A 103,480-nucleotide genomic window follows, 5' to 3' on the forward strand; every position below is an offset into this window, starting at 1 on the left:
CTACATATTCTATCCCAGCAGCAGCGAGAAGGAAGCTGGATTATGAGGGTCTTTTCCCACAAGGAGGAGGTCATCAGTTTTACGATGACATCATCGCCTCTTCTTTTGAACTGTTTCCTGTTCCCCTCACACACACACACACACACACCACCAGGATCACAAAGTGATTGGACTTGCAAGACCCCCACCCTGATGTGCTGAGCCGCTTTAACTGGAACTTCATCTTGCACACGTTGGACTAGAACCAGCACCTGTGTGTGTGTGTGTGTGTGTGTGTGGTGTAACATACAAGTATGGAGTACAGCATTATTTGCACAGCACCAAAAATAAAAAAAATCAAAGTAGTTTGATTCCCACGTTTAGCCAGCCAATCAGCATCTGGGTAAAATAGTAGGGTTAAAATAATGTAAAAATAAAACGTTTATTTTATCTCTTTGTTGTTGTTGTAAATCTGCTCATGTTGGTATATTGTAAGCTGTACTGGTGTGTAATCACTGGTTCATTTATTTGTACAGAAGTCGTACTAGTAAACACTGGTTTTTATTTTGTCTTCTGGGCTTCATCTGCCTTCTTGTCAAATAGCAAGAAAAAACAATGAAATAAAAGTAATGCAGAAGTGGAATTAAGGCATAAGACTCTCTATATACTGTACACTCTTTTGCATACATGCAGCATTTGACAAAATCTGTATGTACTAGACCAGTGAAAAAAACAGAAATGTATTTTATTAATAATATATTATGTTATTATGTATTAATAATACAAATTACGAATATTCATTCATTCATTTTCTACCGCTTTTCCTCATGAGGGTCGCGGGGGCGTGTTGGAGCCTATCCCAGCTGTCTTTGGGAGAGGCGGGGTACACCCTGGACTGGTCGCCAGCCAATCACAGGGCACATATAGACAAACAACCATTCACACTCACATTCATACCTATGGACAATTTGGAGTCGCCAATTAACCTAGCATGTTTTTGGAATGTGGGAGGAAAACATGCAAACTCCACACAGAGATGGCCAAGGGTGAAGGGTGGAATTGAACCCTGGTCTCCTAGCTGTGAGGTCTAACCACTCGACCACCGTTTTCCACATCATGAAAACCGATATTTTTAAAATGCTGTATGCATTCCACCATATGTCATATATGTCATGTTACACATATCTGTATCGGTAATTGAGTGATGGACAATATTGGCATTTCGGTTTTCGGCGAAAAAGCCAATATCGGACATGCCTAATGTATATACTATTAAAAATACAATATTTCAGGGACATTATTGACAAACCATAACATCACGGTCCAATGAAAAAATACTTCAAAAATAAGAATACAGAGATACTTTGGCTGAAACCTCTGGATACTTGCTTTTCTTACTTGCTTTTCCATGGATCCCCGCAACATTCCTGCATAACAGGCAACAAAGAGCGACTAGTGCGATTTTACCACGAGCGCAACTGAAAAGAGAGCCTTTACAGGCAGTATTTTTTTTAAATGCTGTGTATCATACATACAGTATGTCTGCATTGTACAAACATAACCATTGGGACTCACTGAATCCCCAGTTGTTTTTTTGGACAGTTTTATACAGTTCAAACTTTTTTCTGCACCAAAAATGTGAGAACCCTGACCTCAACCGACTCCTCTTGTCCATATAGTGTATATGTTCTACATCAGGGGTCTCAAACTCAATTTACATGAGGGCCACTGGAGCTCGGGTCTGGGTGAGACTGGGCGCATCAGGTTTTCCAAAAAAAACCCAAAAAAACGCATTTATTAAAAACAAAAACATTTTAAAAACTTCGCTTTGGTTCCAATTTTCTACAAGAAAAGCTCTGATAAAACATTCCACTGTACTCAAATATCTTACTTTTTATTTTTCTACACAAAATAAGACGAAAAATAAATAAACAAATCAAGAATAAAGAAAATCAATCAATCAGTAATACATAAATAAATATAATAATAATAATAATAAAACAGCAAATAATAAAAACTTAAGAAACCACATATAGTTGGTAAGTAGACAAATTATTTTTTTCAGATTAAAATGAACAAAGCATTATTAGAGCCCTGTAGACATGACAAAACACGACTATAGTCACATTTATACTCTTTTTATTTACAACATATTGCGCAACTGCAGGGTCTTGAGACGCATGCTAACTCGCAAACTAGAGAGGTAGCGACCTAAACGGTAGCCTTCAAGTTATTTCCTTTAAACTTAAATAGCCAAAAACTTACCACTTCCACATGGATAGGGAGGATAACTATTAACAGTTATTTAACCTTTAACATGAACATTAATCAAACGTAATAATTTTTTCTGGGTACATGATACCATACAGCATCCATATCAAACTTGCGCGGGCCGCACTAACATTAAACCTTCATATCAAGGCCGGGGCCTCAAACTAGTGTCCTGCGGACCATATTTAATTTGGCCCGCGGGCCGAGTGTTTGAGACCCCTGTTCTAGATGATTGTGTCATACGTCGTGTATTAATAAATAAGATTCCAAGACTTGACCCTCACAATAATAAGACGCACGCTAACACAAGTAGCGCAAACCCAAACCCTCGCGTGTGGACAGACTCCGAGCGGCTGAAGTTGCACAAGTTGTGACTGTTGCAGCAGTTGACCGCGTTCCCGTTGCCGTTCTCGTCAACAAAAGCGGTCGACGCAGCTCCGTTGCACGTGGCCCTGCTGGCGCACTGCTTCACGATGGCTTTCATGTGACCTGGATGCCAACAAATAGAAGAAGAATAAAGCGTCTCCGACCACATCCTAAATTGTGTTCCGGTGGTGGTACGTCTGACCCCCACCTAAAGTGTCAACCACTGTCATGCACGTGTCCAGGGGTTGCTGACATTGTTGCGTGTTGGCGTTGCACTCATCGTTAGACAGAGAAGAACTGCACACATAGCAGTCCAATGGCAGCACTGCAGGTAGAACACACAGGAAAGTCACGAATGGATGGATGGATGGATGGATGGATGGATGGATGAAATGGTTTTATTTCATGTGAACATGCATCAGATTACAATTGAATGCATCCCATAATCAGTTCACAGTTCCACATGTCCAAAAGGAGTAGGAAGAAGCAAAGCTTATTAAATCCTACCCCTCCATCTGGTACTTTTACAATTAGTAACTGTTACATTTGTTCACTTCCTGCTTTCCTAATATAGTTTAAGTTTTTTTTGTTGTTGTTGTTTTGTTTTATTTTTGTCACGTACTGAAGTACGACAAAGGTGTTTTTTGTTAATAATCCAAAAGTTTAATATATCTTAGGAACGTGGAAATAAATAAGTGTATGTTAGGGATGTCCAATAATTATCAGTGGCAATAATTAATAGGCGTATCATTCATTCATTTTCTACCGCTTGGATGGATGGATGGATGGTACAAATCAAGCCTTAAACTATTTTATGGGAAAATCTGCCCATAAAACCCAGAATTTTACCTTCCATAGAAATATGATTACTGGACATGTAACTTGTTGGGATTATACTGTAATCCTTAAATCATGTTTACATGCCAACAGCCTCACACAAACAGCCAGGAGTAAACCACGGCTTCGGCTCACCACCAGGGGGCGCTCCACCCGTGATAGCCATTGAAACGCTGCACCCAGCCGCCTATTTAAACTAGTATTGGTATTTTGGACTTACTTTACATATGATCCTCTTATTTTATTCCTATTTTATTATTTTTTGTTCTTCATTTTCATATTTTTATCAATTTGACCACCATGGCAACGTGGGACCAATAACAACATAAAGCTTTCAGCGGCTGTAATTCATGTTTCATTTAGCACCAATCAGACTAGACGTCTCTGCACGAGGAGGGGCGGGGCTTGTGACGGCTACCGAGCTACTAAAATAAATGCCGCCTCAGAAAGCAAAATATATTTGACGGCACTCAAATGAAGGTAATGTTTATTCTATTTAAAATAAATGAGCTCCAGCACAAATGGCGATTTTGTCCTGTCAGGCACAATGCCATGTTTGAGCACCATGAGTGGTCTATCTGCACGTGCCTGCATGCTAATAGCCAAGTAGCTAACACACATTAGCTAACAACTAGCATGAATATTAAGTCCTGTTTCATCCCAAAAGTTTCTGTCAGGTGTTTTTACAGAGTCAGTAATTTTATGTGCAGTTGTTAAATCTATCTGTCGCAAATAATGGCTAATGACTAGCATGAAAATGTATTCCTATTTCCTCCTTTTATATACAGTAGCTTAGCTAGCCATCAATTACTTGCTAGCATAAACCTTACTTGCTAGCTTTTAGCCTTGCTTTTAGCTCTGAATGAATGTATGGATATTGTATTTTAATGCATCTTTTACTCTGTTTTTACTCAAATCTATTTTTATTTCTTTTTCTCGACCGTAAAGCATCTTGGAGTGCTGTGAAAAGCGCTATACAAATAAAATGTATTATTATTTTTATTATTATAAATTCAGGAGACTGTATTTTGATGACCAAACCAGGCACAAAAATGATTCCAAAACAGAACAACACAAAAACATGATGTTAAATGCTTGTTAAGTATTGAAATGTAACCAATTATTTCAGAAGAAATGTTCAAGAACTTGAATTTATGCAACGGCGGTCTAGTGGTTTGCGCGCAGACCTCACAGCTAGGAGACCAGGGTTCAATTCCACCCTCGGCCATCTCTGTGTGGAGTTTGCATGTTCTCCCCGTGCATGCGTGGGTTTTCTCCGGGTACTCCGGTTTCCTCCCACATTCCAAAAACATGCTAGGTTAATTGGTGACTCCAAATTGTCCATAGGTATGAATGTGAGTGTGAATGGTTGTTTGTCTATACTGTATGTGCCCTGTGATTGGCTGGCCACCAGTCCAGGGTGTACTCCGCCTCACGCCTGAAGACAGCTGGGATAGGCTCCAGCACCCCCGCGACCCTCGTGAGGAAAAAGCGGTAAAAAATGAATGAATTAATGAATGAATGAATGAATTTGTGCAAGACGTCCCCATCCTATGCAAGCATCAGAGCATTAACTCAGCACATATGTATTGCTTTTTCTTTGGCTTTTTGCGGCTCTTTTTGCGGCAACATTAATTTAAAAAATGTGTCACGTTATAACACATAACATAAATATCATGCAGCTGAAAGCATAATGGCTACTATTGGCAATGTTTTTTTTTAATTCAATCAAACATATGTTGTATATTATTATCATTTAACATACAGTGAAATAATTCAAGCTCCCATTGCAAATAAAACAAATGAAAACTTTCAGTTTAAAGTCAAATGTAAAAATGACTGATGTGTTGAATGCTTTGATTTATTTTTGCTCTGTTTTGTTTGTTTGTTGCAAGCTGCTGCAAGTTAAAAAAGTCAAATGATTTCCAATGCAAATGTAGCCATCCGGATGCCAGTAACATACCTGGAGAGAAGAGGCAGAGGAAGACGAGCCCGAGCAGCATCCTGACCACAGGACCACAGGGTCACTCTCACCGACTGTTCACTGTGTGAGTATTGTGGTGGTTTCATGTGTGTTTGCTTATCTATTGTCGCTATGTTTCACAGATCCGCCCTTGTCATGTCTCACAGTGGCATTCAACTGAAAGTATTCCATAAATGTTGTCTGGCAGTTTGTGCGACAGGCGTTCTTCGATGTTTGGTTTCACAGATACTTGTCTTTCTGTTTATTCTGTCAATCACGGTGCCCAAGGAAAGCTGCTTTGTATGTGTGAGCTTAGCTTGTGTGTGACTGCTTGACAAGTTGGTTTTTTGTCTCGTCAAGTGAGAACTCGTGTGCATTGCATAACGGCACCCTTCTAAGAAATCACAACAGGGCAACTGAACCATCAACCTATCAGGTTGGGTAGGTTGAGGGCAGGGCAGTGTTTTAATTATGTCAATGTCTGATTTGCATAATTGTCCATGATGCATGTGTAGGTAATTATTCTGGAAATACAAATGAAATTTGTTTTTGTTTTTTCGATGTCATAAGCAATTTGAGTCTGGCGAGTGCTGCAAAGTGCGTCACCAAAAGTGTCCAATTCGACCAGAAAAAGTCGCAAGATCGGCCGTCAGTATGAATACTTATATATCTTATATATCTTATATATCTTATATATATATACTTAAATATCTCACTACCACATTGAGAAAAAAAGTCATCTGAGATTATGAGAAAAAAGTTGTAAATTAAAAACAAAACTCATAATATGACAATAAAGTTATACATTTACAAGAAAAAAACTCGTAATATTACAAGAATAAAGTCCTAAATTTCCGAGAATAAAGTTGTAAATAAAAAAATTCAGTTCAGTTTACGACTTTATTCTTAGATTAAATTTCTTTCTCATTAATTTACGACTTTATTCTTGTAATATTAAAAAAAATTCTCTTAAATTTATGACTTTATTCCCGTAATCTAAAATTATTTTCTAGTAAATTTACAACTTTGTTTTCATAGATTCACGACTTTAACAATATGAATAGCTTGTAAATTCATGACTTAATTCTTGTGACTAAAAAAAAAATTAAGTTCAGTTTACGACTATTCTTGTATTAAATTTCTTTCTCATTAATTTACGACTTTATTCTTGTAATATTAAAAAAAATATTTTAAATTTATGACTTTATTTCTCTAATATAAAACATTTTTTCTAGTAAATTTACAACTTGGTTTTCAAAGATTCACGACTTTAATAATATGAATATCTTGTAAATTCATGACTTAATTCTTGTGACTAAAAAAAAATTAAGTTCAGTTTACGACTTTATTCTTGTATTAAATTTCTTTCTCATTAATTTACGACTTTATTCTTGTAATATTAAAAAAATTCTCATAATTTTATGACTTCATTCCCGTAATATAAAATTTTTTTCTAGTAAATTTACAACTTTGTTTTCATAGATTTGCGACTTTAATAATATGAATATCTTGTAAATTCATGACTTAATTCTTGTAATATTATACATTTTTTTTGAGTAGATTTACAACTTTATTTTCATACACTTTATTCTCGTAATATTATACATTTTTCTCATACATTTTTAACATAAAAACATTCTAGTATATTTTCTTTATTCTCAGAAATACAACTTTTTTCTCATCAGAAATGAATAATAAAAGTCGTCACACCCACCCAATTCTCTTAAATTTATGACTTTATTCCCGTAATATAAAACAAAAATTGTTTTTAGTAAATTCACAACTTTGTTTTCATAGATTCATGACTTTATTGTCATACTGTAACAATATGAATATCTTGTAAATTCATGACTTAATTCTTGTAATATTATACATTTTTTCTAGTAGATTTACAACTTAATTTTCATACACTTTATTCTCGTAATTTTATACATTTTTACAACTTCATTCTTGTAATATAAAAACATTTTAGTATATTTTCTTTATTTTCAGAAATGTACGACTTTTTTTCAAATTAGGATTTTTTTTTCTCAGAAAATCATGACTGTATTCTTGTAATATTACATTCCACTTGTATGACCATTGAAAAAAAACAAAACAAAAAAAACCTTGAACTATATTAGGAAAGCAGGAAGTGAACAAATGTAACAGTTACTGATTGTAAAGGTACCAGATGGAGGGGTAGGATTTAATAAGCTTTGCCTCTTCCTACTCCTTTTGGAAATGTGGAACTGTGAACTGATTATGGGATGCATTCAATTGTAATCTGATGCATGCTCAAATGAAATAAAACCATTAGCATTAGCATAGGTACAGTAACGCTGACATTTATTGACAGCTACCATGATAAATCAACAGCAGGGCATTGTAGACAGGTACCGTGACAGGTTCAGGTACCGTGTCCACTCTGTAAACTGAAATATAACCAAAAGAGATGTTCAAGGACCACGCTCCTCATGCATATGAAGCACTATAAAGGAAGTACATATTATGGATGTATTATGATGCAATCAGTGCCATTAACGAGTGACCCTGGGCCATTTGTATCAGGAGTCGTTTGAGTTCCTCTAAGTCAGTCTAAGTCCCCTCCAAAGATGTTTCTCTGCTCATCACTGTGTCTTCACTTTCTTGCTGTGGGTTCCACTCTCTGATCTTCTGACCTTTGGGATGAAACATCTAATAGAGAAGGGAGAAGGCAGCAGGATCATGTGTTGTGAATTATGCTCTTTTTTTGTTTATATTTGCTGTTGGACACGAGCGTCCATGTTCAGCTTGATTTGTGTTGATGGCACCGTGAGTGAGATAGTGGTTTCAGTCGATAACCCTCTTTTTTTTTTTTTTTTTGCCATTGCCCAGTGTTTGCTAAGATGCTATTATTGAAGTTTGCCTCTGACCAATTCCTGTAAAACTCAAGCTTGCCACAAAACGTGCAAGTGACACCGAATCATTCAGAGCCCCCAAGAGAATACCGCTTATACACTGTAAACACGAATGTTATAAATCAGGGGTCTCAAACACGTGGCCCGCGGGCCAAATGTGGCCCACAGGACACTAGTTTGAGGCCCCCGCCTTGATATGAAAGTTTAATGTTAGTGCGGCCCGCGCAAGTTTGATATGTATGCTGTATGGTATCATGTACCCAGAAAAAATTATTACGTTTGATTAATGTTCATGTTAAAGGTTAAATAACTGTTAATAGTTATCCTCCCTATCCATGTGGAAGTGGTAAGTTTTTGGCTATTTAAGTTTAAAGGAAATAACTTGAAGGCTACCGTTTAGGTCGCTAGCTCTCTAGTTTGCGAGTTAGCATGTGTCTCAAGACTCTGCAGTTGCGCAATATGTTGTGAATAAAAAAAGTATAAATGTGACTATAGTCGTGTTTTGTCATGTCTACAGGGCTCTAATAATGCTTTGTTCATTTTAATCTGAAAAAAATAATTTGTCTACCCACCAACTATATGTGGTTTCTTAAGTTTTTATTATTTGCCGTTTTATTATTATTATATTTATTTATTTATTTATTACTGATTGATTGATTTTCTTTATTCTTGATTTGTTTATTTATTTTTCATCTTATTTTGTGTAGAAAAATAAAAATTAAGATATTTGAGAACAGTGGAATGTTTTATCAGAGCTTTTATTGTAGAAAATTGGAACCAAAGCAAAGTTTTTTAAAAAATGTTTTTTAATAAATGCGTTTTTTTTTTGTTTTTTTTTTTGGAAAACCTGATGCGGCACAGTCTCACCCAGACCCGAGCTCCAGTGGCCCCCAAGTAATTTGAGTTTGAGACCCCTGTTCTAAATGAAGTTATGCTTCCTCAAAGTTCTTAAAAAGTTCTAATAACTTAATTATGTCAAGTTTATTCAACATGTTGTTCCATTTTGAGTACTTTTAACTAATATGTTTTGATTAAATTGAACTATGTTCATATATTAAGTAAGATTAACTTAAAAACATAGTTTACAGTGCATCCGGAAAGTATTCACAGCGCTTCACTTTTTCTACATTTTGTCATGTTACAGCCTCATTCCAAACTGTATTAAATTAATCTCGTACCTCAAAATTCTACACAAAATACTCCATTATGACAATGTGAAAAAAGGTTTTTTTGACATGTTTTGAATTTATTAAAAATAGAAAACAAAAAAAATCACATTTACATAAGTATTCACAGCCTTTGCTTAATACTTTGTCGATCCACCTTTGGCAGCAATTACAGCCTCAAGTCTTTTTGAATATGATCCCACAAGTTTAGCACACCTATCTTTAGGCAGTTTTGCCCATTCTTCTTTGCAATAAGTCTCAAGCTCCATCAGGTTGGATGGGAGACGTCTGTGCACAGCCATTTTCAGATCTCTCCAGAGATGTTCCATCGGATTCAAGTCTGGACTCTGGCTGGGCCACTCCAGGACATTCACGGAGTGGTTCTGAAGCCAATCTTTTGAGATCTTGGCTGTGTGCTTCGGGTCGTTGACCTCAGGCTGGGGCGAAGGTTCATTTTTCAGCAGGACAAGAGCGCTCGTTTTCATCCAGGATATCTCTATATATTGCTGCATTCATTTTTCCTTCTATCCTGACTAGTCTGCCAGTTCCTGCTGCTGAAAAACATCCCCACAGCATGATGCTGCCACCACCATGCTTCACTGTAGGGATGGTATTGGCCTGGTGATGAGCAGTGCCTGGTTTCCTCCAAACATGGCGCCTGGCATTCACACCAAAGAGTTCAATCTTTGTCTCATCAGACCAGAGAATTTGGTTTCTCATGGTCTGAGAGTCATTCAGGTGCTTTTTGGCAAATTCCAGACGGGCTGCCATGTTCCTTTTACTAAGGAGTGGCTTTCGTCTGGCCACTCTACCATACAGGCCTGATTGGTGGATTGCTGCAGAGATGGTTATCCTTCTGGAAGGCTCTCCTCTCTCCACAGAGGAACGCTGGAGCTCTGACAGAGTGACCATCGGGGCCTTGGTCACCTCCCTGACTAAGGCCCTTCTTCCCCGATCGCTCAGTTTAGAAGGCCGGCCAGCTCTAGGAAGACTCCTGGTGGTTCCAAACGTCTTCCATTTACGAATAATGGAGGCCACTGTGCTCATTGGGACCTTCAAAGCAGCAGAAATTTTTCTGTATCCTTCCCCAGATTTGTGCCTCAAGACAATCCTGTCTCGCAGGTCTACAGACAGTTCTTTTGACTTCATGCTTGGTGTTTGTGCTCTGACATGCACAGTCAACTGTGGGACCTTATATAGACAGGTGTGTGCCTTTCCAAATCATGTCCAATCAACTGAATTTACTGCAGGTGGACTCCAATTAAGCTGTAGAAAGATCTCAAGGATGATCAGTGGAAAAAAGATGCACCTGAGCTCAATTTTGAGCTTCATGGCAAAGGCTGTGAATACTTATGTAAATGTGATTTCTTAGTTTTCTATTTTTAATAAATTCAAAAAAAGTAAAAAAAAAACTTTTCACATTGTCATAATGGAGTATTTTGTGTAGAATTTTGAGGTAAGAGATTAAATTAATACAATTTGGAATGAGGCTGTAACATGACAAAATGTGGAAAAAGTGAAGCGCTGTGAATACTTTCCGGATGCACTGTACATACAACTTAGGACACTGTAAATCCGAATGCTCAAAATAATTAATTGGTATAATAAAGTATAGTTAACTTCAAATTTTCTTAAAAGTTCTACTTATAAATGTCGATTGCCAGTTGCATTATCTGTCTTTTCAGTTTATTTAACTTGTAATTTTTGATTAATATGAATATGAAGAATTCATAGTTACTTAGACACATATGAGTCCAAGTGTCTCAAGTTCAAACTGTGTCAGGTGTGCTACCTTCTTTGGTAGAGGTAGAGGAGGAAGAAAAGCTCATCTCTAAAACAAGAGAGCTGATGAGACGTCAAGAAGGATCCAGATGAGGAGAACATGGCAACACAGGAACATAGGTCTGAAATCAGGGTGTTCACCCCCTGGTGGAAGGAGAAGGTGCATCATGACTTGAGGAGAACAATTGCACACATTTAAGTGAAAATGGAATAGAATGTGATATTCTGTCATCAAATCATTTGCATAATTGTCCATGATGAATGTGTAGGTAATTATTCTGGAAATACAAATGAAGTTTGTTTTTGTTTTTTCGATGTCATAAGCAATTTGAGTCTGGCGAGTGCTGCAAAGTGAGTCACCAAAAGTGTCCAATACGACAAGATTGGCCGTCAGTATGTCAATACTTCCTAAATATCTTACTACCACATTGAGAAAAAAGTCATCTGAAATTATGAGAAAAAAGTTAAAAACAAAACAAACTCATAATATGACAATAAAGTTATAAATTTACAAGAAAAAAACTACATTTACAAGAATAAAGTTGTAAATAAAAAAATTAAGTTCAGTTTACAACTTTATTCTTAGATTAAATTTCTTTCTCATTAATTTGACTTTATTCTTTTTTATAAAATTATTTATTTTTCATAAAAAAATCTCTTAAATTTATGACTTTATTCCCGTAATATAATTGTTTTTCCTAGTAAATTTATAACTTTGTTTTCATAGATTCATGACTTTAATAATATGAATATCTTGTAAATTCATGACTTAATTCATGTGACAAAAAAAAAAATCAAGTTCAGTTTACGACTTTATTCCTGTATTAAATTTCTTTCTCATGAATTTACGACTTTATTCTTGTAATGTTAAAAAAAGATCTCTTAAATTTATGACTTTATTCCCGTAATATAAAACATTTTTCTAGTAAATTTATAACTTTTATTTTCATAGACTCACAACTTTAATAATATGAATATCTTGTAAATTCATGACTTAATTCTTGTGACTAAAAAAAATTAAGTTCAGTTTACGAATTTATTCTTGTATTAAATTTCTTTCTCATTAATTTACAACTTTATTCTTGTAATATTAAAAAAATTCTGTTAAATTTATGACTTTATTCCCTTAATGTAAAACATTTTTTCTAGTAAATTTACAACTTTGTTTTCATAGATTCGCAACTTTAATAATATGAATATCTTGTAAATTCATGACTTAATTCTTGTAATATTATACATTTTTTGAGTAGATTTACAACTTTATTTTCATACACTTTATTCTCGTAATATTATACATTTTTAGGACTTAAATCTTGTAATATATAAACATTCTAGTATATTTTCTTTATTCTCAGAAATACAACTTTTTTCTCATCGGAAATGAATAGTAAAAAAGTAGTCACACCCACCCTGTACATCAACACTGCCCCCTGCAGGTGGCTCACAGACCGCATCTGATGAAAGAGACCAAATATGAATTCACCTATTTCACTCAGGTCTGTTTGGAAATACACACAGGAAATGATGTGACAGGACTGACCTTGTGGTTAATAAATAGTTGTGGTGCCATTGACAGGAAGCCAAAGGCATAGACCCCTGAGAGAGAACACAGCATTTTCACATCTGGGGCAAGAATGTTGTTCCTGTGTGATATACAGTACTGTACAAACGTCATAGACCGTCTTTAGATGCCTTGTTTTAGCAATACTTTAATCAATACATGTAATCAGAATTAGTAGCCGAAAATTAGCCGAAATTGTATATGTAATTTTAAAAAATATACGAAAATATATAATTTTATATATAAAATAATTGTATATATATAATAATTTTATAAATTATTTAAATAATAATTTTAAAATAATTTTATATATAAAATTATATATTTATAATTTCATATTTTATTAATTTTTCTATATTCAGCAATTTATATACGCCTACAAATAATTTTATATATAAAATAATTTTATATATATAATAATTTTATAAATATTTAAATAATAATTTTAAAATAATTTATATATAAAATTATATATTTATAATTTCGTATTTTAGTTAATTTTTTTATATTCAGCAATTTATATACGCCTACAAAAGAAATGGAATAACATTGTTCTTACCATTGTCTTTCATTTATAAGATAACATGTCACCCAATTTACATGCTGAGCCAATTGCAAATAAATACAAAAAGTCGGAAATACAATATAAACATTCAATAAAATAACTACCGTATTTTCCGGACTATGAGTCACACTTTTTTGTCATAGGTTGGCTGTTCCTGCGACTTATATTCCAGAGCGATTTATAAATGAAAAAAGTGTTTATGCTACATAAACACTGGACACCTTTTATATTCATGTTTATTTTTTGTGTAGCTGAATAAGCATTGTGTTAGCATATCTTACACCTATTCAGCCTGTTCTTTATTCTTTTATTAATGTTAGAACTTGCCTTCCAAGAGGACATAATGTCTGTTTTACTCCAGTGCGACTTATGTATGTTTTTTTCTACCTAATTATGCATTTTTGGACTTGTGCGACTTATAGTCCAGAAAATATGATATATACATAAACAAAATAAAGTAACTATATGCAAAACAATGTACAAAAAAAATACTATTAAAGACTATGAAGTCATTCATTCATTTTCTACCGCTTATCCTCACGAGGTTGCTGGAGCCTATCCCAGCTGTCTTCAGGCGAGAGACGGACTACATCCTGGACTGGTGGCCAGCCAATCACAGGGCACATATAGACAAACAACCATTCACACTCACATTCATACCTATGGAATTTTTGGAATCGCCAGTTAACCTAGCATGTTTTTGGAATGTGGGAGGAAACCGGAGTACCCGGAGAAAACCCTCGCATGCACGTGGAGAACATGCAAACTCCACACAGAGATGGCCGAGGGTGGGATTGAACTCGCGTAACCACTCGACCGCCATGCAGCTCACTATTAGAATTTGTAGTAACCTAAATTGCACATTGCTTCACATCTGACTCAGTGTGACTTTTTTTCCACTCTAAGAGAGAACACTAGTAGTTTTAATACAATTATACCAATGGTTATATTATAGTTATACCTACTTTCACACAGCGGTGTAGTGTGAGACCAAATACTACATACGTACATGTCATGGTAGTGGATGCAAAGAACTCACCAGTTACCAGGCTGTTAATTATCCAGGAAAAGTAACTGTTGGATGACAGACATGTTCAACGTGTGAATTCATCACAATAATATATATATATATATATATATATATATATATTTTTTTTTTTTTTTAAAACAGTATCTGTGATATGCAATTGTAAAACAGTGCTCCAGCTAAAAGTGACGAGGCAGCTCACCTTTTTTGCCGTAAGTAGGCCAGCGAGAAAATAGCTCCACTGATGCACAAGGGATAGATCAAGTAGGACAAGTATGTGGACGCCTGCAGAGATACACCAATTATTCATTCATTCATTTTCTACCGCTTTTCCTCACGAGGGTTGCGGGGGTGCTGGAGCCTATCCCAGCTGTCTTCGGGCGAGAGCCAGCCAATCACAGGGCACATATAGACAAACAACCATTCACACTCACATTCATACCTATGGACAATTTGGAGTCGCCAATTAACCTAGCATGTTTTTGGAATGTGGGAGGAAACCGGAGTACCCGGAGAAAAAAAAAAACACGCATGCACGGGGAGAATATGCAAACTCCACACAGAGATGGCCGAGGGTGGAATCAAACCCTGGTCTCCTAGCTGTGAGGTCTGCACGCTAACCACGCGACCGCCGTGCAGTCTACACCATACATGCAATGTAAAAAAAAAACCCAAACCAAAACAAATACTATTTGCTGATAGAAGTAGTACCTGTGTGTCATACTCCACTGTCTTCCGCTCGTCTTCATCCATCTTGTTTACCTTCAAATAGAGGATGAATATAGTTTATATAGTATATAGCAGGGGTCTCAAACTCAATTTACTTGGGGGCCACTGGAGCTAGGGTCTGGGTGAGACTGGGCCACATCAGGTTTTCCAAAAAAAACCCCAAAAAAACGCATTTATTAAAAACAGAAAAATTTATGAAAAAACTTTTTCAGTGCTTTGGTTCCAATTTTCTACAATAAAAGCTCTGATAAAACATTCCACTGTTCTCAAATATCTTAATTTTTATTTTTCTGCACAAAATAAGATGAAAAATAAATAAACAAATCAAGAATAAAGAAAATCAATCAATCAGTAATAAATAAATATAATAATAATAATAATAATAAAACAGCAAATAATAAAAACTTAAGAAACCACATATAGTTGGTGGGTAGACAAATTATTTTTTTCAGATGAAAATGAACAAAGCATTATTAGAGCCCTGTAGACATGACAAAACACGACTATAGTCACATTTATACTCTTTTTATTTACAACATATTGCACAACTGCAGGGTCTTGTGACACATGCTAACTCGCAAACTAGAGAGCTAGCGACCTAAACGGTAGCCTTCAAGTTATTTCCTTTAAACTTAAATAGCCAAAAACTTACCACTTCCACACGGATAGGGAGGATAACTATTAACAGTTATTTAACCTTTAACATGAACATTAATCAAACGTAATAATTTTTTCTGGGTACATGATACCATACAGCATCCATATCAAACTTGCGCGGGCCGCACTAACATTAAACTTTCATATCAAGGCGGGGGCCTCAAACTAGTGTCCTGCGGGCCACATTTGGCCCACGGGCCGCATGTTTGAGACCCCTGGTATATAGTTTATAGTATTTTATCACTCATGTGGTAGTCAAGTGATCATCATACTCACACAGAGCCGTCTCCAATGCACATTGATCCCAAATACTCGGAACACCTTCCAAACCTGACAACAAAAATAAACAACAAAAATCATCAGATGTATCCTTTGTGTCATTTTAATACATACTAAGTACCTCTACACACGCCGCCAACCCGACAGGAAGTAGCACCAACAAGCTGGTCTCCTCCAGTAGATGCAGGAAAATCAATAAAGTACCAAGACTTCGCCATAAAACTGGACAAAATTTTTAAAATTTCGGAATTTGCTTTACTGTTTTTTCTAATTCACAATTTTTCAATTTCTCACCAGACTTCCTGGACATTCCTGCCATGCTCTTCTTTTTCCTCCACGAGCCGACGTCATTTTTAAGAGCAAGGAATTCACAAATGAGCTGGAAAAAGTTTGAGGGAAATTAAGTCTAAAATTAAATCTAAAACTAAATAAGTGATGCAGGATCTTTTCCAGTCCGGTTCTTGATGTAGTCTTACTTGTACAGCCGTAATGAAGGCAGTCAGCACTAACAGGTAAAGGTTGGAGCCCACCAAGGTTTCTTTAATCTCATCAATGTACTCCTCAGAGAAGCCTGCATGGACAGAGACATTAAACGCAGCTCAAGTATTAAAATGATTTTTTTTCTATATCTGCAGGAGAACTCAAACCAAACTGTCGCAGGGAGTAAACCACATCCTGGAGATGGACCCAAAATCGAAATCTCCTGAGAGAAATCCCCTTGTAGGACACAGTGAGGGGCAGATGAATGGTGCTTTCGTTGATCTCCTGTGTTGGACACATCTGTTAATATTTTGACGCTAGTTTGATTACGAGTGGATGCCGTACCATTAGATCCCTGACTCTGAAGCTGAGCTCGTCAATCAGCAGCAAAGGAAGGTAGATGATCCTTCGACCTTCCTGGGAACTGACGGAGGACATGGATGCATCGGATTGTGGCGGATTTCTGGGATTGGTAAAAATTGTAACTTACATTCTAATGTAGCGGCGCACATCACTGGGTAGTCCTCCTTTGTTGAAGGTGAAGTCCTCTGACATCATGGTGATTGACAGTTGGGGCCTCCAATGGGATACAGGATGCTTTCTCTTGGCGCTCTAATGGAGCCACAAAATAAGTTAGGGTTGAGTTTCCCCAAAAGCGCTATTGACACATACACACACACACGGAATGTTCAAAGTACTTAAATAAATGTTATCCATACATAAAGTTCTTTAAAAAGTTCTAATAACTTAATTATGTCAAGTTCATTTAACATGTTGTTCCATTTTTAACTAATATGTTTTGATTAAATTGAACTATGTTCATATATTAAGTAAGATTAACTTAAAAATATAGTTTACATACAACAAGTGGAATGTTTTATCAGAGCTTTTCTTGTAGAAAATTCGAACCAAAGCAAAGTTTTTTACATTTTTTTGTAGAGAAATAAGTAATGCTTTAAAAAAGGACAAAACTGTCATTTGTTGCAGTTTATATATGTTAGTGGTCGGTGCATTTCATAAAACTGTAACAATTATTTATAGTGGGACCATTCAGTTAAGGCCAAAATGATTCACGTTAAATCAGGGGTCTCAAACACGCGGCCCGCGGGCCAAATGTGGCCCGCAGGACGCTAGTTTGAGGCCCCCGCCTTGATATGAAAGTTTAATGTTAGTGCGGCCCGCGCAAGTTTGATATGGATGCTGTATGGTATCATGTACCCAGAAAAAATTATTACGTTTGATTAATGTTCATGTTAAAGGTTAAATAACTGTTAATAGTTATCCTCCCTATCCATGTGGAAGTGGTAAGTTTTTGCCTATTTAAGTTTAAAGGAAATAACTTGAAGGCTACCGTTTAGGTTGCTAGTTCTCTAGTTTGCGAGTTAGCATGTGTCTCAAGACCCTGCAGTTGCGCAATATGTTGTAAATAAAAAAAGTATAAATGTGACTATAGTCGTGTTTTGTCATGTCTACAGGGCTCTAATAATGCTTTGTTCATTTTAATCTGAAAAAAATAATTTGTCTACCCGCCAACTATATGTGGTTTCTTAAGTTCTTATTATTTGCCGTTTTATTATTATTATTATATTTATTTATTTATGACTGATTGATTGATTTTCTTTATTCTTGATTTGATTTATTTTTCATCTTATTTTGTGTAGAAAAATAAAAAGATATTTGAGAACAGTGGAATGTTTTATCAGAGCTTTTCTTGTAGAAAATTGGAACCAAAGCGAAGTTTTTAAAATGTTTTTGTTTATAATAAATGCATTTTTTTGGGGGGGGGGGGGGGGCCTGATGCGGCCCAGTCTCACCCAAACCCGAGCTCCAGTGGCCCCCAAGTAAATTGAGTTTGAGACCCCTGTTCTAAATGAAGTTATGCTTACTCAAAGTTCTTTAAAAAGTTCTAATAACTTTAATAATTATGTCAAGTTTATTCAACATGTTGTTCCATTTTGAGTACTTTTAACTAATATGTTTTGATTAAATTGAACTATGTTCATATATGAAGTAAGATTAACTTAAAAACATAGTTTACATACAACTTAAGACACTGAAAATCCGAATGCTCAAAATAATGAATTGGTATAAGTATACTAACTTCAAATTTTCTTAAAAGTTCTACTTATAAATGTTGATTGCCAGTTGCATTATCTGACTTTTCTGTTTATTTAACTTATAATTTTTGATTAATATGAACTTTTTGCAGATTTGTGTAACCTACTTAAAAGAATTCGTAGTTACTTATTAAAAAAAAGTATCTATTAAACATGAATAAATCAAAGCAAGAATCAATTAAGAATAAATCAGATAGATTTGTACTGTGTAGGTTACACATGCACACCTTCTTCCTATGGAAAGAGTTGAAATGAGAACGAAAATGAAAGAATGGAGAATGCATGGCAGAGAGAATGCGAAAAAGAAAGATATTTCTCTCTTCACCCCAAAATTAAAAAAAAGTATATCTAATATCAACTCCAAATATTAAAGCTCTGATATACTCAAATGTTTGAGTTTATGAACTCAAAAAAAATGTGGCAACTGATTTCCTCACTTTTTTCGAGTAAGTTATTAGAACTTTTTTTTCAGAACTTTGAGTATGGATAACTTCATTTATTTAAGTACTTTGAACATTTGGATTTACAGTGTATAGAAAAGGTACATTTGTACACTTGTTTTGAATGTGAAGGGAATATGAATGTACTGCATTTGCAGGGCTGATGTAGGTGGTGAGCAGAGCTGCATGGTGGACCTCTCGGCTGTCCTCTAGAGGAGAAATGTTGGCTTTGTGGATGTACACCACCGCATACAGGCTGCCATTGGCTCGAGTTTCTTCTGGTAGGACAATATTGACCTGCCTGTATACACACCCACAGCAGGTTCAAGGTTAGATATTATTATATTATTTCATTTGAACATGCATCAGATTACAATTGAGTGCATCCCATAATCAGTTCACAGTTCCACATGTCCAAAAGGAGTAGGAAGAAGCAAAGCTTATTAAATCCTACCCCTCCATCTGGTACTTTTACAATCAGTAACTGTTACATTTGTTCACTTCCTGCTTTCCTAATATAGTTTAAGTTTTTTTTTTGTTTTTTTATTTTTATTTTATTTTTGTCACGTACCGAAGTACGAGGTGATATAACCATCCAATGACATTGTTTGAGGGTCTTACTCAATCCATTCCATAGTTTGATTCCACATACTGAAATGCTATGGCTTTTTAACGTAGTCCTAGCATAGAAGTGTTTCAAATGTACTTCTTCCCTGAGATCATATTTCTCCTCTCTTGTAGAGAAGTATTGGATGACATTTTTAGCTAATTGCTTATTTTTAGCCTTATGCATTATTTTAGCTGTTTGAAGATGAACTATATCAGCAAGTTGAAGTATTAGTGATTTTAGAAATAAGGAGTTAGTATGTTCTCTGTAGGCGGCATTATGAATTATCCTTACTGACCTTTTTTGCAGTACATTTAGCGAGTGAAGATTGCTTTTATAGTTATTAGCCCATATTTCCACACAATAAGTAAGATATGGTAGAACCAGAGAGCAATAAAGAGTGTGGAGTGATTTCTGACTGAGAACAAATTTAGCTTTGTTCAATATTGAAATATTTCTGGCCACCTTATGTTGTATATTTGTAATATGAGGTTTCCAGCTCATATTTTCATCTATTGTGATCCCCAGAAATGTATTTTCCTTCACCCTTTCAATGTCTACACCGTCTATTTGTATTTGCTGGTACGTGTCTGTTCAATATCACAATATTGTGACTGCATAGCATCATACTAATTTAGAGTAATTTAAGAGTAATTTAAAAAAAAATAATGTTAGCCCCCACCTGTCAAATGTAGAGTGAGGATCAAATGCATCAATTCTTAAAGCCAAGTTGAGCTGACTGTTGTCTGGAACAAGGCAGGTGAACACACTCAGCTGGACATAGAACAAAATAATTACAAATCTAGAATATTTATCTCAAATTTATCTTAAATGGGATGTAAATTGTGAGGATTACTAGCAGTAACCTGCAATCTCGGTCTGGCAGAAAGGTAGGAGGTAACGCAGCGTTCTCCTCGACCCTCATCGCAGGGTCTGGTGTTGAGGAAGCCGTACAGCAGCCATGCGGTGTGGGCCAGGTAGACCATGAACACCCCTAGCAGGAGCTTGGCCACGGAGCTCTTCTTCCCTCCGCTCTCCGAAGGCTTGGAGCTGCACGATGGGAACATGATGCAGGCGTAACGCCAAAAAAACACACGAACAAAAGAGTGTAAAGAAAGGAGGCGGATTAAAGGAGGCTTCCTCCCCGCTGCAGCATCCTTCCTCACTGGTTGCTGCTGGTGCTGATGATGCGCCTGTAGGTTTTACACCGCACACAATTAAAAAAAGCACAAAATTAGAATATTTATATTTATAAGCATAATACGATAGATAACATTAGTTTATTATCGTGCACGCATTTGATATTCATTGAAAATTAATAAAAAATTTAAAAAAAGAAACGAAACGAAGACACCTAAATTTATGTCCGAGTAAGCAACTTACTTTGAAGATCTTTGGCGTCATCGTGGTGCATTATGGGTAGGGCACATCCTGTTTCCAAAGTTTTTACCATCAAGCTAGCACAATAATCTTAATGTCACTTTAAAGTGCGGTGTATTTGTCGGTTTAGTTGACGTAGCAGCTAGCGATAGTAAACCGCCTTTCGTTATTTGTGTTTTCATGTACCGGCAATAACATTTAAGTAGATTAAGTCGCTCAGAGCACACTGTGTCACTGATTAGCTGCTAAGATAACTAGCATAACACGGAGAAATGCATGACGGTCAAGTGAAGGAAGATGAATAATTCAATGATAATTTTCAGATTATAAGACAAATACGCGTTGTTTTCTTCATTTTATAGCTTCCAGCTCAATATTTATCATTTATGCGTGTGGATACCGGATGTTCGGGTTTCGAACTAAATCGACAACATACTCGAGAAAAGTATACTATAACATGAGTGGTATAAGATTGGCAAATCATAAACATGTGTATGCTTTTCCTTTTTCTTATGGGGGGCTAATACCTCCCATTCTTCCTTCAGCTTTGTCCTTTTTTGTTTAAAAAAAAAAAAGCTTGACTGCTAATACTTGGAATAATAAGTGAAATACATCAAACTATACATGATGCTTCTCAATGGGTGCCTGTGCTGCTCAAGAACGTATCTGCCATTCAGTGGAAAGCGTCTTTTAAGTTCTGTTATCACTTTCTCCTCTACTGGAGGGAAGCAAGTTGTTAGTTTGCACAGTGGTCATGCTGTGTCCTTCAGCACCAAGTGCACAGTGTTGCCGGTGTACAACAGTGATGGTGCTCTACATGCACCTAGCAGTCAGTTGCTCCTTCAGTCAAGAAGAAGAGGTCCAAGAAACAAGAAGCTGCTGCTAGAAGGAGGATCATGGCCTGGTAAGAATGACATCACTTGCTCAATTCAAAACTTTGCTGTGTTGCTTGTAGCTGCTCCCTTTTTAAAAAGATGTCAAGTATCATTTAACCAAATGTGCTTTGCATGTTTTGAATGTAGTTTTAATGGATAATGCTGTAGTGCTGAAAGCAGTTTATTTGTATCTGTATATAAAAAATGTGTTTACTTAAAAAGCCATACCATTTTAGTATGTGGAATCAAACTATGGAATGGATTGAGTAAGACCCTCAAACAATGCACAACGATGAGCCAATTCAAGAAACAATACAAGCAGTTGATGTTTGCTAAATACAAGGATGAAGAGTCTTGAACCAGTCATGATGTGCTATACATATCACTATATTGACAGTTACTATGGTAACCATTATGTCATTGGATGGTCATATCACCTCGTACTTCGGTACGTGACACAAAAAAAAAACTTAAACTATATTAGGAAAGCAGGAAGTGAACAAATGTAACAGTTACTGATTGTAAAAGTACCAAATGAAGGGGTAGGATTTAATAAGCTTTTCTTCTTCGGGGAGAACATGCAAACTCCACACAGAGATGGCCAAGGGTGGAATTGAACTCTGGTCTCCTAGCTGTGAGGTCTGCGCGCTAACCACTCGACTGCCCCTAAATATAAATCTAATAAATATAAATATTATATATAAATATAAATAAAAAAAATATGAAATAATATAAATAAAATAAAAACCTTAAACTATATTAGGAAAGCAGGAAGTGAACAAATGTAACAGTTACTGATTGTAAAAGTACCAGATGGAAGGGTAGGATTTAATAAGCTTTGCTTCTTCCTACTCCTTTTGGACATGTGGAACTGTGAACTGATTATGGGATGCATTCAATTGTAATCTGATGCATGTTCAAATGAAATAAAACCATTACTTGACTTGGGGATTACTGTATTGTTATTTGTCTCATTTAATAGTGTCCTTTGTCCGTCAAAGAATGTCTGAAGCACCTCTTTCCAGTGTACTGCCTGCTTTTGTCGTGGTAAGTGTTGCAACGATCGGTCACAGATGACCTCTGGTAGATGAACCAGGTTTTCAGTGTCTTCTAACATGATGACTTGTGATATTTTTACAGATGAGGTTTGACCAGGAAGGAAATGTGACATCATTTGGTAAGTGCTGGAGAAAAAAAAAATCATGTCATGACATGCTTTCTTTTAAAATTTAATCCAGGCAGTAGCGTAGTTAAACACGCACTGTGTAGTTGGGCTTGGTTTTATTTGATATGCTGTAGCAGAAGTAGTTTTTGTTTATTTTACCTGTGGTTTAAGTACGTATTTCATTGTTATTTTTCTCTTTTATATAGAAAAGAAGAAAAATGAACTTTGCCAGGAGCTAAGTCTTCAGGCTAGGGACCTTCGCTTTCAGCACAGCACTAGCCTCACCACGAGAAACAACTGCATTATTATCCGAATGGAGGTATGTTATTTGTGTCACACTAAAATTGGTAACATATTGCAGCCAAATGAATACAATAAGCAAGCATCATTCTGGGCATTGACTTTATTTTGTTTTCAAAAGAAAAGGGATTTTCAAACAAAAAAAAGGACGTTCTTGATGTTGGTGGATTATTTCCCCAGCGGACATTCTTTGTCACTCATCACTGTGCTATACGTCCCTGGGGGGGTGTAGGAGATACTGTAGTAGAAGAAACAATAGTCCTCTCTGCTCATCATTTTGCAGGGAACTGAAATATCCTCTTTGCTCTGCACCTTTGTCAAAATGAGGTAGCTGCACTCGTCGTCACACCTGAAGTGAAATGAAATGACGTGCTCGGTATGAATAGAAAAAAACAATATCATTTAGTAGTTCTCACCTGTCTTTTTTGGGCCCTGTTCCAAACGCCCGGCACTCCACACAATTGGCATGCTGCGGGCACAGGCCCAAACAGGTAGGGCAAATCTCGCACGTTTGGCCCATATGGGGTGGGTTACACACACATATTCCGCACTGACACATCCCTCTACCATTACACAGCTGCTGGTTTGACGCCATGCACGAGGTGGTGTTCATGGAGCAACCGCAGTTCTCATCAGTCCAATCTTTATTACAGACACACCGTCCACATTCGCACTTGCCGTGGCCGCCACATATTCTGTGGAGGGAATATAAAAATGAAGAAATGCATATTCTCAGTTAAGGGCTTATTGTAGTTTTTACGTATACCTGTTGTTGTGATACGGGCAATCAAAATTGCTGCACTGACAAAACTCGCCACTGTATCGTTCTTCTGGGTTGTCCCGCCTGTTACATACACAGAAGCCACCATCGCACGTCCCCCTCCCGCTACACAATGGGGCGTTTGGTCCTGAGCGACAGAATTTCTCATCTCTGGAAAAGGTTGATTCCGTGTCAATCTGGCATTGTTGTCCAGTGTAAGGCGAGTAGCATTCACAAGAGCCACATGTCAGAGCGCCATGGCTGCTGCAGGTTGGACTGTTTTCCTCACGGTTTCCTGCACAGTCGCAATCACCTGGAGGATATAAGAGTGATTCGGGTGATTTTTTTTTTTTTTTTTTAAACTTTGCTCATACTCACACTCCAAATTTATCACCAACTTGACACTCTGTGTAAAGCCTCTTGGTGTAATGTGGACAGACCAGGGCCCTGTCCTGTTCTGCTTCTGATTTAAGTGGAGACAAAGGGTGGCTCCCACATTCACCTGGGCATTGGACATACAGTACATTCTTAGAATTAGCGTTTTTACAATAGGGCATCTCAATTCCCCAGTGTTTATTCTTCTGACCTCCACAAGCATGTGTCCATGTATGATGCTGCCTATTGTGATGTTGAATCCAGCTGGCATGGGACTGGTGTCCATATGGAGCTCTGTGATTGGATGGTCTCTGGCCATGGTGATGGAAAGAGGGAAGGACTGACTCACACCAGGCCGCAAATGGAGGGACACCTCCTGGGGCTGCAGGTGCAGAGTCTCTGTGCTTCAAAGTTTGTTTTTTTTAGACTCCATGAGAAGTGAAATGCAGAACCTCTAATGATCATAAAGAACTGTATGCAACAAAAGTTAAAATGTGACTCTAGCACAGGGGTCTCAAACTCAATTTACCTGGGGGCCACCAGAGCTAGGTTCTGGGTGAAGCCGGGCCGCATCAGGTTTAAAAAAAAACAAAAAAAAAAACGCATTTATTAAAAACTGGAAAAAAAATCAATAAAAAAACTATCTTCAATGCTTTTGCTTCTGCTATACCCTACACTTTTTCAGTACTTTGGTTCCGGTTTTCCATACCAAAATATCTGATAAAACATTCCACTGTTCTCAAATATCTTAATTTTTATTTTTCTATACACAAAATAAGATTAAAAAAATAAATAAACAAATTAAGAATAAAGACAATAAATAAATCAATCAGTAATAAATAAGTAAAATAAGAATAAAACAGCAAATAAGAAAAACATAAGAAACCACATACAGTTGGTAGAGAAATTATTTTTTCCAGATTGAAATGTACAGTATTAACAGTTATTTAACCTTTAACATGAACATTAATGAAACTTAATAATTGTACCCAATTAGCAAGTTAGCATCGTACTCAGTTCCATCTGGGAGCAGCGTCGTAACTTTTAACAACATGTTTGATGAGATGCTTTATCTTGACGTGTATTTTCCGTTTTATTCCAAATCATTTCCTGCATTTATTTGTACCCAGCGTCATAAGCCTTTAGCTTCATTGCTAATCCAAAGCAAAACAGGGTAGGGTAACAGTATGGGCGGGGCAAAATCATGTTAATTGTGTCCGGTGTGCACACAGCTTTAAGCTGTCATTTCAACATTAAACTTTGGTATCAAGGTGGGGGCCTCAAACTAGCGTCTTGCGGGCCGCGAGTTTGAGACCCCTGCCCTAGCATATCATGACTTCAGCATAACACAGTTTTGCTTTATCCTGTCTTTTTTTGTGTGTGTGTTGGTTGCTAAGCTAAGCTTCCTACACCTGACCTTGTTGTCCACTTCCCCAATGTATGTCCCCTCAGTGAAGGGGACATGCACGTCTCTGTCCAGGATGCTCAGTACACAAAAAAGTAAATTGCAACATCTTACCTGCTGTCATTCTTAGTGACTTGAACGTTGCCCTGAGGGTTCCACATTTGATGCACGAGACAGCCTGCTTTCCTTAGCTCCTTTACGGTATGACAGCGAAGTTTCAAATGAGGAGCGGTACACCAAGCACACTGCGGACCAGAACGTATGCACTCGCTGCAGTTGGACGCAGATGTGAGGCATGATTGGCTTTCAGCCAAGCCAGGCAACAGCAGCAGACACACGAGCAGCGGCTTCAAAACCATTCTGTAGTCGACAATAAAGGAATGTGGCAGTGAAGTGAAGCAGAATATCAGACCGCATTTGAAGTGACTTTGATGCTTAACTTGATCATCAAAAAAAATCACAGTATATCAAGGATAACTTCATTGACAAACAAAGTAAATACAAAATAACAGATAGCAGTGCTGGTAACTTTACCTTGATTCTCCTCCGTGACTTCGTGGTTCCAGAGAAAGGTTTTTGGATTGCGTACTCTGGCTTGGAAAGAGAATTATGCTAGAATTTGTACTAGGTCAGCTTTTTTGATTCCCCAATCAGACACTAGTATTGATTTAGCCTTTCACATCAAATATTTACAGAACAGAGTCAACTCTTAGACCTTTACTCCAGGCATTACATCATAAACAAAATGTCAGTAAAAAAACAACAACAGTGCAGTCTTTGCTAGCCTGGAGATGATGAATAAACATACATGTTGTGTCTCACTGTCCACAGTCATTGAAAGCCATTGTGACCCCACATTGCCTTTTGGTGTTGGATTTTCGTGGTCTGGGTTTGGAACGCTGGCTAGTGCTAGAGCTTGCCCCACAGCTGGCTTCACAGACGCACTCCCTGCCTTTTGAGTTCAGGGCTCTGGAGGCAATTCTGCAACACAGGGTGAGGACACGCAAGTGTTTATGTTGCCACATGCTTGTAACCTGCTTTTTACCCATCTAACAAAATGGAAAACTGAATGATGTCTACCAACAGGTAAACAACTTACAAACACGGCTGAATGAAGTTGAGCCAGTAATATTGGACATTTTGGAGTCACTGGTGGATCCCAAAATATTGTCTGCTGATCGAAGTAAACTCCACATACTCCTGCAGAACAGTAAGAGGTAATTAAACAGCCACTTAATTATCAACCTCTAGCATCTATATGTAGTATAATCACTACTTGAATGCTGACAGTTTTATTTAAACAACGGAATGAGGTACACAAAAATACAGTAGTTACTGAGGAACCACTGACTAAGGCACATAAATTAGAGTAGTTACTGAGAAAGTAAAGAGTACTAGTTAGGTAGGTTTGTTCTTCAATAAATACTGTCATTTTGTGTACCTTATTGTAACGTGTTACCCAAAATGAAAGTTAAGTTAAAGACATAAATGCATTGCCTAAAAAGTAGGGTTGGGCGATATGGACCTTAGCATATACATATCACAGTATTTTGGGGATGTCTCACAATATGACGATATAAATACTCAGCAAAGCTACACACCTTAAGCCATATCATGAAATACACTTGTCTCCAATTGTAAAGCACACCTACTAAGGAAGATGTAGTCACCCATGCCATTCCAAATGCATATGGAAGATGGAAGATGACACTGGTTTTGTTAACGCAGACATGAGGCAAACTGCACTCTTATTTTGAAGGACGGTCAAGGAAGTGTGTTCCATGTGTGGACTTAGATGAGCTGTGTTCCGAAATAAAGTGCTTCTCATAGTTTTTCACTCCATTAAACCATACCCTAAAACACAACTTGGTGAAAATATACTCATCGAGTATACATCGAGCCCGAGTCGCACATACACACGCAACCACCTAGCGTGCTAAACTAAGCTAACCCCTGCTAGCCTCCTTTCATGCTCTGTAAGAGGAGATTCAGAAAACTTTTGCTGGGGTTTATCGCCATTTCAACAGCATTGTTTACGTTATCATTTATACCGGTATAAGTCATCATTGGAAGAATCTATACCGGTACATAAAAATATCGCGCAACCCTACTAAAAAGCATTAAGGTCACCACCCCTTGGATGCTTCAGCCTTTTTATTGTTTTTACAAAGAAAGTCACGAACGAGAATTTGTACATTCCAAAGTGAAAACCGGTTTTTACAAATTTGTGTCAATTCATGAAAAATATGTAATTTAAAGTTAAAGTCTCTGGTTCTACCATATCTTACTTATTGTGTGGAAATATGGGCTAATAACTGTAAAAGCAATCTTCACTCGCTAATTGTACTGCAAAAAAGGTCAGTAAGGATAATTCATAATGCCGCCTACAGAGAACATACTAACTCCTTATTTATAAAATCACAAATACTTAAACTTACTTATAATATAGTTCATCTTCAAACAGCTAAAATAATGCATAAGGCTAAAAATAACCAATTAGCTAAAAATGTCCTTCAATACTTCTCTACAAGAGAGGAGAAATATGATCTCAGGGAAGAAGTACATTTGAAACACTTCTATGCTAGGACTACGTTATGCTAGCCATAGCATTTCAGTATGTGGAATCAAACTATGGAATGGATTGAGTAAGACCCTCAAACAATGCACAACGATGAGCCAATTCAAGAAACAATACAAGCAGTTGATGTTTGCTAAATACAAGGATGAAGAGTCTTGAACCAGTCATGATGTGCTATACATATCACTATATTGACACTTACTATGGTACCCATTATGTCATTGGATGCTCATATCACCTCCTACTTCGGTACGGGACAAAAATAAAAACAAAAAACGTAAACTATATTAGGAAAGCAGGAAGTGAACAAATGTAACAGTTACTGATTGTAAAAGTACCAGATGGAGGGGTAGGATTTAATAAGCTTTGCTTCTTCCTACTCCTTTTGGACATGTGGAACTGTGAACTGATTATGGGATGCATTCAATTGTAATCTGATGCATGTTCACATGAAATAAAACCATTACCATTACCAAAGTAAATATTGAGCTCAATAGTAAAACTATTGAGCCCCTTCAGGTTAGTGTTTAGTACTGTATATATGTACCTGTAGTATATGTAGATATGCACCTTTGTCTCATTTAGATGATGGATACAATTGTTTTCTCACTGGTTTCCTCTACTTTCTTTCTCTCAAAACTCTTGTTACAGTTTATCAGAATTAGAGACAGACATTAAAGTGTTTAAGGACTCCTTGTTGAAGATTTTGGACGAGGACGAAATCATTGAAGAAATGTGTCTCACCAAGTGGACAGACCCGAGAATTTTGTATGTCACACACTCACACACCTTGGCATTTCTTTCTCATTGCATTAGATTAGAATGCTTCAGATTATGCTATACCGTATTTTCTGGACTATAATGTCGCTCCGGAATATAAGTCGCACAAGGCCAAAAATACATAATTAGGTAGAAAAAAACATACATAAGTCACACTGGAGTATAAGTCACATTTGTTGCGGGTAATTTCATTTACAAACTACTTGACCAAAACAGACATTACGTCCTCTTGGAAGGCAAGTTCTAATATTTATAAAAGAATAAAGAACAGGCTGAATAGGTGTAAGATATGCTAACACAATGCTTATTCAGCTACACAAAAAATAAACATGAACAGAAAAGGTGTCCATTGTTGATGTAACATAAACAGTTTTTTCATTTATAAGTCGCTCTGGAGTATAAGTCGCAGGACCAGCCAACCTATGAAAAAAAATGCAACTTATATTCCGGAAAATACGGTATAAATTACCAGGATCTTTTACATGAATATCTCTATCACTCAATTTAAAGCAGGGGGGAGCTAGGGTCTGGGCGAGACTGGGCCGCATCAGGTTTAAAAAAAACAAAAAACAAAAACGCATTTATTAAAAACCAAAAAATGAATAAACTTTGCTTTGGTTTTCTACAAGAAAAGCGCTGATAAAACATTCCACTGTTCTCAAATATCTTACTTTTTATTTTTCTACACAAAATAAGATGAAAAATAAATTTAAAAAATCAAGAATAAAGAAAATCAATCAATCGGTAATAAATAAATAAATATAATAATAATAATAATAATAAAACGGCAAATAATAAAAACTTAAGAAAGCACATATAGTTGGTGGGTAGACAAATTATTTTTTTCAGATTAAAATGAACAAAGCATTATTAGAGCCCTGTAGACATGACAAAACACGACTATAGTCACATTTATACTCTTTTTATTTACAACATATTGCGCAACTGCAGGGTCTTGAGACACATGCTAACTTGCAAACTAGAGAGCTAGCGACCTAAACGGTATCCTTCAAGTTATTTCCTTTAAACTTAAATAGCCAAAAACTTACCACTTCCACACGGATAGGGAGGATAACTATTAACAGTTATTTAACCTTTAACATGAACATTAATTAAACGTAATAATTTTTTCTGGGTACATGATACCATACAGCATCCATATCAAACTTGCGCAGGCCGCACTACCATTAAACCTTCATATCAAGGCGGGGGGCCTCAAACTAGTGTCCTGCGGGCCACATTTGGCCCGCGGGCCGTGTGTTTGAGACCCCTGATTTAAAGTGAATCATTTTGGCCTTAACTGAATGGTCCCACTATAAATAATTGTTACAGTTTTATGAACTACACCGACCACTAACATATATAAACTGCAACAAATTACAGTTTTCTCCTTTTTAAAGCATTACTTACTTCTCTGCTGGCAGATTTAGAACAGTCATATTTCATAAGGTTCCATATTATAACATTTTGGTCCATTTATGCACGCCTGTTGTTCATCAAGCAAATACAGTGCTATAGTTGTTGTTGTTGCATAATAACAAACTACATTGATTTTGTTTTGAGTCAACATTTATCTTTCTAGTGAGGAGAGCAATTTGGGGATTGACCACGCAGACGAGATGGAACTTTTGTTGGACAATTATTACATGCAGGTAAGGGTACTCCATCTGAAGCCTGTATAATCCAATATTGGTGACAATAAAACCAAAACAAAATGTTTGAAGATTATGTACATATTACTGTTATTATATATTGTCACATCCATACTGTGCATACTGTTTATAATCTGTATAATCTGCAATAGCCATATTATAGCTATTTATATCCCTGTACATATCCTCACTGTATTATAGTCATAGCCTGTTATAGTTTATACATAGATCTGTCCATTTACAGCTCAATTCTATTTCTACATTTACTTACTACTAAGGTACTTATAAAATTGCACTTCTGGTTGGATGCTAACTGCATTGTGTTGCCCTGTTCCAGTGACATGAGCAATAAGAATAAAGTTGAATCTAATCTAATCTAATGATGTTTACGGTGCTAAAAAATATATAGTTATTATCAGTGGTTCCCCAGGACAGATCTAATTGTTTTGGGGTTTTTTTGGGGGGTCCCGTCCAGCCATTGGGGCAGATAGTATTGTTGATCTAAATGCCCTTCCATGCTAAACAGATTTGCTCTGTGTCAGGAAAGGTGGCTACAACTTCCCTGTACTATGACATTTTATTTGCCGTTATTTGATGTTTTTGTTATACAAATTTGGAGCGACCGGACCGGAGCAAGAAGAAACACAGACAAGAAGAAGAAGAGAAACTGAGGTGGGGGGTGGGGGGGGCAGTAGAGAGAGAGATACAAAAACAGCAGCAACAACAATTCCCATAACAACAACAGTGACAAACAGGACTGCATCAGTTAAATGTCAATGATGGCTAAGGGTCATAAGGGAGATGATATCACTGAAATGAAACAGTCCAACTTACCAGAACTTACCAGGACACATCTAATTTGACACCATCATCAAATTGCTTTTGTGTTTATTTTTATGTTTATTTCGCTAGCAAGATGTTGCTCCTTTGAGTCCCTGTAGATGTTCGCCACTCTAAAAATGCCCTATAAGATGAGAAAAGGTCACCTCTCGTTGGTCTTATTCTCTATCAGAGGGTTAAGATGCAGAGTAACAATGCCATCTCCTGTCTGGAGTTAAAATAACATGTCTGATTATAATGTCTTTATGAGCTTTATGAGGGCTAACAGGTCGTACTAAATATATTTGCGGTGGTCTAAATGTTATTAAATCCTTATTAAATTATCCTTATTAAATCCTATCCCTCCATCTGGTACTTTTACAATCAGTAACTGTTACATTTGTTCACTTCCTGCTTTCCTAATATAGTTTTAGCTTTGTTTGTTTTTTAAGAAATTGTTGATGAAACGGCACATGATGTGTATTTGATACTAGGGGTGACACGAGACAAGACGATACATAGGGTTGGGTTTACAATCAGTAACTGTTACATTTGTTCACTTCCTGCTTTCCTAATATAGTTTAAGATTTTTATTTATTTTATTTTATAATTTTTTTATTTATATTTATATATAATATTTTTTTATTTTATGTATTTATTTATATTTTTGTCACGTACCAAAGTACGAGGTGATATGAGCATGTAGGGCAGACCTGGGCAAATTAAGGCCCGCGGGCCACATCCGGCCCTTTGTACGTCCCTGTCCGGCCCGCGTGAGGCCAATCATAAACACCATAAATTAAACTTTTTTTTTAACTTTTATTTTGAAATTTTATTTTGAAAAGCGTTACGTCGCTACGTATGCACGTCGTAGACGTAGCACCTTCACTCGCGTATACACGTGTGTGAGTGAAGGTGATGCTGTTCGCGAGGTTATCCCCAAGATGTCGGCACACCCCAAGAAAAGAAAAGTTGATAACGAATGCCGTATTTTCAACAAAACATGGACTTCCAAATATTTCTTTACAGAAAGTAAAGGCAAAGCAGTGTGCTTAGTCGGTGGTACACAGGTTGCTGTGTTTAAAGAATATAATTTGAATCGCCACTACACCACCAAGCATGAAGATAAATACAGAAATCTGTCTGGTGAAGAGCGTGCAAGGGAGTCTGATGCATTGCTTGCAAAACTACAAACCCAACAAGGATTTTTCACTAAACTTCACACTCCCAGAGATGCAGCCGTCAGGACAAGTTATGTCATTTCTCACAAAATCGGCAGAAAAAGTAAGGCGTTTTCCGACGGAGAGTTTATTAAGGAGTGTTTATTGGACTCTGCTGCGCTGATGTGCCCAGAGAAAAAAGGCGCATTTGAGAACGTTTCACTCTCCCGACGCACTGTAACGAGGCGGATTGAGGACATCGCGGGGAACTTAGAGCTATTCAAAATATTTAATTTAAGTATTTTACAATGAAAGAAAGTTGGTGGCCCTCTGACACAATTCAGGCTTCTCATGCGGCCCCTGATAAAAATTAATTGCCCACCCCTGATGTAGGGGAACCACTGATAATAATAATGTTTTGAAGTGTTTATGTCAATGATGAGGGTTTGTACCCTGGTGCCCATGTTGTCATACTGGCCCATGCAGGCTGAGGAGCTGGGGAACAAGGCCAGGGAGCTGAAAGGCCTGATAGATGACTCCGAGAGCGTCATCTTTATCAATCTGGACAGGTACAGTGTACTTGTCATGTAATACATGCTTACATGCATTTTGGTAGGCTTGGTTAATGATTGGATTTTGTTTTGTTGACAAGTTAATTACTGCTTGTAACTACTGTCATTGCTATCCCCACTTACACAAAATAAGAGAAGTAGCGTAGTCGAGACATGGGTCTGGGAGGGTGGGGTCTATCCATCCCAACAGACTCAGTCCCGTCTTTTTATGCAACACACCACTGACTAAGTCAAGTTAAGTAGATAGGGCAGTCGGGTGAGGGTTTGCTGACTGGGGCTGCAGCCCACTCTCAACAGGCCCACTCTACACCCTGGCTTTTTAATGCATGGCACTATGTAGGGAGTGGAAGAGGAAGGAATTATTCATTCATTCATTCATTTTTTTTCCTCACGAGGTTCGCGGGGGTGCTGGAGCCTATCCCAGCTGTCTTCGGGCGAGAGGCGGGGTACACCCTGGACTGGTCGCCAGCCAATCACAGGGCACATATAGACAAACAACCATTCACACTCGCATTCATACCTATGGACAATTTGGAGTCGCCAATTAACCTAGCATGTTTTTGGAATGTGGGAGGAAACCGGAGTACCCGGAGAAAACCCACGCATGCACGGGGAGAACATGCAAACTCCACACAGAGATGGCCGAGGGCGGGGACCGAGGAAGGAATTAAATTAAATTAAAATAAATTAAAGTAAAATAAATTAAAATAAAATAAATTCAAATTAATCAAAATAAATTAAATTTAAATAAAATAAATTTAAAGTAATCAAAATAAATTAAATTACATTTAAATAAAACAAATTTAAATTAATCAAAATAAATTAAATTAAAATAAAATTCATTAAAATACAAGGAAATGGAAGTGGAAATAAAGGATGTGTACGTTTATATATACGTGGGTATTTTTATTAATTAAATTTAAATAAAATAAATTCAAATTAAGCAAAATAAATTAAATTTAAATAAAATACATTTTAAATTAATCAAAATAAATTAAATTACATTTAAATAAAATAAATTTAAATTAATCAAAATAAATTAAATTTAAATGAAATAAAATTCATTAAAATACAAGGAAGTGCAAGTGGAAATAAAGGATGTGTACGTTTATATATACATGGGTATTTTTATTTGTATTGATTTTGGTTGGCTTGTGGTGCTTTTGGATGTTTTTCATGTTCGAAATAAAGACAAAAAAATGTAATAAATAAATGAAAGAATCATTCATAGAAATATTACAGCATCTATTCTCCAAATGGAAAAATAAGAAATTATTATCAGTTAATCACAAAATGAAAGAAATGCTCCTTTCTGTTCTAGCCATCGAAATGTGATGATGCGTTTGAACCTGCAACTGACCATGGGAACCTTCTCCCTCTCTTTATTTGGTCTCATCGGGGTGGCCTTCGGAATGAACCTGGAGTCATCCTTCGAAGAGGTGACACGGTCTCCTGTTTCCGCCTCATTGTTTTTTTTTGTTTTTTGTTTTTTTTTTGGATGGCGTGTTACCCGATTGTGTTTACATTTCCAGGACCCTCGTGTTTTCTGGCTGGTCACAGGATTCATGTTCCTGGGCAGCGGCTTGATATGGAGGCGACTGCTGTCCTTCCTGGGAAGACACCTGGAGCCTTCATTACTCCCACCGGTAATACACTCCTACTCCATCACCCCCATATACGATGGTTCTGAACAATACTGTTTTTCTGTAGTCACTAGCCACGTATACATGGACCCAAATATTCCAATTCCATTCGGGTTATTTGCTCAAACGGAAAGAATGTAACCTTTGTATACACCTCATTCCGAAAGAAAAGTGCCAATCCGAATGAATATATAATGGGATTCACAGGGGTGGAATATTCCTTTCCCCAATCCGATTGAGGTATCTTGTACCCGCTCAAACGGAAAGTTGTCAGACTGCGTTCTTTCTTCTTCTGTTGTTTATTGGCGGTTGGCAAGCAGCTTTCGTGTGCATTAGCGCCATCTGTGGAACAGAATCTAAACCAGAGGTAGGGAACCTATGGCTCGGGAGCCAGGTAGGGCTCTTTTGATGACTGTATCTGGCTCTCAAGCATTTACCACAATAAAAATGTATGTTTGCTAACATTTTAAAGTAAACATCACAGAAATCACTGTTAAAAATATTAAAAATCAACAACTTTCTTATGCATTTTAATCCGTCCATCTATTTTCTACTGCAATACGGCCAACCATATCTATCTTTCCTGATGATATTTTCCAGGTCAAACACCAAAACTCGATTATTACTGGGTAATGCGGTAGTCTACCTCGGTCATTGAGATGTAAATGTAAACGTTCCTCCTTTAGTCAAATAGTCACCTAGCTAAAGCTGCAGAACCAAGCCTCCTGGCAAAGATGGCCAAAAGAATGAAATATACTGAGTACGGTGCAAAACCATGCAGCAGCAGAAGTTGCATTAATGGCAGCAAGTATTTGATTTATTGTTGGACACTGCGCTGCTCACGAAAGTATGCTGGCCACACCCCATTGGCGTGGGGTAGTGTGCCTGGTCTACGTAATTAGAGCCCATTATATCTAAAACTGTTGGTCTTACATAAAAATGCACACATTTTATTGCATTCAATGTTTAAAAAAATGTATATGGCTCTCACAGATACACATTTTAGAATATCTGGTCTTCATGGCTCTTGTAGCCAAAAAGGTTCCCGACCCCTGATCTAAACCCTTCTATACGCCATTCACAAGTCCAGTTTTATTAAAAAAAAAAAAAACATATCTATATAAAACATGTGCCGAGCTTAATTATAAAATATTAGCAAGATTGAACTTTATCTTTTCCTGTTCCCGGGTGCGTTCTTTCAGCGAATGCTGAGATATGACGTAACACGCAGCTCCAGACGTTCTTCCATTTAAAAAAATGGAGGCGAGCAATCGGCACTGGACTGCTGCGGAAAGTTTGTTTTTGATTCAAACTAAATTTCAAGACTGGACGAAGGAAAAACTGGCAATACGGAGTTATTCCAACAAGTGAAAGAAAAACTGGAGGAAGTCGGTATCACGTGATGTTGGTGTTTACGCTTTACTGCGCATGCCCCATTGACTATTCTGGTTGATTATAGCGGCGCATGTAGACACGCCATTGGAATATTCCTTTCCATGTATACCATTGCTTTCGGAAAGGTCATTTGGAAAGATTCCATTTGGAAAGAGAAAAACTCCTCATGTATAAACGTGGCTACTGTTTATGCCAAAAAGCTGTCGGTATTGACCTGGGACAGCATTCCGCTTCTAAACCAGGAGTGAACTACCCGCCAAACTTCACATTTAGTACTTTTGAATATGTACTATATCCTTAAATACACACTATGTATACCGTGAGGACGGATCAGATTTATCCTAAGTGTCATTTTCCTGGTTTGTGTCACAGATTCCACCAGTTTGGAAAAGAAACCTAAAAGTGTCAGACAGATGATGCCACCAACCTGGGACAGCTCTGAAGGTTGGTAGAATGACCGCCCGCATCCTCCATCACTGATCAAAACATGTCTGCTCACACCCGACCAATCAACTTGTCTCCATCGAATGTCCAGTGTGTAATCCAACAGCGGCGGCGTCGTGCAGTCATCACTGGTTATTGAGGAGTGGATCGATGACAAAATATCTCCAGATATGAACAGTACGGACGTGTGAAGTCATTTCCTGATGACATCATACGGCAAGACAGGAAGACTAAAATCATTTCAGATCCAGGTACTATTCACGATTATTTGTATCCAGTTGACTCCTTAGCATTTTAAATCCACAGGGTTGTTTATGACATATTTATGTTAAAGCTGCAAGTTTTTTTTTTTTCATGCAACATGTTTTTTCCTGTATCTCTAAAAGTAAAAATAACCATCTTGCCCCTTGTGACAAATAAGCTTGTTACGTTTAGTTGGCTTAGTTTCGGTCCGATCATTTATTTATGGGAGTGGTTTATGTCGGTTATTACAGGAATACAGGAAAACGTTTACCATGTTTATGCGTACTTTCCTAACAATACTATCCTGGACGTTTTTCTGGTTTGCACATGTGTAATGAAGGTTGCGGCCTAATAAAAATGTGGATTCTAATGCGCAAGGCAGCTTTTCCTTCAGTAGAGAAAATAGATCCCTCTGACATTGTTTGTCTAGTAATGTCAGTGTGAGGCTACCAGGATGTTTATTATGGCAGCACCCTGAAAGCCCTGGTTTGGGAGAGAAAAATGCCTTTTTCGTGCAGGGTCCATCGGTGTGCATGCGGAAGGCTTCTCCCAAAAATTGACATGTTTGGACCTAGCATCTGAAAACGGCTTGTCCAAAATTATTTTGCGACAGGAACGGCATAACAAAAAAAACAAGTCAAATCAACAACATTGTAAAATTGGAATTTTCGGCCATGTTTGGGTCCGACCAGACACAAAGCCAAAGTCAAATTGTCCAACTTATCCCATAAAGAGTCTGTAGCAATGACCTGAAACAACAAATTCCACAGCTGGGTAAACCTGACAAAACAGTTGGAAAGTTGGTGTTTTTATATTTGGGTGTAGATGACTTCCTGACCCTCCACACCAAAACATGGCTACAGCAGCAACACGGACCTGACTAAACAGCTGAAAAGATAATATATCTTTAACAGTTACAGTTTTTCTCGATTGTTTAAACACAATTTCTGAAAGGATGCCTCATATTCTCAGAACTCGACACACAAATCCAAAAATCACTCACACATTTCTGAAAACCCCTCAATTCTCCTGCAAAATGAAACTTTACATCCAAAAACAGTCTTCATTCTTCTCAAAATGGTGTTTTGTCTCCAAATGACGCACACAAACCACTATATGAACAACATTTATATGAACCAGTTGAACACTGATGTGTAAAACGCTGTGATTACATCATATTCATCATGACTCGGGCCTTTTTGTGTTCAGTGTGACACTTCTTGCAAAATATTTTAGAATTGTTTTTTTGGTATTTTTTTGACTCAGAACACAAAATTACACAGAAATATTTATTTTTATTTTTAACAGAAAAACAATCTACGAAGTGTTCATCACAGCCAACACAAAGTTCCACATACAGTCAAGTTATTTCCTTTAAACTTAAATAGCCAAAAACTTACCACTTCCACACGGATAGGGAGGATAACTATTAACAGTTATTTATTTTTCACAGAAAAACACTGTACAAAGTGTTCATCACAGCCAACACAAAGTTCCACATACAGTGGTCTGCATCTAATGTATACAGCTTCACTTAAAGAAATAATAATCATAAACAAAAAATCAATAACAAAGCAAAAGACTATCCTGCATCACATCGCGTCTTCTGTTTGGGTCAGGCCACAGCACCTCATCTACATCACATGCAAGGTTTTCTCTGGCCAAGCAGCGGGGGAAATATCGCTTAGCATGGCGAATCCAGCCATGGAAAGCATCCGCTGGAATCTCTCCACATGCATCTTCCATCGCTTGGAGAAGGGGATTGTGTGTTTGTGGATTTCTGACCCTTTGCCCAGCCTCCCTCATTGTTAGACCGCTAATTCTAAAAATGTGTGACAGATGTTTACCCATGTGATGAGTCGGTGTGAATAATAGGAATATTCATTTGACTGTTTTGAGTGGCAAGTTTACTTCATGAAAATTGTGCCAAAACTCTGAGAATTGTGTGTAGTGTTTTGAAAAAAAAGTGTGTTGTAGATCTGCAGTCTGGTCAGTCGTGTCGAATCAGTCCGTTCACGTCATGTTCACGTTCGTTCCGACTCAACAGCTCACCAACTAGTGCTGTGTCGGTTATGAACAAAACGGTCGGCGGACTGAAAGCAAAAAATAACTACTTCTTTGGACCCGTTCGTTCACGAATGCCACACCACTATTCAGAATCAAAACATGGCGGCGGCCGCGGCAACAAGTTTCACTGAGTCCGGCCAGAAGAAAAGATCTTGCAACAGAGTATCCAAAGTATGGGAATACTTCACGCCAAATGGTAATAATGCGGTGGTTTGTGACTTATGCAATATTGAGATGGCATATCACAAAAGCACGACTGCGATGCACCAGCATCGCACACTCGAGTCTTGCTGACACTTTTTTTTTAACTGACACAGACACACACTCTATTCTAGTGTAAAGCAGGAATTGTGCTTATACAGTAAACCTCGGATATATCGGACTCGGATATATCGGAAATTCGCTCACAACGGACAGATAAAAAAGAACCAATTTTTCTGTAATGCATTTCCAATAAAAATTCATTGCATATATCGGATTTTTTATAACGGATTTCGCCCATTTCGGACAAAATCTCCAGTCCCATTCCAATGCATTTCCATTAAATTTCCCTCGCATATATTGGATGGCCGCATCGTGGCGCTCCGATTCGCCGAATCGTGACAGGCCGCTATACGACGTCATTTGCAGCGTTGCCTGCGCGTCCAGGTACATTGGACACATAGTCAAGGAAGTGCCTTTTTATAACGGATAAAATCCGATTTACGCATATACCGGATATAAATCCGATATATGCGTAAAACAGACATTTTCCGGTATACGCATATAACGGATTTCGCTTATAGGAATAATTGAATCCGATATATCCGAGGTTTACTGTAGTTTCATGGAGTTGGTGCATTGGTTATATGTTGTGGTCATTGTGTATGTCAGGCATCACAAATTGTGTGTAAACAATCGAGAAAAACTGTAAAAGTTGGCACCCAGTAAAGCAAACAACAAAACTCAAGCTGAAAAAAATACAATTGAACATCTTTATTTCTAAAATCTGGAAATACAAAGAAGGACAAAAATATGAAGATATAAACATTTTCTCCCTTTTTGGAAATTAGATGAGATGTTAAGGCATGCAGAACCTGACTTTTTCCAAAGATCCATTTTGTGCTAGTTCAAGTCAAAAAGGTCCCATGAAATGGCTTGTATGCTGGTTATTGTTGCATAATTGTGTAAAAAAAAAAAAATATGTCAAGTATTCTTTAAATGGCTTATTTCATTCGGGAAGATCATGAATTGACTGAAGTAAGATGAACAGTTGAACTAACACTTCATGGAACCTTTAGCATATTGTTAATGTTGTTATGGGGGGGCACATGAATACTGCACGTAATACTGGTTCTTAGTCATACGTCACCAATGAGTCAACCTTAAAGATAAACATGGAACTAACATCTTATTGAACGCCGTACTAGCATTGAACACGCTACATGCTACATTCAGAGACAGGGAATGTATGGACTATGGACTAAATGTCATACTGGAAGAGCTAGCTTTGATTGGTCTAAAGTGAAAGAACAGGACTGGAAGGCACCTTGGTGGTGTGTTGAGGGACAAGCAGGTCTACAGGAAAGGTCCGGCTGGGAATTGAAGGGGGTGCACTCGCTAACTAACATTTGGACTTTTATCATCAGGACCGGCTTTCTTTGGTAGGTTTGAAGGCCTGATGGTGTCAAGAGTGCTGGTTTTGCTTCCAAGTCTTCTACCTCCTTAGAGCATAGCAGATGTTCCACGCTTCGCCATTCTAAAATCATGGCACGGTGCTAACATCGCTATGGCAACACGTACAACAGTATGTTCAGTTGATTGTCAACCGGTTTGTCAATCATTTCCCCCCGCAAAAGAGGGAAATCTATAGTTGAATAAATTAAGATTTCGGGGACTTTCACACACAAGTTTAAGACATGTTTGGTAAATGATCGTCTATCACGTTAAAAAAAATAAAAAATATTCAAGGATCAAGTATTAGAGGTAAGTTATTTTTGCGTTAGCCCTTGGACGGTTGTGTAGGAAGACACACACAAACACACACACACACACACCAAATGATGAGGGCTTTCCTTTGCTTCACATCCTGATTTATGTCTGAGATGCTCCTGAGGTGCGATGGAGGTTATTGGGTGATGCAGGTGTCACCCATGTCTTGGGCGTAGCGGTCCAGTATCACGTTCCGTAACTCTTCCACGTCGCCACGCAGCTGCTGCGCTTCAAGCAGCTTCTTGTGGAGCACATCTGGATTCATCCAGTCCTCGTCCTGCTCCGACACTGGTATGGGTGCTGGGAAGACAAAGGGGACACATTTAATATTCTATTGGAAGTACTGACCTACTGATCTAGTTAGTACCTACACGCCACAAGAGGGTGTGTGTGCCATATATTTTTACACACAATTGTGTGTAAAAATATATGGAAATTTCATTCATTCACTGGGCTGCACGGAGTTCAAGTGGTTAGCGCGCAGGCCTCACAGCTAGGAGACCAGGGTTCAATTCCACCCTCGACCATCTCTGTGTGTGAGTTTGCATGTTCTCCCCGTGCATGCGTGGGTTTTCTCCGGGTACTCCGGTTTCCTCCCACATTCCAAAAACATGCTAGGTTAATTGGCGACTCCAAATTGTCCATAGGTATGAATGTGAGTGTGAATGGTTGTTTGTCTATATGTGCCCTGTCCAGGGTGTACCCCGCCTCTCGCCCAAAGACAGCTGGGATAGGCTCCAGCACCCCCGCGACCCTTGTGAGGATAAGCGGTAGAAAATGAATGAATGCCAGAAATAAAGTAAAGTGCAACTATGTAGTGAGAGAAAAATATTGTGTGCAAATAGGTTAAGGTTTATTGGTTTACTGACATTTAGTAGTAGTAGTAATCGTAGTATATAAGTAGTTTTAAACAAGTTAAAACACTTCTATGTTAGGACTACGTTAAAAAGCCATAGCATTTCAGTATGTGGAATCAAACTATGGAATGGATTGAGTAAGACCCTCAAACAATGCACAACGATGAGCCAATTCAAGAAACAATACAAGCAGTTGATGTTTGCTAAATACAAGGATGAAGAGTCTTGAACCAGTCATGATGTGCTATACATATCACTATATTGACACTTACTATGGTAACCATTATGTCATTGGATGGTCACATCACCTCGTACTTCGGTACATGACAAAAAATTCAAAAAAAAAAAACTAAAAATTTTTTTTAGGAAAGCAGGAAGTGAACAAATGCAACAGTTACTGATTGTAAAAGTACCAGAAGGGGTAGGATTTAATAAGCTTTGCTTCTTCCTACTCCTTTTGGACATGTGGAACTGTGAACTTATTATGGGATGCACTCAATTGTAATCTGATGCATGTTCAAATGAAATAAAACCATTACCATTACATTACAGTTTCAATTTAATGAGACAGTCATTTAAATTTTTATGCCAGTTAAGCCACTGCATTCACCCCAATATAGGACATTCTTCCCCCTAAAAAGATTTTTTAGAGCTTTTTGGTTGGTATTTACATGATTAAATGAATCTTACTTGTGAGGCCAAGCAGCAGTGAGAGGTTGGGGTCTTTTCCCTGAGCCCTTTGGGTCAAAATGCTGCACAGGGAGCGCAGGTCACTGAGGCAGGTAGCGATCTCCTTGTGGAGCCTCTGCGTCAGGCGGGCACCAGCTGGCTGCAGCGTGGAGGACGCCTGGCTGGCGGTCCTTGATTCCGACTCGCTCATCTGCTCCTGCAGGGTCAGATTCTGCTCCAAAAGTTCCTGGTTTTGGGCAGAGAGCTGGAAGAAGTGGTGGAGAGCAGATGTTATAGGATGGAAAACCATGAATAGATTTATTGATATGCAACTATCGAAACCTCTTTCATGGCTACGTGGAGCTCAGACATGTTTTGCTCTTTGGCCAACACGTCCTCTCTCAGAGCCTGGGAAGTGTTCTCTTCCTCGGACATCTGCACCTCCAAAGCCTGCAGAAGAATATACATAAAGGGTTAAGAGATAGCTGGGATAGGCTCCAGCAAGCACAATGATGATGTGATGAGTTACCTGGATCTGAGAGCTGAGCTGCTCCATCATCATGTGCTGCTTCTCAATAACCTGCAGATGAAGTAGCAGTTTATTAACAGACCCGACTTAGCAATTCTAGCAGTAGCTATGCAACCCCGTTAAGAGTCACTCAACACCGTTTATGACATTGTAGAGTAAATAAAGCCAGAACTTAGAATTAATTTTCAATGAAACATGTCAGCGGTGTGAAAGAGACAAGAAACAAACATTCTACGTGTGTCCAATCCACGTCTACAAACTATGTGCTAGTCCTCCATTGCAAGTGGTCATCTGTGCTTGCCGTGACCTTCCCAGTTTCAAAAAGCAACTAAAAATCCACCTCTTTAAATCGGTTTTTAATGTCTAACTTTTTTTATCTCACTGCTGTGCCCCGCCCTGCTTTTACTTATGTTTTAACTGTGTATTAACCAATGAATGTTGTATTTTGGTGTGTCTTCTATTCTGTTTACTTGCTTTATTCAACTCCATTCTTCTGTAAAGTGTCTTTGAGTATTTTGAAAAGCGCTATACAAATAAAATGTATTATTATTATTATTATTATTATTGATATTTGGTCAATGGCAAAAACTGGCAAAAGTGGTGAAGAATAGGAATCGACTGATATGGTTTTTTTCGGGCCGATACCGATTTTTTCCCATCACCCTTAGCTGATGGCCGATTTTGCTTGAGCCGATATTTGTGGCCGATACTGCTTTTGCTTCCTCTATTTCCATGAAAAAAATGACAATGATAACAAATATTACAAGTTTAAACAAAGTTTAAACAAATATCTATTGTAATGTAAACACAGTAGGATTCAGTTTTCTTAAACACATTTAAACGGCATTATCAACTTTAAAAGGAATAAATATTCAACCATGTGCAAAACATTTCTGTCGTAGTTTAAGTTTTATCTAGCATCGATGTGATGACTGCTCCTCCGCCTCCCCACACACACACACAAACACATCACACTGACACAATTTAGTACGAGATATAAAATATTTTCCTCATCATTAAAGTTTGTGTTGTGCACGCTAAAGACCTCTGATAGCAGACACGGCTGCTCGGAGTGCTCAGAGAGAGCGCACACACATAACACGACACGCATTTAACCTCAGCCCGGCGTTGGCTGAATGAAAGTCCTCCAAACACCATGGGACTGAATTGCCAAGGTTGCCATTAAAGCGGTGTTGCTAACAGCTGTACATATTAGCCTCCAACTACATCAACAGCTCCCTAATTCCAACGGTAGGCACTTTTAAAGATGAAGCATTCAGCAGCATTCCTGCTTTTCACACCACACAAACTAAACTATATTTTCAAGCACATATATTGCATGCACTTTGTGTTCATGTTTCAAATCAACTTTATTTGTAGAGCACTTTTCCCTGCAAAGACATGCAACACAAAGTGCTTTACAGAATTAAAAACAATTACCACAATTAAAAGGAAAAACAATTACTAAAACTACTGAAATTCCTATTTCAAAGCAAACTAACTGTTAGAGGATAATTCAAAGTTGAAAGCAGGCTGCACGGCGGTCGAGTGGTTAGTGGTCGAATTCAATCCCACACTCGGCCATCTCTGTGTGGAGTTTGCATGTTCCAAAAACATGCTAGGTTAATTGGCCACTCCAAATTGTCCATAGGTATGAATGTGAGTGTGAATGGTTGTTTGTCTATATGTGCCCTGTGATTGGCTGGCGACCAGTTCAGGGTGTACCCCGCCTCTCGCCTGAAGACAGCTGGGATAGGCTCCAGCACCCCCACGACCCTCGTGAGGAGAATGAATGAATGAATAAAAGTTGAAAGCGTTCCCTTGTGATTCACCACTCTTGCAGTGGGGGAGGGGTACCGCGACTGCGTGTGTTGCAGGGTCCTCCGGCAACACATAGCTGCCTGGCGGATGCATGTCTGTAAATCATGCGTATCGGCCAATACAATTCAAGTAAAGAACGCAAATATCGGCCCAATATATCGGTCGATCTTTAGTTAAGAATGCTTATGTTGCTACTCAGTAAACAGTACATAAGTGTGTACACTAAATAAAGTTCTTAAAATAGACATATTGCTCCCGGAAATGGTTGGCTGGTGATGGGTTTATTTATTTATATAAGCTGAGTTGTTTTCCATGGAAATGTTTGCTAAGACAAACCTTTTTGAGTCGCTGCTGCTCCTCTCTTAAAGTGATGTTTTCTCCTCTGAGTTTCTCCATGTCCAGCGAGGGAAGTCGGGCTCCATCTTCAAGGCCCTGTTGCACCCGCTGTTGCATCCTGAGGGAGATGCATGGTGCATAGAGGTGAGGACAGTAATGATTAAGCGATAGGTACTAGATGTATATGTGCTTGCATGCGTACTCTGTAATAGTGGTCAGCAGGTCTCTCTCCCTTCGCTTCTGCTCCTCCAGCTGGGCATCCTTCTCCCGTAGTTGGAAGCGTGTCGCGTCTAAAGAGGCCTCCAGTTCTTTTACTTTCTCTTGGAGCTGAGCTGCTTGTTGCTCGGCGTCCTGAAGCTAAAAGGCACAAACAACAAAGATCGGGATTCAATGTTTTTTTCCCCTCCCCCAGTTAAAGCCACAACTACGCTTACCTCCTTGTTCTGGCTCTGGTAGTCCTCCATGGTGGGCAGGTCGGCAAGGTAGCGCTCCAGTGTCTCAATACGCTGCTGGTTCTCTCGCTTGAGATCCATCTCTTTCTGACACTTCTTCTTCAAGTTGTTGATATGCTTGTCTCTACTCCGGATCTGCACATTAAGTGGAAGATGTTGGCAGGGTCATTCAATGATGTCAAAGACGTGACCTACTTCTTGCTAACATTTTATCTATACATTTAGAGGACTTCAAGATCTTTCTTTAAACAGAAAAAGTCTCAATGGATAAGTATCAATTTGTAACTGCACATCTTTTTTCCATAACCCCTCGTGGTTTACGACCTTATGGTAATGGTAATGGTTTTATTTCATTTGAACATGCATCAGATTACAATTGAATGCATCCCATAATCAGTTCACAGTTCCACATGTCCAAAAGGAGTAGGAAGAAGCAAAGCTTATTAAATCCTACCCCTCCATCTCGTACTTTTACAATCAGTAACTGTTACATTTGTTCACTTCCTGCTTTCCTAATATAGTTTAAGGTTTGTTTTTTGTTTTTTTTTTAAGAAATTGTTGATGAAACGGCACATGATGTATATTTGATACTATGGGTGACACGAGACAAGACGATACATAGGGTTGGGTTTCCGAGAACAAGGCGAGATCCAATTTTAGCACTGTTTTTTTTCCACAGTACTGTACTGTAATACTTTTACAGTAATATACTGTTGTTGTCGATCACAGTAGCACACGGTAAAATAACAGTTACTTACATTTGTTCACTTCCTGCTTTCATAATATGGTTTAAGGTTTTTTTAATATTTTTTGTCCCGTACCGAAGTAGGAGGTGATATGAGCATCCAATGACATAATGGTTACCATAGTAACAGTCAATATAGTGATATGTATAGCACATCATGACTGGTTCAAGACTCTTCATCCTTGTATTTAGCAAACATCAACTGCTTGTATTGTTTCTTGAATTGGCTCATCGTTGTGCATTGTTTGAGGGTCTTACTCAATCCATTCCATAGTTTGATTCCACATACTGAAATGCTATGGCTTTTTAACGTAGTCCTAGCATAGAAGTGTTTCAAATGTACTTCTTCCCTGAGATCATATTTCTCCTCTCTTTTAGAGAAGTATTGGATGACATTTTTAGCTAATTGGTTATTTTTAGCCTTGTGCATTATTTTAGCTGTTTGAAGATGAACTATATCAGCAAGTTGAAGTATTAGTGATTTTAGAAATAAGGAGTTAGTATGTTTTCTGTAGGCGGCATTATGAATTATCCTGACTGACCTTTTTTGCAGTACATTTAGCGAGTGAAGATTACTTTTATAGTTATTAGCCCGTATTTCCACACAATAGTAAGTAAGATATGGTAGAACCTTGCAAAACATATTGGGGAAGTTAAAAAGTGCAAGCACACACCCTCTCTTCCTGTTTCTTCATCTCTTCTGTGTGCCTCTCACACGTTTCTTTCAGGCTGTCAGTCAGCCGCCTCGTCTCAGCTTCCACTGCGCCCAGCCTACGTTCGGCCTCCGCCTTTTCCAGGGCGGCGCAGTCTGTACGCTCTGCAAACTGTGCCCTCAGGAACGTGTTCTCTCGCTGCGCTTCCTGTAACATTGTCATGTGAGTGGCTGCGAGGTGCTTACAGAAGTGCAGCATGTGACATCACGGGGTTTTGCAGTACGGTTTGCACACTACTAACCTGCAAGCGTAGCAAACACATATCCCCAAAGGGAGCGCCTCGGCCCAGGAAGGCTCCATGGACTTGCAGCTCGCTTTCCCTCAAACGCTGTTCCAGCTGAGTCATATGCTGCTTTTGTCTGCACAAACAACAAAACCAAGCACACATGAACAACAGTCAACAATTATTCAACTCCAACTGCGCCGTCTTTACACAATTGTATTTATCTCTAAACAAAGAACAGGCAGCTACAACTTAGGACAGCTAAAAAGACGAGTGGGAACACTTGCCGCTCTATTATAAGCTCCTTCTCCTTTAGCAGACCTTCGTTGGCTTTTATCAGAGCGTCCAACTTGCCAGGATCTGTGTGCATGGCTGCTGGATACAAAGACGGGTACGGGCCCACTCCAGCACTCATCTGGAACCGAGAGACAATGAAAAGACTTGACATCATCATACATAACTAGTCGGCCCTCACCAAATAGCACTTCAAATTTTGAGACTTCACTCTATCACGATTTTTCAAAATAAATGAATAAATATTTGCCGGCCTATTGTTAATCAAGGAATATGCATATATATAAAAGCTAATTCAATGTATGTTTGCCTAAATTAAGCATAAAAAAAAACTAAAATACAAATATAAGGCATTCGGAAGACAAATTCAAAGATCTTAAATGCACTACTCTACATTGGTCACAAGGGGTCAGTAATGCTACCGTAATGTTCGGTGAGACAGAAGCACCTCAACAACGAGCATTTATGGCAGCCCTGAATGATCTGCCACAAGAATCCATAATAAAAATCACCAATAAAAAAAAAACACAAGCTACTGCTGCAGCTGTAACCCACACCAGGCAGAAACTGAACCCTCGACATCACTTCCTTCCTGTTTACAGCAACACAAACGAGCATTGAGTCTAATTTATGCCTTAAATGGTTTATATTTATATTATATATTGATTATAGGGATGTTATTTCATGTCTGGGGGCTCTAATGTTAAAACCTGTAGTGAGAAAGTTGGAAACAGGGTTTTCTATGTTCTAACTATGAAAATATTTAATTTTCAAATAAGGAATCCTATTATCCAATTAGTGATAAATGTGGGTCCTGTACAAACTGCGGATGGCCACCCACAACATTTACAGAGGAAGCACTAAAAAAAAAAAAAACATAGGGAAACAATGGAATTCCACATTAGATATTTATATCTAAAATGTATTCATTCAAAAAAAAGTCAAGCCATCCGATATAAATCTAATTCTAGGGATAATACCTCCAGCTTCAAAGTAGGCCAATGTGTCTGTATGCCTCCGGGCTTTGTATGGTCTAGCTCAACATTAGTTTTCCAATGACCATCTCTGTCAGGAACCCAATTTCTGTCCCACTTTTCTGTTCCAAAAGCAAGTGTGTCCCACTGGATTAATTTTCCTCGTGTTGCTCACGGGAATAACAACAAGAACAAAACTGCTTTTGAAAGACCAGCAGGTTGCACCATAGAATGAAAACATACCTGCATTTGTTCTACGTGCAGACGTAAACTCTCCATCTGCTGCTTATGATGTTGCTGCCAGCTTGGTAGTTCACCACATCTGTCCTGGCGTAACGGATCGTAAGCTTTGGTTCCCGTGTGCTCCCTCAAGAGAGCCTGCGTCTGCAGGCTCAGTGGGCTTGCATAAACACCAGTAGGTCCAGCGCCACCAGGCCTTGGAATGGACGAGTCACCGGGGATGGGAACGGAAGGCCTGGCCTCAGGAAGAACTTTATAGCTGTGATCCATACCTCCTCTGTAAGCCTCCGACGACATACAGTCTGGGTTGTCTCTAATCCCTGTGGTCTGTAATCGAAGTCTGACATCAGGGGTTAAGCCCCCCAACAGGACCGACTGATTGAGGGTAGGTTCCACAGCGGGCGTGTCAAATTTTTGATCTGTGGGGAAAAGCGAGTGATCCAGCCCATTGACGAGGCTTCGATACCGGCTCAAGCAGTCTGGCTTCAACCCAGCAGGGTTGCTTCCCATTGCGGTCTGAGCATCCAGATTGGGAGATGACGCCGACTTGGAAAGAGAGGACGATTTGGAGGTGGAGCCACTCGAGGCCCGAGACATCGAGGAAGACCTGTTAGCCTCCACAGAAGACAGAGAGTCCTCCTGGACATTTGCCTGGGGCTTTGGGGCCGAGGCTCCGGCCGTGGATGGCATGACATGTGCTGTCGGTATAGGGATCTGACTGCGAATGGGTTGGAAAGCGGGGCTGCTCCTGGAACTGCAGAAATCTGCAACCCAATTACAAAAGGGTAAAATTAGCAACACATTATCTCACTGTTCCATATACAGATGTACAGAGGAATAGCAGCGCAACACGGAACACTGCAGGGTCTGTGGGTGGCCTACTTTGTTGTCGAATAATCCACCCTCCAGCTCAAATAAACAAAAGGTGTCACTATTAAACGTGGTAGCTTTGATGAGGCTTGCATGGCGATGCTGTGGTCACATGCAAGACCGAGGAACACCCTCAAATTACTCATGTACACACCCAAAAATGTTGATCTTATTACGTAACTCCAAATGATTGCGACATGATATTCCAAAACAGATACCTGTTCAAGTCTTGAAACCAGACAGTCTTCCCAAAGCCACAAGCCCATTAGTCCCCCTTGCATTTTAATGCTGAGCCCGGCTGAGCAGCAGGACACTTTAAATCCAAACCGAAGTCCGAGACATGCATTTCTCAGCAACAGTGAATCACTCCGAGAAGCCAAGCTGACAGCGACACAGCGGGATAGGCCTTGTGTACAAAAAGAGTATGGTCCTGACCAAGAGTCCCAGCAGCCAGTACCGAACACTGAGCAAATACATCCAACTAGGCACACACAGGAAAAGGTTAAGGGTATTTATAGCCCACCTCTCAAGTTACAGAGTGATCTGCGGGTGACGCTTATTTAAGCACCTTTCCTCCACCCCTCACATCACATGCGCATCCACATTTGAAGTGTTTTTGTTGTTGTTGTGGTTGTTGTTGACTTGTTTAAACCACAGCTTCCACCAACCAGACAATATTCAATATCACTGTAGAAGTATAACCATGACAAAAAGACTGCAAAATGAAAGGCTTTCAATGTTGAATGCAAAATAGGCCTCAAGGGGTCCTGAGTCAAGACTGGCTAGAACAAGTTGAAACTACTCAGCAGGCATTCCTTCCTTTGCAAATTATATAACATTATAGTCACCTGGAACTGTATAGCACACACTTATGGCAAAGTCATGGCGGCTGCAGTTGAAAATACTGCAAAAAGTACACACTTTCTAGGGTTTTCTAGAGTTGTATATCCATTCGAATCCTGCAACGCGCCGTTTCGTTCGCAACAGGTCTTTACCGAGGCTAAATTTGGACTTAATTGTCATGTTGCTCGGCTTTAGTGTCACTTTAAGTGGCGGCGCTAGGAGTAACATCATGTTCAAGCATTGTGACATAACCAAATAGAGATGTGCAAGAAAGGGAATACAGATATTACAGCTGACACCCACATCCACATACTGTGGTAAACCCAAAATGTGTGAGATGTTTGCTTTAACTAAACTTCACTCACCCAAAGAATGTTGTTTTATGAGGTTCAGAAGTGGAGTCCAAAGTTAAACATGGGTAGTGGGTTTTATTTTGAACATGCATACAAAGGTAGGAAGAAGCAGAGCTTATTTAATCCTACCTTCTCTCTATTTCACATTAATTCAGGGGTCTCAAACTCAATTTACTTGGGGGCCACTGGAGCTCGGGTCTGGGTGAGACTGGGCCGCATCAGGTTTTCAAAAAAAAAAAAAAAAACGCATTTATTAAAAACAAAAAAATTTTTAAAACTTCCCATTGGTTCCAATTTTCTACAAGAAAAGCTCTGATAAAACATTCCACTGTTCTCAAATATCTTACTTTATATCTTACTTATATATATATATATATAAAATAATAATAAAACGGCAAATAATAACTTAAGAAACCACATATAGATGGTGGGTAGACAAATTATTTTTTTCAGATTAAAATTAACAAAGCATTATTAGAGCCCTGTAGACATGACAAAACACGACTATAGTCACATTTATACTTTTTATTTACAACATATTGCGCAACTGCAGGGTCTTGTGACACATGCTAACTCGCAAACTAGAGAGCGAGCGACCTAAACGGTAGCCTTCAAGTTATTTCCTTTAAACTTAAATAGCCAAAAACTTACCACTTCCACATGAATAGGGAGGATAACTATTAACAGATATTTAACCTTTAACATGAACATTAATCAAACGTATAAATTTTTTCTGGGTACATGATACCATACAGCATCCATATCAAACTTGCGCGGGCCGCACTAACGTTAACCTTTCATATCAAGCGGCCACATTTGGCCTGCAGGCCGCGTGTTTGAGACCCCTGCATTAATTACTAATACATTTCTTGGTGCTCCAAGTGCTTTGTATCTTTCCCTGCTTCTTCAAGTCTCGTCCTTTGTTAGCGATGTCAATAGCCACATTTAACTCTTTTGTAGTACCTTGACATCATCCCGTAGTGACTTGGTATCCTTGCACAGTGCTCTATTTTCCTCCTTAAGGTTTATGAATTTTGAAGTTTGCTCTTGTCGCTCTGCCATCTGCCACTTCAAGGAGTGAAATAACGTGAAATTATTGCTCTCGAGAAGATCTTGGAATTCTGGAACTGGTTTTACATTCGAGGCACCATCCTCCTCATCAAACAGCAGGACTGGCCCCGTTTTCTGATTTTGGACCCGGTATCATTTCGCTTGCGTTTGGCATTGTTACTAGGCAAGCCCTTTGAACTTCAAGAGTTAGTCAGTTAGCTTGGCTTGCTCACAGCTGTCAGCCCTTGTAACCCGTTTGTTTGAAAGAATCGGTACCACTCGCTAAAGTTGAGGGTTTCAGCAAGCTGTTCTGATCTCGTGTTTGTAAAGTGTAGCCAGGAACGCACCAAAGTAGTTAAAAACTCAAGTATCATCCATCACTCTTGTGAGACTGCAGCTCAGTATGTAGCAGTGACAGTCACATAAATAACTTGTAACTTAAAGTATAATGGCTAGTGACAGCAGTAGCACGACTAGCATCACAGAACAAGAAATAAAGCTTTTTCACAGTGAAGTCAAACCACTTCCTCTACCCGTATTTGCCAAGGTAATAGAAAAAAAACTGAAGAATGTTAACAGAAGCCAGCAGACTGGTGTGCTAACCAGGTTATGGACTAATAATAAAAAGTGTTGTTTCCATAATAAAAAATGTGTCCACTGAAAAGAACATAAAAAGATAAGACATTGCTGTCATAGCCCTTAAGGCTAATGCAAGCAAAGCTGTCGTCATGGAGACCTGGGACCCCATCTGTGCAGTCCAAAACAAGAACTTGAGGGCTTTTTCTGTGGTTATAGGGTATGTCAGTGACACCAAACACTGCTACGGATTTAACAGAACATTTCTACAACAACCACTCCTAGCACTCAGCAGTGTTTACTTCTTTTGTCCAGTGTCCAAACTTTTTAATTCAAGGTCACTGTGACAGCGGTCTATTGATACTGCATCAAAGAGCTGCAAAAAATACACACTCATTGAAGAAAGAACAAGTTAAAGTCACCTTCTGTGCTGTCCGATGCCGGGGTGCCAAGACCAGTGTCCCCACTGTTAGACGTTCCAGGCCGGCAGCCAAAACTACTCCGAAACTTCTCCGACACAGGTTGTGTCACCAGCCATTCCATGTCAGCAAACCGGGCTAGTTTACATTTGTAAATGGAACAATGGCAACAGAAGTGAACGTCAACAACATGCTTAATGGGAAAACGTGAAAGGAGAATGTAGCAGTGTCAAGCCTACCAGCTGGTTTGGATTCAGCGTATCTCTGGGAGGTTGTCATTCCATACACAACATGCCCTGAAACATGAGAGGAAAGGTTACAAAAAGGAGAAAGGAATGTGGAAGAAATAGGCAATATGTTGGCCAATAGAGGCAAATGTGTAGTAATGTCTTAATAATGATCCAAATCCAAAAACGCACAAGTACAAATACAACAGGAAGATGCAATCACAACGCTGCAAATGCCAAAAAAAAAAAAAAAACACACAAAACAACAACATGAGAGAAATGCTGCAAGTTCATGGAACAAACATAACTTGGCCAGGCTACCAGGGGAACCAGACCTTTTGGGGGGGGGGTTATAAGTTTATAACAGAAGGAATGGAAAAGGTAAGTTTTTTTTAATGTCTTTGTTAAACACTTACTAAATCATTTGTTTTAAAATACTGCAACATATTACAGCCAAGTGTTCAACAAAGAAATAATGAAAATCTACCTTTTCCTTCTGTCTCTTCACACATCAGCCTACTTTCTTCTTGTGTCGTTAAAGACAGACAACCGTTGGCTCCCCTGGTAACACCAATTCCCTCTTGTTAAGTTAAGTATGTGTGTTTTTGCATTGGCAGCATGTTTGCATTTGGTCTCGATCCTGCAGCGTTAATGTGATTGCAGTATTTTTAATTTGCAGCATTTTCCCTTTTATCCATTTAATGCAATTGAAGTGTATTTGGTCGTTTCTGTTTGCTGTTGCCGTACTTCACATAATATTTAGATAATTATATTTAGCAGAAATTTGTAATGAAGACTGAATTTTTAAAAAACAAAACAACTTCTTTACTGTCAAGTGTACTATCCAGCTGCTGTGTCTCAACATGACCCAATAACCTCATCAACATGAACACTCTGTACCATTACATAATAGCTTTTCCAAACATATATGACCCCAAATAACTTCAGGGTGAACAAATATTAATACCCCCACCCTAATGGACAGACGCAGTCAGTGTGATTACACTAATCTAATCTGCTTTATCTAGTTAATTCATAAAGAAAATGTATGCCTCACTCGAACAAAAACGATTAAAAGGCTAGCCTGCGTTACCTGTGTCAAAATTGACTTCCTAAGAAGAGTCCTGGCTGAATAAATACAGGAATCTAAGCACAAATAACGTCAATACGACAATGGGTCATGCTGTCTCCGATTAATGTGGAATATGATGATGCTCTGCACCGTTAACACGTTAATCTATTTAATCCATGACAAACCTGCTTCCGTCCAACATGCTATAGCTAACAAGCTACAGCTAGCAGCTAACCCAATGTTCTCGTTCAGCGCCTACTCTTGTTTATCAACACTGAACGCTAAAACAATGACTTTCCTGGCATATTCGCCCACATGTTCACTTGCGCCGCTGTCAAACATGATAACGAATCGTTACCTGTCGCTGCTCATCGATGGGGTAAATTCGAAATCTCAGCCGAATCGGAAGCATCCGCACTCGCAACTGAACGCTTTCTGATGGCAGACAAAGCAGACGAGGCAACGTGGGCGCTTGTTTAAAGTCACAGCATCGCCCGTTGAGCAGCATCTGTTCTGCATATTTACCTAAAAGCCTGCCCTGTTTGGATTATTCCCCCTACATACTTCATGTTTAATACATATTTTACTAATTCTGTGTGCAGTCACAAATATTCAATCTATGCTCAAAAGTATGTCAATCAATAATACACTAACGTTATCCGTTGAGACAATAGTGCTGCAAAACTTCAAATCGAACAAACCTCCTACAATTGGACATAAAACCTAAAGCACGGTTTTAAATTGTTTAATGGAATTATTATGTTAAGACAATTAAATAGACTTAAAAGACGTCGATAAGTTAGAAAAAGAAAAGAAACGTGTATTCTGGCAACGAATGAATTGTGGCCTCGATTAATTTGAAACAATCAAGAATATACATTTCATTTCATTTCATTTTCTACGCTTATCCTCACTAGGGTAGTGGGAGGTACTGTTTTTGGTTTTTATTATTAATCAATTCCAAAACCTTAACCTTAGGAAATAATATAATAAAAAATAATAATAAAAATATAAATTATACAAATATCAAATATATATAAATAAAAATAAAAATATTTTTAAAAATAATAAATGTGTTGCAGACATTTAAAAATATTAAAATATATATATTAAATATAAATAATTATTATGTGTGTGTTTTTTTTTATGTGTTTTTATGTGTCGCCTTCTCTCTCCTGTCTCAATGAAGCCCGGAAGAGAATGTACCATAAATTGGCTCACTGAGGCGGTAATACCCCCTAGGGGTTAAAGGTAGGTACTACAAATAAGTGTAGTAAGATGGAGATGGATCAGGAAAGGAGAGTAGTTGATGCACTTCCTAAAAATAAAAATACTGCATGATACAGTTAGTTAAGGTGATTTAATGGTAGAGTGCTGGTTTTTAGGAATACATTACAGTTCTGTTCAAAAAACAGTAAATGGGGTGTAATTTAACAGATTTTCTTTAGTATTAACAGTAATGTACTGTATTAAAAAAAACACCATAATACTGTTGAAATCCTGCTGTAAATTTACAGCAATTATTTACAGTATATATATACATATATATACCATGAAAATGTTGCTTCAGCCTACTGCACTGTCTTGTCTTGCAGGAGATGGAACTTAAAATGGCAAGGTTAATGTTGAGAAAAATTTTATTAAGTCATGGCAACTTGAATTTGGTTTGAAGCTTTTACCAACAAAAAAAAATTGAGTGTATATGACATGCTAAATTAAGTTCAAGTTCAAAAACATATATATTACATTATTATTTGAACATCTTAAAAAATAAAGTTAGTAAAAATAAAGATGAAAAGTTTATCTAAATCAATTATTACATTTTTTACATTGCATTTATGTATTAAATCAAGTGGTGTCAACAGATACTCTGAATTACTTTGTATATACCGGTGTATGGAACATAGGTCACGCAATCTGTAGAGGCCAAAATGTTATTGCATTGTATACAAATGTTATTGCATACTTTGGATTTATTATAATTACATAAAAAAACAGGTTTTGGCTACAAAGTTTTAAATTCCTGTGTTAAGACTTTTGGTGAAATATCCATCCATCCATTCTTTTTATATGATGCTTATCCTGGCTAGGATCGCAGGTATGCTGGAGCCTATCCCAGCTGACTTTGAGTGAGAGGAGGGGTACACCCTGGACTGGTCGTTGGTGAAATATGACATTTAATGTGTTGGCACAGAAATTATATGCCTGCCTACATGAAGCAGTAGATTCTGCAATATAAAAATCATAAAAACTGATTATTATCGTTTTTCCCCCTTCAGTTTATATTACTGTTTACGTCTGAATTGACAATCTTAAACTACATCAAGACACACAATGACCACAAGAGCCAGACACGCTTGACAGCAGCACCACTTCTGTCAGTGTCAGCTGTATGCAGTATAGTTCAAGAGATGAAGCTGAGAGTGCTTCATCACAAAGATGTGACTATTAAAGCAATATGGTAATAAGAGTAGTTTCATTTACATCACATTATTTAATTCACATTTCCACATGTCCAAAATAAACTGTATTAAATGTTATAATGTGGTTATCAATTACAGTAAAAGTATTTTCACTTATTAGATAATAATAATCCTCCAGGAGGATTTTAAGGACTTTATATAGGTAAGGAAAATAGATTTTCTTTTCTTTATTCATTATTCTCACATGTTATTAGACATACACATTTATATATACATATTATATATATTATACATATTATATATTGGGGGGTATACAAACATAGCTCTGTAACTATCAACTTAGACTTATGTGGAGGGGCCCCCAAATCACTAAATATGCCCCTGCTTTTATGTTTGACACGGAGCTCACTCAAGTACAGAAGATCTTTGAAAGGAGCCGGATCTTGATGAAACTGGATCTTTGAAAGAGCAGTTCATAAGACTTGTAGTTATAGTTCTTTTTGTTTTAAAGAAATAATTTGTTTTTCTTTCGAGGGAACTGGTAGCAGCTCTATATAGTTGGAGCAATGAGGAATATAAAAGTATAACCAGAGGAGTTACAAGGAAGACAAAAGCAACAAAGCGGGGTCTAAGAGGAGAAAGACGCTGCTGAAACTGGTGGAGGACTTGACCCAGACAAGGATTGACGAAGGAGCCGTTCGTTTGTGTATTTTGGCTATCGGTTCTTATCGTTAACTTAAAAGAGCTGTTAAAATCTTGATTCGTTCGCGAACGTCCCATTTCTAGTGTGTTGCGTTTGGGTGAGCAATGGCGTTACCGAGAATTCTGTCAACAAACTCACAAAGAGTGTGATTTATGACGTTTTTCACGTCTACATTTCTCGACTGGGGACTTATCGGCGGAAGGAGGGTCGCGGGGTTTCATTCGCACTCGTAAGTTGTCATTAAAAGGTTGAAAATGCTGACGTTACCTGCAAGTGACGTTTTGTTTAGCTAGCGGCTAGCAGCGTAAGCTAATATCACTTGGTAAAACGACACGCATTTTTAAAACCTCACTCTGGTTACAAATTTTGATTTGAACAGCATCATCAATGTTTGGACTTGTTTTTGCGTTTTGTGCTGAATGGTTCTTTGAAGAGCTGCGTTACCTACGCAGCTAACGCTAAATAGACTAGTGCTGTTAACGGTAGCAACTTCCTATATATATATATATATATATTGGTTTTCAACGTCTTTGCAATTTACACTCAAGACATACAGACCACCTGTCATCCAAAGGGTGACACCTCGATCCTCCTGCTCAGCCCTTCATTTTTGATGAGGTCATGACTAATGTCAACATCACCCGAGATATCCTGCACAGACAGATCAGAGTGAGTAACTGACCGGAATATGATGAGAACCTCAGTAAAACTGCTGTCAAATAATCTATCATATGAATTGTGCCTGTAGGACAAACGAGCGTCAGGCTTCCAAAGGTTCCATCATGTGACGGACCCCTTCATTAAGAGATTGGGCCTGGAGGCTGAGCTTCAGGTCAGTCCCCAACGAGGGCGTGCACATTGCAAGTTACAAGTGGGAGACTGACTGTTTTATTCTTCTGTAGGGTCACACTGGCTGCGTCAACTGTCTGGAATGGAATGAACGTGGAGAGTAAGCAGCAAGTCTTTTCCAACCGTATCAAATAAGAGGTGTCACAAGATCTCATGAAATTAAACATGACAGAAAAAAATATGTCTCGTGGACACTAGGCCTGGGACAATAATAAATTAAGCCATCACACAATAAATTAAAATATACTTGATCATTTGACTGTCCTCAGTATATTTCTGCATTTCCTAATCTCTTAAATGTTTCAGATCATGAAACAAATTTTAATATTAGTCAATGACAACACAACTGAACACAAAATGCAGTTTTTAAATGCAACATTTAATTATCATGGGAGAAAGAAATCCAAGCCTAGATCGCCCTAGACATAGACTTTCTTTATTGTCATTGCACAATAACACAGCAGTGAAATTGCCAACTAAATGTCGTTGCCTGGCTCCCGTGTAATAATAAATAACAAACAATAAATAATCATGTGGAGAATAAATAGATTACATCAAATATGAACAACAATGTACAGCGTAAACAGTAATTTGTACTAATAATTTAGAATAAATAACAATAATTTAAAGTTTTGGTTGTGCCTGTGGGCAGCCTTAGCAGCAACAACTGCAATCAAGCATTTATAACTTGCAATGAGTCTCTTATACCGCTGTGGAGGTATTTTGGATTACTCATCTTTGCAGAAATGTTGTAATTCAGCCACACTGGAGAGTGGTCAAGTATGAATCGCCTTTTTAAGGTCATGCTCCAGCATCTCAATAGGATTTACACTGTAACAATTTTTCCTGTTAAATTACAGTACACTACTGTGTAACTGTTATTTTATGGTGAACGACAACAACAGTATATTACTGTAAAAGTATTACAGTACAGTACTGTGAAAAAAAGCAGTGCTAAAATTGGATCTCGCCTTGTTCTCGGAAACCCAACCCTATGTATCGTCTTGTCTCGTGTCACCCCTAGTATCAAATATACATCATGTGCCGTTTCATCAACAATTTCTTAAAAAAAAAACAAAAAAAAACCTTAAACTATATTAGGAAAGCAGGAAGTGAACAAATGTAACAGTTACTGATTGTAAAAGTACCAGATGGAGGGGTAGGATTTAATAAGCTTTGCTTCTTCCTACTGCTTTTAGACATGTGGAACTGTGAACTGATTATGGGATGCACTCAATTGTAATCTGATGCATGTTCAAATGAAATAAAACCATTACTATTTCTTGTCCTACCTTTTTTTGCAGTCTGCTGGCCTCAGGCTCAGACGACCAGCACGCCATCATCTGGGATCCATTCAGGCTCAAGAAGCTTACGACTATGCACACAGGACATGCAGCAAACATATTCTCTGTCAAGGTAAGACCAGACTGACACAGAGAGTGTTTTATTCAATGGCATGTGGGGAAGGTAGTGACTAATATGAGGAAGGGCAGTAATGTGAATTGGGAGCCGTTCAGTAATCCTGATCTGACTTTGACAAACTTTCCGCAGCAGTCCAGTGCCGATTGCTCGCCTCCATTTCTTTAAATCAAAGAACGTCTGGAGCTGCATGTTACGTCATATCTCAGCATTCGCTGAAAGAACGCACCCGGGAACAGGAAAAGATAAAGTTCAATCTTGCTAATATTTTATAATTAATCTCGGCACATGTTTTATATAGATATGTATTTTCTTTTTTTAATAAAACTGGACTTGTGAATGGCGTATAGAAGGGTTTAGATTCTGTTCCACAGATGGCACTAATGCACACGAAAGCTGCTTGCCAACCGCCAATAAACAACAGAAGAAGAAGACAACTTTCCGATTGAGCGGGTACAAGATACCTCAATCGGATTGGGGAAAGGAATATTCCACCCCTGTGAATCCCATTATATATTCATTCGGATTGGCACTTTTCTTTCGGTATGAGGTGTATACAAAGGTTAGATTCTGAGCAAATAACCCGAATGGAATATTTGGGTCCATGTATACGTGGCTACTGTCACAGTCAGCTATCCTACATCAGAGTGGGATATTGCGGGATATATATATATAGCTGTGAAGCGGGATATTGTGTGTGCTTTTCACACAGCCATGGGGTATCCCACACTCGGATGGTTAGATTAGTGATTATGTCTGTGCCAGCATCTGGGATGATGTTTGTCACACCCAAATGTTTCAGATCATATAAAATGTTTTCATATTAGTCAATGACAACACAATTGAACACAAAATGCAGTTTATAAATGAAGCTCTCTATTGAAGGTAGTAAAAACCTAAATGCCCCTGTGTGGGGGAAAAGTGATTGCCCCCTAAAGCTAAAAACTGTTTCAGACACCCATAGCATCATTAACTGCTCAAGGGTTACAATGAACCTTACAGCGCTGTGGGGAATTTTGGCCCAATCATTTTTGCAGAATTGTTGTCATTCAGCCACATTGGAGGCTTTTGCCTTTTTGAGGTCATGCCACAGCATCTCGATAGGATTCACATCAGGACTTGGACTCCAAAGTCTTTTATTTTTTTTTTCAGCCATTCAGAGGTGGTCTTGCTGGTGTGTTTTGGATCACGACATTGCTTTTTTTGCCCTCCCTTAATAATGAAAGAAATCAATTTCAAAACTGCATTTTATGTTTAGTTGTGTTGTCATTGACTAATATTTAAATTTGATTCGGAAACATTACATGCAAAAAAAAAAAAAAGATAATAATAAACTCTGCTTCTTCCTACTCCTTTTGAGATGTGTGTAATTATGTAACCGCAATCGTGCAGTGTTCTGTAATGTGACTAGTTAATGTTAATGACACAAATAAACCACAACTATTAACGACTATTAACACATGATCCAATCTGTTCCTTGTAATAACGTATCCATTTATTTTAGTCACGTGGTAGTTGTGACAATTGTTGGATATGTGACCAAGATCAAGACCAAATCCCACCAGACCACCATTGCCCCCCCCCCCCCCCCCCCCCCCCAATTTATAATTACACCTTTGTGCAAAAATAATTTGTAGAGTTTGTGCAACCACAAATCTCAAGACCATTCAATGAATTCTCCTGTGTTTGTTTCTCCAATACAGTTCCTCCCTCACTCCGGAGACAGAATATTGATAACTGGTGCTGCGGACACTAAGGTCCACGTGCATGACCTGACAGTGAAGGAAACCATCCACATGTTTTCTGATCATACCAACAGGGTCAAAGGCATCGCCACAGCACCAATGTGGCCCAACACCTTCTGGAGTGCCGCAGAGGATGGCGTCATCCGGTGAGAAGGCAGGAAATGATTTGCATTATTTCATGTAATTGCAGAGATTCCCTGCTCACTTCTTCCGTGTGCTTGCAGACAGTATGACTTACGGGAGAGCAGTAAACACTCCCAGGTGCTGATTGACCTGACAGAATACTGTGGTAAGCTGATGGAGGCCAAGTGTTTAGCTGTCAATCCACGTGACAACAACTACATGGCGGTCGGGGCCAGCGGTCCCTTTGTACGTCTCTATGACATCCGGAAGATTCACAACTGTAGGTGGGTTGGTGCTCCTTGCTCTTATGTGTTTTTCAACCTTTTTTGAGCCACGGCACGTTTTTTTTTAAATTGGAAAACATCACTAAGTCTATAGGAGGAACGAGCTAGGTGTTGCCACACGGGCCGATATTACATTGCTCTGCTAGTCTTTACACCACGGACACTCGACAGTAGCCACGTTTACATGAGGAGTTTTTCTCTTTCCGAATGACTTTTCCGGAAACAATGGTATACATGGAAAAGGAATCTCTTGTCTACATGCGTCGCTATAATCAACCAGAATAGTCAATGGGGCATGCCCAGTAAAACGTAAACACCAACATCACGTGATACCGACTTGAGTTGAACGAGTTGTTCTTTCACTTGTTGGGATAATTCCGTATTGCCAGTTTTTCGTTTGTCTAGTCTTGAAATTTAGTTTGGATCAAAAACAAACTTTCCGTAGCAGTGCAGTGCCGATTCCTGGCCTCCATTTTAAAATCTGAACAACGTCTGGAGCTGCGTGTTAACGTCATATCTGAGCATGCGATATAATAAATTTAACCAGGAAGGGATCAAATTCAATCTTGCTAATATTTTATAATTCAACTCAGTACATGTTTTATATAGATATATATTTTCTTTTGACTTATGGATTTATGAATGGCGTATAGAAGGGTTTAGATTCTGTTCCACAGATGGCGCTAATGCACACGAAAGCTGCTTGCCAACCGCCAATAAACAACAGAAGAAGAAAAACGCACCCTGACAACTTTCCGTTTGAGCGGGTACAAGATACCTCAATCGGATTGGGGAAAGGAATATTCCACCCCTGTGAATCCCATTATATATTCATTCGGATTGGCACTTTTCTTTCGGAATGAGGTGTATACAAAGGTTAAATTTTTTCAGTTTGAGCAAATAAACCAAATGCAATTGGAATATTTGGGTCCACGTATACGTGGATATTGGCATAATATTTGCAAATGATGATTAATAAATGTTAATCATAAAAAGTGATATTGGATAATTTCTCAAGGCACACTAGTGTGCCGCGGCACAGTGGTTGAAAATCACTGCTCTACAGTATGCATCCAGCTATCTCTGGATTGAAACCGTTTTTATTTCTCCTCCCTGAACAGGAAGTCCCCTCTTGTGCGCGCTTTATTGAAAAATCGGAGCCCCATCCCAGACAGTGCTGTGCAGTATTATGTTGCAGGTTGGCCAATTTTCTCATAATCTGTTGACATGCATAATATTGATTTATATGTTGAAGAACAATTAAAGAATGAAATACAATATGCTAGCTAAAATCGCAATATGTATCTCATATTTTCAGTGCTGCTATATGTACATACAATGATAAATATTGTTTATTCTATTAGTAGTATATTACAGTCACACAAATACATTTAGTAATATAATATAAAGATGTGTGTTCTTCTCAACTTCAGGTCACCTGCCAATGAGGCTTAGGGAATATAATAACCGCATGAGGGTCCTGGTGGCCACTTCTGTCACTTTCAGTCCAGATGGAAATGAGTTGCTTGTCAACATGGGTGGGGAACAGGTAAAGCTTCTCATCACAGTCAAAGAGATAGTGACAGAAGTTCATTCACTACTGACTATTTTGTGTGCTTTATCTTATACAGGTGTATCTGTTTGACTTGACATTTAAACAAAGGCCATACACACTGCTGCTTCCACAAAGAGGCCGGCCATCAACAGGTAGGACTGTGTTATAAATAAAGGACATACACAATATGGACTAATGTGCTGGAGGGACCTCCAGCCCATCAGGTCCACCATCAGCGGCCTTGGAGCTCATTCTGAATGAATAGAATAAAGTACTCGAGATGCTCCAGAAAGTGTTATGGAGGCTGTTATTGTAAGAGGGATTGTCATTGGTTTATCATTCATTGGTTTATAAAGTTTTACATCATGGATGTAACACTTGTTCATGAAAAAAATTGGGTTCCTAGGAGATGCGCAGCCTGGAAAGACAACCAATGGCGTTTCCAATGGAATCCATGTGCCAGCCAGCCATATTCGATTTGCCCAAAACGACATACAAATGAGGTATCGACATCATTTTTATTTTAATATTACAACAATAAAAATGTTTCAAAGCAACATCGCTCACAAAAGGTGAGGGATATCTGGCTTTCCGGTGAAATTTTAGGTTAAAGCTAAAATCCACTGTTAACTTTTACAGGTGAACTTTGACCTTCTCTGAAATGCACATGTTGAAAGTTTCAGTAATTTTTCAGGGACTGGGTGGCAAAATTCACCGAATGGACCGATACATTCCGGATTCAATTAAAATCATTTAAACCCAGGACTGGTCGCCAGCCAATCACAGGACACATATAGACAAACAACCATTCACACTCACATTCATACCTATGGACAATTTAGAGTGGCCAATTAACCTAACATACATGCTTTTGGATTGTGGAAAAAACCCACGCACACACAGGGAGAACATGCAAACTCCACACAGAGATGCCCAAGCGATTCGAACCCGATCTCCTGACTGTGTGGCCAACATGCTAACCACTCATCCTAGTCAGTATTTGTTTGAAATAAGTTGATATACCGGCCGCTGTTTCTGTTCTTGTCTCTGTTGCAGCTCGAATGAGCTTCCTCCCCATTTGGAAAAGATCAAACAACAAGCTAACGATGCGTTTGCAAGGCAGCAGTGGACGCAGGCCATCCAGCTCTACAGTTTAGGAATTCATCATTCCAGCTGCAATGCCGTGTTGTACGGAAACCGCGCCGCAGCCTACATGAAGCGGAAGTGGTAGGCCTCATTTCGCAATGGGACACGACACATGTTGTCATCGTCTTCAGTGGCTCCTAAAGTGTTTTGTGTTTGATAATGTGGCAGGGATGGAGACCATTACGACGCTCTCCGGGACTGTCTGAAGGCTCTGACTCTAAACCCAGAACATCTGAAGGCTCATTTCAGGCTTGCACGGTGTCTCTTTGAGCTCGACGAGGTGTCGCAAGCACTGGCATGCCTCAACGATTTCAAAGGAAAGTTCCCAGAGCAGGCACACAGCAGCGCTTGTGCCGCATTGGATAAAGACATCAAAACCTACAGCTACTCGGCACCAGAGTCAGGTGATCAAACTAGTAAAAGCTTACAGTTGGCTTCGTAAATCGGTGTATACATTTCTCAGTATATCATTGATTAAGTACAAAAAAGTTCTGTAAATCTTGGTGAAACTTTCCACTTTTCAACATTCACTGCCCTGCCCTTCTTCCACAAAAAACGCATCTTATTCTCTGTAGTCTGTAATCATATTTAAATAATATGGTAATATACTGTAGGTCACATTTATAGTATACATGTACCACTTGAAATGACTGATCACCTTACGTTTTCATTCATTAGTGGCGAGTACCTATATATTTTCTACTTTAAAATACATTTAACCCTTTATAGGGCACTCACTGAAATACTTAGAAATTTAAAAATTCAATCCTTCAGTGTTATTGGGGGCTATAAGAAGACATTTTTCTCTTTTTACCTTTTAAAAAAAGTTTCAGGTTTTGGGTGCAAATCAAGATCAAAGAAGTTACCATATACGGTTCCTTGCCCATTTAGGGTATGGAAAAGGGACAGGTCAAACTGCACCATGTGACATCGAACAGAGGTACTGCAGTTAGCGTGATTGTGATCAACTTATCATGGTTAGTTTTTAATGTTTGGGCCGAGAGTGTCGGGGCCCCAAGCGTCAGAAAATTTCAATTCTGATTTATCACAGCCCATGATGTCACTTCCTGTGACATTGTCTGATCTTGGCTGATTGGCATGAGAAAGTCATATGACTCTGTTGCCTTGCTGAGACATGGGGAAACCCTGTTTTTTTTAAGTTACCATATATGGTTACTTGCCCTATGAAGGGTTAATAAGTATATGAGACATATTGCAGAGAGACAGGAGGGTTCTAGTAATAATAATAATTACAATAGTCAGTCTTATTGCAAATGTTGAACATCATAGGACAACGTCAAGCTGACAGGAGGGTGGTGGGATGTGTGTCAAAAACAGACATTGTTATGGACGTCTCATTTACAGGTGGTCCAAGAACATAACTGTGGGGATCTACAGAACCTGAATTTTAAGCTTCATCATGATTCATTCATTAATCTGTACTGTTATTGATTATTGATATTTCTCCATTTAAATCACATCAATAGCAATGCTTGGTTTTTCCATGATTCCTAATGTGTCCCAACTCTAACCAGCAGAAGAGAAGAAGGCCAACACTTCTCTTCGATACCACTTACTGACCCAGAAGGCAGTCTCTGAAGATGAATTGGATCAGAGAGAACAGAGTTTGGATTACAAGCACAGATATTGTGGTCACTGCAACACCACCACCGATATCAAAGAGGCCAACTTCTTTGGAAGGTTAGTCACTTGGGAGCACGACTCGGTCAACGGGATTCCCACCCAATGTTGTGGCACATTAGTATGCAGTAAAGGATCATTATTACCCCATTTTGCTTAATTGGTCCGACATTGACATATTGACTACAAATAATACATTTTTGTTCAATAGTGTCAGTGATGTGACAGAACAAGTAAATATCCTTCCACTAGATGGCAGAATATACCATTTAGTTTAAGATTCTCTTAGTGGTTTTTAAATGTTTAAATTAACGGCCTTGCACCTTCTTATTTATCTGATCTGCTTTTACCATATCAACCCCCGCGGACCCTGCGGTCCTCCGGCACTGGCCTTTTCACAATACCAAAACCCAGAACGAAAACCCACGGTGACGCAGCATTTAGCCACTATGGCCCCCACCTGTGGAACAGCCTGCCGGAGAGCGTCAGGACTGCGGAGACTGTTGATATTAAAAAAAAAAAAAAGATTAAAGACACACCTTTTTAATCAGGCTTTTAACTAATATTTTTAAACTTTTCTTATGTTTTTATCTTTTTAGTCCTATTTTATGCTTTTAGTCTTTAGCATTTAACTCCAGTGTTTCCTCGGGGGGGGGGGGTCCTCTACACTGGGGGCTGTGTCAGGTCCCTTCGACCCGGCCGGCTGGGGGTTCCTGCCTTTTAATGTGGGGGTCCGCCCGTCTGTCGGAGTCGGGGGGCCCGGTGCTGGCTCTTCCCAGTGTGGACGGCCCCAAAGGTGGCGTTTCCTTGATCATCAATGCCATGCCATGTCTCCCTACTGTGTGTGATTGTGTGTATGTGTGGGTGTGTGTGTGTGTGTGTGTGTGCGTCTAGTATGGAGGGTGGGGCTTTCTTAGTATTTGTTTTCCTTTTAATTGTAGTAATTGTTTTTAACTCTGTAAAGCACTTTGTGTTGAAAAGTGCTCTACAAATAAAGTTGATTTGATACGTAATTGACCATACTATGTCCAGCTAATACACTTAAGTTTGCATTGGATACTGAACAAAGAACTGTGTCATTCCAAGTTCTTAGATTCAGGCTAAACTATAGTCTTTCTTTAACAGCAAAGGCCAGTACATCGTCAGCGGCTCAGACGATGGCTCGTTCTTTATCTGGGAAAAGGAGACAACAAATCTGGTTCGTGTCCTGCAGGGAGATGAGTCCATAGTTAACTGCTTGCAGCCTCATCCCAGCTACTGCTTCCTGGCAACGAGCGGTATTGACCCTGTGGTTCGATTATGGAAACCCAGACCTGAGGTAAACGGAGTGTTTGTGTATGTGTAGCGTTGGGGGAAAAAAAAGTGGATGAAATTGCTGACTTGATTTGTGGCAGAGGATAATTGGAGACATGATGTTGAAAACTTAACTTCATTTTGCAAAGAAACTCAAGTTTATTTTATTTAGACATACATACATTTTACCCTGGTACACATCACATGTTATAGTTGGCAATTCCGCATGTTCAAATCCTACCTGTCTACGTTTCCCATCAATTGCTAATACTTCCTATTCAATAAATGACCCTTGCCAGTTCCGAAACAACATAAGAAAATGATAAAACAATACAAAAATGATGTTACAATGAAGTTGAGGTTTGCAAGTCAAATATAAATGAATCGTATATAAGTCTATATATGGTTAGTATGCTAGCTAGCTGCGGCCTCGTATTTATTGTCTGCCAGCAAGTTAATGTAGTCTCTAGTTTACCCTATATGGAGAAAATGGAAGTCAACTTGCTTTTACGTGATCATTGTTTAGGTGAAGAAGCGGTTAATTGTACAGTTGTTTTATTCATATTTTATTTTTCCATTCTTTTTAATAATTGTTTTTATTAACTCAAAATGGCTGACCCGAATGAGACCCCGAAATATGTGGTAGGTTTCCCCCCACCTCCCGGACCCGTATTTTCCAGTCTATAAGTCACAATTTTTTTCCGGGTTGGCTGGCTCTGCGACTTATACTCCAGAGCACCTTGTTTTGTTTTTTTTCCCCCACACCGACAGCCACAAGAGGGCGTTCTAGACTTCATTCATTCATTCATTTTCTACCACTTTTTCCTCATGAGGGTCGCGGGGGATGCTGGAGCCTATCCCAGCTGTCTTTGGGCGAAAGGCGGGGTACACCCTGGACTGGTCGCCAGCCAATCACAGGGCACATATAGACAAACAACCATTCACACTCACATTCATACCTATGGACAATTTGGAGTCACCAATTAACCTAGCATGTTTTTGGAATGTGAGAGGAAACCGGAGTACCCGGAGAAAACCCACGCATGCATGGGGAGAACATGCAAACTCCACACAGAGATGGCCGAGGGTGGAATTGAACCCTGGTCTCCTAGCTGTGGGGTCTGCGCTAACCACTAGACTGCCGTGCCGCCCCGTTCTAGACTTGTGTGCCAGTATCTGCTACTCCTATCAGTCCTGTGCCACCGAATTTACAATGTAAACATTACTTATAAAGACAACTGAGAAAGATGGACACATGTATTTATATTTGGCGCATTTACAGTAATACAATTTTCAGAAAGAACCGTGTCTTATGATGTTAAATATTTTTTTTCCATGTCATTTCCCATGTCTCCACTCACATGCGTCTAAATGGTTGTTTAGCGGTGCACCAGGGTTTGACCTGATATGACCTTTCCTCCTTTTTTGGATTACTTTGAGTCATTCACCTTGGTTCTATCATGAAGGTGGTGGTTATCATTAATAACTAGTGGAAGAACAAGCAGGTTGCATGTCTGTTGAGTTTTATGTGAGCGAGCGTACATTGGACTTTTGACTTTTGATAATTCTATTGCACAATGCTGAGGTTATCATTAATAAATGGCGGGAGGAACGATTGCATTGATTATACAGCACAGGTTAACCACTCATACGTGTGTGCCGGTGCATGATAAAACACAGTGAGTCTTCAGTAGATAAGACGATTTTTAAGGGGTCAAATCCTTCCCCAACCTCATCACCTTCTCTCATCCGCATGTTTCCTCACAGACGGAGACAGAAAATGCACGTGTGGTCGAAGACATGGAAGGTGCCGCTCAAGCCAACCAGCGGCGAATGAACGCAGATCCACTGGAGGTTATGCTGCTCAACATGGGCTATCGTATCACAGGATTGCGAGGCGTTGGCCCCGATGGTTCAGACGATGAGGAGAGTGCAGACGGACAAGTACCGTGTCGGCCAAGCTAAAAACAAGCCTGACAGCAGCTGCTCCGTAGAATGGAAGTAGGAAGCAAAGCGCTTTGGATTTGAATCCTAATTTGCCCTCCTTTTTTGACCGAGGTGAATATCATGTCACATCGCAATGCCATGGGCGGTCCTTGGCTTACGAAGGCGCTCCGTTCCTACGACTGTGATGCAAGTTGAGTTTTAGTGCAAGTCAAAACTTAGAACTAAATTAACAATGAATTGCTCACACTGTACACAGAACACCTGAAGGACGTATAGATAGAACAATGAAAAGATTCGGGAATTGAAAAAGACAAAGAAGACAACTACTTTTATCTTTTTGGTTGTCTTGCACCCCGGAAGGGGCGTTGTAAAGGGAGGGAGAGACAGGCAAGTCTCAATAATAAGACCAGTATGCTGCTTAGTTGTCACTATCCATTTCATAGTCGTACCATCTTTATCTTCGATGATGATCGCGACATTTGAACGGCTTGAACTGCACATGCAGTCAATGTCGATATTGCCACATCTCTACTGAGCCTTTTAATAATAATAATAATAATAATTCATTCATTCATTTTCTACCGCTTTTCCTCACAAGGGTCGCGGGGTGCTGGAGCCTATCCCAGCTGTCTCCGGGCGAGAGACAGGGTATACCCTGGACTGGTGGCCAGCCAATCACAGGGCACATATAGACAAACAACCATTCACACTCACATTCATACCTATGGACAATTTGGAGTCGCCGATTAACCTAGCATGTTTTTGGAATGTGGGATGTGAAAAAACGGAGTACCCGCAGAAAACCCACGCAAGCACGGGGAGAACATGCAAACTCCACACAGACATGGCCGAGGGTGGAATTGAACCCTGGTCTCCTAGCTGTGAGGTTTGCGCATAATAATAATAATATATTTTATTTGTATAGTGCTTTAAGGCGCTTTACAGTAGAGAAAAACAGTAAAAGATGCATTAAAATACAATATCCATACATTAATTCAGAGCTAAAACAAGGCGGGGCGCATTTTACCATGGGTAATTTCACTTATCACTTTTTTCACTTTTTTTTTGACGTACTGCCACCAGAAGTGGGAGAGACAGTAGAGGTTAAAAGTGAAGTCCTTCCTCTGTGTACCGTATTCTTCCACCTATGTATTCTTCCGCTGTGCACACGTAACTAGTCCTTTATTCTAGTGCAGTATTAGTAAATTCACAGGAGTGTGTTCGGAACCACCAAACATTGTTAAACAAGGACCACCTGTCTGCATCATGCTTTGAGGGCAGGCGGGCGCCTCTGTGAACGGAGGAAGACGTTTTTTTTTAAACCAATCAAGCCTCTCAGACTGGAGTTTGTCACATGGCTCAGCACCTCTCCCGAAGGTTTTATGTTTGCAACCACATGTCGAAGGAGAGGCACTCTAGTGACCTATTTTCAGGTCCCACCATGGAGGATCAAATCACAAGACTAATAGATGCTGCATTTCCTGTCTGATCTCCATCAGCGTGCATGCATCTCAGAAAGGGTATGACCATCATTTCGGGTCTTTTCAGTTTGATTTTTTTTTTTTAGACTGAAATGTCACTCCCTTTCATGAAATCTGCATATTTATAATTATTGGGATGAGCTTTGTTTCATTTATAAGAAAAAAAAATCTGCCAAAGTTTGCCCTCCATTAACTAAATGGCCATGGATTTGTGTTCTTTGTTCTTTATAACTGAGTCTTCACTCAATTAATTTAATCAGACTCGTAAGTTTTTATTTTTTCTTCAAATCATTGACGGCACTTGAACTGTTGGTGTGAGAAAAAAGCAGGTTGTGTTTAGGTGTAACACAAATGCTCATTTAGGGTACATGCAGTGTTTGATGGACACAGTGTGTCAAGTACTCGTCCTTGGCTAGACTGCTCCTGAACTAATTCAGCAACGCACATGTAAAACGTAGGCTTTCATGTGTTTTTACTTTGTTCATCGGTTTTCTTTAAGGAATCATGTAATCACATTTTTTTTCTCCCTTGCAAACAGAACACAACCATAAAGAATAAGAATGGAATCACCTTGTGTTTTTCCTTTTTTTTTCTCATGACAAAAATGTTCTTGTAGAACAGTTACACAACACATAAGCAGTACTGTCGCAAAACAAATGAGTTTGGCAATGACATGCTGAAGGTGAGGCCGTGGTATGAACATTTCTGGCATCCCCCCCTCATACATCAGCGTCTCATCCACTGCCTGCTTTTGCTGACTATTCATAATAGATGTGCTCAGTATATCGCCATTAGGACGTCCCATGTTCCATATATGGTACAATGAGGTGACCCAGCTTCTGCTGAGTTTGCAAACTTATTCTATGCAGAATAGGCCTCAAAAGTAACTCAAGCAGGCTTCTACGGCTCCCGAGAAGGGGGGGTCAGGCGATCAGACAACATAACTTTGTGCCATGTTAACATTTTAGGACAGGGGTCTCAAACTCAATTTACTTGGGGGCCACTGGAGCTAGGGTCTAGGTGAGACTGGGCCGCATCAGGTTTTCCCAAAAAGAAACGCATTTATTAAAAACAGAAAGATTTATGAAAAAACTTTTTCAGTGCTTTGGTTCAGATTTTCTACAATAAAAGCGCTGATAAAACATTGCACTGTTCTCAAATATCTTAATTTTTATTTTTCTGCACAAAATAAGATGAAAAATAAATAAATCAAGAATAAAGAAAATCAATCAATCAGTAATAAATATAATAATAATAATAAAACAGCAAATAATAAAAACTTAAGAAACCACATATAGTTGGTGGGTAGACAAATTATTTTTTTCAGATTAAAATGAACAAAGCATTATTAGAGCCCTGTAGACATGACAAAACACGACTATAGTCACATTTATACTCTTTTTATTTACAACATATTGCGCAACTGCAGGGTCTTGAGACACATGCTAACTCGCAAACTAGAGAGCTAGCGACCTAAACGGTAGCCTCCAAATTATTTCCTTTAAACTTAAAAGAAGCCAAAAACGTACCACTTCCACACGGATAGGGAGGATAACTATTAAGTTATTTAACCTTTAACATGAACATTAATCAAACGTAATAATTTTTTCTGGGTACATGATACCATACAGCATCCATATCAAACTTGCGCGGGCCGCACTAACATTAAACTTTCATATCAAGGCGGGGGCCTCAAACTAGTGTCCGCGTGTTTGAGACCCCTGTTTTAGGACAAATTAAGTGGAAGGACAAAAAAAGAAGATACCTTAAATAGTCAATATTCATAAATTGTACCTGGACCATTTCTTGTGTTGTCAAAGACAAAGGTTAAAAGTTGTCAGTTTCATTGTTCTTTAGCAACTTGTACCAAATGAGCACTATTGAGCTAACATTTTGTGATGGCTCAATTTGCACAAACAATGATAACACAAATGACTTTAAATCTTTATGAATGTGATGGTCAAATTTCCCTTTTGATAATACGCATTATTTTCATTTAAAACGAGTACAACATCAAAGCAGTCATAAATCCGTGATTTTCCAAACGCCCCGTTTGACCTATTTATAAACAGCGCTGCGTTCAAGGTGCTGTTTAAATTCGTCTGCAGTGACATGACTGCGAGCCGCCGCTTCGTCACTGTGGTCGTCTCCCGGCCGAGTTGAAGCAGTGATGGCGGGGACGGACGACATCGACATAATGATGAATTATCACGGAGATGTGTACAAAAACGACAGAAAGAACTGCCGTTATCCCTACTGCGTTGTGTGGACTCCCATTCCTATTCTCTCGTAAGAAGCTAATGCTCATGGTTTTGCTAGCTTAAGCAGATATGTAGCTTGTTTGCTAGGTCGAATAAAAAGACAGTATACTTAACTTCAGTACGTTACATCATATATTGGCTTCTGTATCGAATATATCTATGTGTTTATGACGGTTTTAATCCCTCAGGTGGGTGCTGCCATTCATTGGTCATATGGGGATATGCACCTCTTCTGGAGTCATAAGAGATTTTGCTGGCTCTTACTTTGTCTCGGTTGGTGTCGCTTTTCTACTCCATTTATCCACACTTGTGAGTACTAGAGATGCTCCAATCGGGATTTCATGGATTAACTGTACATTTTTCTATGTATCCGTGTATTCATGATGAGTGGTATTAGCCAGGGCTGCCGTTAGACAAGCCCAAGGGCCCCTGGTATAGGTAACTATTCAAAAATAAACAAAAAAAAGTTGTACTATTGACACAAATGAGCAATAACAAAAGTTGAATTTAATCTAATCTAATCTAATCTAATATGAATACATGGGAAATAAATTTCTCAGCGTTAGAATTAGAGTCTACAACTATTTGTTTTATATATGACAGACAACAACTGAACCGCACGGTAGACGAGTGGTTAGCGCGCAGGCCTCACAGCTAGGAGACCCGAGTTCTATTCCGGTTCGGTTTCCTCCCGCATTCCAAAAACATGCTAGGTTATTTGGCCACTCCAAATTGTCCATAGGTATGAATGTGAGTGTGAATGATTGTTTGTCTATATGTGCCCTGTGATTGGCTGGCCACCAGTCCAGGGTGTACCCCGCCTCTCGCTCGAAGACAGCTGGGATAGGCTCCAGCACCCCCGTGACCCTTGAGAAGATAAGTGGTAGAAAATGAATGAATGAACTATTTGTTTTATTTATGACAGACAACAACTGAACCGGCTGTACAGTGTGCGAGTGGTTAGCGCGCAGACCTCACAGCGAGGATACCAGGGTTCAATTCCACCCTCGGCCATCTCTGTGTGGAGTTTGCATGTTCTCCCCGTGCATGCGTGGGTTTTCTCCGGGTACTCCGGTTTCCTCCCACATTCCAAAAACATGCTAGGTTATTTGGCAACTCCAAATTGTCCATAGGTATGAATGTGAGTGTGAATGGTTGTTTGTCTATATGTGCCCTGTGATTGGCTGGCGATCAGTCCAGGGTGTACCCTGCCTCCAATATAAGCGGTAGAAAATGAATGAATGAACAACTGAACCATCAGTTAGGCGAATAATCCCAGCCACCTGGCTTTTTGTGATCTGCTTTAAAAAGCAGTATTTTTTATGGAAATCGGCCGATACGAATCGATTGAAGCATCTCTAGTGAATACTGATTGTAAAACTTGCTATACGTCACTTCAGTGAAATGCTAAAAATGACTTAGCATTTTGCCATGGGTAATTAAAGGGGACCTATTATGCTTTTCCCACTTTTCTGACCAATAAATGTATTTAGAATGTTGTATTCTTGTGTTAAATGATGCCAAAGTTTCAGATAATGAGGTTTCAGCATTTGGAAGTGAGCCCTAAAACAAGTTTGGGATGGCTCAATAACACTTGGTGTCAATAGGCGTGGTAAAAACGTTCCTTTGTGATGTCACAGAGAGGCACTTCCTTATATGGTTCATAGTTAAACAGCATTTTGGGCATGTTACCAATCACAGCGGAGTGGGTGGAATTAATTAAAACAGACCGTTTTGGCAGGAAGCACAAATCAAAGGAAATACAGCTGGAATAGGTGCAGATTCTGGAAAATCAAAAAAGTTTTCTGTGCCGGTTATTGTGTGTAGCTGCTCTACACAACTCAATAAAAGGGTCGAAAAATGAGTATAATAGGTCCCCTTTAATCCAAACATCAATATGCATTCATTCATTACATGTTTTTCATTTTCCAGGAGGACAGCATGGGTTTTGGAAGACCAACAAAGTAAGTCATCAAACTCCAAAAATAATTTTAATTGATGTTGATCCCCAGGTATGAAAATGTTCTATACTGCAGGTACTGGAAGCTTGACGTGGACAAAGTGTGTGGCAATGGTGCTGTTACCTGGGACACAGCGGTGCATGATGCATCCGAGGAATACAAATGCAGGCCGGTAAGATTTCATACACTGGCTGGACAAAAAAAAGGGTCACACACACTAAAATCTAGTTGCATCACTTTTAGCTTTAAGTCTTAGTCTTAGTCTTCGTATTTGATGACATAAAATTTGGACTGCTGCACAAAGTTTACCCACTTTTTAATGAAGCTTGATTTTAGCAATCTCCTTAGACTAGACAGCCAATCACAGGGCACATATAGACAAACAACCATTCACACTCACATTCATACCTATGGACAATTTGGAGTCGCCAATTAACCTAGCATGTTTTTGGAATGTGGGAGGAAACCGGAGTACAGGGAGAACATGCAAACTCCACACAGAGATGGCTGAGGGTGGAATTGAACCCTGTTCCTCCTAGCTGTGAGGTCTGCGCGCTAACCACTCGTCCGTCGTGCCGCCCTCCTTAGACTAGTGGTTCTTAATTCTTTTCTGTCAGCCTGTATCATTAATTGATTTATCTGTACAAACCACTGTAAGAGTTGCTGGCAGGCGCATAGTTCAAGCATGAATAAAGACAACAAAAAGACCCACAAACCTTGAAGAAACTAATACAGCATCGAGTAGGTACCCCAATAATTCATGTCTTTTTCACCAGGATGTGTCTTTTGACATGGTAGCTACTCACTGCATCAGTAGCCGCGTTTACATGAGGAGTTTTTCTCTTTCCGAATGACCTTTCGGAAAACAATGGTATACATGTAAAGGAATATTCCAATGGCGTGTCTACATGCGCCGCGATAATCAACCAGAATAGTCAATGGGGCATGCCCAGTAAAGCGTAAACACCAACATCACGTGATACCGACTTCCTCCAGTTTTTCTTTCACTTGTTGGAATAACTCCGTATTGCCAGTTTTTCCTTCGTCCAGTCTTGAAATTTAGTTTGAATCAAAAACAAACTTTCCGCAGCAGTCCAGTGCCGATTGCTCGCCTCCATTTTTTAAAATCGAAGAACGTCTGGAGCTGCGTGTTACGTCATATCTCAGCATTCGCTGAAAGAACGCACCCGGGAACAGGAAAAGATAAAGTTCAATCTTGCTAATATTTTATAATTAAGCTCGGCACATGTTTTATATAGATATGTATTTTCTTTTTTAATAAAACTGGACTTGTGAATGGCGTATAGAAGGGTTTAGATTCTGTTCCACAGATGGCGCTAATGCACACGAAAGCTGCTTGCCAACCGCCAATAAACAACAGAAGAAGAAGAAGAACGCAGTCTGACAACTTTCCGTTTGAGCGGGTACAAGATACCTCAATCGGATTGGGGAAAGGAATATTCCACCCCTGTGAATCCCATTATATATTCATTCGGATTGGCACTTTTCTTTCGGAATGAGGTGTATACAAAGGTTACATTCTTTCCGTTTGAGCAAATAACCCGAATGGAATTGGAATATTTGGATCCATGTATATGTGGCTAGTGAGGGTTCAGTTGTTGCCAGGTGAAACATCGTCACCTATTCATAGTAATCACCCAACGGGTGACTTTTTCCTATTTACTGATATGTTTATGTTGCACCATATCATTTTTAATGACTCCTTTTTGTTTTGTTCAAGCACAACTTGTGCTTAGATAACTGCCATTCCCACGTTGCCATGGCTCTCAACCTCATGCGCTATGACAACAGCACCTCTTGGAACATGGTCAACTTGTGTGTGCTGTCGCTCATTCATGGCAAATATGTAAGGTAAGCATTCAAAATCTATTTATACTCATTCATACCTGAATCTTAATGTCAAGGGGCGTACAAGGGACCTCTCACTGGGTGAAATACTGCCTACTACTGGAGCCCATCCCAGCTGACTTTGGAGGAGAGGCAGGGTACATGCTGGACTGGTCACCAATTCATCACATGACAACAACAATTGAAATTTACCAGTTAGTCTACAATGCATGTTTTTGGACTGTGGGAGGAAACCAAAGTAAAACCACGCAATCACATGAAAAAAAAACATGCAAATTCCACACATAGAGTAATGGTAATGGTAATGGTTTTATTTCATTTGAACATGCATTAGATTACAATTGAGTGCATCCCATAATCAGTTCACAGTTCCACATGTCCAAAAGGAGTAGGAAGAAGCAAAGCTTATTAAATCCTACCCCACTATTTGGTACTTTTACAATCAGTAAATAATCATTAGTAATAATAATCAAACAGTAATCAGTACATTAACAAGAACTTTAACTCTTGTCCCAATTTTGCCATAAAACAAACCATATATGACATCATTCACCTTTTGATGACTTCATGACATGCAATGCAAAGCAGGTCAAAAAATAGCGTTCATCTCAGCTTTGCATTTAGAATTATTATGATGGGAGGCCATGTTCAATCTTGTGTATAGAATAGGCCAAGGCACAAGTTCAAAATAGTATAATATTGGCCTTTATCCGTCAGGACATAATACTGTATATACAGTATTTTGGTCATACACATTTGGTCCATTTTCATTCTTTTAGAGCAGGGGTCTCGAACTCAATTTACCTGGGGGCCACTGGAGCTAGGGTCTGGGCAAAAAAAAAAAGAGCATTTATTAAAAACAGAAAAATATACAAACATTTTCAGTGCTTTGGTTCCGATTTTGTACAATAAAAGCTCTGATAAAACATTCCACGGTTCTCAAATATCATAATTTTTATTTTTCTGCACAAAATAAGATGAAAAATAAATAAACAAATCAAGAATAAAGAAAATCAATCAATCAGTAATAAATAAATAAATATAATAATAATAATAAAACGGCAAATAATAAAAACTTAAGAAACCACATATAGTTGGTGGGTAGACAAATTATTTTTTTCAGATTAAAATTAACAAAGCATTATTAGAGCCCTGTAGACATGACAAAACGACTATAGTCACATTTATACTTTTTTTATTTACAACATATTGCGCAACTGCAGGGTCTTGAGACACATGCTAAACTCGCAAACTAGAGAGCTAGCGACCTAAACGGTAGCCTTCAAGTTATTTCCTTTAAACTTAAATAGCCACTTAAATACCACTTCCACACGAATAGGGAGGATAACTATTAACAGTTATTTAACCTTTAACATGAACATTAATCAAACGTAATAATTTTTTCTGGGTACATGACACCATACAGCATCCATATCAAACTTGCGCGGGCCGCACTAATATTAAACTTTCATATCAAGGCGGGGGCCTCAAACTACATTTGGCCCGCGGGCCGCGTGTTTGAGACCCCTGTTTTAGAGGATATTGTATACCGACTGTGAGCATCACATGTTAAAATCACATTTTATCTCATTTTATTCCACTTATTTGCAGCGTGGCAGCTCAACACCACTTCATCATATCTATTATTATTATCATTTGAAGCCTCATAAAGCATCTACGTCACAACCCCTGCATGCATTGTGTTCAACCTGCTCTCCTACTCCTTGCAGACATATGGCTGAGAGTGCACCCCTCATTATTCTCCGCTGACCCACATAGAGAAAGCCGGCGTCACAGTTTGTGCTGCCTCTGCACATCCACTCCCACGCCACAGGAGTCTGTTTAACAGAGGGGGAGTCGTGTAATTAATCACTGACAGAAGCGCTCCCCTACGTGCCTCTGCTGGAGGTCACCTCTCCGCTGGGGCTCCCTGTACAGGGTGGGGGGGAAAGGACAGTAGGACAACGAGCGCTGGGACTGTGGGAGCAAACGAGACCGAGCCATATGTACGCCTCACGTGTCTCTACAATATATAGGAAGAGTATGGAGGGGGGGCGGGGGGTTACGCTATGCTGCTAACAAACCCTCTAACAACACTTTGCCCTCTCTATCCTTCAGCTGGCCTGCGTTCCTCAAGACCTGGCTGCCCTTCGTCATGCTCTGCGGAGTCTTTGCCATGTTTGTCCTGACATTCAACCTTCAGTAATGCAGCAAACCCATTTCTTTGATTTGCTTTATGCTTCATAGTCAGAGATTTGTATGTAGTGATGTGATCATGTCCAGAAGGGTACTTAGGGCCTTAATATTATTCCACAGAGTAATTCCTATTTATTATTCTCAACTAAAGCTCCCTGTTGTATGCTGAAAAATGACAATAGAGTACAGTATAGCGGTACGGTTGGCTTTCACATGTATTTTTCATGATAAATGTTGTTCCCCAACTGCCTAATGTACAGTTCCATGATGAAAAATGGCAGTGACAATATGAATCACTATGCAATTTCAATGCTGAACGTATTCATCAATTATATGGGAGATTAAGAGATAAGAAGCACTACCGAAGACAGGATGATGTAGAACCCACAGGAGGAGAGATGACCTGGAATTGATAAATGTGATTTTTTTTTTTTTTGTATTATTATTTTATATCTTGACTGAACTAGAGAATGTAATTTTAACATAAAATGAGCAGTACTGTATTTAGGGATGCTCGATAATTATTGGGCCCATAAGAGGAATGATGATGTCCATCCAATAAATCAGATCACATTTAAATTAGGTCAGATTAACTCATTAGCGCCAATTAACTCATTTGACATTTTTAGGTGATTAGATGATTTTGACTGATCTTTAGTGCAGAGTTGCGTCATCATCATCATCCTTTTTCCTCTCATGCAAAAAACGTAAAGTACGTATAAATACATTGTTGGGATCGGGCCTTCGGGATGACAAAAACATATAAATATGTTTCTGGTATTGAATGAGTTAGCATTTTGAAGCTTAAACTTGACCAAATAAAGTCAACTCAAATACAATACACCACAGCGGCCGAGTGGTTAGCGCACAGCCCACACAGCTAGTAGACCTGAGTTCGATTCCACCCTCGCCATCTCTGTGTGGAGTTTGCATGTTCTCCCCGTGCATTTGTAAGTTTTCTCCGGGTACTCCGGCTTCCTCTCACATTCCAAAAACATGCTAGGTTAAACGTGATAAACGAGGGACGACTGCTGTGCTCTAGGTGGGTTATCATGAACAAATCAAGCCTCTGTGACATCCAGCAACGGCCTGTCGTAACTTCCCTTGAGTTCACTTGTAAACAAATGTGGTGTCAATCACGTGGGACTTTTTCCAGAGGAAAGCGTTTCTCCAAATGCTCTGCAGACGTTCCACCAAGAGGACAAAAACATCACACTTGAACACATCAAATTTGAAACATCAGCATTGCTATGACGCCCGGGGCTTGTTCCTATCACAGTAACATTTAAACTAAAGCAATCTAGTCAGCTAATGAACCACTTAAAAGCTACAGTTTATACTTGTGTTTTGTTTTTAGTAGTGATGTCATGACATTTGGTAAGGACAAGTCTACAGGTACAGTTGGTCAAACCCAACTTTGTGCACCATTTATAATTAAATCTAAATGTAAAAAATGATAGATACAAAAAGTTATTGTATCAGTGCATCCTTAACTGTACAATACTATTACGGCACTTGTTTGTATCACATCAGTATTGAATTGTAAAGTGGAGGTCACAGCCATTGGATGCTCTGATTGTCCGCTGTACCTTTAAGGGAACTACACGCTTTTTTTCATCCACCAGATTCTGCGCGACAAGAACCCCCATCAATTCACAGGACCCTTTATTCCCAGAGTGCAGCAGATGAGGAGGGACTATTTGCTGGAGCGCTTTTTGCCTCCTCTGCATTGTTCTTTTTAGTTTGTGAGATCTGCTGCATGAAAATATACTCTGTTGTATTATTCTACTCTTGTTTGTGTTCTTATTGGTTAGACTTGAGACATGTGTATTTCTGCTGTTTGCCTGCTTATGGGATTACTATTTTGTGCCCAGTACCGGTGCTCGGCGTGTCCCGGTAGCTGCGAGTGTTTTGTTGTCACTCGTACAGTGAAGTGTATGTCTAAGGATCTTCTCACGGTGCCACAAGGAATCCCGGGATATGCAAGGACTGTCATCATTACAGGGAATAATATTCACAAGATTGGACCCCATTCCTTTGCAGAGCTGGAGAACGTTTCCAATGTCATTCTAAGCAATAACGGGTGAGAATGCACGGAATGATACCACACACTCTTGAGTTGTGTGTATATGTTAACCGTTGATGTTGTCTCCACAGGATCACAGCAATGGCTTCCCACAGCTTCTCTGCTCTCGTCAACCTGCGCTTCCTGGACCTTAGTGGCAACCAGCTGGCACTCATCCATCCAGAGGCTCTCAGCATCCCTGGCAGTCCTCTGCAGGAGCTCAACCTGAGCCGCTCACTCTACAACTTCACCGCCCTGACGGACCTCACAACAGCTCTGCGATGGGGAGACCTTCGGGGGCTTCTCCGTCTGGATCTTTCTGGGAATCACCTGGCACTAATTCCACCTGGGATGTTCTCCCACCTTCCTAATCTGCAGCAGCTCTTCCTGGCTAACAACTCTCTTGCGGCAGTCTACACTGGAACCTTCTCCGGTATGAATGACTTGGAACTGCTTGACATGACGCACAACGCCTTCAGGACATTCAGAGAGGATGATCTCAAAGAGTTGGAGAAGCTCGGGAACATCCGAATCCTTCTGGGAAACAACCCTTATTCCTGCTCTTGTGAAATCCAGAGTTTTGTCACCTGGTTGAACGAATCGCGGGCTCAGGTGGACATGGAGGCTGTGAGGTGCACCTCTCCTAAAGTGTTAACCAACATCCGGGTGAGAGGGCTCGGGGTGCGAACCATCGGATGTGTCATTCCGGTCCAAACAGAGATGACCGACCTCACGTTACAGACGTCCTACGTCTTCCTGGGGCTGGTGCTGGGATTTGTGGGCATGGTCTTCCTCTTTGTGCTCTACCTCAATCGCAAAGGCATGAAGAGGTGGATTATCGAAATGAGAGACGCATGCCATGATGTCATGGAGGGTTATCACTACCGATATGAGATCGACTCAGACCCTCGCTTGGGACACATCTGTGCACACGATGACGGCGGCAGCAGAGCGCAAGAGCATTCAGGATTATCTCTGTCACAGCAGCTGCCCAATGACACTTGCATTGTTCCTGCAGGCCCACAGGTCAAAAAGATGAGCGCATCTCCACGTGGAAACTTAAGATCTCCCTCTGAAGCTATTTAAGACAACATGTTTTAGATTAGACTATTTACAGCCAGTAGATTCATTTACGTCTCTGAGCTTGTGCATGCACTGTAGTTCTAACGAATAAACCTTCCTTTCAAAGTGCCTTCTTTGCTTGGATAGCACGAGAACAGGGGTCTCAAACACGCAAATGTGGCCCGCTGGGCACTAGTTTGAGGCCCCCGCCTTGATATGAAAGTTTAATGTTAGTGCGGCCCGCGCAAGTTTGATATGGATGCTGTATGGTATCATGTACCCAGAAAAAATGATTACGTTTGATTAATGTTCATGTTAAAGGTTAAATAACTGTTAATAGTTATCCTCCCTATCCGTGTGGAAGTGGTAGGTTTTTGGCGATTTAAGTTCAAAGGAAATAACTTGAAGGCTACCGTTAAGGTCGCTAGCTCTCTAGTTTGCGCGTTAGCATGTGTCTCAAGACCCTGCAGTTGCGCAATATGTTGTAAATAAGAGTATAAATGTGACTATAGTCGTGTTTTGTCATGTCTACAGGGCTCTAATAATGCTTTGTTCATTTTAATCTGAAAAAATAATTTGTCTACCCACCAACTATATGTGGTTTCTTAAGTTTATTATTTATTATTTACCGTTTTATTATTATTATTAGTATATTTATTTATTACTAATTGATTGATTTTCTTTATTCTTGATTTGTTTTTTTCATCTTATTTTATGCAGAAGATATTTGAGAACAGTGGAATGTTTTATCAGAGCTTTTATTGTAGAAAATCGGAAGCACTGAAAAAGTTTGTATATTTTTCCGTTTTTAATAAATGCGTTTTTTTTTTTTTTTTTTGGAAAACCTGATGCGGCCCAGCCTTGCCCAGACCCTAGCTCCAGTGGCCCCCAGGTAAATTGAGTTTGAGACCCCTGCATTAGAATTTTTTTTTGTAGGGGTACTATCTTAGATTTGTACAAATATATGCTTCAGTCGGAGCTTATGTTTGATGATAAGCTTGGAAAATGTTTTGAAATGTATTTTTCTGTTTATTTGTATGGCTGCAACTATTGTAATAAGCGATTAATCGGTAGATAATTTTTTAATTAATTTTATAAAATACTTTCAAATTAAAAATATTCACATTTGAGAGGCTGAAATCTGAGAATATTTACATATTTAAATCAAAACATGATTAATCGATTGCCAAAATAGTTGTTGGTTAATTAGGTAATCGATTAATTGTTGCAACCCCAGTTATTTTATTACATGCTAAAGAAACTCATAGAATAGTTATATCATAATGATGCTTTTACATTGACTGTGTACAGGGGTAGGAATTGAACAATATGATTATTATTGGCGGCAGCACGGTAGAGTAGTGGTTCGCAAGTCGGCCTCCCTGAGAAGAGACAAGGACAAGGTCACATCCAGAAAGCATGTTTATGTCTAGCCAAGCAAGTGTGAATAGTTGTTTGCCACACGTCTATAGAAATAAAATGTATTATTATTATTATTATTATTATATCTGGCCTGTGACTGACTGACAACCAGTATAGGGTGCACCCCACCTCTTGCTGAAAGCCAGCTGGGATAGGCTTCAGCTCCAACCTAGACCCCAACCCTAGAGGTTATGCGTGATACATATTGGATGGAAATGCATTGTTATTGTTGAGTAGAAATGAACTGCATTGTAGTTAGAATTGCTTTTAATATTTTGCATCTCTATTTGTACCTTGTAATGGGGGCAAAATATTAGAAGCAGCAACACCATTGCAAAATACAAGAAGGGTATTACAACATGACATTAAATATGGAGGTGTGGCTAATGAAGTGTATGCTAATGATACTAGTTTTTTCAGTGGCATGATAAATAAATGAGTATACACAGTATAATTGTGAAGCACATAGAATTTATACTGTAACCCTTATTGTGTTTTACCCACAAAATAAAAGCATATTTGCTGTTATTTATTTTTCTCGAGCGACTTTATGGTGAGCACACTTCATTTCACAGCAGGTGAGGAGGCCTTGCTGTTTCCATTTGAAAGGCTGGGTTGATTAAGTGCGTCCACTGTGGGGAAAATAGGGCAGAATGAAAGATTTCTTTCTTTACTACACCTGCTGGCTCGGCTGTATGTGAGAATATGTGTGTACATATCTTTGCTGTTAACCCCCTCCTCCACCATTGTACTTGTTTTGTATCCCTGCTCCTCTTTGTTATCGTCTGTCCTCCTCCTCCTGTGCATTAATATCCGCCTATCGTGACGTCACTACGTACCTGTGGGTGGCTGCCCTGCTAGCAAAGATTAGCTTTAGCCGCAGGTAGTAGCCAAACATTGGGCGACAACTCGACAACGCAATAAAGTGCTCTCACTTTAAATTTAAAAAAATGCTTTAAAGTCCGCTTCTTCCTTAAAGTGTTTAGTGAAAGCAAGTACATTTCTTGTAAGTTGGAACCTTTTCTTTCATTTTGAGACGTTAGCGGAGGGAATTTTTCTTTCCTTTACGACTTCCGCACTCAAAGTCATTTGTGATACCGTTTGACGTAAACTACACACTCTTATGCGGTAAGTGCTCCTTTTGTTGTTTATTTTTGTGGGGTGTAACACTTCCTGTTGCAAAACAAAGCAAGTCATTGCATTCGTTTTGTGAATGTAATCCAGTGTAACATGTCAGGAGGAGTCATGTCTTATTAGCTGCATTGCTGTGTGGAGGTTGACTTGTGTATTGTTGTGTATTATTGTGTTGAACAATCAGGTCAGAGGGGTTCTGAGCCATGCCTGGCCGCAGCACTGGGCCCCCACCGGCATCCCGCCACCATAAACATCATGGCTCCAGACCAGGGAAGTACAGTCACGCTCCGGCTATATTAAGGGAAAATACAACTAACCAAGACTCCTACAAGGATCCTCATGGAGATCATCCTCATTATGTCCACTTCCGCTACTCAGAGACCAAACATAGTCGTAAAGCACCCCCACGCAATGGCACCGGAAGGGGCTCAGACACTATAGGCTTCATTCCTGGCTCCGCAGACAGCACGCCTACCAGCAGACATGCCTGTGGCTCCTGTGCCTCCATGGGCTGGAGCGGCTGCAAGGCCCTTATCTGTTGCGTACTGACCTGTGGATTTTATGGCAGCCGAGAGCCTTGCCTGCCTGTTACTGAGAGCTCCACAGATCATCCCCCTAAAGCAAGTGGCGAGCCCCACCCGCCTAATGGCATAGCTGTTACCAACTCCGCTCCACTTGAATCCAGCAAGTCCCCTAAAACCTATAAATTGCCCACAAATGACAGCTTCCGCTACCCGGATGTGCGTATTGCAGGTCAGACGGTGAGATATCCGGTATCGGCCCCTAAGCGGACCCGAACATCAGGCCGGGGGGAGAGCCATCGGCCAATCAGCAACACTAGCCTGTTATCTCGTGAGGACTATGACTTGGATGACATGAGTGACACGGGCACAGATATTGACTCTCTCATCACTAAGAAGCTGCTGGAGTTGTACGCCCTGCACCAGATCGATCAGCTGGCCAAGTGCACCTCCGACTCATCATTCTCCCGCAAGACCAATGAGATCAGCGAGCTCATATACAGCATCGCTCAGGACTACAACCTGGAGGAGCAGGAGGCCGAGTGCAAGCTGGTGCACGGAGTCATTCGCATCAGCACCCGCAAGGGGAAAAGAAACAAGAGTCATCATTCTGCAGGACAGCGTCCTAATGGGCGGAGTGACGGCACGCTGCCTGACAGCGGCAATGAGACCATGACCAACACCTTCATGAGCAGCGACTGTAAGATTTGCTCAACCTTACACCCCACCACACACCAGACACACGTGACCATGAGAGTTATTTGTTTGTCCTCCTCCTCCACCTCATCTGTAGTTCCAGAGGTGAAAGTGTCGGAGCAGACGCCCTCGGACGAGCTGGCCAGGAAGATGAGACATTACAGTGGCAGAAGTGAGTTCCACAAAGTCTCATATTATGTTTTTCAGCTATCTCAATTCAGACGTTCCACAATAGGGTACAGTAATCCCTTATTTATCGTGGTTCATTGGTCTATGATATGTGAATTTCTGCAAAGCAGGATTTATAAACAGAATATTTTTGTAGACAAAACATACTCTAGAAAACCTGTCACGACCTTCTAAATACATTATTATATTATTAGCACCATCGTTAGAGCCCTCTAGACATGAAGTAACACCCCTATAGTTACATTTGTGCTCGTATTACCCAATATGGTACGCATAATAAAAGTAAAAAGCCATTTACGACCTTCTAAATACATTGTTATATTTTTAGCACCGTCATTAGAGCCCTCTAGACATGAAGTAACACCCCTATAGTTACATTTGTGCTCTTATTACCCAATATAGTAGGCATAATAAAAGTAAAAAACCATTTAAGACCTTCTAAATACATTATTATATTATTAGCACCGTCATTAGAGCCCTCTAGACATGAAGTAACACCCCTATAGTTACATTTGTGCTCTTATTACCCAATATAGTAGGCATAATAAAAGTAAAAAGCCATTTAAGACCTTCGAAATACATTATTATATTATTAGCACCATCATTAGAGCCCTCTAGACATGAAGTAACACCCCTATAGTTACATTTGTGCTCGTATTACCCAATATAGTAGGCATAATAAAAGTAAAAAGCCATTTTAAGACCTTCTAAATGCATTATTATATTATTAGCACCATGATTAGAGCCCTCTAGACATGAAGTAACACCCCTATAGTTAAATGTGTGCTCGTATTACCCAATATAGTAGGCATAATAAAAGTAAAAAGCCAGTTAAGACCTTCTAAATACATTATTATATTATTAGCACCATCGTTGTGCTCGTATTACCCAATTTAGTAGGCGAAATTGCAGCATGGGGCATATTTGGCCCCTGGGGGCCTGACACACATCGTATTATTATTACTCTCATTATTATATTAAAAAGTCATTTTTACATGAAATGGGACCTTTTAAGATGGCAACCACTGGGCGGTAGACCAATACTGACCCTGAAGCACAAAGAAAAAATATAGTTTTTTGTCATTATTTTCTATAATAATCTATATAAATCTACAGACTGGGCTACTATAGCTTCACAACAGGGAGTGATTCCATTGCTAGCCGCATTAAGCACTCTATGATTAGCGGTTGGATCCGCATCCTCATCATAATGGTATTAAGCTGCTTCCCAGTAATATAGCACCCAGTCACAGTGAAAGCGCCACATTCCTGTCTTTTCTTCCCGTTTTACGATCCCTTATTCGGTCGGTCACCTTACACCTGGCGATCAATCCGTGTCCACCCCTCGAGCTGAGCGTGTCACATGACAGATTAAGTCACATTAAATATATGTCACAAGATGTCCTGCGGTTTGTTGTCATTTTAGTGAGCAACTAGGATTTCAGATGGATTACTGTGCAGCAGCATGGTTTTTTTTGTTGTTGTTGTTCTGCAAAGACGCGGGTGAAAGAACAGGGTGTCCTGTTACATGTCTTTATGTCGCTGGTACGTTCACACCGCTGTCAAGGATTGTAAAAAAAACATGATACGATTTTAAGAAACAACGTGAAGAATTCTGATGGAATAAAAAATAATTCATAAAAAAATATAACAGCTTTTTCTGGTGCCGATAATGAAATATATGCAATTATGTCTACAGTGACACAAATGCAGAGTTATTGACGTGCTAACTTAAGTTCACTTCGAATGTTCTGTACTCCTGTGTCCATGCCGTTGTGAAATACTTCCTTTAATGCATTTTGAACCAGTAAAAATGTGTCGTTTCTTGGCACACTTCACTGTCCATTTTTATGCTAGTCATTAGCTTTTGATTACATGGTATTTACATTAGCACTTTATTAATGTGTGTCACTAATTAATAATCCATTAATTGTTTTGTTATTAAATCAGCCAGATTAGCCAGTTATGACAATTACAGGAAGAAAAAAATGTGGATAATTACCAGTGTTCAACTTTTCCCTGACCGGTATTTTGTTTTGGCACTTTTGTTACGTGCCATCTTACCCTAGACACCTTTGGAAGGTAACAATGGATGCACCCATAAAATGTCCTGAAATGCATTTTCAATTAAATTTTACTAATGGAAGAATTACAGGCATACAGTATACAGTATTGCACTTAGAAAATGTGCAGTTACATGACATCATGTCTTGTCAAAGCATCTTCTTGCTGGAAAATGTTGAGTCAATTGACTTGTGAGACAGCACCCTTCTGCTGCAGCATAAAAATGGCACCATCAAACTGTAAATTACCTGGAAAAAAGTAATTGGGAAGCAGCAAAACAGCAAAATAGCCCATGCCATCACACTACCACCACCACGTTGTACTGTTGGTATGATGTTCCTTTTCTCAAATGCGACATTACTTTTTGTAATGGGACACACTTTCCAAAAAGTATTCCGAGTATTTTCCCAAAGGTCTTATCCCAGTACCCCATTTTTGGGTAGTTATTTTTTTTATTTTAGAAATATTTCAATGTTATGCTTCTGAATTTGGATTTTTTTTTTTTACTTTCTTTTAATGTTATGACTTAACCCTTAACTTTGCTTCTTCCTGCTCCTTTTCAGACATGTGTAGTAATGAGGTGTTGTGTGTGTATGTATGTATATGTATATATGTATGTATGTGTGTGTATATATATGTGTGTATGTATATATGTATGTGTATATATATATATGTATGTGTGTGTGTGTGTGTGTGTGTGTGTGTGTATATATATATATATATATATATATATATATACATACATACATACATACATACATACATACACACACACACACAACACCTCATTACTACACATGTCTGAAAAGGAGCAGGAAGAAGCAAAGTTAAGGGTTAAGTCATAACATTAAAAGAAAGAAGTAAAAAAAAAAAAAAATCCAAATTCAGAAGCATAACGTTGAAATATTTCTAAAATAAAAAAATAACTACCCAAAAATGGGGTACTGGGATAAGACCTTTAGAGAAACAATAATGTAACATAGTATGCATGTCTGAAATAAATTAAGAAAGAAGAACCCTTCCCCCGACTGCACTTTGCAAACCCCTCCCTTTAGATGTCAATCTTGTCCCCCCGAGCACACAGTCACTAAGTGAAAAGACTACTCAGGAATGTTGGTACATGTAGTACACAGTTAGTACTTGCCAGAAATTGCTACAGTTATGGTATAGCCTCCCTGGCCAATTGTTTGTGTGCTTTATCTCAGTGCATGTCCACTTTCCGCGAATGCAAATGCCATGTCTCTGTTTCCAGCACATTCGTCCAGCACCGCCACGGCCTATTCACCCTACCAGCATGACACAGAGACAGACTCGTCAGGCGCTCCGCTGCTGCTTCTCTGAAAGCCAACAAGGTCATGTTAGGGTTACCGGTTGCCATACGGGCTTTCATTTATGCTGTTACCGAGTTCTGGCTGGCTCATTTTAGTGCTGCTACTTGTTACAAGCTGTCCTGGTGTCATTGCCCTCTCTCTCTCTCCAATCAACACTTTTTATATACAGAGAGAGAGCACATTCATTTTTATACTACGTATTTGTAAAGTGCTTGGAGTGGCATTGTCATGTTGGTATGGCAGTCAGACTTGCAGGAATGTTATGGAAGCAATTGTGCAGGTTCAGTCAGGGCTCATTGACTCAGGCCTTTTTTTATGTCGCTGAATTGATGTTTTGACCTTTGTTTTGAAGCCATATTTCCTGCCAGGTTAAGTTACTCTCTGGGTTGTTCAACCTCATGTTGGTTTGTTTTTTTTAGTCATTGAGGCGGTGAGTACTGTTTTGGACAGAATAATTACTGCTTGTGTCATTCCATGTTAGTTCAATAAAGATGTATATTTGTATTTGATTGTTTGCATTTTAGTGTTTTAAGATGCATGTCATAATTCTAAATATTTGTGTAACTTGTGCAGTACTATTCATTCATTCATTCTAACGCTTTTTCCTCACAAGGGTCGCGGGGGTGCTGGAGCCTATCCCAGCTGTCTTTGGGCGAGAGGCGGGGTACACCCTGGACTGGTCGCCAGCCAATCACAGGGCACATATAGACAAACAACCATTCACACTCACATTCATACCTATGGACAATTTGGAGTCGCCAATTAACCTAGCATGTTTTTGCAATGTGGGAGGAACCGGGGTACACGGAGAAAACCCACGCAAACTCCACACAGAGATGGCCGAGGGTGGAATTGAACCCTGGTCTCCTAGCTGTGAGGTCTGCGTGCTAACCACTCGACCGCCGTGCCTTGTGCAGTACAAGTGTTATGTAAAATAATACATACACTGGGAACACTTTACAATTAGTTACACAAAATGAGGAAGGAACCTACCAAACTGTTCTCAATTAGTTCCTCAGTAACTACTCTATGGGCCTTAATCATTAGTTCCTCAGTAACTACTCGAAATGTATGTGCCTTCATCATTACGTAGTTGGTAACTACTCAAAATGGATGTGCCTTAGTCATTAGTTCGTCATTAGTTCCTCAGTAACTGCTCTAAATGTATGTGCCTTAGTCATTAGTTCGTCGTTAGTTCCTCAGTAACAACTCTGAATTTATGTGCCTTAGGCAGTAGTTCCTTGGTAACTACTCTAAATGTATGTGCCTTAGTCGTTAATTTCGCTTAGCTTCTTAGTTTCACTTAAGCATTTTTTCATTGGTTTCTTATTAGTTCCTCAATAACTACTCCAGATGTATGTGTCTTAGTCATAAGTTCCTCAGTAACTACTCTAAACGTATGTGTCTTAGTAGTTCCTTGGTAACTACTCTAAATGCATGTGTCTAAGTCATTAGTTTCTCTTCTAGTTTTCATCTAGTTTCACTTAGTTTTTCATTGGTTTGTTATTAGTTCCTCAATAACTACTCTAGATTTATGTGCCTTAGTCTTAAGTTCCTCAGTAACTACTCTACATGTATGCGTCTTCGTCATTAGTTTCTCAGTCACTACTGTATTTGTGTAAAGTGAGACCCGTACTCAGACCTGTACACAAGAAGTTTGTTTGCCCCTTATCGAGTACAATGTCCGACCAACCACAACCGACCATTGCAAGGTGTTTGTGGTCACAACAATATCAGCATTTAAATTTAACTTTTCAACAAAATCTGCCTTGATAATTGAATTGAAACTGAATACAGAAGGAACATCTGCAATTAAAAAAAACAATAAAACCTAAGAGGAACTCTCATAAAAGCATTGAAACCAATAAATGCGCATAGTACGTGGTTAGCATTTTTTCATACATTTAGTATGGATGACTATATGTAACTCATTCATTCATTTTCTACCGCTTTTCCTCACGAGGGTCGCGGGGGGTGCTGGAGCCTATCCCAGCTGTCTTCGGGCGAGAGGCGGGGTACACCCTGGACTGGTCGCCAGCCAATCACAGGGCATATATGTAACTACAAAATGATATTTTTTAAATATAAACATTTCATGCTGTCACATCCATATAAACTTTACAGTGATTGGTCCAACATGCTTTCGGGTGGAATGTGTCTAAACCAGAGCAGATCTGGTTTCCATGCTATTACAGTAAGTTTGGAACAATTATAGAATCCTATTCTATAGTTAAGGTAAGTGCTGTTTCAAATTATTTATGATGCTGCATTTAATTGCATACATTTGTTATGATTCGAATCATCATGATGGTTATTTTCCTTAAGGTTACTTTTCCTCTTTATCACCCTGAGGTGACCGTGATGATGTGCAAAGGGAGGGTTTTTCCACGTCCCAGCAGAAGCAGGAACTTGTTCGGCTGGTTCTAGCAAATAGGAAATAAAATCCTGGGTTTTGTCTTTTGCAGTGTAGAAACCAGATTTTTGTGGAAGACAAATTGATATTAAATTACATCAAGAAATGTCGTTTTAACTTTGTAAGCGGAAGTGAAATTAGACATTTTCAGGGAAAGGGTACTGCATTTGTCTTGTGTGCTCCTGGTGCTCCCAACTATGTCAGCGACCCAAAACATTTGCAGCAGTGTGTTGTTTTCGCTCTGCCGAACTTTGTCATGACTTGCTTCTGTGTGTTTTTGTTTCACGCATCCTGTGTAACCCCATTTCCTGCGCCTCTCTGCCAGCAGATTCCTGTTATACCTGTATGAGGTGTCAGGTAAAACGCTCACAGTTTCACAATGAACATACCACAGGCGTGAGGGCTTGCCGTAGACCTCTAACGTAGTACAACACAATGTCGCTGTAGATTCTCCTTTGCACTTTAAAGTAGTCTTTGCAAGTAACAAGTTTGGAGGCCTCAATGCTACAAATCCTGTTTATTGTCATGCCTCTTGGAGAAATCATGTACACTTTTTACCATTAGAGGGAGACAAAAGACCACAAGCCGGTTCATTGAAACCTATAACAGTCAGTATTCAGTAATGTGAGCTAAAAAAAATTAATCATCACCAACAATATGTACGTATATATGTATATGATACAATCAATCATGACATCCTAATAACTTAATTAGAAAGGTATGGAATAAGAGGATTGGTTCTGAACTGGGTCAAAAGTTACTTAGCTGACAGGAAGCAATACATACAGCTAGGAGAAGACACATCTGCAAGTTCATATATTATGTGCAAAGTTCCCCAGGGGTCAATACTGGGACCAAAACTGTTCAACTTGTACATTAATGATATCTCCAAAGTTACAAAAGACTTAAAGCTGGTATTATTTGCGGATGATACCACTGCTTTTTGCTCTGGAGGGAATACAGACTAAATCATTAGAAAGGTCAGGGAAGAAATGGTCACACTAAAAAGATGCTTTGATGATAATAGATTGTCCTTGAACCTAAGTAAAACTAAAATCATGCTGTTTGGTAACAGCAGAAAGGACACGTACCAGCAAATACAAATAGACGGTGTAGACATTGAAAGGGTGAAGGAAAATACATTTCTGGGGATCACAATAGATGAAAATATGAGCTGGAAACCTCATATTACAAATATACAACATAAGGTGGCCAGAAATATTTCAATATTGAACAAAGCAAAATTTGTTCTCAATCAGAAATCACTCCACACTCTTTATTGCTCTCTGGTTCTACCATATCTTACTTATTGTGTGGAAATATGGGCCAATAACTATCAAAGCAATCTTCACTCGCTAAATGTACTGCAAAAAAAGTCAGTAAGGATAATTCATAATGCCGCCTACACAGAACATACTAACTCCTTATTTCTAAAATCACTAATACTTCAACTTGCTGATATAGTTCATCTTCAAACAGCTAAAATAATGCATAAGGCTAAAAATAACCAATTAGCTAAAAATGTCATCCAATACTTCTCTACAAGAGAGGAGAAATATGATCTCAGGGAAGAAGTACATTTGAAACACTTCTATGCTAGGACTACGTTATGCTAGCCATAGCATTTCAGTATGTGGAATCAAACTATGGAATGGATTGAGTAAGACCCTCAAACAATGCACAACAATGAGCCAATTCAAGAAACAATACAAGCAGTTGATGTTTGCTAAATACAAGGATGAAGAGTCTTGAACCAGTCATGATGTGCTATACATATCACTATATTGACACTTACTATGGTACCCATTATGTCATTGGATGCTCATATCACCTCCTACTTTGGTATGTGACAAAAAAACACCCAAAAAACTATATTAGGAAAGCAGGAAGTGAACAAATGTAACAGTTACTGATTGTAAAAGTACCAGATGGAGGGGTAAGATTTAATAAGCTTTGCTTCTTCCTACTCCTTTTGGACATGTGGAACTGTGAACTGATTATGTGATGCACTCAATTGTAATCGGATGCATGTTCACATGAAATAAAACCGTTACCATATGTAAGTATGTATCACTTTTTTCCAACTTATATATTTAAAACATTATATTTTCTCACTCACCCAGGCGGTATCTCCTTCAAGCTCCCGTCCTCCAACAGAGGCCTTGGAGCTTGAGGGTTCTGCACAGGATCTTAGCTGATCCCAGCCTTGCGCTTGTCAGGACGGAGATGTCAGATGCTGCTCCTGGTGTCCATCTAGCTTGGGAGTGATTGCCCCGATCAGTGCAACCTTCACACCCCACATTTTGGTATTTCTCCAGCTCCAATTGGGGATCTATGACCACAGTTGTCTTCTCATGTCTATCCACCAACACTATGTCCAGTTGGTTGACCATCAGCACTTTATCCTATTTTTATATCACAGTGGGGTCGGGGTAGATCTTGCCTAGTTTCACGGCCAAGACCAGGGATCTTAGGATATCTTAGACCTACACATCGTTTTGATTTTAGCGTGTTTACTCAGCAAAAGAGATCAAAATTCGAAATGACGAACATCTCAGTGTTCTTGCCTCCTTCCATATTTCCCTTCTATTATTAGAATGCCGCTTAAATTAAATAGTCTTAGTTGAAAATGCAGAGCTTAGAAATTTGAGCCATGTAGAAAAATAGATTTATTTCTGTTCTGTAAATGCAGACAAATATAATTTACAACAAAGCAAACATAATATTACTTTTCCTGAGACGCTATGAAAGTTTTCAAGTGTGCTGATTCATACGTTCTGTAGCGCTAATTCAGTTCTCTTTGACCAAGTCCACATCTACCTGCAGAAGAGCATCCCCACCAAGAGCTCCAGCAGGTCGGCTTGGCCAATCACAGGCCGGAATAACAGTTCTGTGACGAGGCTGGGTGTAATGCTCTGCAGCATGGAGGCTGTGAGAAGGATTCGAGCAAAACGCTCCTGGCGCTCAGGGTGCAGGAGCTGGACCACTTCGCTCAAGGCGTGCTGGGCCTCCTGTTGCAATCCCTCGATGAACAGGGGCGCCTTTAGATCTGGAACATCTGTTGGATGCAAGACACGATGATGGGTCTGGTTGGCACAGTGAAACATATGTTATGGTGAGACCTCACATACCTGGATTAAATATGGTTGTTCCTTTGAGGTAAGCATACTCCTTCGGGCTCAGATCTAAGCTCCAAAACTTTTTCAGGCAGGATTTCAGTTTGCTGACGCCAGCCATGGTGGGCTGCTCCCACTCCGTCTCAGGACCCCTGTGACGCTGCAGAAGAATCTTTTTCAGCATGCTGTCAGCCGGGACGTCCGTCACCTCGAAGTCCACATGCTCCTGGGCTAAACCCAGGATAAAGAGTGGTGCCCAGCAGCTTTTGAGAAGCAAGAACCGATCGTTGGGTGGAAGCTGGTTAAAAGCAGGTAAGTTCTTCATGAAATGGATGGTTTTGACCAGAACGCCTGAGGCTTCTTTGCAAATTTCCAACGGCCTTTTTAAGCACACTGTCGGACGAAGCTCGCAGTTGCATCGGTGAGGTATTGAACGATAGCTGAAGTTGTTTGATCGTGGGTTGCTGCTATCCAGTTGGCTGAGGATGTTGAAGAGGATAGGATTTAATAATCTGTCGCTGCCGACAGAACAATGACATCGGTTATCCATCACGGAGAGGTTCTCCTAGTGAACTAGCGAGGATACTAGAGCTCTCGCTGCCTTCTCCTGTCCCTATTTATAAGGCAAAGCCGCCCAGCTAGGTGGACCTTGACTTGTCAATACACTCTCTGTGAAAAACAACCATGTGCTCCGCCAGGTGACTGACGGAATAACCCTGGGAAACTGATAAGCTTTTCTCAATGAAAATGAGCTGATGGAGTAATGTCTGAATATCCATAGAGGGCTGGGCCTTATCTTTGGGCCGGTGTCATTAACCCAGGCAGTACCCAGCTACCAAGGACTGCAAAGGTCTGTGTCCTCCGTTCACTGCTAGCTGACACTTGCAGAGCTGCAGAGCGATGGGGCATTGACCTAGAAGTGAGGAACTCCTGGTGATGTCATTTGGAAGTCCATGTTGGAATCCTACTTTCCTATTCTAACCAATATTTTCTATGATTTTTTCATTTCCAGTCTCAAACATGTATTTTTCCACAGCGCAATGGCATCAAATAAATAAGATTGTTTCAACTTTTATGCCTCTTTTGTCCCTGCTTGTGTTGATTCCAAAAACATGTTCAACCATCCATATTTTCTAGACTGCCTTTCCTATTAAGGGTCTGAGGATGCTGGAACCTATCCCACCTGACTTTGGGCAAAAAGTAATGGTTTTATTCCATTTGAACATGCATCAGATTACAATTGAATGCATCCCATAATCAGTTCACAGTTCCACATGTCCAAAAAGAGTAGGAAGAAAAGTCAGTAAAAATCATCCAAAATGGCTGGTACCAAGGAGGGTGGCTTTGGAAAATGGCTGAGATTGAATGAGTTAAAGAAAGGAAAATCAAAACCCATCATGTGGAACATGACAACTAATCATTTAGTTCATCAAGCACACTTCACTTTCAGCTACAGCCAGATGACGAGATGCCCTTTCAACTGGTAATGGTAATGGTTTTATTTCATTTGAACATGCATCAGATTACAATTGAATGCATCCCATAATCAGTTCACAGTTCCACATGTCCAAAAGGAGTAGGAAGAAGCAAAGCTTATTAAATCCTACCCCTCCATCTGGTACTTTTACAATCAGTAACTCTTACATTTGTTCACTTCCTGCTTTCCGAATATAGTTTAACTTTTTTTTATTTTATTTTTGTCCCGTACCGAAGTACAAGGTGATATGAGCATCCAATGACATAATGTGTACCATAGTAAGTGTCAATATAGTGATATGTATAGCACATCATGACTGGTTCAAGACTCTTCATCCTTGTATTTAGCAAACATCAACTGCTTGTATTGTTTCTTGAATTGGCTCATCGTTGTGCATTGTTTGAGGGTCTTACTCAATCCATTCCATAGTTTGATTCCACATACTGAAATGCTATGGCTAGCATAACGTAGTCCTAGCATAGAAGTGTTTCAAATGTACTTCTTCCCTGAGATCATATTTCTCCTCTCTTGTAGAGAAGTATTGGATGACATTTTTAGCTAATTGGTTATTTTTAGCCTTCTGCATTATTTTAGCTGTTTGAAGATGAACTATATCAGCAAGTTGAAGTATTAGTGATTTTAGAAATAACGAGTTAGTATGTTCTCTGTAGGCGGCATTATGAATTATCCTTACTGACCTTTTTTGCAGTACATTTAGCGAGTGAAGATTGCTTTTATAGTTACTAGTCCATATTTCCACACAAAAAGTAAGATATGGTAGAACCAGAGAGCATTAAAGAGTGTGGAGTGGTGTAAAAGAGTGTCAAAATAACAAAAAAAACATATTAGGAAAGCAGGAAGTGAACAAATGTTAAGTTTAAGTAATAGTGAACAAGTGAACAAATGTCAAGTTTGAGTATTAGTGATTTTAGAAATAAGGAGTTAGTATGTTCTCTGTAGGCGGCATTATGAATTATCCTTACTGACCTTTTTTGCAGTACTTGCAATGAGTCTTTTAGCGCTGTGGAGGAATTTTCTCCCACTCATCTTTACAGAATTGTCATATTTCTGCCACATTGGAGGCTTTTCCAGCATGAGGCGCCTTTTCGGGGTCAGGCCACAGCATCTCGATAGGATTCAGGTCAGGACTTGGACTAGGCCACTCCAAAGTCTTTATTTTCATTGTCCTGCTGCAGAACCCAAGTTGGTTTCAGCTTCAGGGATTTTTTCTTCAGAATTCCCGGTTGCACTTATCACAGCAAGTCTTCCAGGTCCTGAAGCAGCAAAACAGCCCCAGACCATCACACTACCACCACCATATTTTATTGTTGGTAAGAATCTTTTTCTTGAATGCAGTGTTACCTTTACACCAGATGGAATTGGACACACACCTTCCAAAAAGTATTCACAAAGTATTTTCCCAGAGGTCAAGGTATTTCCATTGCAAAACTGAGACCAGTGTCTGGGGTCATGAACACTGACCTTAACTGAGACAAGTGAGGCCTGCAGTACTTTGGATGATGTTGTGGGGTCTTTTGTGACCTCTTGGATGAGTCGTCGCTGCGCTGTTTGGGCCAGTGTCAGATCAAAATTAACCACTGTTCCATGTTTTCCCAATTTGTGGATAATGGCTCTCACTGTGGTTTGCTGGAGTCCCAAAGCTTTTGTTAAACCCCTTGTTTACCCGGTGGTGCAAGACCCTTACTCCCTTGTGTAAGGAGTGTAACTTCCTGACTACTCGGCTTAAAGGGATAGTCTCCCGCCGTAGAGGTTGGAGACCACTAAGTCAGGTTAGAGAGCGATTCACTCAGGTAGAGGTGGTCCGCTACATCCAGACATAAAGTCACCAAATTTTGTATTACACTTAGCGCTTGTACTTTATAGCCGCTCTCTCCTGTATCAGATTGGTGCCTTTGGACTAGACCTGGGATATTTGAGCAATCTGTTAGCGATCGGAGGAACCTGTTATTTCAAAAATATTACCAGAACAACCTAAAATAAACCTTTTTTTGACTCACAAGACTCATAAACCACTCTTGGGGTGCACCAGAATGAATTTAACAATAAAGTAAACAAGGGCAAGTTGCAGTACAAAGGCAAAATCATCCATTACTTTGCCAAGTTTCAAGTTTTGTCTTCCTTAATAATACAATTTTGTGTTCAATTGTGTTGTCATTGACTAATATTTAAATTTATTTGATGATATGAAACTTTTAGGTGTGACAAACATGCAAAAAAATAAATCATATTTTCACACCACTGTATGTTTCAAGGCTAATAGATTTTTAGGAATAAAACATACCGTGTCATATTGTATGTATGACATCTTTAATGTTCTAACATGCCTAAATGTTATCATTTCATCCATCATGCATTTTGCCCATATGTGTTAACAATAATATTTACATGTATATAGCATTTTTAATCTACTTAAAATATAACTAAAGTAACCCGCATTAGTTCATGATCTTAAACCTAACAAACCCTCATTGCATATTGGATTGTTTGTTCTGTGGGTGGGAGGGGGGGAAAAATAGGGGATCAATAAAATTCAAGGAATTTCCATTTATGTTGCCTGTGTCAGGCTGTGCGACGTCCCGAGCGTCATTCATGTAAGCATAGCCCAATTTGTTATCATGGCAGTGCCTGGCACGGTAGGCTTGACACTGATAAGCAGATGACTTTATTATTGTCTCAAATAAACAAACAGCAAGATCTCGGTGACTCATTTTATATTCCCCTGTACTATTGCCTCATTTTCTGTCACTTAACTCCACAGTTCCAGTTTCACAGATGACAGAATAACATTTACATTTCATTAGAAATTTGAGTTTAAACGCTTTAGAGCAGGGGTCTCAAATACGCGGCCCGGACACTAGTTTGAGGCCCCCGCCTTGATATGAAAGTTTAATGTTAGTGCGGCCCGCGCAAGTTTGATATGGATGCTGTATGGTATCATGTACCCAGAAAAAATTATTACGTTTGATTAATGTTCATGTTAAAGGTTAAATAACTGTTAATAGTTATCCTCCCTATCCGTGTGGAAGTGGTAGGTTTTTGGCTATTTAAGTTTAAAGGAAATAACTTGAAGGCTACCGTTTAGGTTGCTAGCTCTCTAGTTTGCGAGTTAGCATGTGTCTCAAGACCCTGCAGTTGCGCAATATGTTGTAAATAAAAAAAGTATAAATGTGACTATAGTCGTGTTTTGTCATGTCTACAGGGCTCTAATAATGCTTTGTTCATTTTAATCTGAAAAAAATAATTTGTCTACCCACCAACTATATGTGGTTTCTTAAGTTTTTATTATTTGCTGTTTTATTATTATTATATTTATTTATTACTGATTGATTGATTTTCTTTATTCTTGATTTGTTTATTTATTTTTCATCTTATTTTGTGCAGAAAAATAAAAATTAAGATATTTGAAAAAAGTGGATTGTTTTATCAGAGCTTTTATTGTAGAAAATCGGAACCAAAGCACTGAAAAAGTTTGTATATTTTTCTGTTTTTAATAAATGCGTTTTTTTTTTGTTTTTGGAAAACCTGATGCGGCCCAGCCTTGCCCAGACCCTAGCTCTAAGTGGCCCCCAGGTAAATTGAGTTTGAGACCCCTGCTTTAGAGTCAAGGTCAGTTCAAAAATGTTAATATGTGCAGTTAAAAGATCAACAAATATTTGTTTAACTTAATCGACTTGTAAAGAATCATGTCATATATTATTGGATATGCCAATAATAAAAAAACAGCGTTTGAAATGTTGTGTTTGTTTCATGGGTGAAATGCCCGATAATACACTTGGGCAGCCATCAATCTTGGTGAAGCATGCGGACAATTGTAAACGTGATAAGACTCGTGTTTATAGAGGTTAGGAGCAGGCAGAGACCGGCACGGAGGACAGACTCTTATCTTCTTTGCGGCTGTAAAGTTGAAATAAAAATGTCCTTCGTTCCATAAGTGGAGCAACTGCTGAATTCAGTGATCAAGGAAGTGAAAATAATCATGTCTAAATTATGCAACGATAGCACAGAATGTCCTGAAAATTAAGAATACGAGAATTGAAGCGGCTCCTAACAGGAAGTGAGGCAATCATTTTACACATAAGCTCAGTCAAATACATGTTGTTAACATACAGTATATATAAAATATATACCAAACACATTATGTTGTGTTTTATACTGTTATACTGTCATTTCCTAATTTTCTCAGGTTAGTGAACTCTCGTGAACGCCACGTCTGGAACTTGACACGTGACCTTGGCCTACTGTTAATGTATCAAAGGGTCATTCAGTCAAAGGTGAGAGCTGTTCTCCGCCAGCGTTTCTGTCTTTGGCACAAAAAAAGACATTTAAAAAAATAATAATTTTTTGTTTCGTCAACTTATTTTTGTGAGTCACGTCAACTAAATTTTGCCAAAAAGTTGAGACAACTAGAAATGTTAGATTTTGATCCTCCCAACTAATGAAATAGTTCAGTCTAGTTCAGACCAAGTTCACGTGACTTAGTGACTTGTTGTGGGAACTTCATTTTTTAGGTCAAAGAACCAAATATTTTGGTTGTATCAACAATCAAGTAATCTCAACTCATTTTCAAATCAGGTTAACAAATTAATTTTAATTTTAATTTTAATTTTAATTTTAATTTTAATTTTAATTTTAATTTTAATTTTAATTTTAATTTTAATTTTAATTTTAATTTTAATTTTAATTTTAATTTTAATTTTAATTTTAATTTTAATTTTAATTTTAATTTTAATTTTAATTTTAATTTTAATTTTAATTTTAATTTTAATTTTAATTTTAATTTTAATTTTAATTTTAATTTACTTGAGCTAATTAGTTAGACTAAATCAAAAGTGAGTTGAGATTACTTGAGTTCTATTATTGATACAACAAAAATATTTGTTATTTGTTTATTTCTTAATCAAGAAAGTTCCCAAAACAAAGCAATAAGTCATGTGAACTTGTTGTGGGAACTTCATTTTTTAGGTCAAAGAACCAAATATTTTGGTTGTATCAACAATCAAGTAATCTCAACTCATTTTCAAATCAGGTTAACATTTTATTTTATTTTATTTTATTTTATTTTATTTTATTTTATTTTATTTTATTTTATTTTATTTTATTTTATTTTATTTTATTTTATTTTATTTTATTTTATTTTATTTTATTTTATTTTAAATTTAATTGTGAGTTGAATTCACTTCAGCTAATTAGTTAGACTAAATCAAAAGTGAGTTGAGATTACTTGAGTTCTATTGTTGATACAACAAAAATATTTGTTATTTGTTTATTTCTTAATAAAGAAAGTTCCCGAAACAAAGCAATAAGTCACATGATCCAAGTTGAGTCAACTTGGATCTTTTTTGATGTCTTCACATTCTAACTTATTTATTTTAACAATTCATAATTGCGTTGGTCATTTTCTACCACTTATCCTCATGAGGGTCGCGGGGGTGCTGGAGCCTATCCCAGCTGTCTTCTACACCCTGGACTGGTCGCCAGCCAATCACAGGGCACATATAGACAAACAACCATTCACACTCACATTCATACCTATGGACAATTTGGAGTCGCTAATTAACCTAGCATGTTTTTGGAATGTGGGAGGAAACCGGAGTACCCGGAGAAAACCCACGCATGCACGGGGAGAACATGCAAACTCCACACAGAGATGGCCCGAGGGTGGAATTGAACCCTGGTCTTCTAGCTGTGAGGTCTGCGCGCTAACCACTCGAGACTCAGGATGAGTCTCTTAGCTTCAGGCCTCTTAGGTTTTTAAAACTCTTTGCTTGGTATACCCTTCAGGACTATATTTGTAATTCTAGAAGCAGTATAACGTGGTGTAACCGGTGTGTAGTGATGTCAGGGTCCAGACACATGAGTACAGTTTTATTGCCTGTTACTATCAAAACACACCGAGGTGAAGGCCAAGTGCAGAGTTAGCCTCTGGGTTAATGACCTCAGATAGAACACATTTCTTGGCCGTGTCTGTAAGATCATATTCAAATATAATGGATCGTTTTACAACACAAGGCTATTATTTAGCTTGTATTCTGTATTGCTTTAATGCCATTCACATAAATAGGGCAACCTCAATATTAGACACAAGCAAAGTATATTTAATAGATTTTCATTGGAAATACGTAGATTAGGCTGCACGGCGGACAAGTGGTTATGTGGTGGAATATTGTTTGTTAAAAAAATGCACATATTCACTACACTAGGGTCGCTATGACTGGTTACCAGCCATTTGCGGCCAAACAATAATTTGCACTCACATTCAAACCTATGGAAAAGTATTATTATTAGAGGGCTCAATAATGTTAAAAAGTGTGTTTAGAATATTGTATACAGGTATTCTATGCTGTAACTATGAAACTATTCAATTTGTTGTTCTTGAATCCTACTAGGCCTGTCACGATAACAGATTTTGCTAGTCTAATCGTGCTACAAATTATCATTGTTTATCGATACTGTTGACATTTTATAAGAAAATGTTTTTTTAATAAAATTTTTATTGTCATGAGAGGTGTAATTCCCATTTT

The 103,480-nt window shown here is 39.0% G+C and overlaps 8 protein-coding genes and 1 long non-coding RNA gene across 11 annotated transcripts; 6 read left to right on the plus strand and 3 right to left on the minus strand.

Moving 5' to 3' along the window:
- The first annotated feature begins 3,853 nt into the window (after window positions 1–3,853).
- Window positions 3,854–17,129, plus strand: LOC131136587 (uncharacterized). The gene is made up of 3 exons (XR_009131765.1): window positions 3,854–3,933; window positions 5,394–5,501; window positions 16,697–17,129. It is a non-coding gene; the product is annotated as an uncharacterized LOC131136587 (long non-coding RNA).
- LOC131136585 (lipid scramblase CLPTM1L-like) lies at window positions 7,149–21,163 on the minus strand. 2 transcript variants are annotated; one of them, XM_058083630.1, is made up of 18 exons: window positions 21,089–21,150; window positions 20,572–20,898; window positions 20,388–20,479; window positions 19,246–19,399; window positions 17,032–17,153; window positions 16,887–16,965; window positions 16,709–16,826; window positions 16,538–16,632; window positions 16,356–16,440; window positions 16,183–16,283; window positions 16,059–16,112; window positions 15,108–15,158; window positions 14,599–14,681; window positions 14,409–14,443; window positions 12,784–12,839; window positions 12,653–12,697; window positions 11,254–11,387; window positions 7,149–8,092 (listed from the first exon to the last, which is right to left on the minus strand). In XM_058083630.1, the coding sequence occupies exons 1-18, from the start codon at window positions 21,107–21,109 to the stop codon at window positions 8,026–8,028; spliced, it is 1,719 nt and encodes a 572-aa protein (XP_057939613.1). In that variant the 5' UTR covers window positions 21,110–21,150; the 3' UTR covers window positions 7,149–8,025. The 2 variants fall into 2 exon arrangements, 1 of the variants encoding a protein (XP_057939613.1); XR_009131764.1 differs by lacking the exon at window positions 7,149–8,092 and having other exon boundaries at window positions 11,344–11,387; window positions 14,409–14,445; window positions 14,600–14,681; window positions 21,089–21,163.
- On the plus strand, window positions 21,110–37,628 carry mrs2 (magnesium transporter MRS2). The gene is made up of 13 exons (XM_058083631.1): window positions 21,110–21,989; window positions 22,943–23,007; window positions 23,101–23,137; window positions 23,332–23,444; window positions 26,797–26,958; window positions 27,052–27,182; window positions 29,195–29,311; window positions 30,906–30,975; window positions 33,441–33,523; window positions 34,848–34,965; window positions 35,059–35,172; window positions 36,937–37,008; window positions 37,100–37,628. The coding sequence occupies exons 1-12, from the start codon at window positions 21,710–21,712 to the stop codon at window positions 36,979–36,981; spliced, it is 1,335 nt and encodes a 444-aa protein (XP_057939614.1). The 5' UTR covers window positions 21,110–21,709; the 3' UTR covers window positions 36,982–37,008; window positions 37,100–37,628.
- Window positions 37,629–40,278: 2,650 nt separating this feature from the next.
- Window positions 40,279–55,016, minus strand: cep85 (centrosomal protein 85). Its single transcript, XM_058083629.1, has 14 exons — window positions 54,911–55,016; window positions 53,493–53,549; window positions 53,257–53,391; window positions 49,146–49,906; window positions 47,922–48,049; window positions 47,653–47,770; window positions 47,373–47,558; window positions 45,936–46,088; window positions 45,704–45,858; window positions 45,502–45,619; window positions 43,345–43,395; window positions 43,158–43,265; window positions 42,837–43,080; window positions 40,279–41,589 (listed from the first exon to the last, which is right to left on the minus strand). Exons 2-14 carry the CDS (start codon window positions 53,530–53,532, stop codon window positions 41,426–41,428), a joined length of 2,361 nt encoding a protein of 786 aa, XP_057939612.1. The 5' UTR covers window positions 53,533–53,549; window positions 54,911–55,016; the 3' UTR covers window positions 40,279–41,425.
- Window positions 55,017–57,401: 2,385 nt separating this feature from the next.
- On the plus strand, window positions 57,402–72,113 carry wdtc1 (WD and tetratricopeptide repeats 1). 2 transcript variants are annotated; one of them, XM_058084400.1, is made up of 16 exons: window positions 57,402–57,907; window positions 58,227–58,347; window positions 58,427–58,510; window positions 58,581–58,627; window positions 59,832–59,943; window positions 61,650–61,837; window positions 61,916–62,098; window positions 63,220–63,296; window positions 63,532–63,647; window positions 63,730–63,805; window positions 64,060–64,156; window positions 64,710–64,880; window positions 64,968–65,203; window positions 66,338–66,500; window positions 67,566–67,758; window positions 69,501–72,113. In XM_058084400.1, exons 2-16 carry the CDS (start codon window positions 58,300–58,302, stop codon window positions 69,696–69,698), a joined length of 1,989 nt encoding a protein of 662 aa, XP_057940383.1. In that variant the 5' UTR covers window positions 57,402–57,907; window positions 58,227–58,299; the 3' UTR covers window positions 69,699–72,113. The 2 variants fall into 2 exon arrangements, with proteins under 2 accessions (XP_057940383.1, XP_057940382.1); XM_058084399.1 differs by having other exon boundaries at window positions 57,403–57,907; window positions 58,253–58,347.
- Window positions 72,114–73,221: 1,108 nt separating this feature from the next.
- LOC131136988 (transmembrane protein 222-like) lies at window positions 73,222–81,209 on the plus strand. Its single transcript, XM_058084403.1, has 6 exons — window positions 73,222–73,450; window positions 73,611–73,695; window positions 75,355–75,386; window positions 75,459–75,555; window positions 77,125–77,255; window positions 79,371–81,209. The coding sequence occupies exons 1-6, from the start codon at window positions 73,332–73,334 to the stop codon at window positions 79,456–79,458; spliced, it is 552 nt and encodes a 183-aa protein (XP_057940386.1). The 5' UTR covers window positions 73,222–73,331; the 3' UTR covers window positions 79,459–81,209.
- A 54-nt stretch (window positions 81,210–81,263) lies between these two features.
- On the plus strand, window positions 81,264–84,538 carry LOC131136986 (trophoblast glycoprotein-like). The gene is made up of 2 exons (XM_058084401.1): window positions 81,264–81,531; window positions 81,606–84,538. Exons 1-2 carry the CDS (start codon window positions 81,272–81,274, stop codon window positions 82,597–82,599), a joined length of 1,254 nt encoding a protein of 417 aa, XP_057940384.1. The 5' UTR covers window positions 81,264–81,271; the 3' UTR covers window positions 82,600–84,538.
- Window positions 84,539–84,872: 334 nt separating this feature from the next.
- Window positions 84,873–90,436, plus strand: kdf1a (keratinocyte differentiation factor 1a). The gene is made up of 4 exons (XM_058084402.1): window positions 84,873–85,125; window positions 85,316–86,352; window positions 86,446–86,520; window positions 89,854–90,436. Exons 2-4 carry the CDS (start codon window positions 85,335–85,337, stop codon window positions 89,940–89,942), a joined length of 1,182 nt encoding a protein of 393 aa, XP_057940385.1. The 5' UTR covers window positions 84,873–85,125; window positions 85,316–85,334; the 3' UTR covers window positions 89,943–90,436.
- A 4,474-nt stretch (window positions 90,437–94,910) lies between these two features.
- Window positions 94,911–96,091, minus strand: nr0b2a (nuclear receptor subfamily 0, group B, member 2a). Its single transcript, XM_058084769.1, has 2 exons — window positions 95,477–96,091; window positions 94,911–95,403 (listed from the first exon to the last, which is right to left on the minus strand). The coding sequence occupies exons 1-2, from the start codon at window positions 96,009–96,011 to the stop codon at window positions 95,162–95,164; spliced, it is 777 nt and encodes a 258-aa protein (XP_057940752.1). The 5' UTR covers window positions 96,012–96,091; the 3' UTR covers window positions 94,911–95,161.
- Window positions 96,092–103,480: the final 7,389 nt, after the last annotated feature.

Source organism: Doryrhamphus excisus, chromosome 10 (assembly GCF_030265055.1).
Source record: "Doryrhamphus excisus isolate RoL2022-K1 chromosome 10, RoL_Dexc_1.0, whole genome shotgun sequence".
NCBI classification, from domain to species: Eukaryota; Metazoa; Chordata; class Actinopteri; order Syngnathiformes; family Syngnathidae; genus Doryrhamphus; species Doryrhamphus excisus.

Excerpts from the sequence above, each read along its gene's own strand:
- LOC131136988 (XM_058084403.1), top strand. The coding sequence starts at position 73,332 with ATGGCGGGGACGGACGACATCGACATAATGATGAATTATCACGGAGAT. Across the intron at positions 75,387-75,458 it reads GGTTTTGGAAGACCAACAAA|GTACTGGAAGCTTGACGTGG; the intron begins GTAAGTCATCAA and ends TCTATACTGCAG. Across the intron at positions 77,256-79,370 it reads ATTCATGGCAAATATGTAAG|CTGGCCTGCGTTCCTCAAGA; the intron begins GTAAGCATTCAA and ends TCTATCCTTCAG.
- nr0b2a (XM_058084769.1), bottom strand. The coding sequence starts at position 96,011 with ATGGATAACCGATGTCATTGTTCTGTCGGCAGCGACAGATTATTAAAT. Across the intron at positions 95,404-95,476 it reads AACAACCATATTTAATCCAG|ATGTTCCAGATCTAAAGGCG; the intron begins GTATGTGAGGTC and ends TGCATCCAACAG.
- wdtc1 (XM_058084400.1), top strand. The coding sequence starts at position 58,300 with ATGACTAATGTCAACATCACCCGAGATATCCTGCACAGACAGATCAGA. Across the intron at positions 58,511-58,580 it reads GCCTGGAGGCTGAGCTTCAG|GGTCACACTGGCTGCGTCAA; the intron begins GTCAGTCCCCAA and ends ATTCTTCTGTAG. Across the intron at positions 63,806-64,059 it reads AAGAGGCCGGCCATCAACAG|GAGATGCGCAGCCTGGAAAG; the intron begins GTAGGACTGTGT and ends TTGGGTTCCTAG.
- kdf1a (XM_058084402.1), top strand. The coding sequence starts at position 85,335 with ATGCCTGGCCGCAGCACTGGGCCCCCACCGGCATCCCGCCACCATAAA. Across the intron at positions 86,353-86,445 it reads CACCTTCATGAGCAGCGACT|TTCCAGAGGTGAAAGTGTCG; the intron begins GTAAGATTTGCT and ends CCTCATCTGTAG. Across the intron at positions 86,521-89,853 it reads GAGACATTACAGTGGCAGAA|CACATTCGTCCAGCACCGCC; the intron begins GTGAGTTCCACA and ends CTCTGTTTCCAG.
- LOC131136986 (XM_058084401.1), top strand. The coding sequence starts at position 81,272 with ATGTGTATTTCTGCTGTTTGCCTGCTTATGGGATTACTATTTTGTGCC. Across the intron at positions 81,532-81,605 it reads GTCATTCTAAGCAATAACGG|GATCACAGCAATGGCTTCCC; the intron begins GTGAGAATGCAC and ends TTGTCTCCACAG.
- mrs2 (XM_058083631.1), top strand. The coding sequence starts at position 21,710 with ATGATGCTTCTCAATGGGTGCCTGTGCTGCTCAAGAACGTATCTGCCA. Across the intron at positions 23,008-23,100 it reads TACTGCCTGCTTTTGTCGTG|ATGAGGTTTGACCAGGAAGG; the intron begins GTAAGTGTTGCA and ends ATATTTTTACAG. Across the intron at positions 26,959-27,051 it reads AGGCAATTCTGCAACACAGG|GTAAACAACTTACAAACACG; the intron begins GTGAGGACACGC and ends GTCTACCAACAG.
- LOC131136585 (XM_058083630.1), bottom strand. The coding sequence starts at position 21,109 with ATGACGCCAAAGATCTTCAAA. Across the intron at positions 17,154-19,245 it reads ACATCAGCCCTGCAAATGCA|AGCGCCAAGAGAAAGCATCC; the intron begins GTACATTCATAT and ends TGGCTCCATTAG. Across the intron at positions 12,840-14,408 it reads AATTAACAGCCTGGTAACTG|GGGTCTATGCCTTTGGCTTC; the intron begins GTGAGTTCTTTG and ends GTTCTCTCTCAG.
- cep85 (XM_058083629.1), bottom strand. The coding sequence starts at position 53,532 with ATGACAACCTCCCAGAGATACGCTGAATCCAAACCAGCTG. Across the intron at positions 49,907-53,256 it reads GGCATCGGACAGCACAGAAG|ATTTCTGCAGTTCCAGGAGC; the intron begins GTGACTTTAACT and ends ATTGGGTTGCAG. Across the intron at positions 43,266-43,344 it reads AGCTCAGCTCTCAGATCCAG|GCTTTGGAGGTGCAGATGTC; the intron begins GTAACTCATCAC and ends ATTCTTCTGCAG.